The sequence below is a fragment of the Cavia porcellus genome, unplaced genomic scaffold (assembly GCF_034190915.1).
Source record: "Cavia porcellus strain 051 isolate PalLab524CR breed Dunkin Hartley unplaced genomic scaffold, mCavPor4.1 scaffold_6, whole genome shotgun sequence".
Taxonomy (NCBI): domain Eukaryota; kingdom Metazoa; phylum Chordata; class Mammalia; order Rodentia; family Caviidae; genus Cavia; species Cavia porcellus.
Window position 1 is genome coordinate 67,588,661 of NW_026947489.1, and position 128,251 is coordinate 67,716,911.

The window sequence follows — 128,251 nt, forward strand, 5'->3', positions numbered from 1 at the left end:
ATTTAAGTAAATGCAAAAGAGTTGAAATTATCCCATGCATGTTATCAGGTCATAGCACCAAGAAACTAGAAATTAATGATAAAACAAACTGCAAAAACCCCACAAACACATGGAAATTGAATAACACACTCTTGAGCAATCAGTGGGTCACAGGGAAAATTAAAAAAGAAGTTAAACAATACCTACAAGCAAATGAAAATATAAATACGACTTATCAGAATCTGTGGGATGCAATGAAAGCAGTCCTCAGGAACTGAGGAAAATTTACTGCACTGAGTTCCCACATCAGGAAAACAGAACGAATACAAATAAACAACCTGATGTTACAACCTCAAACATCTAGAAAAAGAAGAGCAAGTCAAGCCCAAAGCCAAAAGAAGGGAGGAAATTATAAAAATCAAAGCAGAAATTAATGCAATACAGACTAAGAAAACAATCCAAAGAATCAATGAACCAAAGACTTGGTTCTTTGAAAGAATAAATAAAATTGATAAGACGCTAGAGAAAAAATTTAAAAAAGGAAGGAAAAAGCTCAAATTCATGCAATAAGGCATGAAAAAGGCAAAATCACTACAGACTCTGTGGAAATACAGAAGATCATCAAGACCTATTTCAAAAAACTCTACTCTCATAGGTTTGTTAACATAGAAGAAATGGACAGATTCCTAGAAATATATGAAGGACCAAAGCTAGGTCAAGAAGATGTAAAACTGCTGAATAACCCAATTTCTATTAATGAAACTGAAAATGTAATTAAATTCTTACCTACAAAGTAGAGCCCAGGCCCAGACATATTCACTGCAGAATTCTACAAGAAATACAAGAAGTCTTAATGCCAACACTCCTCAAACTCTTCAATGAAATCAAAAGGGAAGCAATTCTTCCTCAGACATTCCTGGAAGCAAATATTACTCTAGTACCAAAAACTGAGAGAGACCCAACTAAAAAAGAGAACTATAGACCAATCTCCCTAATGAACACAGATGCAAAAATCCTCAATAAAATATTGGCAAACAGGATGCAACAAATCATCAAGAAGTTTACACACTATGACCAAGTGGAATTCATCCCAGGCATGCAGGGATGGTTCAATATACATAAATCAATAAATGTAATCCATCATATCAATAGAGTCAAAAGTAAGAATCACATGATCATTTCTATAGATGCAGAAAAAGCTTTTGATAAGGTCCAACATTCATTCATGATAAGAATCTTACAGAAAATTGGAATAGATGGTCTTTACCTCGATATGATAAAGTCCATCTATGACAAGTCAACAGTCAGCATCATATTAAATGGCCAAAAACTGAAGGCCTTTACCTTAAAATCAGGCACAAGACAACGATGTCCCTTATCACTGCTCCTATTTAACACAGTACTGGAAATACTAGCTAAAGCCATTAGATAAGAGAGAGAAATAAAAGGGGTAAAGATAGAAAATAGGAAGTTAAATTATCATTATTTGCAGATGACATGATATTCTACATAGAAGACCCCCCAAACCCCATTGAAAGACTCCTAGGTATATTAAATACATTCAGCAATGTAGCTAGATACAAAATCAATAGCATTCCTATACACTAACAACAAAACCACTGAGAGAGAAATAAGAGAAGCCACACCCTTCACAAAAGCTTCCAAAAAATGAAATATTTAGGAAATAATCTCACGAAAGAAGTAAAAGATTTATACAGGGAAAATTATAATACCCTGAAAAAAGAAATTGAAGAGGATGTCAGAAAATGGAAAGACATCCTTGTTCATGGATCGAAAGAATAAATATTGTGAAAATGGTCATTCTCCCCAAACTGTTATACAGATTCAATGCAATCCCTATGAAAACAACATCAACATACCTCGCAGATCTAGAGAAATCACTCCCAAAATTCATCTGCAACCAGAAGAGACCTAGAATAGCAAAGACAGTTATAAGCAGCAAAGGCAAGGCAGGAGGCATCACAATCCCTGACTTGAAGTTATACTACAAAGCTACTGTAATAAAATCAACATGGTACATGGTACTGACTTCCGGGAGAACATGGCGGACAGACAACAGCAACTACTGGAGGCTCTCTGAAAGGCTCGGCTCAGAGGCCAGGAATGATGCGGACTAAGGAGACATGAACCAGTAGAGATATGCTCTGCTGACTCAGGAACGAACTGGGCTGAGAGAAACCAACTTAGAATACAGTCCTGGCGCTAAAATAGGAACAGAAAAGACTCGGTGTGGAGGCTCGACCCCGCGCCATTGGAAACCGCGATTTGGGTTTCCCGCCGCTCGGCGGCTGGCTGCCTCCACAAGCGGCTCAGCAAGGAGAGACGCGCAGAAGCTCTGGGAACGGGAGTCTACGAACAGAGTTGAAAACAGGATGGACAAGGAGACGCACACTGACTGGTGGCGAGGTGAGTGAGAGAAACTGACCCCCTACCACAGTTTGACTCCAGCGGAGGACTTTCTGGGCTCGGGCAGTCCTGTAAGAGCAGGGCGCCGTGGCGACTCCAGCCACACATTCCCCTCTCGGACGGGATTGGTGAAAAGTGCCTGGCCTGCGTGACGCTGCTGGCGGACTCGGTAGACTGGCCTAACCCAGATCCCAGAGCCTGACGGTGGCCCTGAGGAGCAACTGACTCCCACGTAGGCTGCCTCCTCCGCAACTCCCTGGTGCGCAGCGGTGGGCGGGAACAACTAGCCAGCGCAATTTGATCAGGCTGTGGCTGACAGGCAGGGAAGCTGGGCCTCCTATGTAAGCTTGCATTTTATAAGGAACAGAAAATATGGGGAAGAGAAGCAACAAGAAAGGCTCCTCGGCCCCCAATTCTGAGAAACAGGCAATAGTGGACACCGCACCAATATACATTAAGCGCCATATAGAGAGCCTCATAGACCAATTCAGGAATGAAGTTATCAATGACCTGAAGCTAGAAGTATGCAGAATAGTTAGAGAAATGCTAAGCACCACCCAGGAAAAAACAGATGGTGGAATGGAAGAACAGAAAAAGAGGAGAGAATTGTTTGATGGAGAAAACAGAGAAAGCATTGAGTATGTGAAGCAGGTTCAAAGGGACTATCAAGAAATTAAGAAGTCTATCCAAGACTGGCATAACAGCTTGAAAGAAACTAAGGACAGACTATCTGAACTGGAGGGCAGACTTGTAATATGGGAGAATGAAATGAAAAACTTCTTAAAAATAACAAAGAAACAAACACCAATAATACAAAGACAAGAAGATGATAAGAGGAGCCATAATTTAAGGATTAAGAACATAAAAGAAGAAGTAGGGACACAAACAAGTGAACTACAAAAGCTACTCACAGAAATAATCCAGGAGAATTTTCCTAATTTAGCAAAAGGTAAAGATACTCAGATGTATGAGGCATACAGGACCCCAGCTACCTACAACCCTAACAGAGAAACACCCAGGCATATAATAATAAAAATTCCAGAAATTCAATACAAGGACAGAATATTAAAAGCTGTAAGAGACAAGAAACAGACCACTTACAAGGGAACACCCATCAGAATTACAGCAGATTTCTCTGCCAAACCATCAAATTACGAAGAGCATGGGGGGAAATAATTCAAGCTTTGAAAGATAATAATCTCCAGCCAAGATTGAGATATCCTGCACAACTGTCCCTGGAAATTGATGGAAAAACGAGGTGCTTCCAGGATAAAGAGGAACTGGGGGAATTTGCAACCACCAATTCAACCCTACAGAAAGTATTGCAGGATATTCTAAAAAAAAGAAAAATACAAAGAACCCAGAAATAGTGGCGGGGAGGCCACAACGAATGGAGCAGAGAACAAAATGAAGAAGACGAACTGACAGCTACTGACAGAAAAAGAGCTCAACAGAAATGAGACAGAGAAGATTGGATGATAGGAACAGCTATTTTGGAGAAAATGACATCTTAATAGGTAATACTGATTTAGTACCATCTTTTTTTGAAGTCTCATCTAGCTTTTGTTCTTCTGTCTCCAATGGTCTAAACAGGTTGTATCTTATTGGATTTTATTATGTACGATAGTATAAGCAAAAACCTTTTAAAGACAAGGAGATTATACAGAAACCATTGTTCATTTTCTGTTAGTCGATTCTAAATACTCTATAATGCTGTCATTCTCTTAAATGGTTTTACATTGTTTTGATATACTTAATGCTACAGTATACGAAGTTGTACTCAAGGACTTCAAGGAAAGAGTCAATATGGTAACTACTTTTGGGTCGGAATTATCTGGTGGTGAAACACTATTCTGCTTAAATGGTTATGTTTTGATCTGCCCTGTTTCGCTGTTATGCCCTCTTTTTTTCTCAATCTCCACTCCATTATTTACTTTTTCATTTTTATCCGTTTAATTAAAGGGAAAAAAATAGCAGGATATAATATAGTAACCCACTTTGACTTTCTATTATCTTGATTTGAAGCCCTGTATTACTCTCACCATCTTGTTTTTGACTGAGGTTCCTCTATTCTGTTTTACTGGATAGTATCAGGTTCGAAAGTTTAGGCATCATCTGAGAAGATAATGAGATTCATTATAACGCCCATTCTCGTTGACTTTTATCTACTTTTGAAGACCTACAATGTCTCCAATGTTTTGGTTTTGTCGGTTTTGTTCTTTACTGTTTTGTTCAATTGTATTACAACTAATGATATAGGCAATTCTATTAGAGATAGCGGGAGGCATTATGGTAACCATTGTTGATCACCTTGTATTATGTTTTTATATTATCTATTATGTCCACCCTTTTGACTTGACCGATTCTGTTCTGTTATGTCACATTTGGTTTTACTCTCTTCCAAAAAAGCAATAAGAACCGTGGGAGCAATGAAACCCAAAATGTGTAATAGTCATTGTACAAAAGAGAGGAAAAGAAAGTGCTCTAAACTATATAACTGCATGTATATTTAAGTGTATAAGATAGAAAATGATATCACAGAGTTTTATTGGATCATTGAACGGAACTGTTTGCAGTATCATTGTTGGAATGTCCACTCTACAAGCTTTAATTTTGTGACTTGAACAATTATTTCTAAGATGGCAATATGTAATCCATTAACTAGTGATTTCCTACTGCGCATTTTTTTCTTCTATAAATCTGTATAACTTGTACCCCTTCACTATTTTTTTTCTTTTCTCCTTAAATAAAAAAAAATCAACATGGTACTGGAATCAAAACAAATCTGAAATCAGTGGAATAGATTATAAGATACAACCACTACTGCAAATACACTCAACTACCTCATCTTTAATAAAATGGCCAAACATGTTCACTGGAAGAACGACAGTCTCTTTAATAGATGATGCTGGAAAAACTGGCTCTCCATATGCCAAAAACTAAAACTAGACCCATGCCTATCACCATGTACTAAACTAAAATCTAAATGGTTCAAAGATCTAAATGTTAAAACAGAAACACTAAATCTGTTGGAAAACAAAGTAGGTAAACATCTTAAAAACATAGGGGTAGGTAAAGAATTCATGAACAGGAATCGAACTGCACAGGAAATACTTCCCAGAATTAATACTGCAATCATGTCTTATTAAAAAGTTTCTGCATGTCAAAAGAAATCTCCAGCATAGTAAAAAGAAAGCCCACAAACTAGGGAAAAACATCTTAGTGAATTGTCCCTCAGGCAAAGGACTTCTGTCTAAAACACATAAAGAATTTTTAAAAATCAGATCCCCAAAATTCAGAGACCCAATCCAAAAATGGGCATAGGAGATGAATACACAGTTCTCAGATGAAGAAATACAAATGGCAAATAAATACATAAAAAATGTTCATCATCATTCATCATTAGAGAAATGCAAATTAAAACAACACTGAGATTCCATCTCACTCCAGAAAGAATGGCCAGGATCAAGAAAACTACCAACAACAAATGCTAGAGAGGCTGCGGGGGAAAAAGGAACTCTCCTGCACTGTTGGTGGGAGTGTAGACTGGTGCAACCACTGTGGAGGTCAGTCTGGAGATTCCTCAAAAAGCTGGGATTTGAAGTCACATTTGACCCACCTATTCCACTTCTAGACATACTCCCAGAAGAACTGAAAACATCATACCACAGTGATATATGTGTACCCATGTTTATAGCAGCATAATTTGTAATAGCCAGATTTTGGAAATAATCCAAGTGTCCATCAACTGAGGAATAGATAAAAAAGTTGTGGTATTTTTATACAATGGAGTACTACTCAGCTATAAAGAATGATCACATTGAGATATTTATAAATAAATGGATGCAACTTGAGACCATACTCATAAGTGAAATAAACTAAACTCACATGTATAAATACCATATAGTCTCCCTAGTACAAGAAATGGTAAGAGTACATAAAAGTTTATGGTAATCAAGATTCTCCATTACATTGCTCTGGAGCCTATAATGTTTTCATTCATTAGTTGGAATGGTTTTATTCTGGTTTGTTTGATTTTATTATCTGTGATGGTATGAATAGCTATTTTGAAGAAAACAAGACACTACAATAGCCAGTGCTGATTTAGTATCATCTTGTTTTGAAGTCCTACCATGCTTTTGTTCTTGTTTCCATTGGTTCTATCATGTTGTGTTTTATTGGATTTTAATATGTGTGATAGTATAAACAAATTTTTATGGAAAATGAGATAATATAGTAGCCATTGTTCATTTTTGGTTATTTGGTTCTGAATGCCCTGTAATAGTTTCATTCTCTTTAATGGTTTTATACTATTTGGTTATATTTGATACTATTGTATGTGAAGGTATGCTCAACTATTTCAAAGAAAGAGACATTATGGTAGCTACTGTTAACATCGGGTTGTCTTGTGAAGTACTGTGTTGCTTACATTGTTCTGTTCTGATCTGCCTTGTTCTGACCTCTTTTGTCTTAATCTCTTTAAAATAAAAAAAATTTTAAATAAGCAAAAGATGTTTCCTATCTTTATGATTTCATGTAAGGAGAGATTAAACAGCTATCCAACCACAACAGCAAAGAGGATAGAAGAAGTGCCTCCAAGAACAGCATGGTGAAAGCCACTAAACTGAGAGTCCACAGAGGTGGGACCCATCTTGCATCCAGATAACTAAGTGGGCATGAGCAACCACTGAGTCTGTTTGAGTCCTCGCTTCCACTCACTGAATGGCGAGTTTAAAGTAACCCCTTGCAGGAGTCCTTGCAGTAGGCAAGTTGTACTGTAACAGAAGTCATGTATCTGATAGCACTTCTTCCTGATGCACCTCCACATGGCTTCAGAACAGGGCCAAACACAGAGCTCTGGTCCACCACTACTCAATGAACTCTATAGCTATCCTGCACTAGGCTTTCTCTAAGGTTCCCTGAAAATTTCTCTACAACAAAAGTCAGAGAGTAGAAGGTTCCAAAGGTATCCACTCCCTAAGAGCCCAGAAAGGGGTAAAACTAAAGACTTGTGAGGAATCCAACCTAGCAGGATATTTTTTGGACTGCCTCTTGGGCTCCCATGTTCATTTACAATATAGACTTGGGAACTAAAATGGCTGCATCTAAATCCCAGCCCCACTTATCAGCTATCAAATCCCAGAGTCTGCTTCTCAGCTTATTTCCTCAACAGGATTTCTTTTTTGTAATGGGAATTGAACTCAGGCCTCATGCTTGGCAGGCAGGCGCTATGCCACTGAGCTACACCCCTAGTCCTCAACAGGAATTTTTGAAAGATTAAATCCCTATAGATATCAAGTGGGCTAATATTCACAACGCATTTGGGCACCACAACTGGTGTGTATAGCAACCATTATATAAATGAATTCTGACTGGATATCATATAACTGCTTCACTCCAGTGTGAGAAGGGGATAGAGATGAGGATGGAAATGCAGATTCTGCTTCAGAGGTCAAGTGAGGATTTCATTGCTCTAATCAGTAAGACCTGATCTGAGTGACCCAAACCTACTCTCATTATCCCAAATTCCCTCTGATCTCCAAAAGCAGATCCTGAACCACCAGGTCCCATACAGCTTTGTTCTGAGGCTTGAAACTGCAATCAAGTACCGAACACATTCCAGCCCTAAGACAGTGGGCCAGCCCCAGGAAATGAGGCCTCTGCCTATGGAAAGGCTTATATCCAGTCCTTCCCACTGGGGATGGGTGGCAGTTTCCTCCCTTCAGTCTTGGTTCTCCCTGCTTCCCCACCACCACCCTCTGAGTGGGCAGGATATGAAACTGTTGAGACATCTGCTGCTCTTCTACTTCCTTTCAAATTCTTAGTTCCCTTACTATCTTGTCTCAATGATCATTTCTCAGCGTTTCCTCACCTCCGGAGCCTCAGAAGTCCGCAGCAGGCCAGCTCTGCTTCTGCAGCACTTCCAGAGGATGAAGGTCTCCATGGTCACCATCTCCTTGCTCCTCTTCCTCATCACCGTCACCCTAGAGACCAAGACTCACTCCTCCTCACGTGAGTACAACACCTTGTCTTCCTTTCACCATGGTCCCTACGGGAGAAAGAAGCAGGAATAAGGTGGCTGGGAAGGTGAGGGGACCTCTGGAAGGAGGTCTGCATCGTCTTAAACTGGCTTCAACTTCATCTGTCCTCTCAAGCCATGGAGTGATGCCAGACTGTCTCTTTATTCCCCCAATTCCTTTCCCTGCCACTGAGCATAATTGTGACCCATTCATTAGCGGGTAATATCCCTAGGGATATGAGGAGTCCCTCAAAGCATTCTGTTTACTGGCTTCCTGAGATTTGAGCTCAGCGGCCTGTGGCATCAGCTAGCCCTGTGCTGGCTCCCAGCATCCTACTTTATGTATAACACCTGATTCGGGTGACACTGCTGTCACTCCCCCGCCCCCAGGCATCTTCTGTAAGAGTTATGACATTTCACATCAGAAAATAGCTCAAAAATCAGATACAGCTTGGGTATGGAGAGACACAGCAATGTCAGGTCTGCCTGAATGAACTTTTGGTCATTTTTTTTTTATAAGCTACGTTTGTAGACAATCATCTTCCATTTTATCTCACTTACTCTTCAGAAACTCAATAAAATGTAAATTGTTGCTGAAATAAAGCTAGTCTAAAGTAAAATCTAGATAGTCTGATTTGCCTCTCTGAAAAGTCGCTTGTCAGCTGAGAGTGCTGAGGCGAGAGATCCCTGAGTGGGCCTGGAACCAAGGGTTCCCTTAGTCCATTCGTTGAACAGTGAGGATACTAGTTGGGATGGTGCTGGACATCAGATATCAGAGATCTTTCCACCCAAGCATCTGACCACCCTCAATGACCTCAGGCCACCACAATGCACACTCACACTTAGATCCAGTTTAATCACATTACATGCATGGATCTGATTCTCCCCCTCCATTAAGCACAGCATGTGCTTCTTTATGAAGAGTCACTGGTCTGCCACACCCATCCCACTACGTCCATAATACCATATTAAGGTGACATCACTGTCACCCCTTGTTATCCCCTATAAGAGCTATGACGTTGCATGGTTAGAAAATAGCTGAAAAATTACCTAACTGGTAAAATTTTTTCTTCAAAAAAAGTCTCCCACACAAGCCAGTATGTAAAACAGGAAAAAGGTCTGAAGACAGTACAATCCTCAAGACACTACTCTCAAACGCAGGGCACTTCCAAGGCAATCCCCAAACTCTCAAGAGCTCAGGAAGCTCAGTATTAAAACCACAGACCACGGCTGGGCATTTAGCTCAGCGGTGTAAGCGCCTACCTGGCAAGCATGACGTTGAAAGTTCGATTCCCGGTTCCAAAAAAAAACAGCCCACAAAACCACCATACCCCACAGCATGTCAAACATGGCCTTACTCCCTAGGACTCCAGCCCTCCTGTCAGGGTAAGGCTGTGCCCTGCAGGAAACCAGGCAGCATCGTGCCAGCCTGCGGGATGCTGGTCTTGGAGGGCCCCAGTGGGGGTGCAGGGGTGGCCCCCGAGTGTGACCATCCCGTTCAGTGTGCTTGGGTGGCGCGGGTACAAATTGTAGCTGTGGTGCTGGGACGCAGCCATGTCGGGCTCCACTTCCGGGAGCAGCTACGGGAGCCGGGTTGGGACAGTGGGGCGGCGGCGGGCATGTGCTGGGCCAAGGCGGTGTGTGTCCCTGCAGCCGCCAGCAGAACCGCCTCACATAGCAAAGAAAAGAAGGAGAAGCAAACATAAACACTATCCCAAAGTCTCACTTAAAATGGAAGAAACTGACTGGGAATGCAAAATGGTTCCAGTAAAGAGTGCAAAGGCGAAACTGGGTTAGAATTTGGGTGTCCTGACTCGTGGCCATTGCCCTAAAGGCTTGGTGTCAACGTTTTCCTTTTCTGTATGGCATGGGTTGGGTGGGAACGGAATGAGAGACTGGGAGGATCTGGGTCAGAGATCTGTCAATCTCTGTTCACATTTGTTACAAATTCTCAGAATTTGCATGACTTTGGTCAAGTCACTAGGTCTCTGTGAATCTGTCCCTCAGGGAAAGTTGTGCTTGCTGAGCAGCCCTCTGTTTGATACTTTCTGGCGCTGGAGTTGAAAGTCATCAGCCTATTTTTCCAGGAGGGGCTGAGGAAAAGCAATCGGGAGGTTGATGGAGAGAGAGATGAGCCAGAATGCTGTAGACTGAGCTCCTCCAAAGCCATCTCTCTAACTCTGTGAGGCTGTCTCGTGCCTTTCTCTGTCCACAGTACTCTTAGGTTGTGGAAGAAGCTGGCAGTATGGCCTCTAATGAGAGGTCCCACCTGTGTCCCCCACACTTTCTCCTCAGGAGGCCCTTTCTACCCATCAGAGTGCTGTTTCTCCTACATTACCCATGCTGTCTCGCCTTATCGAATCATGGGTTACTATGAGACCAACGGCGACTGTCCTAAGCCTGCAGTTGTGTAAGTGGCACCACACACCACATGGGATACAGGGAGCAACTGGGTCTGGGGAGAGGAAGCAGGGACCCTAGACACCTCCAGGTATGTCCACTGGGGAAGCAGCTGAGTGGCAATCTAGGAACCCTCTCAACTGGAAGCTGGCCCCATGGGCGAGGGAGGCATCAAGGAAGGGAGAAGGTGTGAGGATTCTTCCTGGTGAAGAGCATGTCTCTGAAAGGAGCCTGGCCTTGGGTTACCTCTGACAAAAGAAGGTCAAGGTCAGTGGGAAATGTGGGAGGGCAGGCAAGAGGCCAGGCTTTCTTCCTGACTGCTGGTCCCCTCAATATATAATCCTTCTCCTTCTTTTTCCACAGCTTCATCACCACAAAGGGCCATCGCATCTGTGCCAATCCTGAAAATGAGTGGGTCCAGGACTACGTAAAGGACCTGGAGGAGAACTGAGAGATCCAGAAGCACTAGAAAAGGACACAGCTCAGTGACCTAAAAAGTAGGGAAGAGGCCAAGGCCCCTTCCTCCCGCCACTCAGCCCAGCATAACCCATACCCCAAGCTAGCCTATCTTGAATTAAAGACAATCCATGTCCTTCCCTGCCCTCATTCATTTCTACTGAATTTATTCACTAGCAATAGACAGAGAATACCAATGAGCCCAGCCTGGATTGTGGCACACCTTACTGTGCAGAAGTTTTACCGGATCCTGGTGGGAAAAAAAATGTCAGACCTGCGATGGAGATAGTGGGAAGCTAAGCAGAGTGTGCAGAAGACACTAAGGATAAATGTCACCTCCTCACAACACTGACAACACACATCACTCTGGTAGTGCCCTCCACACTCCCAGTACCCTGCTAAGCAGTCTGTTTGCACCAGTTATTGAAGCTGCACAACAAGTATAAAGCTAGAATTCACCAGCTGATCTTAGAGGTAAATCTTCCTGAAGACCTCAGCAGCTGGCTTTCAGATTCTGCTCTGTGTGTGTGTGTGTGTGTGTGTGTACTGCTCCGAAAGTCTTTCTTCACTGCTATCTGAGATTCATGCAAACACTTTTCTAGTCTTTTCCCCTAATTTACCAGCTTGTACTATATTACTTTATTTGTATTACACATGAGGTCTAGCAGAAAGCCTAACCGGTCCCAGGTGCAAAGGAAGAAAGGCAAGGAAGAAGGGAAAGAAAGATGGAGAGGGGGAGAAGGCAGGAATTGAAAAAAGGTCTGTGCTCTAAGAACAAACTCTCAAACTTATCTCCAGGGTTCAAGCAGAAACCTGGTTTACTTGCAGTAAGAGTAATGGCCATTGCAGGAACCATGACCACTCTTTCCTGGCTTCGGTTCACAGTCAAGGCTGAAAGCAGCCCCGTATGTCGAAGGCACAAGATATCCTCAGACTTCCTCACCTATATTAAACAGAGGTCAAGGGCGTACCCCACATACACACCCTCCCTCGCCTAACAGAAAACCACAGTTTCGCTACCACTAACTGCCTTGAGCCTTCCAGGACCAGTTGCATCATGTTTTAGCTGTATATGAGTAGTCACGCTAATCAGCAAGTTTCCTAAGTTTCCACATTTTGCCTGTTCTACCCACCCCACCCCATCTTCTCTCAGCTCCTCTAACACTTCCCTTGTGCCTCTAAAGCTCACAGTCTGTTCACAGCAAACTCCTCTATATTTTCTCTCACTTTGCTTACTGCTGCCTCCAACCAGGGCCTGAGGGAAATCCAAAGAGAGAGGGTGCCACCGTGGGACAGATCCAGCCAGAGAGCCAGACTGGCAGAAGGTGAACTCTGGACTACCTACGCTGGTTATCAGGCCCACCGTTGGGCGCCCTCTGCAGCTCAATATTGACCACAGCTGCAGGGCTGGATGAACCTGTCTTTTTGACATCCAGGAGAGATCACCTAAAAGTTGACCCAGAGTCTGAGGTCCAAAGAAATAAATAAGAATACAACAAATCAAGTCCCTCAGCAACAACTGGGAACTCAGGGGTCAGCCTCACTGTTTTATTGAAATATTAGTAGCATGATCCATGACATAAAAAGTAAATTCAGTCATTTGTCCCTTGACTAGGGATGGGGGACGTCCTTCTCAGAGGCCACCAGACTCTGCCTGTGCCTCAGTCTGTGCTGTCTTTAATCCTGTTTTATGTTCACCTGCTCCAAACCCAATCCAGAAGGATACTGCAGCATTCAATCCTTCCCTTCTTCCCCAGCACCAAGGCAGGGGGAGGTAAAATGGTGAAAATACACAACTCTCAGTACTGCATCTCATCCACTTCCTGCCCAAGGGCCGTGAGCAATTCACTTACCCCTAAGTGTCAGTGTCCCATGGAGTGACAATCACTACCTGACTATGGTGAGGATTAGTAAGGTAGGGCGCACACAGTGGTAACGGCACATCCTTTCTGCAGTCCTCCATCCATCTCCTCTCATGAATTCAAATCCTACCCAGCTCAAGCCTGCACCAGCCCTAGCCTCCACCTCCCTCTCTTTCAGCCAACACAGAGGCCCAGTGTTTCTCCTCCCTCAACTCTGAAGTGGTCAGAGTCCAAAAAGCTGAGCCATCGGAGTGCAGGTGACCAGCAGCAAGACAGACACTGCCACTCAGCTCTCTGCTAGTGCTGTATGCCCCACTGAGAGGATTAAGGTCTCTGTGGCTGCCCTCTTTCTCTTCCTATTCGTCCTCACCACGACCTCTGCTTTGTACAGCCAGCCAAGTGAGTCTTCCTGTTCCCGTAAGGCAGGGATGAGAAAGGCTAACGGGAAGCTGGCGGAGAGGAATGCCAAGAGTGCCGTTGGGTCTCTGGCTGCATGAGCTCCAGGGCCTCTCCCCACCTTCATGCCCAGTTGCTGTCTTCTATTGCTCCTCTTTGCATGTAGAGCTGGGCTTGGTATAGAACCTTCAAGGGGTGGACAGTTCCGGGAAGCTGAAGCAAGTTATATCCTAGGGGTCTTAAGGAATGATAATTTAGTAGGGGCAGCAGCAAAAGTAACAGAGAACAAGAAGTGTCTATAAGGAAGAGGAGGGTGAGGCAAGTGGAAGCAATTGCTTGGAACTGAGCTGAGGAATGAGGAGTCTGACTCGAGACACCCCTTCTTCACAGGAGATGGCCTGGAGTGTGGGATTATTTACAACCAAAATGAGTCCCAGTAGGAGGCTAAATGTATTTTGGGTGGAATCTATGGCTCCCTTCTCCATACCCCACCTAAGACCAAATAAAGTCTGCAGGAAAGAGAAAGGCGGTTTGGGAACTATGGGGAGCTATTTGTGACCTATGGAGAATACGGTTTGTTTTGCCTACTTCTGATCCTCTGCCTCTACCATCATTTATGAAAACTTGGTAATAGAAAAAACACAGATACTCAGCCCTCCTAGGTACCCATCTTTGGCTGCCTCTGCCCTTTTTGTTTCTCTTAAGGCTACCCTAAGCATGCAGCCAGGGGGAGCAAGTGTCAAATCCACCGTGCAGTCGGCCTACACATTGTCAGGATGACCTTGGTCTTTGTAAACTTTGTTTGAGAACCAGGGAAATGAACATCAGTTCTAGAGGGACTATACCCAGAGTCACTTACTGAGGGGGTGTATGTGTCTGGTGGGAGGGATGGGCAGCAGTGCCCTTGGGAAGGACCATTCAGCTAGTATAGTGGGTTCAGACTGCAAGGAGGAGAATATGGCCTGCCTGAAGCATGAATCAGCCACCTGGAGCTCTGGAGATACTCCAGACCTTGTCACCAGCTGGAGGCACAGGATCCAGCTACGAACGGATTTGCATTCTGCCAATTTAGGAGATGGTGAAGCCTGACTTCCTGTGTAATATCCGCAACTGATGAGTAGTCAGGGGAGCTCAAGAATGATAATCTAGCACAGCACCCTGCAAGTGTCATAAAGAAAGAAACGAGCTACCTCCCAGGCAAGAAGAGTAGTCATTACTAACATTTATTCCCAATTATAATAAGCTCTGAGTGAGCTTATTTTTTCTAGGTACCAGGCTCTGAGCTAAAAATTTTCTCAATTATTCCACCATGCTTCTGTGTAAAATATGAGTATCTTTTTATTCTTATGTAATTGAGGAGGAAAGTGAGTGTTATAGTTGATACATTGTGTTATCTTGAGAAGTTTACAAGTTTAAGAGACTCAGCAAGTCAGTGTTCTTACTTTGTAAATATCCTCTACCTCTGCAAGAAGAGGACAAGGAGATTTTGTGCTTTGGAGGGGGTGACCTGTGTACAGTATAAGGGAGGAAAAGAGGCTTGTTCTTCCCTCTTCTGTTTAGGCTGCTTTTGCTAACTGTTGCCCTTGAAATGTTGCCCCGTGCCATGCTGTTCTGCCTTGGAGCCAGCTGATTATGGACTGAAACCTCCACAGACCATAAACTAAATAAACATTACTTTCCTTCATTTTAGGTGTCGGGTATTTGGTCTTAGCAATGAGAGAAAAGTAACCAAGACGGTGGGTCAAGACTCTGACCCAAAATGGTCCAAATCATTCACTTTTTCCTCCTATCTAACTCCTCTCACTCATAGCCTGATCCTCTTCCCCAACCTCAGTTCAGAGGCTGAATGTTCCTGTGTCTGTCCCCAAGACGCATTCATCTTTGTCACTTTCCCTATGACCAATCAAGCTCTCATAAGTCCCTGCTAACAGGTACATCAGAGGTAGGAGATGGAGGTGGGCAGCCATGTTCTCTTCCTCTACTTTGCCAGTTCAACTTGCAATTTGATTCTTTCAGAAATTCCTGAGTCGATAAACTCTGCTATCACCTGCTGCTCGAAGCATCATGAGAAATCCTTGCCGCAGAAAGTGGTGTTGGGATACAGAAAGGCCCTCAATTGTGCCCTGCCAGCCATCATGTAAGCATTCCCTGCAGGTATTTCTGTGTGAACAGGAGAGAATGTGGAGGCTGGAATGGGACATACAGGCCAAGAGGTCACCATGTAGGAGCAGTAAAGTAGCGGCTGTGGGCTTGGGTGATGAAGCCTAGGTTTAATTCCTCACCTTACCACCTGTGCCTGTAGGGGCCAATAAGTGGTGTTTGTTATTCAACCCAGGCCTGAGGGTCCAGGCCTGACAGAAGAGACAGAGAGGTTTAAATCAGAGAGCTCTGCAGGGACCCACACAGGGGGCCCAAGGAAGACTACGAGAATATGAACCATATGAGCTGGAGGAGGCTGTGAACTGGGCCCCTCTCCTACTCCATAGCTCATGACCATTAACTCTGCCTCCACAGCTTTGCCCCCAAAAAGAACCGAGAAGTCTGCGCCAACCCCACAGATGAATGGGTCCAAAATCTCATCAACAGTCCCACCCTACCTTAGTTGCCTCCCAAGAACTTGGCTTCAGTGACTGGAAAAGGGAAGGGCCAGCTCTAGTTCCCCAGTCTCCATGACAATCGGGCCTCCATGGAAGCCCAGGTTTGGGGGAGGATGGAATAAGCCTATGAGAACACGAGCAGTCGTGGTCAGAAAAATAGACCAATGATCAAAAATAAAGGAAAACTATTTTGAACGTTGTTTTAATCGTGGGAGGAAATGTCAAAGTGAAGGAATGTGGGAAAAAGCCATGCTCCGTACAAAGACAAACATCTTTCTTCCTGCTCTGCTTTCAGTTGCTTACCCCAGTTCAATCACCAGCTTCTGAACGGTGCTCCACATTCCAGCAGCCAGACCATGTCTACCTTCTAGATCTTGTTCTATTGAAGACCCCTTAGAACTCTTGGTTTTTCCTGTCCATCTTAACTGTTTCCTAGATTTATTTTTTCACTCTTTTCTTTAAAAACATAATTTTTAGCTGGGTGTGATGGAACACACCTGTAATACCGGAACTCTGGATGGCTGATGCAGGAAGACCACAAATTTGATCCCAGCTGAGGTAATTTAGCAGAATTTTGTCTCAAAAACTGTAAAAAGGTCCTGGGCATGGTAGTATGTGTCTGTAATCCCAGTACTCAGAAGGCTGAGGTAGGAGGATTACTGTGAGTGGGAGGCTAGCCTGGGCTACATAGTGAGTTCAAGATCAGCCTGAACTATATAGTGAGACTCAGACTTAAAAAAATAAAAACAAATTTTTTTGTAAAGGGCTAGGATGTAGCTCAGTCCCCACTACCAAAACAAAATAAACCTTTTTTGGTCCATCATGAAGGGAATTTTCATGTTAATTGTTTTTTACTTTGTTGTAGAAGCATTGTACTTTCCCACTATGACTGGTCTTCCTTGGGTTCCGTATGTAGAGAGGATATCAACTACCAGTCTCTTGCTTCCACCCTGAGCTTTCAGGACAGAAAGAGTCAGGGTGGGGGAAGTAAATGCTTGGTCCAACCTCAGGCTTGCAAGAAACAAACAAACAAAAAAATTCCTAATTGCCAAATTAATCTTTTTTTCTGATAGCAAGAAAAAAACTTAATCTCAATTTTTCTCAAGGGTGGCTCTATGTTCTCTTGATTACCTTGTCACGGTTGAGGTGCACAGCACCAAGGACATCTGGTCTTCTCTTCTCACTAGCATTCTTTCCCCAGTTCAACAGAAGGGAGCTGACTCCAGCTGAATTCAACATTCTCCCAAAACCTGCAGTGAGGGAAAACCAAAACTCAGGCAGACTAATGTTAGATAATTAAAAGAAAAAAATAGGCATAGCAAAATGATGATTCTAAAAACTGCCCAATGAATTGGATTCTGGTACACAAAGTCATAACTTCCTCCAATTGTCACGTTGATGCAAGTCTGCATCTCTGGCCCAGTCCACATTCATCTACTCAGGGCACCTGACCAGCTGGACTCTGGCAGTTTAGACCTGAGAAACACAGACTGGTTGCTGCTGCAGCAGATGCAGCTTCTCACAGCATCCCAGAGGAAGAGGAGGTCTGTGGACTCCTGCCTGAAATTTCCTCTGCTCTGCTCCCTGCCCTGGCTCCAGACTTAGGGGTTCAGCTAGTCTTTCAAGTCCATGAGGTCCCCCAGCATCCTAACCATTAACTCTCCTTTAAAATAAATAAAGAGTTCTTGTAGTACCACAGAAGCACTTCTGGAATAATTTTTGTTACTTTAGGCCGGTTGTGGGGTTTTGAGGTGTGTGTGTGTGTGTGTGTGTGTGTGTGTGTGCGTGCGTGTGTATGTGTGTTAAAATAGACATAACTAACACAAAATGTATCATTTTAATAATTTTAAGTATATTGGTCAACACATTCACATTAATTTACAACTATAACCAAGACATTAATAGAGATTTTTAATAATTATGATTTTTTAAAGAGGTAAAATGCTTTTCCAGCCTCCTCATGCTGAGAACATAAACACACACACACACACACACATGTATACACACCCTGATCAGATAAATGGACTTGGAGAAAGGTCAGGTGTCTGATAGAAAAATAGCATATTCATCTGAAAATACACAGATGCCAGCCCCAGGAGGCTGAGGTCTGACTTAACTTCCACAAGGGAGGAGAGGAACCAAGAACACAGGAGACAAAGCCACATGGGAACTTCCTTGTCTAGTGACTCATTGTATTCTAACCCTCAAACCCACATTAACTTCTTGCACACCTGAACACAGGAGAAGACACAGAGTGAAGGCAACAGACAGGCCGCCCTACCTGCTTCAGAGCTAGCTTTGAATAAGCCTTTTGCCTTCTACCAAAAATTCTGTTTTTTATTCCAGCATTGACTTTAACCTCTAGTAATGCAATCACCACCACTCTGTGTCTCTAATATTCCCTCAATCTCCCACACTGGAACTTTGTATCTATGAAATACTAACCCACCATTCTCTCCCCACCAATGCCTGGTAACCAGCTTTCCACTTTCTATTACTAGGAATGTAATTATACTAGACTCTTCATATGAATAGAATCATGGTATCTGTCCTTTTTAAACTGGCTTATTTCACTTAATACACTGTTCTCAAGGCTCCACCATGTTGTAGTGTGTGTCAGGAAGGCAACCTCTTAGAAGAGTGCATCATATCCTATTGCATGTGTCTCCCACATTTTGTGTCTGTAGTCATCCACCCATGCAGCTGAATATCTCCCCTTCCTTTATGCTAGCCAGAGTTAGCAGATCTTGGTTTCTGGTATCTGCACCAAAAGCACCTTAGCATGTACAATGATCCATTAGTTATCACTGTGCCCATGTAGGACTCAAGGCAGATGAGGACAGTTGGAGATTCCGCCGCACACAATTGCCAGCCTTAGCCTTCCACAAGGGCTAGGGCTTCCTACTTCAGTCCCTCCCAGTGCTATGACTCTCTGCTCCTTGTTCCAGGAATCCTTCTCTGTCTTCTTTGCTATCAAAATTTCAACATGAGCAAGTGAAAGAAACATGATCAAACTCTTCTCTCCAAGTGCTCACAGCCTGAGTCACTAACAAAAACAATGCAGTCAGGCTGCTCCTCTCCTCTGCTTGGAGGCCTGGGTAGATGTATGGGGTGCAGGTGAGGCATGGGTAGGCACTAGACTGACATGGTACTCAGAACAATACCAGAGAGCACATCCAAGGCAGCAGAACATTTCAAAGCCTTTAGCAGGCATGAGAGTCGTAAAAAACCATGGTTCAAAGCCCTAAATGACAGGAAGCACATGAAAATAGAAAGCCCAGAGCTATGACAGTGACAAGCTGGGACTGAAACGTCTTTTTTTTCTGTCCATCACAGGAGTTCAAGGTTGAGATATCAACCTGAACACCTAACTGAAAGTCTGTATATCATGGGTGTGTTCAATTGTTCTTGAAATCTCTTCAAGGTAAGTAAATGAATGCCTGGACTTTTTTGTTAGCTTTTGTTTTGTTTTTAGGCAGGATCTTCACTACGTAGTCCAGGATGGTTTTAAATTCTCTATGTAGCCTAAAGTGTCTTCAAAGTTGCAATCCTCCTGCCTCAGCCTCCTAGGTGCTAGGATTTTACCTAACACTGGCCACTATGCCCAGCTGAATTTCTGATCTTTACACACACACACCTTCCTCATTCTAATACGTGGGAGTGCTCTAGCCCTGGTCATCCTAAAGTAAAGCCCCCACCCATACACTGCTCCTTGCAAGCAGCTTACATGGCTATCAGCCTGTGAAATGGCCAATGGAAAGGGAGTAGAATAGCAGAGCAAGGAGTTCACAAGGAATGATTTCAAATGAATGAGAGCCATGCCTAGAAACGTGGAGGAACCAGCTGGGACAAGAAAAGAAGAAAGACATCAACATTGGGGACCATGAAGAACACTTTCTGGTGACAGGTCCCTGCTCTACACTATGAGGATTGGATGAGATGACCAGATGTACCCAGCCAAGCCTTACAAATCCTTTTAGGCTGTTTTGCAGTGGGTTTGCCATGATAGCATAGGTGCAGTAAAAACTGCCACTAAATCAAAGCCAACATGGGAAAGGATGAAACTCACTAATATCATCATCATCAGACCTGCGGATTCGGGCAAGTCCACCACTACCAACCATCTGATCTATAAATGTAGTGGCATCAACAAAAGAACCACTGAAAAATTTGAGGCTGCTGAGATACAGAAGGGTTCCTTCAAGTATACACAGGTCCTGGATGAACCAAAAGCTGAGTACAAGCATGGTTTCACCATTGACATTTTCCTGTGGAAATTTGAGGCCAGTAAGTACTATGTGACTACATTGATGCCCCAGGTCGCAGAGACTTTATGATTACAGGCACATCTTGGGCTGACTGTGGTGTCCTTATTGTTGCTGCTGGTGTTGATGAGTTCAAAGCTGGTATCTCTAACAACAGGCAGACCCGTGGGCATCCCCTTCCAGCTTTCGCACCTGGTAGGAAACAATTAATTGCTGGTATTTACAAAATAGATTCCACATAGCCACCCTACAGCCGAAAGACATATGAGGAAACAGTTAAGGAAGTCAGCACCCACATTAAGAAAATCAGCTACAACCCTGACACAGTAGCTTGGGTGTCAATCTTTAGCTGGAATGCTGACAACATACTGGAACCAAGAGCTAATTTGCCTTGGTTCAAGAGGTAGAACATCACTCGTAAAGATGGCAATGCCAGTGGAACCACACTGCGTGAAGCTTTGGGTTGCATCCTTCCACCCACTCACCCAACTACTGGGTTGCATCCTTCCACCCACTCACCCAACTACTAAGCCTTTATGGCTGCCCCTCCAGGACGACTGCAGAATTGGTGGTATTGGTGCTGTTCCTGGGCTGAGTGGAGACTGATGTTCTCAAACCAGGGATGGTGGTCACCTTTACTTCAGTCAATGTCATAACTAAAGTAAAGTCTGTTGAAAGTCACCATGGAGCTCTGAGTGAAGCTCTTTCTGGGGACAATGTGGGTTTCAACATCAAGAATGTGTCTGTCAATGATATTCATCCTGACAATGTTGTTGATGACAGCAAAAATGACCCACTGATAGAAGCAGCTGATTTCACTGCTCAGCGGTTATCCTGAACCATCCAGACTGCATCATGGCTGACTGTGCCCCCGTACTGGGTTATCACACAAGTCACATTGCTCGCAAGTTTGCTGAGCTGAAAGAAAAGATTGATTGCCAGTCTGGTAAGAGGCTGGAAGATGGCTGCAGATTTTTAAAGTCTGGTGATGCTAGACCAGTTTTGGTGGTACACACCTATAACTCCAACACTCAAGTGGCTGAAGCAAAGGAGCTCTGTGAGTGTGAGACCAACCTGGGCTACAAAGTGAGTTCAAAGCCAGCCTGATCTGCATATCAAGACTTTGTCTAGGCAGAGGAGGAGCTGGGCAGATCTGGGGTGCCTTCATCAGCCTCTCTGTGTGTCTGGAGGACTGTGGATATCTCTGCCCAGACTGTTGGAGTCCTTCCAGGCTTCCAGGTGCACTGAAGGGGAGAGGTGGGTTTGAGGCCTCTACATCCGCCTCCCCATCCCGGTTGCACTTGGAGAACTGCTGAGCTCCCGACGGGTGGGCGGGCCCACACTATCCCCAGAGCCCAGCCTGTTTTGCTGCCAGGCCTAGCCATCAGTGTACAGAGGAGGAGCTGGGCGGATCTGGGGTGCCTGCATCGGCCTCTCCGTGTGTCTGGAGGACTGTGGATATCTCTGCAAGCAGGGAGGGATCACAGGTTCCTGAGGCACCACAGCCTGTGGTGAGTAACCTAACCTGGCTGCGATTGAAGAGCTGTGGAGCTTCCAAGGGGCAGGTGGGAGCACAGTGTCCCTGAGGCCCAGCTTGTCTGGAACTGCAGAGTTCTGAGCAGGCAGAGGAGGGCCACTGGTTCTGCAGGCCCAATGGCTTGGGGTAGCGTGGTGCCAGAGTCTCAGTAGCTGCAAACATAGAAGGGGATTTTCAACAGATCCTGAGGAAGCTTTCAAATAACACTTGAAACACAGAAATATAGGAAAATGACAAAACGAAACACCAAATTACAACCTCAAACCTCCAGCCCATCTCAAGAAACCCTAGGAGTAATGTATATAGAAGAAAATATATCCCATCCACCTCATATATCGGACACAATAGCTACTGAAATTGACAAGCAACTCCAGGAAACTTTAAAGAAATTCAAACTCGAAATAATCTCCCAGATAAAAGAAGAAATGATAAAAGAAATAAAAGAGATTCTAAATATATCTAAAGAAAACACAGATTAAAAATTGGAGGAACTAAACAAAAAGATAGAATCCCTAGACGAGCAATATAAGAAACAAACAGAATACATAATGCAGATGCACAGAGATATACAGGAAATAAAAAACTCCACTGAAAGTTGTAAAAACCGCCTTAATGAAAGTGAAGATAGAATTTCAGACCTTGAAGACAGGATTGCAGCTATTGAACAGGAAAGGAAAGATCTTTTGAAAATAACAAGGAATCAGGAAATAACAATTCAACAACTGCAAGACGATGCAAAGTGATAGGGATTAATGAAAGAGAGGGAGACAACATGAAGGATGTCAGGAGGATATTTAGAGAAGTAATAGCTGAAAATTTCCCAAGCATGAGATCAGAAACTGACATCAGGATCAGTGAAGCATATAGAAATCCAAATAGTCATAACCAAAATAAAACTACACCCAGACATATAATAATCACCATCCCAGAAATCCAACACAAGAATAGATTATTAAAAGCTGTCAGAGAGAAAAGACAGATCACTTATAAAGGAAAACCTATCAGAATCACAGCAGACTTCTCAGCACAAACAATAAAGTCAAGAAGAGCATGGAGTGAAGTATTCCAGATCCTAAAGCAAAATGATTTCCAACCTAGACTGATATATCCTGCAAAACTAGCATTCAAAATAGATGGTGAAATACGATACTTCCATGACAAAGAACAGCTGAAGAACTTCATGAACACCAAACCAACCCTGCAAAAAATATTGAAAGACAGTTTAGATACACAAAGGAAAAAACCACTAAGCAAAGCAAATAATTAAACAGAACAGAAAGATAAAGATGCAACAGCAGAAAGATAACATTCCTACAATTAACCAGCATTTAACAGTAATAACCATTAATGTAAATGGTCTCAATGCACCAATCAAAAGAAACAGACTAGCAGAATGGATCAAGAAACAAAATCCAACCATATGCTGTTTACAGGAAACCCATCTAACCCAGAAGGATACTCACAGACTGAAAGTCAAAGGATGGAAAACAATTCTTCATGCAGCAGGAATCCAAAAAAAGGCAGGAGTAGCCATTTTGTTTGCAGACAACGTGAACTTTAAACCAACAATGACCATAAAGGACAAAGAAGGTCACTACATACTCGTTAGGGGAAAACTCCAAGAGGAAGAGATAACTATCTTAAATATATACGCACCAAACTCCAGAGCACCCAGTTATATAAAACAATTATTAAAAGAAATGAAAACTCAAATTATCAGTAACACAATTGTAACAGGAGACCTTAATACGCCATTGACACCAAGGGAAAGATCAACCAGACAGAAAATCAGCGAAGAAATAACAGAACTGAATCACACCTGTGAACAAATGGGTTTGATAGACATATACAGAATGTTCCACCCAACAACATCAGAATACACATTCTTCTCAGCAGTACATGGATCATTTTCTAAAATAGACCATATATTAGCTCACAGAACATATTTAAACAAGTGCAAAAGAGTTGAAATCATCCCTTGCATATTATCGGATCATAGCGCTCTGAAATTAGAAATTAATGATAAATGATACTGCAAAAATCCCGCAAACACATGGAAACTGAATAACACACTCTTGAGTAATCAGTGGGTCACAGAAGAAATTAAAGAAGAAATCAAACAATACCTAAAAGAAAATGAAAATGCAGATACAATTTACCAGAATCTGTGGGATGCAATGAAAGCCGTCCTGAGAGGAAAATTTATTGCACTGAGTTCCCACATCAGGAAAACAGAATGAATACAAATAAATAACTTGATGCTATACCTCAAACAGCTAGAAAAAGAAGAGCAAGTCAAGCCCAAAGCCAAAAGAAGAGAGGAAATTATAAAAATCAGAGCAGAAATCAATGCAATAGAGACTAAGAAAACAATACAAAGAATCAACGAATCAAAGAGTTGGTTCTTTGAAAGAATAAATAAAATCGATAAGCCCCTAGCCAACCTTATTTTAAAAAGGGAAGAAAAAGCTCAAATTCATTCAATAAGAAATGAAAAAGTAGAAATCACTACAGACCCAATAGAAATACAGAAGATCATCAACACCTATTTCGAAAACCTCTACTCTCAAAAGTTTGATAACACAGAAGAAATAGACAGATTCTTAGAAGCATATGAAGTACCAAAGCTAGATCAAGAGGATATAAAACTGTTGAATAACCCAATCTCTGCTAATGAAATTGAAAATGTAATTAAGTCCTTACCCACCAAGAAGAGCCCAGGCCCAGATGGATTCACTGCAGAATTCTACAAGAAATACAAAGAAGACCTAATGCCGACACTCCTCAAACTATTCAATGAAATTGAAAGGGAAGCAATCCTTCCTAAGTCATTCCTGAAAGCAAATATTACTCTAGTACCAAAACCTGAGAAAGACCCAACTATAAAAGAGAACTATAGACTGATCTCCCTAATGAACACAGATGCACAAATCCTCAATAAAATATTGGCAAATAGGATGCAGCAAATCATCAAGAAGATTATACACCATGACCAAGTGGGATTCATCCCAGGAATGCAAGGATGGTTCAACATACGCAAATCAATAAATGTAATCCACCATATCAATAAAGCCAAAAATAAGAATCACATGATCATTTCTATAGATGCATAAAAAGCCTTCGATAAGGTCCAACATTTATTCATGATAAGAACTTTACAGAAAATTGGAATAAATGGTCTTTACCTCAATATAATAAAGGCCATTTATGACAAACCAACAGCCAGCATCATACTAAATGGCCAAAAATTGAAAGCCTTTACTTTAAAATCGGGCACAAGACAAGGATGTCCTTTATCACCACTCCTATTTAATATAGTACTGGAAGTACTAGCCAGAGCAATTAGGCAAGAAAGAGAAATAAAAGGGGTAAAGATAGGAAAAGAAGAAGTTAAGTTGTCATTGTTTGCAGATGACATGATACTCTACATAGAAGGCCCCCTAAACTCCATTGAAAGACTCTTAGATACAATAAATAAATTCAGTAATGTGGCTGGATACAAAATCAATACTCAGAAATCAATAGCATTCCTATACACGAACAACAAAATCACAGAGAGGGAAATAAGAGAAACTGGACTATTCACATTAGCAAGCAAAAAAATGAAATATTTAGGAATTACTCTTACGAAAGAAGTGAAAGACTTATACAGTGAAAATTATAATACACTGAAAAAGGAAATTGAAGATGATCTCAGAAAATGGAAAGACATCCCTCGCTCATGGATAGGAAGAACAAACATTGTGAAAATGGCCATTGTCCCAAAACTGTTATACAGATTCAATGCAATCCCAATAGAAATACCATCAACATACCTTATAGATCTAGAGAAATCACTCCTAAATTTCATCTGGAACCAGAAGAGACCTAGAATCGCAAAGGCAATTCTAAGCAGCAAAGACAAAGCAGGAAGCATCACAATCCCTGACTTGAAGTTATACTACAAAGCAACAGTAGTAAAATCAACATGGTATTGGAATCAAAACAGAACCGAAGATCAATGGAATAGATTAGAAGATACAACCACAACTACAAACACACTCAACCACCTTATCTTTGATAAAGGAGCCAAGCAGGTTCACTGGAAGAACGACAGTCTCTTTAATAAATGGTGCTGGAAAAACTGGCTCTCCATTTGCCGAAAACTAAAGCTAGACCCATGTCTATCACCATGTACTAAATTAAAATCTAAATGGGTCAAAGATCTGAATATTAAAACAGAAACACTAAATCTATTGGAAGACAAATTGGGTAGAAACCTTGGAGACATAGGAGTAGGTAAAGAATTCATGAACAGGACTCAAACCGCACAGGAAATACTTCCCAGAATCAATAACTGGGACCACTTCTTATTAAAAAGTTTCTGCATGTCAAAAGAAATCTCCAGCATAGTGAAAAGAAAACCCACAAACTGGGAAAAGATTTTAGTGAACTCTCTCTCAGACAAGGGACTCTTGTCTAAAACATATAAAGAATTTAAAAAAACTCAGACCTCCAAAATTCAAAGATCCAATCCAAAAATGGGCATCTGAGATGAATACGCAATTCTCAGATGAAGAAATGCAAATGGCAAATAAATACATGAAAAAATGCTCATCATCATTGGTCATTAGAGAAATGCAAATTAAAACCACACTGAGATACCATCTCACTCCTGAAAGAATGGCCAGGATCAAGAAAACCAACAAGAAATGCTGGAGAGGCTGTGGGGAAAAAGGAACTCTCCGGCACTGTTGGTGGGAATGTAGACTGGTACAGCCTTTGTGGAGATCTGTCTGGAGATTTCTCAAAAATTTGGGATTGGAAATCCCATTTATTCCAGCTATTCCACTTCTAGGCATATTCCCAGAAGAACTGAAAGCATCATACCACAGTGATATATGTGCACCTATGTTTATAGCAGCACAATTTGTAATTGCCAGATCTTGGAAACAACCCAAGTGTGCATCAACTGAGGAATGGATAAAAAAGTTGTGGTATTTCTATACAATGGAGTAATATTCAGCTATAAACAAGGATCACATTGAGATATTTATCAATAAATGGGCGCAGCTTGAGACCATACTCATAAGTGAAATAAATCAATCTCACATGTGTGAATACCAAATAGTTTCCCTAATGTGAGTAATGATTCAAATATATAAAAATATGTGGTAATCATGATTCCCCATTATGTGGCCTTGAAGCCTTAGAAAGTTTTCACTCATTAATTAGAAAGGCTTTATTCTGGGCTTCTTGATATGGAAATATTTGAAGCTATAGTATATGAAGTTTTATCCAAATATTTCAAGGAAAAAGACAGACACTATGGTAACTACTATTAAGTCGGGTTATATGGTGGTGAAGTACTAGGTTGCTGAAACAGTCATGCTTTGACCTCTATTGTTATATTGTTATGTCCTGTTTTATCTCAATCTCCCCCTTATTCTTTAAAAAAATTATTTAGTTATTTCTTATGTTTGTTTTAATTAAGGGGAAAAATTTTAAAAATTAGGATATATAATAGTAACTCTTTTTGATTTCCTATTAACTTGTTTTGAAGTCCTATAATACTCCCACGATCTTGTTTTGACTGATTAGACTCTGTTACATTCTGTATGATAGTATCAAGTTTGAGGGGATAGGCAACTACTTTGAAGGCAATAAGATTCACGAAGATGCCCATTCTGGTTTGACTATTGTCTCCTTTGGAAATCCTGTAATGTTTACAATGCCTAAGTTTTATTGGTCTTGTTCTCTACTGTTTTGTCCAACTTTATAATATCTCATGAGATAGACAATTCTTTTTAAGGAAACAAGAGACAACGTTGATAACCATTGTTGATAACCTTGTACTCTGTTCTACACCATATGCTATGTCTATCCTTGGTTTTGACTGACAGCTTTGTTTTGCCATATTTGACTTTATTCTCTCCCCCCCCAAAAGTAATAAGAACTAAGGAGTAATAAAATCCAAAATGTGTAAATTTTGTTGTAAAAAAGAGAGGGGAAAAAAAAAGAGCTCTAACGGATATAACAGCAAGTGTGTTTAGGGGTGTTAAATAGCTGACTATATCAATGTTTTTGGATCATTGAACACAGCTGTTTGCAGTCTTCCTGTTTGAATGTCCACTTTGTATTCTTTGATACTGTGATTTGAGCAACTATTTTCAAGATGATAATATGTAATCTATTAACAGGTGATTTCTTACTGTTATGTTTTTTTTTGTAGTTCTGTATTACGTGTACCCTTACACTGCTTTGTTTTGCTTTGTGTTTTTCTCTTTTTCTTCTTAAATAAAATTTTTTAAAAAAGACTTTGTCTAAGAAAGAAAGAAAGAAAGAAACAAACAAACAAACAAACAAACAAACTCCAGTGGTGCTCCCATGGTTAACATGGTTCCAGGCAAGCCCATGTGTGTTGACAGCTTCTCTGACTATCCAGCTCTCGTTCATTTCACTGTTTGCAGTATGAGACAGACAGTTGCTGCTGTGTGTCATCAATGCAGCAGACAAAAAGAGTGCCAGCACAGGCAAGGTCACCAAGTCTGCCCAGATGGCTAAATGAGTATTATCCCTAACACCTGCCACCCCAGTCTTAATCAGTGGTGGAAGACTGGTCTCCAGAACTGTTTCTCCCAACTTCTCACTGAAGTTTAATAGAGAAAGAGTGGCTAACGACAGCAATGCATCGTAAAACCTTCAAAAAAAAAAAAAAGGAGAATGCTTTGTGAGCCATTTGTTTTTCTGTGTGTGGTAGTTTTAAGTTCTTCATTTTTAAAATCAATACTTTTTAATGGAAACAACATGACCAAAAATCTACCACAGAATTTTGAGACCCATTAAAGCAAACGTTTTTTGTTGTTGTTGTTTGTTTTGTTTTTTGCGGTCCTGGGGATTGAACTCACGACCTTGTGCTTGCCAGCAGGCACTTACACCACTGAGCTAAATCCCCAGCCAGCCCATTAAAGCAAAGGTTAATGAGAAAGAAGAAAAGAAGAAAAAAAATGCTACCAGGCCTTCTGTGACAGCCAGGTAAGCCATGTTTCTTCTCCAGGAGTGAACACATTCTTCACATGTAAGCATCCACTATAAGGTCCCAGAGGCCTGAGCTGGTCCTTAGGGAGACACATTTGATGCAATGGTTTGAAATTATTGGTTCCAAGGGGCCGAGGGTTTCGCTCAACGGTGTAGGTGCCTGCTTGACAAATGCAAGGTCGCCAAAAAAAAAAGCTACAAAGCAAATATTTTGGGGCTGGGGATTTAGCTCAGCAGCATAAGCACCTGTCTTGCAAGTGTGTGGTCATGAGCTCAATCCCCACATGTGAGAATCCACTGTGAGGTCCCAGAGGCCTGAGCTGGTCCTTAGGAAGACACAGACTAGTACAGAGACTTCAGAAGAAGAGATGAAGTTTCTCTGAGTGAACCAGAAAGAGGAAGAACTTTGTACACAAGATCCAGTGCTACATGGTGATTCCCCTCTGCTGCTGTTCCTGGAACCATGGTCATTTTCTTTCTAGAATGTCCTTCAGCACTCTTTGTACAGTTGGTTTGGTGTTTGTGAATTCCGTCAGTTGTTCTGTATCATTGAAGTATCTTATTTCTCTGTTAATTTTGAAAGATAGTTTTGCAGGATACATAAATCTGGATTGGAAATTGTTTTCATTCAGGACTTGAAATACTTCACTCCAAGATTTTCTTGATGTGATAACTTGTGTTGAGAAGTCTGCCATGATTCTGATGGATTTTCCTTTATAGATGATCTGTTTCTTTTCTCTAACAGCTTTTAATATTCTGTTCTTGTGCTGAATTTCTGGGATCTTGATATGTCTGGGTGTAGATTTATTTTGGTTATGGTTCATTGGAGTTCTATATACATCACTTATCTGCATGTCAGATTCTTTTCCCATGCTTGGGAATTTTTCTGCTATTGCCTCTGTAAATAGTGTTTTTATATCATTTGTGTTGACTCCTGCTTTTTTGCAATATCTCTCACTCTTAAATTATTTTTCTTTGCATCATTTTGCAGCTGTTGAATTGTTATTTCCTGGTTTCTTATTATTTTGAAGAGATCTTTCCCTTTGGAATCACTAGCTTCAGTGTTGTCCTCAAGGTCTGAAAGTCTACCTTCAGTTTTTTTTCAAGCAGTTTTGCTAGTTTTCAATGGAGTTTTTAATTTCCTGGATATCTCTTTCAATCTGTTTCATGCATTATAATTCTTTCCTATATTGTTCATTCAAAGTTCCAACATTTTCCTATGCTCCTCTTTCTTTTATGTATATCTTCTTTAGATGTACTCAGCATTTCTTTCATTAGGGTTGTCATTTCTTCTTTTACTTGAGATATTATTTCTGATCTGATTTCTTTTACAGCTTCATGAAATTGTTTCTTTACTACAACTGCTATCATTTCAGAAATTTTAGGTGCACAATTTCCAAGTTATTCTATGTCTATATCTCCTAGGCTTGTTCTGTGTGAACTGGAAGCCTGAGATTGCCTTTTGCTCCTTCATCTTGACATTTCCCTGGGTTTCTCTAGATGACCCAGTTGTGGGGTCCAAGGTGCTTTCTACACTGGCTGCCCATCTATGATGTAGGGGAATGGTCCAGGCATCTGGGTTTCTCCAAATCTGGGTTCCTGAGGAGACAGTGGGGTGCAAGATGGACTTCTCCAGACCAGCACAGCTACACTGAAACTTCCCCCTGTGGTGGAGAATATGCAGGCACATGGCTTGCTGCTTCTCCTGGCCCATGCTGCCTACTGGCAGGAAAATTCCTCCAATGGCAGTGGGTACACAGGGTGTGGCTGGCTGCTTTATAAGTGTGTGATTTATTTTATGAAAGGTAGAGAGTCAGTGGGTACTTTTAAGCAATTATCATCTTCCAATGTAAATGCTTAAAGAAATCTAGTTACTGTGCAGAGATGAATTACTGAGGCCAAGGGAGATCCCTGCAGCAGTCCAGACTATAGGTGGTAGTGGCCTGAACCAGGGAGGGAGTAGAGGAGACAAAAGAAAGCAAGTAGATTAATGAAATGTTTGAGAGGATACAATCAGAAAGACATTCTGAGGGGCCGGGGATTTAGCTCAGCAGCATAAGCTCCTGCCTGGTAAGTGCGAGGTCGTGAAAAAAAAGACATACTGAGAAAGACTTGAGTTGGGGCAACTAGGTGGATGTTAGTGCAATTTATAGAAATAAGAAAGTCTGGGGGAAAGTCATTTAGGGAATGGAATCAGGAGTTCTGTTTGGGTCCTGTTAATTTGAAGATTCTTATTAGTTGTCCACATGGCCACATTGAGTAAGGAATTGGTTGTGTGAGTTGGCGATGCCAGGAAAAGTCAAGCTGGAGATTTAAAGCCACAAGACCATATGGGGCCAACAAAGGAGAGTGTGTAATGGGTCACCAAGACTATTCATATAGTTAGTAGCAGAGCAGAGCAGCAACAACATCACAAAGACAGAAGGGTGAGTGGTCTGTGAAATAACAAGAAAATCAGAAGAGTGTGGTAACCTGGGCATCAAAAGAAGGACTAACCACATGTGCCAAGTGCTGCCAAGAGATAAAGGAAAAATAGACATGGCCATTGGATTTGATCCATGAAGGTCATCAGTGACCTTGATGAGAAAAGTCTCAGACACAAACATTAATAAAAATGGCCTTGAATCAAGGCCCGCAACTTCCTGACACTGTTGGTCGCAAACAAGAGCCTAAAGAGATGTCTTTCTATGTCTGTTGGCCATTTCAGAATTTGGCAGTGAAATGGTCAATTCATTAGAAAGAGGCAGCTTGAAGCAACCCCTCCCCACCCCGTGAGCGGCTGTGAGCATGGCAGGCTATGGTGGCCCAGGACAGGAGCCAGTGGCGTTTACTGGGACCTGCACCACGCTGGGAGCTGGAGTGCCAGGAAACCAAGCAACCCCTCCCCCCTGCCTGTTTTGTTTTGTTGAACTTCAATATACATGAAAGTATGGGCAGCTATTTTGAAGAGAACGAGAGACTCTACGACAGCCATTAGTGACTTCCATATTGTCTGGTTTTGAACACCTAATGCCTTCCTCATTCTGTTTAGATCAATTTTATACTATGTTGTTTTGTATGAATTCTCTGTATGCAAAGACATGGACAACTATTTGGAAGAAAACAAGAGACAATATGATCAATATTGAAGATCTCAGGTTGTCTAGCTTTGAAATTTATATCTCGTACATTGCTTTCTTATGTCCTATTTTGTTCTGTTTTGATGTGTATAATTTTACCCCCTTTAAAATAAAAATAAAAACTAAAAAAAACACAAATATTAATAAAAGCATAACCCGATGGGGTAGGTGAGAGATTGGAGGTTGTGGGAACTAAACCAAAGCTGTAGGCAACTCTTAACACATTTTTTGTGAAGAGATGCAAAATTTAAACCAAGAACCAGAAGCAAGTGTTGTTATAATTTATATCTAATTGTCCCCCAAGGGTCTCATTCACCCTGCGGTGTACTTTTGGAAGAAGACTGAACCATAAAATGGTATAGCTGACTTGCTATTAGGAGGTGGAGGCAAATTGTTAGGAACATGAACAGGGAGGACCTGTATCCCTCCCTGCCTCTCTTCTCTTCTGTCTCTGTTCCCTGGCCACCACGACATAAGCAGATTTCCTTCATTCAGGCCTTTTCACTGTGCTATTCCTATGGTTAAGCCTACCAGCCATTAACTGAGACTTCTGAAACTATGAGCCAAATTAAACCGCCTTCTTTTAAATCGTAGCTATTGTGTCTCAATAAGAATATAACTAAGGTTACTTTCAAGAGAGGATTTTAAAAGACACACAAATGTAGAGCAAGCCTGCATGTTGATGTGCAAGATAGTCAACCTCCCTTAGCTTTAGTTTTCTGTGTATAAAATGGAGACTGAGACACTCATGATTGCAGATCATTAGAATTACATCGGTTAATATATAGTAAGTCCCTAGTACCACACCTAATTCAGGGCAGACTCAGTACTTCTTGGTTCCCTTCCCAAGAAAGGATGCTTGAGTCTACCAGGTTCTTGCTGGTAAATGCAAGACAGAGTCAGATGACAGCACTCAGTTCCCACTCTATTGATTGCAATAGAGAACAAGAAGCTGGTAGAAAATGAATCATGACAGGAATAGCAGAATCAAGAAATCATTTGAGAGCACACTTACTTCCACCATGAGCACACACTGAGAACTCTTTTTCCCTCTTCTCTTGCATTCTAACCAAAATAGGAATCTTTCCCTCAAGTCTCCATACAGGGACCCCATCTGAGCCACAGGACACAGATCACTTACACAAATATTTTCACACATTTGAAACATAACCAGCACCATTGTAGGAACACCAGAGGGAAGTTAATCTATTAAATCCAATGCATGGCTTAAGCCAGTTGGACTTGGCTGAACAAAGCTTCTTGCAGGGCAGAAGCCACTTCTAATTTACACTGTCCAGGGCCCTTTGCACCATGAAATGCATACAAAGGCTTGAGGGGGGTGAGAGAGGAAGTCATTGTCAAGGAGTTCTTCTGCCTGCAGCTCTGGACTGAGGGCAGGGACGTGCAGCTACAGAGATGGCATTTTAAGCAGGGTCCTGGAGAAGAGTAAGGGTTTGGAATTGATGAAAAGCAGATCTATTCAGACTTGATCTTAAGAAAATTGGTAGACAGCACCACCTAGTGGTTAAAAGTCTATAATGTTCTTAATGGGCTAGGAAACCACCGTGGTTAATAAGATCATCTTATGTGAAACTCCAGCTGCTAAAAGGGGCCCTCCTGGTGCCCACGGCTTCCCACCTTTCCCTGATTCCTCCCCTTTTGAAGATTCACACTGAGTACACAGTAGATAAAGGTCTTGCGCTCCTAAGCCTTACCTTTTAATGGAGGAGAATGAGAAGCCATACAAAAATACACATGCATGTCAGGTTCTATAAAGAAGAATGAAGCAGGCAGGATAAGGGTGAGAGTGAGGAATGTAAAATATCATTTTGCACTATTGATAAGGCCCAGTAAGAAAAGCAACTGTTACTGATTCAATGCAATCCCAATGAAAATACCATCAGCATACCTCATAGACCTAGAGAAATCACTCCTAAAATTCATCTGGAACCAGAAGAGACTTAGAATAGCAAAGACAGTTATAAGCAGCAAAGGCAAGGCAGGAGGCATCATAATCCCTGATTTGAAGTTATACTACAAAGGTACTGTAATAAAATCAACATGGTACTGGAATAAAAACAGATATGAAGATCAATGGAATAGATTATAAGATACAACCACAACTACAAATACACTCAACTACCACATCTTTAATAAGATGGCCAAACATGTTCACTGGAGAACGACAGTCTCTTTAATGCTGGAAAAACTAGCTCTCCATATGCCAAAAACTAAAACTAGACCCATGCTTATCACTGTGTACTAAAATCTAAATGGTTCAAAGATCTAAATATTAAAACAGAAACACTAAATCTGTTGGAAGACAAAGTAGGTAAACATCTTGAAGACATTGGGGTAGGTAGAGAATTCATGAACAGGAATCAAACCACATGGGAACTACTCCCCAGAATCAATAACTGGGATCACATCTTATTAAAAAGTTTGTGTATGTCAAAAGAAATCTCCAGCATAATGAAACGAAAATCCACAAACTGGGAAAAAAATCTTAGTGAACTGTCCCTCAGACAAAGGTTCTGTCTAAAACTTATAAAGAATTTTTTTAAAAAATCAGATCCCCGAAATTCAAAGACCCAATCCAAAAATGGGCATCTGAGATGAATACACAGTTCTCAGATGAAGAAATACGAATGGCAAATAAATACATGAAAAAATGTTCATTATCATTAGTCATTAGAGAAATGCAAATTAAAACAAGGCTGAGATTCCATCTCACTCCAGAAAGAATGGTCAAGATAAGAGTCCATCGTAATCATGATTCCCCATTACATTGTTCTGAAACCTTATAATGATCACATTGGTTAGTTGTAATGGGTTTGTCCTGGTTTTTTTAATTTTATTATCTGTGATGTTATGAACAGCTAATTTGAGGGAAACAAGTCATTATAATACCCAGTCATTATAATACCCATTATAATATCATCTCACTCTGAAGCCCTACTATGCTTTTGCTCTTCTGTTTTCATTGGCTCTATCATGTTGTACCTTACTGAATTGTATTTGTGTGAAAGTATAAACAAATTTTCTATGGAAAATGAGATAATATAGTAGCCACTGTTTGTTTTCTGTTATTTGGTTCTGAATGCCTTGTGATACTCTCATTCTCTTGAATGTTTTTATACTATTTATGTTTGATACTATTGTATATGAAGTTATACTCAACTATTTCAAAGAAAGCGACATTGTGGTAGTTACTGTTAATTACAGGTTGTTTTCTAGTGAAATTCTGTGTTGCTTACATTGTACTATTCTGATCTGCTTTGTTATGTCCTGTTTTGTCTTAATCTCTTTAAAATAAAAAAAAATTTTAAAAAAGAAAGAAAATCAACTGTTACTAAGAGTCTTATTTACGTGCTTATTACACTGGCTACCCTAGAATTCTGCTTCCAAATTGGAGAAATGAGCACTTAACACACAGAACAAACTGATTATTCCTCAGATAAAAACTATAAACTCTAGCAACTTTTAAAAACACAACTGAGAGCCTGAAAGGCCTACAAAGCAGGTAGATGTAGGAGGTCACTGAAAATTGCAAATGAGCAGCAACACAGAATGAGTTCCTATTTTGTTGTGGCTCTGGCGTGAGAGCAGCTGCAAGTGTCGTCATAAAGAATGCAACAAGGGGATGGAGGAGAAAATGGCGGCTTGCTAGGGTATCGAGCGGAGAGTCTCTCCAGAGAAATCATATTAGAAGCTAGAATATGACAACATGGAGAGGGCCAGACAAATGGATAACGATTCTTATGAACCAAGACAGCGCAGCTGGAGGATTTAAAGTCGTGCTGAGACTGTGAAGGCTGATAACGGGAGACTGCAAATCCTGTGCCTTTAAATCAACAAACTGACTCGTGGACCCAACAGGGAAAGCTGTGTTGGCTTTTGGTGATTGCTGGAAACTGAGACCTGGGACCCTGAGAAGCAGCCAGGACTGCCCCGCTGCACCAGAGGAGATTGTGAAAGGCTCTGGAGCTCCAAAGCCAAACGCTGAGCAGATTTCTGACCGATCCGCGCTGTGCCGAGAGTGCGGGAAAGGTGGGTGGCGTGGTGTGCGGTGGACCTGGGAAAAGGACCTGTGCTGGACCCTGATGAGTACTGGGGACCCCGCAGCTGCTGGGGTTGGCCAGAGAACATCTTGGAACTGGGAAGTGCCCGCCACCACGGGGACATCAATAACACAGAGTCTGGTGGCAGCCATCTTAGAGTTGGGCAGAACCTACAGCTCAGTGGCATCACTGAGTCCCCCTGTAAGGAGGGCTTGTGGAAGACATCTTGAAATTGGGCAGACCCTGAGTACGTGCTGGCTTCAGTGTCATTCAGAGAACTAGTGGGAGACATCTTGGATTTGGGCAGATCTGCTGTTCTGGTGCTCCTGTCACAGAGAGGTCTGGAAGAAAACAGCTGGGATTTGGGCAGAAACCTGTGCCATAGTGACATTAGTCAGCTGCTTCTGGTACAAAGAGAACCGGCAGGAGCTACTGGGGCTAAACCAAGCCTCTGCTTGGGGCCCAATAAGCAGATACAAAATAGTCACAACTCAGTGACATCCAGAAAGTACAGCCTAATTTACAGATTGACTGGCGCAGAGGCTGGAGACTAGCCTGTACCGCCCCTGCATCCCAGCCTACCCCAGATAACAGCAAATTGGGGAGGACAGCAAAAACTCAAGTCAGCACACTTCTGAAAGGTCCTAAGCAATTCGGAGAGGGCCAGAGAACCCCAGGACAGTCTGAAAGAAACCAGAAACATGACAAGAGATAAAAATTTTTTAAAAATCTCCAGTTGCCCAACATAAGAAAATAAGCCTAGGAGAAGTAAATACTGAAGAGAACAAGCACAGTAACCACCCATTGCTCGACACAGCATCAGGCGAAATTAAAAAGTACCTTCATGATCTCATAGAAGAATTTAAAGCTGTACTCCTGATCCAAGTGAGGCAAGATATAAAGAGATTAATTAAACAAATGACAAGCCCCACCCAAGAGAACACAGATGGAAGAAATGAGGAAATCAGAAAAGAAAGAGAAACTTCTGAAGAAGAATTTAAACATAACTTAGAATACATGAAACAGATCCAAAGAGAATACCAGGAAACTAAAAACTCCATTGAACACTGGCAAAATGCCTTGACAGAAACTAAAGACAGCCTTCTGAAACTTGAAGAGAGATTTATGGCATATGATCGTGAAAGAAAAAGCCTCTTAAAAATAACAAGGAACCAGAAAGAAGCAATTCAAAAACTAGAAGATGACAAAAAGATACATAACTTAAGAATAAAGAATGTGAGTGAGGAAGCAGGAGCAACCAAAAATGAAATACAAAGAATATTCACAGATATATTAAAGCAAAATTTCCCATGTATAGCAAAAAGAAATGATATCCAGATAAAAGAGGCATACAAAACACCAGCTACCTACAACTAAAACAGATCTACGCCTAGACATATAATAATCAAGATTCCAGAAATTCACCAAAAGAACAGAATATTAAAAGCAGCCAGAGAAAAGATGCAGATTACCTACAATGGGAAAACTATCAAAACAGCAGACTTATCAACACAAACTCTTAAGTCAAGAAGGGAGTGGGGAGAAATATTCCAAGTCCTGAAAGAAAATAATATGCAACCAAAGCTCATATACCCATCAAATCTGTCGATGTCGCTCCCGGCCGGCAGGAAGGACACACGACAAAGTCTGGCAGTGGACAACCTTTTCTTTTATTTTCTCTCCGTACAGCCTGCCCTGGGATCGCTCCCAGCCGAAGCCTCCTCTGGTCCGCTCCCCGCGGCTCCTTCCGTGCTTCGCTCCGAAGCCTCTACCGGTCCGCTCTCCGCGGCTCCTTCCGGGCTTCTACTTCCCCCCAGGGGTGGCACCAGTATATATACGGATACAGTGTCCAATCATGTTAAAGTAAGCAAGGCAAGCTGATTGGCTAACATATTATTGAGCGGGTTGTTTACGCGGTAAGTAGGAAACTAACGTGCTCGATGGGAGGGGTAATCTAACTCAGGCTTTACTCTTTACCACAGGCCGCATGATCGCTATATGCGGCGGCTCGGCAATGTGGTGGCTCCCAACATCTCCCCCTTTTTTATTTTAAATAAGTCTACGCATCGCAGCCCGTCCTGAATTGAGTGTAGAGGCCTATGCCCTGATAGGAGGCCCACCAAGGGCTCTCGGCGTCGGCCCGGGTCGGCCGTCCCCGAGTCTGCCGAGGCCCCGAGGCCCTCGTCCTTTTTCCAGGGCCAGGAAGGAACCGGACGGAACCTGGATGCACACAGGCATACACTCATGTCGCTCCGCATGATCCCCCCGGGGCGACATTTGGTTCGGGCGGAACCTAGTAATTCAGCGGCTTTCGTGCGGTATGGGGTAGGGCCTGTCTTAGGTTGAGTCATGCTGGGGAGGCATGCTCTTACCCGTCATTGACTCATCTACCCTGCTATATCATAATTTTTTAGAGGAGGAGTGTGGGAAGCTCACCGTCCCTAGACTCGGTCGTAGGCTAGGCGAGCGAGCCATGCATATGCCTGAGGATCTTCTTGTCCATTTCGGGCTACCGCTATTTCTATTCATCTTGTTGGTTGGTCTGTGATGGATCTCCGGTAGGGCAGGTCTGGTCTTCAGTCGAGGGCTTTGTCGCCCGTGTCAGTCTCTCCGGTACCCACAGTGGTTCTCGTCCCGATTTCTGCAGAAAAACACAAACCGCGCCTCGGTTCCAGCTGATTACCGGATCCGGGCCCATCCATTGTCATGCCATAGATAACCGCGCCTTTGGAGGCAGGCCTTGGCTTACTCCCCCTTTTTGTTTTTTATTTTTTATTTTTTATTTTTATCTTTTTTTTTTTTTTTTTTTTTTTTTATTGGTACCAGGGATCGAACTGGCGATTGCCTGCTTACAAGGCAGGCACTTATGCCGCTGAGCTAAATCCCAGCCCCCATTTCCTCGACCGGCGTTTTTCTCAGCCTGCTCGGCAGAGAACTCTGTGTACCAGGCTCGCCAATCCAGGTAACTACCCGAGGGCAGACACGCCTTTGCCAGCTGAATCCAGTCCGCGGGGGTGAGGGGCCCAGAAGACAGGTTCTCCAGCATGGCAATGGTGTAAGGCGCAGTCGGCCCAAAGGTTGTAACTGCATTTTTAAGTTCTCTAATCTGCTTTATCTCAAAAGGCTCCCATGCATTACGTCCCTGGCCCATAGCTACTTGTACAGGAAATATCCCGTAGGGGCCACTATCTATCCCAGGTGGTGGATGTACCTCATGAGACAAACGTCCCCCCTGCCAAAGCCGCCTGTAAAAATACCGACCCGCCGGCGGCGGAGCATAAGACGGCGGCCGTGATTGGGCGGAAAATGGGGGCCCGTGCATCACTTCCTGTTCTGGCGAAAGGGGAGGGAGCTCCCACGCGGCCGCCTCGTGGCGAGGGATCGCTTCCGGGAACAGCCCCCAAGGTGGGGCGGAAGGCTTCGCCTCCCTCTCGCGCCAGGGGGCGCTCAGGAGCTCTCTACTCCTCCGCAGACCAAGTTGAGCGGAGCGCAATTCGCGGCGCAACGCTGGGAAAGAACCCTGCGACTCCTTATCGAGCGGCCTATCCTCTTGGCATCTAGGCTCCTTGGTCTCATCATTGTCTAAGCCTTCCTCGTTCTCGGAGTCAGACGACTCCGAGGCCTGAGCCCCGTCTTCCTCCTTTATATCTTTGTCTCCTTTGACGGACCCTTCCTGGGAGCTCCCTGACTGGGCCTGTTCGAATGCCCTACGCACTTTAATGAGCTCTTGAGAACCTTCCCTGCAACCACCCTCGCTCTTCAAGCATGCATATATCATTTCCCACAGTGGCCGAGCGAAGACCGAAGCCCCGCCCTCCCTTTCCGCTAGAGAAAGATCCCTGCCCAACTTCTCCCACGAGGGCAGGTTTAAGTGCCCTGTGGGCAAGAACCAGGGAGCGAAACTATCAATCTCCTCAAAAAAGCTCTCCAGCGTTTTGCGTCCCACCTTGAGGTCTCTGGACTTTAAGAGCTTCCGGAGGACCTGTACCAAGGGCTGGGTGTCGTTACTCGGTACGTTACCATATTTAATATGTTACTCACCACGTGAGGCCCAAAAATCCGCCACTTACGCGTGAGCCTGAGGGGAGTCTAAAAACCCTGTAGGTGCGCGCCACCCAGGGCCCAGGTTTATCCCCTACTCACCTGTCTCGCAGTGCTGTATCAAGGAACGTTGTCCACTACCACGTTTCGGGGGTGATCAGTTGTTCCCCGTGCGGGCCACCAAATGTCGATGTCGCTCCCGGCCGGCAGGAAGGACACACGACAAAGTCTGGCAGTGGACAACCTTTTCTTTTATTTTCTCTCCGTACAGCCTGCCCTGGGATCGCTCCCAGCCGAAGCCTCCTCTGGTCCGCTCCCCGCGGCTCCTTCCGTGCTTCGCTCCGAAGCCTCTACCGGTCCGCTCTCCGCGGCTCCTTCCGGGCTTCTACTTCCCCCCAGGGGTGGCACCAGTATATATACGGATACAGTGTCCAATCATGTTAAAGTAAGCAAGGCAAGCTGATTGGCTAACATATTATTGAGCGGGTTGTTTACGCGGTAAGTAGGAAACTAACGTGCTCGATGGGAGGGGTAATCTAACTCAGGCTTTACTCTTTACCACAGGCCGCATGATCGCTATATGCGGCGGCTCGGCAATGTGGTGGCTCCCAACACAAATCTCTCTCTCAAAATTAATGGAGAAGTAAGATGCTTCCAAGACAAGGAGGAACTGTGGGAGTTCGTGGCCACCAATCCAACCCTACAGAGAGTGCTGAAGGACATTACAGAGAAAGAGAGGAAGAGATACCAGGATTCCAGCAACAGTGGCAGAGAGGCCTCAGTGAACAGGGCAGACAGTGGAATGAGGGAATAAGGTGGACAAATTATAGCAGAAAAGTGGAGTAGCAGACATGAGGCAGAGACAGTAAGCTATAGTCTTTAGTATAGACAGCTCTGAAACTCTATAAAAAAAAGGCAGAGGTCATTGTTAATGGTGTATAAGGATTTAAAAGACACAGTAGTCTTATTGCCATATTTAGTTTGAATTTAATTTGTACTGGTCTGTCCACTCATGTCAGATTTGAGGGCACAGACATCTTGACCCAAAAATAGCAGGTTATACCATGGTAACTATCCTTACTTTCCTATTAACTTAAACTGAAATCCTGCAATACTTACATTGTCTTACTATGACTGATCTTAATTGAATCTTAATCATAAGACTATGGGGTGGCCTTGGCTGTTTTTATTTGAAATTGGTATGCTTGTTAGTATCAACCCCAAAAGTAGAGGCAACTAATCTGAGGATGACAAGATGTAAAGGATATCCATACTGGTATTAATTAGTAACAGCTCTCAAGTCCTACAATGCTGTCAAAGTTAAGTTTTTATAAAAATAGGTGATACTATATTTAACTATAATAAGCCAGTGTTGTGGTCAAATCTATTGAAAATAACAAGAGAAAACATAGTAACTATGGAAGATCATCTATATTGTGGTCTTATATGTCTTATCCATTGCATGTTTTGCTAGGAAATTGCTTTGCTGTCTTGCTATGACTTGGTATTCCCTATAATACAGAGAGGATAGATATATATGTAGAAATTCACACATGGATTTTTTTAAAAATTATTTACGGGAACAGATTATATAATACAAGATGTAATGAACAGATACTCTGAGGAAGAGACGCTAAGAAACCCGAGGCTAATTTTGTAGCATTATGATATAAATTCTAGCAATACTATTGTTCGCTGATTAGAATGACATTGGACTGGTTTCTTGAGTTCAATTTCAGCATATGTAGAGATGGGGATGGCTATCACATAGAGAATGAGAGATGCGATGGTAGTTACTATTGTCTTCCCTAATTTGGAACTTGAGGACCTAAAAAGCCTCCAATGATTTGATTAGTTCTATAATATGCAATAAGTATATAATGTGGGTGAAGATGGGGACAACTATTTGTAAGAAACTAGAGACAGTTGTATAGACAATGAAGATCTCCAGTGGACTTGCTTCGAAATCTGTATTTCTTTAAATTGTTTTTTTAACTGCTTTGTTCTGTTTTGATATGTTTAATCTTACCCTCTTTGAGATGTAAAACAAATGTGTAGGACTAATAACCATATTACTGAGCTTTTGTTCAATCATAGAGCACAACGGTTTGTAGTGTCACTTTATGAATGTCATTCTAAATACTTTAATTCTATAACATGAACAGCTATTTCTAAGATGACAATATGTAACTTATTAACCAGCAATTTCTTACTGTTTGTTTTTCTGTAAGTTTGTATTATTTCTACCCTTTTTTTTATCTCCATGTATTTTTTGTTTCCTTTTCTTTAAATAAAAAAAAAAATAATGCAACAAGGTTGTCTGAAATTAAAAGAAGGTATGTAGTGTGTCTTAAGGGCGGAGCCAGGGAAATGACTACTGGACAATAAAGGGAAACCCTAGAAAGAAGAAAATTTTCAAAAAGGAATTCCCAAATTCTTCATATAAACTTAATCAAAGGTTAGGGCTGACACCTAAATCACACATACTTATGTAAAAATGAAAGCAGCTTAAATGTCAATTTATAATCTCAACACTCAGGAGACTAAGGCAGGAGGAGTACAAATTCAAAGTCAGCATTGACTACAGGGAAACTCAAGGCCCTGTCTCAAAAAAACCTAAGTTAATAGTCCACTAAACTAAATAAAAACAGAGAAACTCTTCAGGCCAGTATGATGGATTCTAGAGTCTTTACAACATATTATTCACAAAGCCTAAGATACAATACCAAATTATTCAACAGAAAAATATGACCCAGTCTCTTTCTCTTTGCTCCCCCCTTTCTCTCCTCCTCCTCCTCTCTCTCTCTTTCTCTCCTCCTCCTCCCCTTCTCTCTCTTTCTCTCCTCCTCCCCTTCTCTTTCTCTCCTCCTCCCCCTCTCTTTCTCTCCTCCTCCCCTTCTCTTTCTCTCCTCCTCCCCTTCTCTCTCTTTCTCTCCTCCTCCTCCCCCTCTCTCTCTTTCTCTCCTCCTCCTCCCCTCTCTCTCTTTCTCTCCTCCTCCTCCCACTCTCTCTCTTTCTCTCCTCCTCCTCCCCTCTCTCTCTCTTTCATCCTCCTCTCCCTTCCCTCCTCTCCTCCTCCTCCTTCCCTCCGCCTCCTCCTTCCCTCCTTCCCCTCCTCCTCCTTACCTCCCCCTCCTCCCTGGGACTAGCCCAGGCAGGTCATTTTCATGCCTGGGCTAGTTCCAGGCTCATGGGAATGACAGAGAAAAACAATCTCAACTGTGCATGGCACTTCAAGCCTTTGCTTGACCATCAACCAAATCAAGTTCATGTATGAACCTTAAGGCACAAGATGGTAACATACAACGACACTGTCACATAGCAAGATGTAGATGTATTGCCCAATTGCTGAAAGGGAGTGAAGAACTAAAACAACATGAGGCCACAAAATGAGACCCTGACAAAAATCTATTACATTCTTAGCTTCATTTCCTGCTAACAGTAAAATAGTTTCCATATTATAGAGTAGTTGAGAGAAAATTGAACAAGTTAACATACATATTGATGGGGTTTAGGGCATTCTACCCCAAAATATGACTAGCAGACCAGAACATGTCACCCCAAGTAGGCCTCTTTAGGAAAGGATTATTCTGAGCTGATTATTTTAGGAAACAGTAGACACAGAAGTTGTTCTGAAAAAAGGGAAAGTACCCATTTGTAAGAGAAATTTCCCTCCACAGAGGAAATTCTTTGTTTGGAGTGGATTCTATTTCTGTAATAGAAAGAGGATGACTAAATGACAAGAAACTCAACCAATAGAGAAGTCATCAGCTTATATATACATAGTAAAACTTGCTTTGACTTATTTATTTACTTACGACCTTAGGAAAAGTTAGGACTATTGTAACCGAATCCTCCCCACATACCTTCCACTGTGTTAGTAGATGGCATTTGAGACACATCTTAAACAGTGACTCTTCCCTGGAAATCTTCCACGTATAGATGAGGTATATACAGTACTAATTTATTTTTCTTTTTCTCTTGTTAATCTGTTTTTTTAAACAGTCTTTCTTAACTAAGAACTCAGACAGTATACAGGGAAAATTGACTTTTACCTACCTTACAATATAAAAAATATACTTCATCTACCTTTGTGTTCTTAGGAATTCAAAGGTTTCACTGCTCCTTATCCTGCCCAAAAACACCCTACTAAGGGAATCCTACAAAGGGACACAGTTTAAGTGAAGATATCAAGACTCAGAGAAGTAAAGTGACTTGCCCAGGGTCACACGTTTGTTAAGTGGGGAAGCATACCAATGAACTTCAGGAAAATCTACACCAAGTACGGCACTTGGCACACTGAGTACTTAAGGCTGAAGGAAACTTGGAAATCCACAAAAGCGGAAAAGTGTCTCTAACTTTCTCTGATCTTCTCCTTCCCCTAAAGATGGCCTGACCTATCTCTCCAAAAGTAGGCCTTAAAAACATTCCAATGGGATCTTGCCCTATACAGATCCCTATACCAGGAGGCCCAGAGAAATATGAACAAATAGGTCCTGCTAACGCTCCCCATCCTAGTTTATTACCACTAGATCATATGCCTCTTTATCTAATCATACTTTTATATGGTTGTCCTTTCTGCATTGAATCTAAGCATAAAAACACACCACTTTCACGGCTGTGGGTTAGCTCAGCTGTGCAAGTGCCTACCTAGCAAGCGTGAGGTTGTAAGTTTGATTGCTGGTATCAAAAACAAACCAAAAAACAAACAAAAAACCCACCCCACACTTTCCCTGGATCATTTGGTTTTCATTTCTAAAGATTTCTGTAACACATAAATTTTTGGTTAGATAAATTCATCAGTTTTCACTCATTTTAAGCTGTTGCTATTAGGGTGTCATAAACCTTGCAATGGGTAAGGAAAAGACGTTATTTGGTCTCCTTTACAATGCCCAACTCTCTCCAAAGCTCACATTTCTCCTCTACACATTTTAGGATGAAGTCACAAGCGATGCAGTTGTAGAGCATGCATTGAAAATTAAATTGTTTCAGTCCAAACCGTTAACATTTTTGAATGTAATACAGAGGAGTCTGAGAATTTTTCTCAATGAAATAAACATATTTACTATATTGCATATTGTTATCCTCTTAATAGATGCTCAGACTACTGGCCTTATGCATGCAAAGGAGCTTTGGAACCAGCAAAAATCTGGGTACATATTGAAGGAAAGGAAAACTACTATCCTTTTTTTCACCCATTGCCAGGTTCATAGCTGAGACCCTTATAACAAAAGAGATTAACAAGAGAAGAGCATATAAATGTATTTAACATAAACTTTATATGACACAGGAGAGTTGAGAAATGAAAACCCAAAGATCCAGGGGAAATTGTTCCTTTATGGACAGGCACACAAAAGTTTGACAGGAGGACAGAAAGGTATGTTCTAATGGTAATAAATTAAGGTGGAACAAGACATTGAGAGGCTTAACAGGGCCAGTATGCTCACTTTCTTCGACCTGTAGATATGACTCCTCTGAAATAAGGATTTTATGACATACTCATAGGAGAGGTAGGTCAGAAAATGCTTGTATGGTTATGATTCAATGGAGATAGCCAGAAAAAGCTCAGGTAATGAATTTTCTGCTCTCAATTTCCTTCTGCTTAAAATATTCAGTATGCTAATGTGCTACATTTTAGGGATAGCATGTTTTCTATCTCAGCAAACACCATATTCCAATAATCAGTGCTATATAGTAAGTAACCTCCAAGACCTTATGGCCTAAAACAACCACCACTTACTATGTATTATATTTCATAGTTTTTGTGGGTCAGGAACTCAGGAAAGGATAGGTTAGTTCTGTTTTGGGATCTCATGATTACGGTCTCTCGCTCTCTCTCTCTCTCTCTCTCTCTCTCTCTCTCTCTCTCTCTTTCTCTCTCTCCTTAAGATAGCTACACTTCAAAGGCTTCCAGAGCAAGTATCTCAAAATGAACAGCAGAAAGCTATTTATTAGCTTCTAATCTAGCCTAATCTGTCTGTTGAGACAGTCTTAAAGGTACAAAGTCAAAGGATGACACTGCTGCACCTCTTTCTTTTCTTCTTTTTTTATTTTAAAGAGAATAAAACCAAACCAAACAAAACAGAATAAAGCTAATCAGAACAGAACAATGAAACTGATACAAGGCTACAAAACAAGATAATAGGAAACCAACAATGACTACCATAATGTTTCTTATTTTCTTCAAAATAATTGTCCATACCATCAGACATAATAAAATCAAACAAAACAGAATAAAAGCAATCAAAGCAAAAGAATTAAAGTATATTTTAAAGAGAATAAAACCAACGGAGATAGAACAGAACAAAGCCAATCAAAACAAAATAGTAAAAGTGATACAAGATTTCAAAATAGGATAATAGGAAATCAACAATGGCTACCATAATGCCTCTTGTTATCTTCAGAATTGCAGCCCTTACCATCAGACATAATAAAATCAAACAAAACAGAACAGAAAAAAAACAATCAAAACAGAATGTTGAATAAAATAAAATAATAGAACAGAACAAAATCAAATTGTGAGAACAATATTGGATTTCAGAAACAAGACAGCAGGAAACCCCTCATATTTGCTATACTACATGTTGTTATCCTCTTAATAAATGCTCAGACTACTGGCCTTAGGCCTGCAAAATCAATCAAACAATACAAGCATTTAGTTGTTTTTGTACTTCAGTTGCCACCAACTCAGCCTGGTCTTCTTCAGATGCACCTCCAGCCAGAATTCTGATGTCTTTAGTTTTTACTGACTTTCTTGAGAGTCCACTCTCTCTCTAATGGTATATTAACTTCTGTCTAACTTATCTGCCCATAATAGATGGATTGGAGACATCTAGGAAAGACCCAAGTTTCGAATTCAGGGCAAGACAGGATCTCAGTCCTCCCAGATGAGACACTGAAGAATAGTAACAGGAACTCAGAAGGTCCAAGTAGAATCCATGTTCTTTTAACTGAACTGTGTGGGTGAGTAAAAACAGGGCGTGGGAAATGGTTATAATTGTTATTTATTGAGTGTCCTTTATGTGGTAAAGGTGGTACTAGTTACCTGGGGGTAAGTTGTATAACCAGGATCACTGCTGGGACACTGCCTCCAGGGTCCAACTTTTAAAAGACCCCCAACTCTTCAGACTTGATCTGCTCAGCAAGGAGACACCTTGCAGAACGAAATCAGCAAGCCCAGCTGTGAGAGACCAGGATGAGAAGTGTGGAGAGGGAGGGGATGACTGTCATGGGCCTCACTTTGCAAGAACTGTGTCTCTGTAAAAGGATAACAACAAAATCTTTTCTGGTGTCCTTTTAAAATTATAATTACAACTCACTCTGGTGTTGTGAAAATGGAATCATTCTGGTGTCGATAAATGTAATAACCTCCAGCATCAAGATGGGTATAATTTAAACTTGATTTGCATCAATAGTACATTGCCTGTTGTCCTCAATTTGGATACAAACCAGTGTCAAAATTCAGCCAGTTTCCACATCTGGAGCTGCTGTATTCCAACATATCACTGTAAGTTTAAAGGCAGCCAGCTCCGTCTCCCCAGAGACTTTCCTTAATTCATAAGAAGCATGCCCACAAAATTTCAATGGATCCTGCTTCTGGCCTGTGGCTGGCTTCTCATGAAGGTAATGGAATAGGATTTTTTTAAATGAAGCAAAACAATGCCAAAGAACTCCAATCATCCCAATAGCTAGTGCAAGAATTGCTCTTAAAGAATTGCTTGGGTTAAATTGTTATACAGATTTAATGCAATCCCAATCAAAATAACACTAGCATACCTCATAGATCTAGAGAAATCACATCACTCCTAAAATTTATCTGGAACCAGAAGAGACCTAGAATAGCAAAGGCAATTCTAAGCAACAAAGGCAAGGCAGGAGGATCACAATCCCTGACTTGAAGTTATACTACAAAGCTACTGTAACAAAATCAGTGTAGTACTGGAATAAAAACAGACCTGAAGATCAATGGAATAGATTAGAAGATACAACTACAACTACAAACACACTCAGCCACCTTATCTTTGATAAAGGGGCCAAACACCTCCACTGGAAGAAAGATAGTCTCTTCAATAAATGGTGCTAGAAAAATTGGCTCTCCATATGCCAAAAACTAAAACTAGACCCATGCTTATCACTGTGTACTAAACTAAAGTCTAAATTGATCAGAGATCTAAATATTAAAACAGAAACACTAAATTTGTTGGAAGACAAAGTAGGTAGAAATCTTGAAGACATAGGGGTAGGTAGAGAATTCATGAACAGGAATCAAACCACACATGAAATACTTAACAGAACCAATAACTGGGATCATGTCCTATTAAAGAGTTTTTGCAGGTCAAAAGAAGTCTCCAGCATAGCCAAAAGAAAACCCACAAATGGGAAAAAATCTCAGTGAATGGTTCCTCAGAAAAAGGACTTCTGTCTAGAATATATAAACAATTTTTAAAAATCAGATCCCCCAAACTCAAAGACCCATTCCAAAAATGGGCATCTGAGATGAATACAGTTCTCACATGAAAAAACACAAATGGCAAATAAATACGGGGAAAAAATGTTCAGCATCGTTGGTCATTAGAGAAATGCAAAACAATACTGAGGTTCCATCTCACTCCAGAAAGAGTGGCCAGGGTCAAAAAAACCAACAACAGGGGCTGGGGATTTAGCTCAGCGGCATAAGCACCTGCCTTGCAAGCAGGCAGTCGTGAGTTCGATCCCTGGTACCGATGGAAAGGAAAAAGACAAAAAAAGAAAAAAAAACAACAACAACAAATGCTGGAGAGGCTGTGGGGAAAAAGGAACTCTCCTGCACTGTTGGTGGGAGTGTAGACTGGTGCAACCATTGTGGAGGTCAGCCTGGAGATTTCTCAAAAAGCTGGAATTGGAAGTCCCATTTGACCCAGCTATTCTACTTCTGGCTATATTGCCAGAAGAACTGAAAACATCATACCTCAGTGATATATGTGCACCCATGTTTATAGCAGCATAATTTGTAATAGCTAGATCTTGGAAACAACCTAAGTGTCCATCAACTGAGGAATGGATTAAAAAAGTTGTGGTATTTTTATACAATGGAGTACTACTCTGCTATAAAGAATGATCACACTGAGATATTTATAAGTAAATGGATGCAATGCAAGACCATACTCATAAGTGAAATAAATCAAACTCACATGTGTAAATACTGTATAGACTCCCTAGTGTAAGAAACGGTAAAAGTATATAAGATACAAAAAAGTCAATAATTACAGTGAAAGGATAGAATCTGCTTAAGGGAGAAAAATAATATTTCAGGGAAAATGGGGAAAAAGAAGAAGTAAGGGAAAAGAAAAAATATCTAAAATTATATAAACACACAAGATAGCTAAGATGATTGCACTACAAATTCTATGAGTTCTTAGAGCAAAATAGTTAACATCCATAGGATTGTAACAGTTGTGCATACTGTTGTATGGTGATCTGATGAACTCTTGAAGATCATTATGTAAAATAATAACCCTAGTTACTACCTTGTTTTGAAGGCCTATATTGTCAGTGTTCTGGGCTCTTTGCTATTGTTGTTTTTACGTCTTTTTCATTTTGTGTTTTTCTAGGAATTTATTTTGTTTTGTCCTTGTTTGTTATGTTTTTCCCTCTAGTACAGAAAGGATAGGTATACATGTAGAGACTCATGCATGCGTAGAACTTCTAAAAAATGTATGCGAATCAATAATATAATGCATGATGAAATGAACAACTACTTTGAAGAAAGAGACACTATGGTACCCAGTGCTGATTCTGTAGCATCATGATGTGAAATCCAGCAATACTTTTATGCTTTGTTCAGAGTGATTTTAGTCTGTTTTGTTTTATTTAATTTCAACATACATGAAGGTATGGACAGCTATTTTGAAGAGAATGAGAGACACTATGGCAGCCATTGTTGACTTCCTTATTGTCTGGTCTTGAAGACCTAAAATGTCTTCCTTATTCTTCTCTGATCACTATTTTGTTTTGTATGTATCTTCATTGTATGCAAAGATATGGACAACTATCTGGAAGAAAACAAGAAACAATGTGATAGTGAAAATCTCGGGTTGTCTTGCTTTGAAATCTGTATCTTTTACATTGTTATCTTATGATCTGTTTTGTTCTGTTTAATTTTACCCTCTTTACAAATAAATAAATAAATTAATAAATAAATAAAAGAATTGTTTGGGTTTAGGACAATACTTGGAAAGCTACAAAAAAAAGAAAATTAAAAGAGTAAATATGAATCTTAGGGCATGGGTTAGGAGGAGGGAATAAAAAAGGGAAAGTGAAACTACTCTGCATACCAAGTAAACAGAAAAGCAGAGAAAGGAAAAGGCAGCTGGGGAACAAGAGAAAAGACCAGACCATATGACAAGAGATTGATCAACGGAAAGAAATCCCAATCTCCCTGAGGGTGATCAACACAGGCCAAAGCACATCCAAGACCAGGAATTCTGGATTGTTTGTATTGCTGCAGTATACACCACCAAAATTTTCAGAGAAGTCTGGTAAACCCCTCAGTCCTTGCTGGCAGTATGGTAAGAAATAAAGGGTCAGGGTAGTAGAGAGAAGTGTGCCCTACCCCACTTTCATCCCTCACAGTGAACCTGGGTCATTTCTCTGTCTTCCCACCACTTGACCCTAAAGGGCACATTTGTCTCCGGGGCTTCTCTCAAACCTGACCATAGAAATTGTTCTGAGAGGTGGACACAGGGCCCGCACAGGAGGAAGGAACTCACTCTTTACTGCAGTTGGCTGAGCTAGAATTATGAAAGACTCAACCTGAGGCTTGTCTCTTTCCTCCACCTCCAAAGGAAGAAAGTCCATCCTCAGGAAAAGAAAATTGGACAACACCTAGAAGGAACAGAGAGGAAAAACAGAGTGTAATAAATCCTTGGAGACACAGTGGAATACTATTCTGCTATAAAGAAATGAGATCCTGTCATTTGAAGCAAAATGGAATGGAACTGGAAGACATTATGCTAAGTGAAGTGAGCCAGAAACAGAGAGAGACAAGTGTGGCAAGTTTTCTCTCAAATATGGAAACTCTAAATTAAAAAAAATTTGTAAGCCTGTGGCAAGCTCAAGGTCCTGAGTTCAATTCCTGATACCAAAAAAATTTAAATTTAAATTTTAAAAAAAGTCAGCTTAAATTAGAAAGTGATCACTGCAGACTGGGAAGGGAATGGGGAGGATGGATAAAGGAAGGCTGAATTTAATCAAGGATTATGCATATTGACATAGCAACTGAAATCCATATTGTACATATTATGTACAATGAATTTTGTTAACTCAAATTTTAAAAAAAGAAAGAAAACCTTGAAGACATCATTTAAACTCTAGATTAATCCAGACCTCCTTAGGTTTGGAACTTCTGTCACTTTCCAATTACATGAGTCGTTATATTTCTTTTCTTTTCTCTCCTCTCCCCTCTCCTCTCTCCTCTTTCCCCTCTCCCCCCCCTCTTCCCTCTCCTCCCTCCCCTCTACCCCCTCCTTCCTCCCTCTTTCTTCTCTCCTCTCTCCTCTCTGCAATTTTAGCAGTACCTGGGAGTTGAAGCCAGGGCCTTGCACATGCTAGGCAAGTGCTGTACCACTGAGCTGCACCTCCAGCCCTACATTTCCTTTTTTATTAAGCCTATTTCCATTAGATCTATGTCACTTGCAGCTAAAAATGTATTAACCACAGATGCTTAGGTAGGTAGGAGAATTTTCCCTCCCTCCTTTCTTCTTCCTCTGTCTCTCCCCCTCCGTCTCTCTTTCTCTTTCTGTCTCTCTCCTTCTCTTTCTCTTTTTTTCTCTCTCTCCCATGAACTCCATACAAATTCCACTCTTCCCAAATGCAACAGAAATCCTCCTCAGTACAATAGTTCTCTTCCTGTCCTTTGAAAGATAGCCCAGGTGGGAAGGGAGAACCGACTATGACCTGAAACCGAAGAATCTGGAAATCCTGGTTTGTTGTGGTTGTATTGTGTTGTGTTTTGCTCTGTACTTGAAACTGAACTCAGTGCCTTGATACTAAGGCACAGCCCCAACCTATTTGTTTGTTTGTTTGCTTGCTTGCTTGAGACAGGGTCTTGAGAAGTCACTAAATTGCTCAGGCTGGGCTTGAACTTGCAATCTTCCTGCTAGAATTACTGGTATGCTCCATTATGCACAGCTGAAATGCTGTTCCTTTCACCTCCCGATGCGAAGAGAATAAGAGTTTGGGGTAACAGACAGGAAACAAGGTGTCCTGATGTTTTTCATTTAGGTTGAAGAGGTTGTGAGGAACCTGAAATGAGAGGAGCCTGTGGTTAGCTTAGTAACTGTGGTGCATCCATGCACACAATCTAGCAATGAGAAAGGAATCCTGGGTAAGCACAGTGTGAATAAATGTCACAGACACAGTTTAGAAAAAAGTCAGGCCCAAGCAGTATATACAATCCTGTCCATTTATGTGACATTCAAGAACAATCTAAACTGGTACAGATGCCAAACAGTAGTTACCTTTCAGAGATGGATAACCACCAATCACCATGAGGGAACAGGGGAAAGGCTCTGGGAGCTGAAAAGACTGGACAGGGGCTATGGTTGCACAAGTACAGCCGTGTTTAAAAACTCTTTGAGCTGAAACCTTTGTACATTTCAGTCTATGAAAGTTATATTTCAATGAGCTTTTAAATAAGCAGTGAAAAGTTGGAAGACCGAGACAGTGGCAATTTCAAGCTTCTCTCTTGGGAACTGTGTGCCCGCCTGGTAGGAACCAAGAAGCTATTAATGCGGAAGAGGCTAATGTGGCCAGCACTGACCACCCTGCTGCTCCCTAGCATGGCAACTCTTTAGTCATGAAGCAGGTCTTGGAGAGGAGGTAGAGAAGTGTCCCTATGTATAGAGGGGCCTTCTCTCTTTTGTTTTGTTTGTTCTGTTTTTCAGTGGTGGTGGTGGTGGCAGTGCTAGGTTTTGAACCCGGGGCCTCATTCTTGCTAGGCAAATACTCTCACCCAGCCATGACTCTAGCTCTGATTCTACCCTCTTAGGGACACACATAGGTTACTAGATCCTTATGTTTGCAAATGCAGGACAAGTTGTTCTTAAGAGTGACTTTGAGTAACAGAGTACTATTAGAAGGTAGGTCCCAGGGGCTGGGAATTTAGCTCAGTGGCACAAGTGCCTGCCTGGCAAGCACAAGGTCATGAGTTCAAGCCCCAGCACCAAAAAAAGAAAAAAAAAAAAAAAAAGGTAGGTCCTCATGCTTTATTCTCTGGTAGGAAATTAAAAGATCTTTTCCTGTTATTATTTCCTCTCCCCTCCCCTCATTGGCACAAACTGTCTTCCATGTGTACCTCCTCATCCTCTCTGGGAAGAGATGAGGCAGGCAGAGAACTATGAGTCTTTGGCTTGTGTCCTAAAAACTTAAGTGTGCAGCAGGACATATTCAGAGTCTTCACCAGAATGATCAAGGGGAGCATACATCTTTCAAGCCATAAAGAGCCTCCCAGTTTGGGCTGGAGGGAAGCAGGTGCTTTGTATGTAGCCCAGCAGGAAGGGAGCCAGGGAGGCATGGAGACCCAGAAAGGAACAACTGAAGGTCAAGTTTCCGTGACCTTTCCTAAGTGTGACCTCAGACTATCAGGAAACCACCAGACCCTCAGGCTACTCCAAGTCTGGGGAAGATGGCTCAGCAAGAACCTGTGGGGATGAATAGTCATTGACTCCCAAATACCTAGACATGACCCAGAAACACTGAGGTTAAAGTTCCCCCAGCAGGCCAGCAACACAGCAGGAATATATATACCAAACTAAGCTACAGGAGTAGTTTTATTCTCTGTAGTCTTGCATTTGTACACTTGTTGCAACCATAGATTGTGATTGTAGATTCCTATTACAACTCTATCTACTACTATATCACTTGAATCTTTGATAATGTTCTGAATCTTTTTAATTTGAATGTTTTTTACCTGAATCTTGTACATGTTTGTGTTTTCCTTGCATAATTGTCATTAGTGTTTTTGTTGCCCGGTGTTACTGGCTAGAGACACACAGGCAGGCAGGTATCAGCTGAGAGCATTTCCTGTGGCTTCCCTGTGACCCTGCTCTGGCCACAGACTCCTTTGAACCAAGCCTGAGGCTGAACCACAGCAGGATGATTGCCTTCCTCCCCACTGGGCTCAGATAGCAGCTGTGGTTGCAGGTTGCAGGACTATCTGGGTTCCCGCCCACCTCCTTTCTTGTCTTACCACAGAGTTCCTGTCAGCTTCTCGGGTCAAGCTTCAGAAATCCCCCACTGGGTGACAAGTTGTGAGTTTGCTGAGTCGTGCCTGTTTACTTCTCGCATTATGGGATGAGGGTGCTGTCCACTCAGTCCTGCCCTGGCACCCTGGAATGGAAACCCGGAGTCGCAGAAGTGTCTCCATTTCCTCTTTTCCAGCCAGGGTTCTCCTTGTCACTTTCTAAGAAGCATCAGCATTTTTGTTTATTTCTGACTCAGGAACCCTGTCACACAGCCCAGTATACAGGAGCAAGAGGAGGGGCAGCTGGAAATGATAAAAGGAAACCAATACCCACTAGGTCTGATTTCTTACTGCATTATTGATTCACTTAGCAGTCATGCTATTCTGCTTTGCTAAGCCTAGTTTCCTTGTTTGAGACCCGAGGATAAAACTATTACCCAACACTCAATGTGAGGATTAACTAACAACAAATGCTGGAGAGGAGGTGGGCAAAAGGGAACTCGCCTGCACTGTTGGTGGGAGTTTAGACTGGTGCAACCACTGTGGAGGTCAGTCTGGAGATTCCTCAAAAAGCTGGGATTGGAAGTCCCATTTGACCCAGCTATTCTGCTTCTAGGCATATTCCCAGAAGAACTGAAAACATCATACTACAGTGATGTATGTGCACCCATGTTTATAGCAGCATAATTTGTAATAGCCAGATCTTGGAAATAACCTAAGTGTCCAAAAAAAAGTTGTGGCATTTTTATACAATGGAGTACTACTCAGCTATAAAGAATGATCACATTGAGATATTTATAAATAAATGGATGCAACTTGAGACCATACTCATAAGTGAAATAAATCAAACTCACATGTGTAAATACTGTATAGTCTCCCTAGCGTAAGAAATGGTAAGAGTACATAAAAGTTTATGGTAATCATGATTCCCCATTACATTGCTTTGAAGCCTTACGTTTCATTAGTTGGAATGGTTTTATCGTGGGTTGTTTGATTTTATTATCTGTGATGGTATGAACAGCTATTTTGAAGAAAACAAGAGATTATAATAGCCAGTGCTGATTTAATATCATCTTGTTTTGAAGTCCTACCATACTTTTGTTCTTCTGTTTCCATTGGTTCTACCATGTTGTATCTTACTGGATTTTACTATGTGTGGTAGTATAAACAAATTTTTATGGACAATGAGATAATATAGTAACCATTGTTCAGTTTCTGTTATATGGTTCTGAATGCCCTGTCATACTTTCATTCTCTTTAATGGTTTTACATTATTTTATTATGTTGCTTAAATTGTTCTGATCTGCTTTGTTATGTCCTCTTTTATCTTAATATCTTTAAAATTAAAAAAATTTAAATGTGCGGATTAATACAATACCTTATGAGGCACTGCCTGATGTGGTAGAGATGAGGGGAGCGGGCTGGGATGGGGAGGGGCTACTTCAAGGAGCTACTGCAAGAGGATCTCCATCTCAGAGGATCTGAGGTTCCTGGATCTTTGCTAGTCTGAGGCTGGGAAGAAGCTCCATGGGAATTGTCCCTCCAATGTCTACTTGAGCCTGCAGAGCACAACTACTCCCATGTACTGAGCATCTCCTACAAGCCAGCGCTATGTATAATGATCACATCTCTTCTTCCCAGGCACCTGTGCTCTGTGGAAAGCCAGCCTATTGCACAGTAAGGAGCCGGTCCAGCAAGAGCACAGCAACGTGAGCTTTCACAGCTTAAAATAGCACAGGCCAGAGCATGATGCAGAGTTCCTGCAGTTCTGACATCTGTGCAGTCTCCACTTCACAATAGCATCAGTCAGAGGAGATAACAATCTACCCTTCCTCCTCACATTTTTCTCTGGGAGGAAGGTGTGTATTTTCAGTGTCAAAATATGATTCTAAAAGCCCACTTCCCCTGTGATGATGGCTCAGTGAAGGTACTGGACAGAAAGGGGGCCCTGCAGATTGCCTGGGGTCATTCTGTCTCAGGGGCAAAAGAAGTTGAGCTTGAGATGGAGCTCCCAAGGAGCTAAGCAGGCATTGTGACACATACCTGTAATCCTAGCACGCAAGTGGCTGAGGCAGAAAGATCACTGTGAGTTAGTTTGAGGCCAACCTGAACACACTACCCTGTGAGATTCTGTTAGAGACAGGACAGAGACAGAGACAGACAGAAAAAGAGAGAGACAGAGACAAAGAGAGACAGCGAGAGAATGCATATAAGAAGAAAGATGAGTTTGTGCTGATTTTTAGGTCCACACATTGTAGCATTTCTGTTTGCCCCCTTGTTTCACTCACTTACTGTTTCTTAAAGATTGATCTAAACCGCATGTAGGGAGTTTCCTTCTCCTTTTTAGCACTAATGAACTTTCTTTTACATGGAAAAGTGCCAGAATTATTTCATCAGTTCCTCACTGATGGACAATTAGGCTATCTCCAATCCTTGTCACTATAAACCATGAATATCTTATGTAGATTAACTTGTACATTTGTGAATATACCTATAAGATAAAACCCTACAAGTAGAATAGCTAAGGCTTGTTGAATATAATATGTGCTTTTAAAAATGTAATAAATCATGTTAAGCTCCATAGAGTTTGCACTGATGTGTAGCCCACCAACAGGGAAAGGCAGCCAAGGGAGTGCTGCTGCTATGAAGAAAATACCTTTAGCAGGAAGACATCAGCTGAGGGTGACAGGCAGGCCTATGCCTGGCTCAGAAATTCAGCCTAGGAAAAGTGATGTCGGCACCACCACTGGCCCAGGCCCTGAAAGTAAGCCACCCTTTTCAGAGGAGAAGACGGAAGCTCAGAGAGGTGGCAGGAGCAAGAGCCTCACTCAGGGGCATGATCTGGAATCCTACAAGCCTTGAGCTAACTCCTCCAAACAGTATGTACTTCTTCCTCTGACCTCCAGCTGTGTTCAGTCTCCTGTGCTGGCTTGACCACAACTGGGAGAACCTAGCCAAGAACAGAGGCAGTAAGCTGAAACAGTTAGGTCTCCCACATGGTTCAGAGCCTCCCCTGGTCCGTCTTTCCCATTTACAGGGCCAGCCTCACCTTGTTGCTGTTTACAGCCCTCATGAGGCCCACAAAGCACTTCTGTGAGGTTCAGAGCAGAGATTGCCCCGCACATTGTCTTCCAGCCTAAGGAACAGAAATGCTCAACAAATCCTCTCCAGGGTCACTAATGGATGGTAGGCAGTGAAGATGTGAGAGAACTGAGAGAAACACATGAACCATGAGGCTATCAAGAGCACTCTGGAAATGGAATAAATCGTGGCAGAACAGTTCTTTAACTTTGTGCTTGGAAGGCACTTTCACATGCTTTCACTCATTTTACCTCCACAATAGCTCTCTGAGTTATACAAGTCAGGGATTCTCATGTTCCCTTGTGATGGTTACTCTCAACTGTCAATCTCATTGGCTTGAGAGGCACCTAGGAGATCAGTGGAACACACATTTGGATGTGTCTGGGTGGGATTTGGAGGCATGACCATGGAGAAAATATCTGGTGCTTAGCCCCTGCCTTCCTCTCTGGCTGTCTCTGTGCTTCCTGGCTGCCACGAGGTAAGCAAACTTCCTCTGCTGTTCCCTTCCACCACGATGTTTCAGCCTTTGATCCACATGACCTATAAAGCAGTCAGCCAAAGCAAACCTCTCCTCCCTTTTTTCTCCCAAGTAAAGTCCGGATTGAACAGGGGCACTTTACTATTGAACGACATCCCTAATCCTTCTTAACTTTTACAAAGATCTCATTAAGTTGCCCAGGAAGGACTTGAACTTGTGATCCTGCTGCTTCAGTACCTCTAAGTACTGAGATTACAGGTATGCAGCACTGTGCTTGGCTTTCTTTCCTCCTTTATTAGTTGTATATGCCAGGAGTTTTGTCTCAGCAATGGCAAAGTTACTAATATATTCATTCTTCCCATTTTGAAAATAAAGATAAGGACCATGACACCCACTGCCAAGAAAAGCCAAGAACAGAGGCAGACCCAGGTTTTCTGTTGCCTAATTGACCACAGTTTGTTTTATATGGTGATAAGCAAACTCTGGGTGGTATAAGATGCTCACAAAAACTATCTCTTAGCTATCCACCTCTAGAATGATGTGGCATGAGTTAGCAATGTTTGTCTGGACCCTTCAGCATATTCGTATGAATTCCTTTCCCTATACTTTATTTTTGCTTCAGTTCCACAGATGAGTCCTTTTTGAGAGAGTCTTGAAATGTTTCCCATTAACAGCTTTGCACTATTTCTGAGTGCTTTTCATGGCTTCTGGAACATAATGGGTACTTAACAACGGTATGCTTTTGGTTGGCTCGAAGAATGAGTTAATAGATGGACAGATGAATTAATAGATGGATAGATGGGAGAGTTACCAGGTAGGTGGAGTATTGGTTGGTTGGTTGGTTGATTGGCTGGCTACTTTCATTTCTATTTTTTCACATGATGTCCAGTCTCTGCTTTCAATATTACTGTGCCATCTTATGGTGACATTACCCACACACACAGTTCTTTTCAGGATATATATTATCAGTGGTCCTGCAAATCAGGTGCCATATCTTCTCCCAGCCAAGAAGCAAGCAAGTAAAACAAGCTTAGCTGATCTCTCTCTCTCTCTCCCTCCCCCAGGATTGTGAGTTCTTGATAGAGTGTCATACATTCAAAAATGAGCCAGAGTATATCTATTTAAACAGTGGTACCCTGATGGTACTGTCGAGTCGTACCTGCTGCACCAACACCCAGAGAGTTTTTAGTTTCTCTTCCATCCTTTTGCCAGGCCAGGTCTACAATGCTGTATCTATTTGATGAATATCCAACATTATCCCCAGTTCACCAGCTTCTCAACTGAGTTAGCAAATGTTTTCTCTGCTTAGGAAGAAAGAATTTTAATGGATAGAAAGTGTAAAGGTGAATGAGAGGTTGACTGACACAGTGGGTGGGGGGAGGGCTAAAAAAGTAAAGGGTGTGTGCCGGGTCACTCATGGAAGCTGCTCATGAGCTAAGAGGTGAATCACAGGACTTGGGAGATGAGAGAAAAAGAGGCATGATGACTCCTCAGCCTTACTTTTAAGTGTTGTGCAAACCAATTTTAAAAGCAACAAGACACCTACTATCAAGTCATTCTCTACTACAGTAAAAATCATTTACTTTTATGATCTTTTAACTGAGAAGTGAAAGGGTCTCAGAAATAGTAATATCAGACCTCTGCTTTCCAAATATGGAAAAACCAAACCCACAAAAGGTGGTCTGCAAAAATCTCACAACTAGGTTTGGAGCTGGGAATAGAACTCAAGTCTCCTACTTCTAGGTCCCTTGCTCTTTTCACAGCTCAAAGCTGACTCCAGAAGAAATGATTAAGGTGCAGAATTTCCAAACCCAGTTGGAGGAAATGGCCAAAGGAGACTTCCTCACCCAAGCTGGAGGTCCTCAAAAATGCAAAAGCCTAGGGAAGTTCTAAGGTCTGTAATATTCAAGGCAGAATGCTCTGCAGGTCTAACTGCTGATGGGTGGTAGAGGAGAGATAGAGGGAGTAGGAAAAGCAAAATAAAGAAGAAGCAAGAATCTAGGACCTCCAACTCTGAGATTCAAAGCAATGGGCAAGAATCCAAGGGACTTCCCAGGACCACAAAACAAAAAGGGACAGAATGCAGATTGCAACTACAGAGTCTTCTAAGATTTTGAAACTTTTATCATTTCCTTTGCATTTCTGTCTGTGAAACTAATTGAAAAAGGATCTGTGTGTTAGTTTATGGGGACTTTCAAGAAGGGAGAAGGAGAGACTGTGTCTCACTCCATGGCCAGGCTCTGAGAAATCCAGTGAGGAACAGAGCACGGGGCTGTGTCCGAAGTTGTTGCACAGAGAGAAAGAGAGCTCAGGGAAGATCTGAGTCATCACTATTTTTCATATGTTTTTTTCTAATAAATGAAATAATGCTTCAAAAGTCTAGAATGGTGCATGACCGCTGGAAAATCACTGTCCACTCCTCTTCCCCTACCCCCACACTTCCTGATTCTTAGCTGAGAGGAGCATATTTATAGGAATGGAGAGGATATCAAGGGGAAAGATGCTGGAAATTTGTGGAAAGAAAAGGAAAGAATTGTTTTCCAATTATCTACTTTGTACCAGAAATGGTTTGTGCAGTTCCTCACTGCCTCATTTAATCCTTTGAGATATCCTAGGAGCTGGATATTTCTCAACCTGATTTCCAAAAATGAAACCAAGTATAGAAGAAGTAATGATTTGTCCAAAGACAGAGAGAGTCTGATTTCAATTCTCAAGTTTGTCCTGTTTCACCAAGCTTTCAGCTTGGGGCCAGAGACAGTAGAAGTGGGAGACAGTGCTCTGACAACAAAGGTCCTTAAAGAGTAAAAGATAGGGAATGTCACGAAAGGGAATGCTCAAAGAAAGGGGAAGCTCTCAACCAATACGCAGCAGAAAACAACAAATGAAAAGACCCCAATGTATGAGAAGTCGGTCATAAAGTCATATGTCAGCCAGCAATTTTGGAAGAACAAATGCTTCCCCACCCCACCCCCAGGCCTCACTCTCAGGGCCACTTCACCCCCTAAGGAACCTTGCGGTGGGCTCCTGCAGTAAACCAAGGCGGATGAGCACAGTTCCCATCAGCAAACACACCCATGTGGTCTCCAGCTGCAGAAAACAAGTGGGTGTGCACAACCACTGTCCTGTGTGGTGAAGGTGAGAAGAGTGAGGGGAGACCAAGCTGCAGCCTTGAGCCTGAATGTGATGGGAACTATGAGAGCAGTTGTTAAAAGTCAGTTCCCTGACCTAGCAACAGGTCACAACAGGGAGGAGAACAAGGAAAAAGAAACAAGGAAAGAAGCAGAACAGGGTAACACAGAAAGAACAAACCAGAGCTGGGCCAAAAGGTGAGGGCAGGATGCAGTGGAAGGAGTCCTGAATGGGATTTGATCCTGCCTCCACCTCGGCAGTCCCTGAGCTCACTGGAGGGCTCAGTTTGTGCCTGCGCTGCGTCCTCTTGCAGATTCTCCAGGCAGCTTGTTGAGTACCTGACCCAGAAAGGGCCTTACAGAAGCAAAGAAGAGAGAGACATCTGTTTGCTGTGTCAAGGGCAAGAGCAGAGAAATAAGGGAACAATTAGGGAGGAACTCTCCAGTTTGCAGATGGGGAAAATTAAAGCCCATGGGGGGAGGGAATGGCTTTGCCTCTGACATCTCTTGAAAGCCCAGATTCCTGGAAATTAGGGACTTTCCCTGCTTTTAGGCATTTTATTAAGAGCCAAAAAGACAGAGCCACACCCTCCTCTGCCCACGGACAGTAATGGGGAAACTCCATGTCTGACTAGAACGCCAGAATCCAAATGGAATAAGGTTTCACTTTCTTTGCCTGCATTTGGTTTCCTAATACCATCTTAAGACTTGGCTGGAAGCCAGCATAGCTTAGGAAAAACATAACTGATAGAGGAAATACAAAGACAGGCCAAGACAAGAAGGGAGCAGTGGCATACTCAGCTGCAAGGGACATGTGCCCTGCTTTAGTGACTCTTATAGAAAAGCTGTACCCGAGGTATGGAGGGCTGATTGAGGAGCCTGTAGATTCTTGAGGCCCATCAGTGGGCCTGCCAGGTCTGTGAACACTGTATATTTAAAAATGCAAGCAGCTCTCCACTTACTGGCAGACAATTTGCACAGCCTTCATCAGATTCTTAATGGCTCTATTACCCAAAACAGGTTGGATCCAATCTCTTACTTTACAAATGGGGAAATGTAGGTCCAAAGAAAGAGAGCAACTTCCTCAAAGTCATCAGTAATAACCAATAGAGAGCCAGACACACAAAGAATAATACTGCGTGATCTCACTTGTATGTAGGATCTTAATAAAAGTTAAACATATGGGTGGGCACACTGGTGCACACCTGTAATTCCAGCTGCTTGGAAGGCAGAGGTAGGAGGATTGAGGAACCCTGTCTCATTCCATGACCAGGCTCTGAGAGAATCCAGTGAAGAACAGAGCAAGGGGCTGTGTACAAAGTTGTTGTATAGAGAGAAAGAGAGCTCAGGGAATATCTGAGTCATCACTATTTTTGATATGCTTCTTCCTAATAAATGAAACAATGCTTCAAAAGTCTAGAATGGTGTATGACTGGTGGAAAATCATAGTCCACTCCTCTCTCCCACCCCCACGCTTCCTGATTCTTAGCTGAGAAGAGCATGTTTATAGGAATGGAGAGGATATCAAGGGGGGAAAATACTGGAAATTTATGTTAAGAAAAGGAAAGAACTGTTTTCCATTTATCTACTTTGTTCCAGAAATGATATAATACCAGGCTGGCAACTTAGTAAAGCCCTATCTTAAAATAAAATTTTACAAAAGAGTGAGGATGCTGCTAGGTGGTACAACCCTTGCCTAGCATAAGTGAAGCCCTGGATTCAATGCCCAGTACCACAAGTGAAGAAAAAGTTAAATAACTAGAAGTAAAGAGTAGAGCTACGGTTATCAGAGGGCAGAGAGGTGCGGGAAATGGGGACTCAGTGTGCACAGAGTTGCAGTATATAAAAAGTGAAAATATCTGGAGATCTAATGATAGTTGTGCCACTCATCACAGCATCACCCTGGACTGGGTTCCATACTGTTTCATGGAGTCTCTAATTTGTTCATGGAATCAATACACTGGAGTAAATAAAGTAGCTTGCTAAGGCAAGTTGGAGCTCTGACTATGCGCAGGAAGAAAAGCATTGAATAAAACTTAGGTTGTTCATCTTCTTCTGCTCCTCACTACCCCCTGAAACCACCAAAAGAGAAGAAAGCAATTATTCCTGACTCCTCCTTTGCCTATTCCTGCTCGGCAATTATCTCACCCCATCCCATGCCCATCCTCACCACCACTCAAACCCAGACAGGTGTGCACACTTACACACAGTGCAAAGGGTCACTGGGACGCACAGATGAGAAGCATGTGGGTTTCGAGCCCCAACTGCAGGCTTCCTTGCCTCTGTCCTCAGCTAGTGTTCCAACTCAGCATAGCTGATATCCAGAAATTCATTTCCTTTCTTCCTTTAAGAGGGAAACGGAGATCAGGAAAGGAAATAGACAGAGCTCACAAGGGAAACTGAATCTTGGCAAGAGTTTCAGAATTTCTCTACAAACAGTACAGTGTGGTAAAAAGTGATAGTGGGCTCAATGTTGAAGCCTAGAACTGTAGATTATGCCTTGAGCTAGTCAATGCTCTCAAGCCCACTGACTTTCCTGTTGAAGAATGTACATTTTTTTGAGACAGGATTTCACTGGGTAATTCAAATTCCCTATATAGCCCAGATTGGCCTTGAACTTGCAGTGATCCTCTCGCTTCAGCCTCCCAAGTGCTGGGATTACAGGTGTGCAACACCACTCTTAGCCTGAAAAAGGACATTTCAATAATGATTTTTGTAAGGTTCACTAATTTATATTAGGTAGGGTCTGATTTATAGTGCCCAAAAGCCTAAAGTATGAAATATCCTTAAAGGTTCTGCCATCTCCTTACTCTTAATAAATTGATAATAATAGCTAATGTTACTAGTATTTTAAATTATACTAAGATCTTTATAAGCTGCATACACTTATAAGAGCTTAACTGTGTAAGGAGAATTGTTTTCTTTGATTTATAGATGAAGGAACTAAAACTGAAGATATTGAGCTGTTCGAGGCTATATGACTAATAAACAGGAAAAGCATTCAGCCCTTACTCTTAATCATTGCATTAACCACAGCCTTGCACAAGTTAACTTCAGTTAGACCAAAGGAAACAGCAAAAATAGACACAAAATTTTTATATGTATGGACGATTGTTTCTAAAGGGTTTGTAATCTGTTTCATTAAGTGAGATGGCCAAAATTTCCAAAGTTATGTTTCTACTGAATTTATGCTTTCCACTGTCAAGGAAAGAGTTGTGAGAAGAGAATGAGAGAACTGTTATGAAGGCCTTAGAATGGCAGCTGGCACCCAGAAAGACCTGGATAACTGCTTTACCAATAGCAAGACAGGGCATGGGCGTCAGAAATCCCTGGGCTCAGTGCCCATTTATCAGCTATGTGACCGTGCAGATATTAATAAAACTCTTTGAGGTTCAGTTTCCTCTTCTGTAAAGTGAGGAGAGCAGCCACTCTGCAGACTCATTGTGAAATGTGACAAAGTCTTCCTATCCTGGGTAATTTAGTCCCTCTCGGCCACTAAGTTACATATGTGACATCAGCTAGCAAGAAAATGTTCTCAATACAGGGTTACATTTTTTCAAATTTGTCTTGTATTTGTTTCTACACACTTTTATTCAGAGGCCCATTGCAATCCCACCAAAGCTAAATCGTCACCTGAATTATGCAAACAGGAATTGAGGAAGATTTTCTGTATTCCAGTCTCTGAAATGGGGCAGAGATGTCACCTTTAGCCCAAGGGTTCTACACAAGTAGTTCTGAGAATGTCCCAACCATAAAACCTCTAATGTCAAGTTGTATTTACTTCACAGAGCACTGAAGTAGGAATCAGAGAAGCTTGATTCTGATTCCAGCTTTCCTTTATTTGCTGTGTGTCCTCAGCAAATTATTCCTGCCTTCAGAGACTCCTTTGCAACTGAAGAACATAGAGAAAAATGATCCTTCAGGGTCTTTGCAGTTTTCATATTCTGAAATTTCTGTGCCCAAAATACCTTAGAAATGAGATGGAATCTCAGCATTAACTGAGTTTTCTGATCTTTAAAGTATAAAAAATAATAGTAAATGACCCAATATATGCCAAGCCCATAGAGTAGCAATGGCCACAACTGAACCCTAATAATGATATTTGTGTGCATGTACCATGGTAATGGTGTGTTGGTGTGTTGTAAGATCTCTCTCTCTCTCTCTCTCTCTCTCTCTCTCTCTCTAATAACTATCCCACTTGATAAACAAAGAAACAGAACTTAGAGCCATTAAGAAATTTCCTCACAGCTCCCTCAGCAAATGAACAGAAATGACAGGGTGACCCTGTGGCAGTGATGGGACTGAGAAACTACCCTCAGAGGAACTGCTCCAGCTCTCACCTGGTGAACAGGTGCCCCAGTGCCCAGATCCTCTCCACTGCTCTGGTCATCAGGTGGGTCACCCTCACCTCCCTGCCTGACTCTGACCAAAAGACCCTCCTCAATAAAACACCTTGTGAAAAGACCCTTCCATGGATCAGAGAAGGGAGATAAATTCAGGCACGAGCAGGAACTTTGAAAAATAGTAATAATAATAAAGATCCAGTGGCTCCGATCCTGTCCTTGTACCCCACCTCACTCCAAAGCAGCAACTTCCTAGTCTCTGGGGAAGACCCCCCCCCCAGGAGGTGAAGCTGAGGGTGCCAACAGAGGAAGAGGTTTTCCACCCTAGTACCTGAGCAAAGGGGATGAGCTCATTCCAGTTGGGAGGGCAGTGAGCAGACTGGAACTTCCGGAGCTAATTTCAGTTTCCAAACTTACTCAGATTTAGTCCTCCGTGTTGTGCGTTTCACAGCCAGTGGCTTGCCTGTTTTTTCAGAAACTCCCCTTGAGGGGGCGCTGTCCCTATTGGTCCTGGCTCCCTATAAAGGGCAGGCGAAACTGCAGAAGATCCCTACACAGGCTCCTGAGACAGCACCTACAGCTGCCACAGCCCCTGCCTGCAAGTACCATGAAGGTCTCCGCAGCTGCCCTCTGTGTCATCCTCACCACTGCTGCCCTCTGTGTTCCTGCATCTGCCTCCCCATGTAAGTTCGGGTCCTGGCCACCACAGCCCAGGAAGTCAGTTGATCTTCTGCCTAGAGTGCCCAACCCATCCTGCTGGGTCAGACTTTGCTCTCTCTCCCACTAAAGCATCTATACTGTCTGAACTCCATTATTTACATTCTCATGGACTGTTTTATCCAAATGGCCTGTTGATCTTGATAGATCTAAGCTGTTTTATGTCAGGGACCGCCCACACACACACACACACACACACACACACACACACACACACGCCTCAATGCTGAGTAGGGGGTGATGCTGGAAATATTCACAAACTTGAAAAGCAATTGACCCATCCCTGTCACCAGCAGGGTTTCTAAATCTTAATGAAACTGTCCTAAAACAGTCCTATTCTGTCAGTTCATAGATGGAAAAAATGGGGCTTATGAATATAGAAGCTAATTAAATGCCTGCTATGGATCAGGCTTTTGCCAGCTGCTTATCCTATGTCACCCTATTTAACAAAAATCTTTGAGTAGCTGTTTGGGACTCACAGACAGGAAAAGACAGGTCCACAGAGGTTTAGTAATTTGAATAAGGACAGTCGGGGATGGTGGTACTCAAAGCAGTTCTGGCTGGGAAAGAACAGTAGATGCTCCCAGAAGCCTCTTGAATTAATTGACCAACAAGCGTGTTCCTATTCAGTTCCCCTCTCACTACAAAAGGCCCCTTTAGGCCCTGGCTACGCCATGGAGCCTCCTCACAGCCTCCCCTGTGTCACACAGCTATTTTGGAGACCCATAAAGAGCAGGAATGGGGGTAGAGGGCCCAAGACAGGGAAGGAGGAGGCCCAGCTCATCCTGAGAGCCAAGGCAGGGGTCTGTGGTATGGAGGGAGGGATACAAGCCTATCTCAGGGATTAAACGGGAAGTGAGGGAAATTCTCGTGGGCTTCTGTTGGAACTCCCACTCTACCACTGCGTGTCCATGGTCAAGTGACTGTCTTTCCATGCCTCAGTTTCTGCCAAAACTCTTTTCAAGATAAATCACGTAAAGTGCCCAGCACAGTGCCCAGTGACATTGGCACTAAATAAAGAGATCTCCTTCCTTTTTTTTCCTTCTCCCAGATGCCTCAGATACCACTCCTTGCTGCTTTGCCTACATCTCCCGGGCACTGCCCCGCACCCACATCAAGGAATATTTCTACACCAGCAGCAAGTGCTCCAACTTAGCAGTCGTGTGAGTCTCTGCCCCATGGATTCCCGGGGTGGGGGGTCATCTCTGGCTCCCAGAGCTAGTCTTCGAGAGGTGCCCTCTGAGAAGGTGCCCGACCCACTCGTACCTATTGTCCAGCTATTCAACTCACTACACCTCCTCTATCTCTAGCCTGAGTCCCATCTATAATGTACAAGGACAAGACAGGCATCCCGGAATGATCATGCCCATTCCAAAAGACTAGGTCACTAAGACTCGTTACCAGTGTGGCTTTCACTTGAACACCCCTTTTTAGTTAAGGACCCTAGAATCCCCCATATTCCACACTCAGTCAAATCCACCTAAACCTCGGAGGAATTAGTGAGGGCCCTAATTGCAGTCAAGCAAAATGAAACAAAACCTACCCATCTGAGAAGAAAATGAGATTCATCTTTAAATACGCAAACCAATATAGTCATCCTCATTACACAGGCAGTGTTATGATCTGTATATTTCATAGAATAGCCCTCTAGGTATGCATGATTTTTTCCATGACTTCGGTGATAAAAGTGAAACTCTATGAGGTCTGTTGATTTATCAGGGCTGCTCAGTAAGTGAGGGGTGGAGCCTGTTTCTAGAACCTTCTCTCTCTACTGTGTCACTACTATTAGTGACAATTGGTTAAGAAATTTAAAATGATAGAATTAAAGAGCAACAGGAAGAAATTGTCCAAAAGACAAGAGGAATTAGGAACAAGGAAAGCAAAAGAAAGGAAATGAAAAAAATGATTAAAAAAAGATAAAATGGAAACAAAGCTTTGTAAATAGGGAGGGAAAGAGGGGGTGATGGTAGTAGAGGGGTTGGGAAAAAAGAGGAATCAAAATATATCATATATAGGTACAAATTCTCTATGATGAATGTGATCATTATGTATATCTAAATTGACCAATAAACTTAATCAAATAAAATTAAAAATAAAAATAGTAGTAAAAATAATAAAATTAAAAATAAAATAAAAAAGATGATCATGAAGTTTTCTATAAAAAAGGCTGAAGTTTTTTTAATCCAAAAGTTTTCATGACATTTGCAAAGTTATAGTTATTCAAAGATGAATCTGAGCCCTGATGAATTGCTCAAAGTATAGTGGTAATACTTAGCACTACTGTTTTTTTTTTTTTTTTTAGTACTGAGAATTAAACCCATGGCCTTCTCATTGAGCTACCCTTCATGCCCCCCTTTCTTTTCTTTCTCTCTCTCTCTCTCTCTCTCTCTCTCTCTCTTTCTCTCTCTCTCTCTCATCTTTTATTTTCAGACAAATTCTTGCTAAGTCACTAAACTGTCTGGGCTCCAACTTTTCATCCTCCTGCCTCAGCCTCTCAAAGTTCTGGGATTATAGGCATGAACCACTATGCCTAGCCTGCTAATTTCATTTCTAGAAACAAATATTTCTAAAAGAAAATATCCTCTTGTGAGCACATTAAGGGCAGACAGAGATGAATGAAACCACCATTCTATTCACAGCCTGACAAGAAGAATCAGGCAGACACAGCAATGACTAGAGTACCCCGCAAAGAACATTACAAAAGGAATAAAGCAAGCACATCCAACTTCAGGAGTGAGGAGACAGGATTTAGAAGACATTGCTGCAAAAGGTGCTTTGTGATAAGAGACTTGGATGGGCAGAGAAAAGCTTGTGGGTGGGGTTTATCAAGCAGAGAATGTCTGCGGGAGTCTACTTTGGTTTGTGTAGAACCTCTATGTAGCAAAGCACAGAGGGCCTTGCAAGAGAATTCAGCAAAAACACAAAGCTGTCAAGTGTAAAATGGCTGGAACAAGGAAATCCTGGAAAATAGGGGTCCAATTAAGAGGCTGCCATAAGTACCCACATGCGTAGTATTGGGGGCTCAGTGGGGCCTGGAGGAAAGAGATAGGAGGAAGGCATCTTGCAAGGCAGGATTAGCCAGAGCAAGGGAGAGTAGGGGACAGGACCACACTCAGGTTTCAGCAACATGGCTGCAGAAGCACGAAACCCCCTAAACCCGAGGATGACCCGTGTTTAAAGGGGAAGAAGCCAGATCGAGAGTGAGACGCCTTTTTTTTTTTTTTTTTTGAGACAGGCTCTCACTATGTAGTTCAGGCTGGCCTTGAGCTCAGCCTCCAAATCCCTTTTATGAGACTCATCTCATAAAAGGAGGAGGAAAAGGAAGAGGAGGAGGAGGTAGAAGGAGGAAGAGGAAGCCACCAAGGTGCCACCAAAACAACCCTGTGGAAATGACATTTTCTTTTAGACGAAGGATCTCCCAATAATAAAGATGCAAGGCTGCATGGTCTTGCTGGGTGCTGACTCTAGAGTTAGTCTGCCCAGTTAGAACCCAGCTATGCCACCTGGAGAGCTTGGGCCTTCGCTCACCCTCTCTGAGCTGAGCCTCAATTTCCTTAGCCAAAATTGGATAACAGAAGCACTTCCCTCATTGAGTCACAGAGGGAATAATAAAATGCTTAGATTATTCCCTGGCACATAGAAGGTGTGAAATAAATGTTAACTTGTAATCATCATTATCATATAAATGTCATTACATACATAGGAGTCATAGGTAAAACTTAAAAATAAAATACATATATTTACTCATCCATTTATTTAATAAACATCCATTAAGCATGCTTGAAGGTTGGGTCCAGAGACCTGGAAAAGAACATAGAAAAGAGAAAAGGAAAGGTCGGTGTGATGGCTCACATCTGTCACCCCAGCAAACAGGGAGGCGAGTCAGGATCGCAAATTCGAGGTCAACCTGGAACTGTCTCAAAGAACTGAAGGGGGTGGGGGACAGAGAGACTGATTAAGAGACTGGAGAGAAAAAGACTTGTGAACTCTACTGTTAAGGAGGAGGCAGACAGGGAATGCAGGCCGGTGGAAAGGAAGATGACAAGGAGAGTCTGTCCTTTGGTACCATATGCAGCAAGGATAAGGAAATGGAGACCTAAGCAATCCTCTATCTCAGGTGTTGGTTTCCGGGCTGCAGACCAAGGGTGCTGAGGAGAGATGGAGGATAGGCACTCAGAAGTTCCTGTTCCTGGCTGACCCAGGAGGACAGGGTCTGTGTCAGAAGCTGCAAAGCCCTTCCAAATCAGAAAACAAACCACCACTAGGGGGCACCAGAGCCCTTCAGATCCCTTTCTCATGGCACACCATGGCGGGAGACAAGTCACTGCGTTCACAGTCCAGTGGCTCTGTGAAGTCTACGAAAGTGAATCAGCTGCCTAGGAGTAAACATTGCCTGTGAGAGGGCCCAAAAGCCAATTAAGAAATCCTCATTCTCACCTAGCCACTTATGCCTTCATTTTGCCTGCAAAGATTTAAACTCAAGAACACTGCAGACAGACTTAAGAATGATGAAGAGGATATATTTTGTTATTTTTCCACGATTTTTAAAAAAGTTTATTTAAATGTTGTTAGGCAAAGAATCAGAACTACACAAGTTTAGTGTCTTTGACAGACACACTGATACAGGCGTAAAGAATGAAAATACCAAACCAAGATGTCTTATCTTAAATAAGATACTTAAATCAGGTGAGTACATAGCATCCCAAAACATATGTAAGCACATAAACCAATACAGAGAATACTTTTTTTTTTTTTTGAGACAGGCTCTCACTATGTAGTTCAGGCTGGCCTTAAGCTCAGTATGTAGCCCCAATTGAACTTGAACTCACAGTAACTCTCCTGCCCCAAACTCTCAAGTATTGAGATTATTAGGTGGGCACTACCATACCCAATATATTTTTAAAAATATGATCATAATTAAAAAACAAACACTGAACTGTAATTCCCTTAGTTGTTAGGGACATATAATTCCTTTTTCAGGCCATATAATAATGTGGTATACTTTGTAGTTCAATAGAACTTAAACTTCTAGACAGTTGCACCATAAGTAGCTTTCTTCCCATTAGAACCCCTAAAACATTTAATTTGATATTCTAACTTAAACAAATGAATGTTAAATTTAAAAAATAGTGTATGGAACACATTCTAGAAGAAGCCAGAATGAGAGAGGCAAACAGGCAGGGTTAACCCTGAAATAATTGTGTCGATTGCTGCCCAGCCCCCTACTCTGCCCCAGATAGAACCAGTACCCCAGAAGACAGGAGAGGAAGCAGCTAACTGACCCTCAGGCTCCCAATTTTAATGTTTCCTAGGCTGTAATGCTTTTTCACCCTCAATGCCTGTAGAGTTAAGGCCTCTAACTCTCACGGGCTTCCACATTCTGGCTGGTGAAATGGTGGAAGAGCTGTGATACTGCCAAAATCTCAGGGCCTCTGACTTCTGTGAGCCATAGTCTAGTACCAGGACCTTTGGTTTCATATTGCTCCAATCACCCTAAAGCAGGAATTTTACAGCATTCTAATCACAACAATACATGGAAAGTGCTTTTCCAAACTCCATCACATGCATCTGATTTGAGCTTCACAGCAACTGTAGGAGTTTCATCCATAGCTTAGAGGGTAGCAAATAGACTGGAAGGTGAAAGGTCCTCAGGGATCTGTCCACAGTGATCTAACAAGTGGTGAAACTAGGGATCAATTTCACCTCCTTTCTTTCATTCACCCATGTATTCATGTGTTCATGTGTCGAGTGTCTGTTCTGTGCCAGGCACTGTACTGTCTAAAGCCAAGTCATATGTCCCTTTAACTTCTTGTCACCCACTTACTCAGCCAGTGCAGTTCCTAGGGGATATCTGTTCTCTGTGCATTTTTTAAGACAGGGTCTCCAAAAAATTCTCTGTATAAATTGGACTGGCCTTGAATTCAACATCCTCCTGCCTAGTCACCAAGTATTGGGATTACAGATACCTGGCTCCTCCTTTCTGCATCTTGAGCACCTGGTACTGGACCTGGAGCAGGGAAAATTCTTAATAGTGAGGTTTCAGATCCCCTTCAAATTCCAGGCTGTAGGTGTTTTTGTGGAGGTTAAAATGCACACAGTTTTGCTTCTCACTTAAAGCCTTTACAGTCAATAGAAAAAATATCTTCCCCTAAAAAGAAATAAAATCTTACGGAGAACTAAAAACATCCTTTTCCATTCCCATCATTTCCCTTCATCCCCTCATCCCCAAATGGATCCCAATCCACCTCATCCCCAAAACTGGCTGTTCTGGGGCTAACAGGTCTCAATTTCTCCTCTCCTACAGATTTGTTACCCGAAAGAACCGCCAGGTGTGTGCCAACCCAGAGAAAAAGTGGGTTCGAGAGTACATCAACTCTTTGGAGATGAGCTAGGAGAAGAACCACCTTGAACCTGACCTTGTAGAAACTCCGCTGCTGCTGCTTGTTCTGGTCTTAACCAGTTTAGGAAACTTCTCAATCCCTACTCTCATTCATCCTTGGGAGGGCATGGATTCTATTACAACACAGCAATGCTAGCAGCTTCTCCCACTTAGAGGCTAAAAGAGCTATCGAGGCCCTGCCGTGGCCATGGGAAGTCTCTAGGTTCCCAGGCCTCTCACCTGGCCCACTGCTTAGCAATGAGGAAGGGAGTCAGCACATCTTTCAAGGCAAAGAAGCAAGGCTGGACTCCCACAGGAATATCTGGGGTCCAGTGTGCCCATCTCTAGCTCTCACAATGGCTTAGTGGCCAACATTAGAAATCAGCTTTTTATTAAAATTCTCAGTGCAATTACAAAGATGGCTTCTGGTTTGATTTCCTCCTTGGGAACCTTCTGTCCCAAACACACAGAGATTCGGGCTTGCAGACATCCAGTGTTCACTCCAGACTAGTGGCCCTCCCCAGTGATCAGGATTGGGAGCAAAAGCTCTCTGAGGGAGGGACATGGGGGCAGAGCAGATAAAGTAACTGGTGATTTATCCCAGGCAGGAAGGGAGAGGAGTCACTATGCCCCGTCCCCTCCAAGTCCCCAAGTGTTTATCTGTCTCCCTGTCTCAACACCTCCACTTCCTCAGATTTTGTTTGGCCTTTCCACCTTAGCCTACCCACATCTTATCTTCAGTGAGTTTCTTCAACCCCATCATTGAGCCAGAACAGATCAAATGGCAATTCTAAAGGTCTTGGGTCTTTCAAACAAGAATGAGACATTTTGTGGTTTTTTTTTTTTTTTTTTTGGTCTTTTTCATTTTTTATTGGTACCAGGGATCAAACTCATGACTGCCTGCTTGCAAGGCAGGCGCTTATGCCACTGAGCTAAATCCCCAGCTGACATTCTGTGGTTTTTACAACTGCACTGGCATCTTTTAGGTAGGAGTATTCCAACTTTTCCCATCTACATAAGCCACTTGTGTGAACATATACCAACAACAGACACAGCCATAGCTGTAAGTATACAGCAAAACACTGACTTGTCCTCTTACATTTACCATCCTCTTTTTTATCCTTATAAAATAACGAAGAAGATACTATTGATACTATGTTTCTGTTTACTTGGCAAGTGGTATATCATTGGCCTAAAACCCCATAGCCAAAAAAGGGCAAGAAAACAAGTGTTTAAAACTTAAAGCTACTAGGTCTAATAATGCCAAAGCTCATACTTTATTTCTCATCTTTAAAATTTGCAGACTTATATGTACATATTTACAAGATTACACCTATATACTCTTCATCCAGATTCAACGATTAACATTTTACCATATTTATCTTTCTCTGTGTGCCATTGTACATGTATGAGGATAGTATACATACTTTGTCTGGATTATTTGAAAGCTGCACATGTGATATCACATCAACCCTAGAAGTTTCAGTGTGTATCTCCTAATAACCACAAAATGGGTAACACACTCAGGAAACTTAACAAAGACATACTATTACCTTCTAATATACGATCCATCATCAAATTCTCCCAAACAACCCCAATAATGTCAATAGCTACCTTTTAAAATTCAGGATCCAATTAAGGTATACACATTGGATTTAGCTGTCATGTCTTCTTAGTGTCCTTTAGCATACTAAACATCAATTTGAAACATCAATGTTTTTAGGAGTTGAGAGCAGATTTTTGTTGAATGTGTTTTTACTTGGAATAATTGCCTAATTATTTCCTCATAATTATACTCAGGTTAACCACTTCCGGTAGGAACATCATTTGGGTGGTGTTGTCATTCTCAGTATGCCACATCAAAGCACATGATGTCAGTTCACTGGAGATGTGAAAAGCGTTGACTTAGTGGTCCATGAATTCCTGTTACTGTGCTAGGCACTGAAGGTAGGATGGGGAAATCACAACTGAGAAGTGAATAACCACAAGTCACAGCCTTCACCTTCAGGCAACTCATAGTCCAGGGAGGATGATGGCCCTAAGAACATATCAAACATATGACATAAAGGAAGCAACTATACAAAAGAACGCAATCACACTGTGGGGAGAGGGTTACATCAATGAGGGTGGGACAGGGAGCATGAAAGGAAACTTCAGAGATGGAATTTATAGTCCTGTGGAACTTGAAAGATTTCAGTTAACAATTTAACAGGTAGAAAAGGAAGGGAAGGCATTGATAGGCAGAGGGAACAGCACATGCAAAAGTAGGAGGTATAAAAAGCAGCTCCTTGGGCCAAGAGTTTAGCTCAGTGGTATAAGTGCCTGCTTGGCAAACTCAAAGTCATGAGTTTAATTCCCAGGACCAAAAAAAAAAGCAGCTCCTTACTATATAATGCAGTCTCTTGCTGCGGGGTGGTAGTGGTGGTGTATGTATATAAAACGGGCTTTCCCATTCCCTGCCAGTTTCTTATTTGACTAATCCTTTTAAAAAAAAATGCTCTGACTTTTTAATGCCTCACCACAACTTTGTAGTTAGCTAGACAAACACGACCTCATTGTTTTAGCTGAAGAAAGTGAAGCTCAGAGATATGAGGTGACCTGTTCGGTCCACAGGCTGGCAGAGGCCAGGGTGGAGCCCAAGAATGGAACTTAGGTGTTCTATTTACCAAGGTGACCTGGTTGTTCAGCACTTGGAAGCTTCTGCCTTCAGAAATCTGTTCACCTGATTGCACCAAATCTCTTGCTCCAGGGAACGGGTCTTCTATAGTTGTGTGCCTTCTCTCCCAGGGCCCTAAACAACTCTGCCCAGGTTCCCTCTTGCCCCAGCAGAAGAAGATGGCCTGTGAAAAATTAGACATATTTGAAATTTCCAGGTCAATGTTCATGTACCCATGGCTGGAATATCCAGGCAGGACCAAAGGTAAGGAAGGGGTGAACAGGAATGAAGCTGGGGCAGGGGCCTGTAAAAGTGAGGCTACCTGACACCCCATCCCAGACAAGGGGCTGAGCGAGTTCAGCAAGCCCATAGGACAGGCCTTGGACACACTGATGTCCCACAGTCCTCAAGGTAAGTCCCCAGCCCCTCAGCAGGACTTACAGGGCCCTCTTAAATTAAGACATCTGCTTCCCAGCTTCTGCTCTCACAACTGTATCCTGACCTGTATCTAACTCTCACACTTCCAAATGTTTGCAAAAGTTGTTCCTGTGCCTAACGCTGTTTCCCTTTATGTATCTGGCTAACTGTTATATGACTGAGACTTGACTTGTACACTGTCTCTCTGGGAAACCTTTCCTCATTCTCCCAGCCGGGTTAGGTGCTTCTCTGGAATGCATCTTTATCCAGCTCCACATTTGTTTCCCTCTGTTAGTCACTAAGAAACATGTGGTTCTCAAAACATGGTCCTAGAAGCAGCACCACCATCATCTGTGTTAGAAATGCAAATTATCAGAGCCCATCCCAAATTTAGTGAATTAGATACTAAGGGGATAGGTTCCAGAAATCTGTGTTTTAACAAGCTCTCCAAGTGATGCTACTGCATATTCAAGTTTGAGAAACTGAACAAGAGCAATGGTTTTTACCCCAAGCTGAACATTTGAATCTTCTGCAAATCTAAGATGCCTAGCTCCTATCCCCACAGAATCTGATTCAATTAATCTGATGCAGGCCTTAGGAACATTCAAAGTTCCCCAAAATAATTCTAATATGTAGGCAAGATTAAGGATATCTGCTAGGCCTGCGTAGCTTAAACTTCAGCTACATAGGAATTACCTGTGGATTTGTTCCAAGAAAGGTCCTGCCTCAGTAGGCCTGGGGTGGAGCCTGAGGCAGCATTTCTGAGATACTCCTGGCTGCTGTTCTACAGCCCACAGCAGCAATACACTAAAAGACTATGAGATGCTTAAGGGCCTTACTTATCTCCCTGGTACCCTGTAAAATATCTAGGGTAGTACTCAGTGCTAAAGAGAGGAACGCCTAATTAAGTGATTCTTTGACTGACCTTTGTATCTGCACATACTCCTACTCCTCTTGCCAGAATTCAGAAAAGTCATGGCTCCTGTTCACCTGCCCTTGTCCTACTACAAGGTAAGACTTCTACCCTGAGAACTGTGTCAAAATGGGAGGCCAACTGAGAAAATCCTGACATCACCTCTGAGGCCACCATTAACTTTGTGTGAGCTTGGACAAGGAACTTTCTCTCTCTCCGGAGCTTTCTCTGTCACAGGCCGGCCCTTGCTATCCCCCGTGTATGAGAAAGTCTGCAAGGCCTGGGTATGCAGGGAAAACTACTAACAGGATTAGTTAACATGCAGATCTTCAGGCTTCCCAGATGGAACACAGAGTGCTCAACAACTTAAATTTCAGATAAACAATGACTGGATTTTTAATACATACATGTCCCAAATATTTCATTTGCTACCTAAAATCCAAATTTAATTCAATATCCCTCTTGGTTCTTTGGTTTGTTCTGTGCTATATAAGGAAACCCTACTTACCATAAGTCAACCCTCCATTTTCTGAAGTCATGGCAGTCACTTGAAGACTCTTATTACAACTTTTTCCATCACTAAGGTGGGAACTGCTGGGTAAATCGCCTTCCCCTATTTCCCCAGAGAGATCAGTCCTAAAGAAAAGAAGGCTGGAAAAGTTATAAAGACAGGAAGGCTGGTTCCCAGTCAAATCCTCAGAAAAATTTCCTGACACATCCAAAACCCTCCACTGTAGTCAAAGCTGTAACTACACAGCTAAAAACCAGGGATGTAACTTAGAGGTAAAGCACTTGCCTGCATAAGACCTGAGTTAAATCCTCAGTGTGCACATGCACACACACACACACACACACACACACACACACACACACCCCATATATATATATATATATGAGACAGATTTGGAGAAAGTCTATTTTCCCAACTAAATTTACAAAGGAAAGGAAGATAACTACATCCTTAGCACATGGAGCTTTGCACATAGTAGGTAATCAGCATCAGTAAATATCTGAATGAGCTCAAACTAGACTCATGTCTGTAAAAAAAAAAAAAAACTCTGAATGAGCAATGGCCTGCCTTTAATCCGTAACTTCCCCAGCCCTGTCTTTCATTTCCCTCCCTTCCCAAATGTCCTTCTGAAAGTACACTGAGATCCTAAACTGATCACATTGTGGACTCAGATCAATTTATAGATCACTTCAAAATCTAGATCTCTTTTCATACAGCCTTGAGAGGGGAACAGAACAAGGATTATTAGCTCCATTTAAGAGACGAGAAGACTGGTAAAGTGAAATAACTTCTTGCCCAGGTTACATAAGAAGTGGTATCTGTGACTTCAATCAGAATAAGAGGCTAAAGATTGCCTCACCCCACGCTCTCAACTGTCCACCCCCCTCTCCTGACTTCCAACACTCAGGTAAGGATCTAGAGACTCCTGACAGCTCTGCCACTTGTACCCCTAAGGCACCAAAGGAAGAGCTCCCTCCAAGTCCAGAATGCTGGAGGCAGCACCCGAGCAAGCCAAACGCAACCCCTTACTGCTACTCTAAGAAACCTGAGATCTACACACACTGGCACACTCTGTATGACCAGCGAAAGGAATGGGAGGACCAAAAAAAGTTACTGAAAATGAGAAGCCATTTTCCTAAGTATGCTCTGTCCACTCCCATAGCCTCATCTTTTAGGAAAAAGAGGAAGGGGAGGGGGAGGTAGGCTACGGGAATTATGTGAGTCCACAGGTCCAAAGGAGGACCCTGGGGTAGAAAGGCAGCTTAGTTAAGGGTGTAGATATCACTGAGCCCCCATCTGTCTTTCTTTGGTCCCATCTCTGATCTGGGCTGAGGCCGTGTTGCAGGGGTGGGGCAGTGACTGAAGAGGGAAGGAACAAAGGGACAGAGGCTTCTTGTATAATTTCTCACACAGGAACCTCAAAAGCAGTACCCAAAAATTCCACCTTCCCATCAGCAAGTTGACCATAAAACCTCAGCTGGGATTTGGGCCCTTAGAGCCTACCAGGGATCACCTGAAGTGGCAAAGACTAAAGGTCAGGACTATGGTGGGAAGGGGCATGAGGAGACTTCCTACCTATGGGCTCCTTCACCTTAAATTCACGCCACCCTTCAGCCTTAGTCCCTCCCTGCAAAACCTGGGCCCAGGGGAGTGGGGGATCAGACTGGCTGAGCTGCCTTCAGTTTGAAGTTTTATATTTTCCTTTTTTCTTTCCACGGGCTGCCTTGGATGTGTAGGAGCTCACAAAAACCTTGAACTCTCCTAGAGAAGATGAGCAGTTCTATGCAACACAGGTGAGAACCAGCAAAGACAGAAGGGGGCAGTTACACCTAAGAGATGGCCCAGCTGGAAAGAAACAAGAAGCCAGAGGTGGTTGGTGGAGTTAAGGGCAGTGTTCTAAATACCAACTCCAGCTGTGTCTGGGAGATAGTAACTCCTGGGGGTCCTTTCTACTCTCTCTTCCCTTTCCTGTATCCCTCTTTCTACAGGCTCTGGGGTATCTTGGCATTAATGACCAGATTGTTATGAAGGCACTGTGGCAAGTGGTGAGTCTGGGCACTGCGTGGAGTTTAGAGAAAGTGGAATCAGAGTCTGAGCTGTGTAGAGGGTGGGCACATAGGCACAAGACCAGACTCCCGAGGGTGCCAGACTGATTGGTCAGAGCCAATGAAGAAAGAGCCACCAATATGTGGCGTATCTCCAATTCATGCCCTTGGCCTCTTTAAAGAGCAGCTGGAGGAAAGGGAGAATTTATATGTTCCCTTACTCTAACAAAAGATGCTGAACTGAAAAGCCAGGGAAGAACTGAGCCTGAGTTAATTCATGAACTGAAACAACACTCCAGGCTTTTCAGTCTATTTACAATCGGGAGCATGTTTTCTCCTTGATAACTCACTTAAAACATTAAGAACAGTTACTGGTGTCTGTATTTTTCTAGTGTAAAAATTGAAGCTCTGAGGATCCAAGCCTAAGTGGCCACTAAATGCCAGACACAGATTTGAATGAAAGTCTAACTCCCGGGTTCAGTGCTCCTTCCACTGCACTCTCTTGACTATACTGTGTTTGTGCATAAACATGTCACTTTCTAAACCTAGGCTCCTATTTCATAAAATGAAAAGCTAAGCTAAGAAAGCTCCTAAAGCTCTGACATTCCATCACTTTATGTTATGTTTCCATTTTGTTTTATTTTATTTTTGTCTTTTTCCTTTTTATCGGTACCGGGGATCAAACTCACGACTGCCTGCTTGCAAGGCAGGTGCTTATGCCACTGAGCTAAATCCCCAGCCCCTTATGTTTCCATTTTAAATCAGGCCCAAACTGGTCCAAAGAAAGTGAAGTATGAGGCTTATCGAACCCTGGCCATCCTGGGTGAGTATGTCACCTCTCTTGGTGGGGAGTGGACAGAAGTGCAGCCACATCTTTTTGAAAGGGCAGAAGGGAATCCCGCATTTGACAGACACTTAAAATTATCCTAGGTACTTCTGGGTAGAGGAGGGAGATGGAGCAAAAGGGAGACAGACAGACGGAGGGAGAGAGAGAGGCAGAGAAAAAGACAGAGACAGAAACATAAACTCCATAAATTGTATTCACAATCAGCCAGCTGCTCTGGTGTCCTGAGAGAATGGGCAGCACCCTAGAACCTAGTGCTTGGAACTTCTTTAAAGAGTACAGTGGAGTTCAGTGGATTGTTGTGGCTTTGCCATGTAACCTGCTGACCCTCCCTGTCCAGGATGCCTGAATAAGCATGTGATTCACGCTCTCATTATACAACTGAAGGAGGAAAGTGAGGGCCAAAGGATGGAGGCTCTGACAAGGCTACGAGTGGCTCTGAACTCCTGGGCTGCTGTCCCTGAAGACAAGGTGAATGGAAGGGTCTAGAATTGGGGAAAAGCAAGTCAATGTGATTGACAGGTTTGGCTGTAGGCTGGGTCAGAAAAGAGAGTACCTAGTTCTCAGCTTTAATAGAAGATATTAACCTTGTGGCATTCCCTCTAGAGATGAATAGGAGAACACAGCTTGTGCAAGGACTAATTAGACAAACTCTCAAAATTCAGAATGCAGAGCCAGGTATTTTTCATCTTTCAAATGGAGGCAATAAATGTTTTACAAAATACTAAGTGAGATAATGTACTATATGAGATAACGTACCTACTATAATGTCCTGTGTTTTTTAAATGGTAACCATCATTATAAATCTCTACAATCACCTACTGAAGCAAAACCTGTCAAGAAGTGACAGGGAAGCTGGGTGTGATGGTGCACACCTGTAATTCCATCACTTGGGAGGCTGAGGCAAGAGAATCGCTGCAAGTTCGAGACCAGCCTGGGCTACAAAGTGAGCCAAAGGCCTGCCTGAACTGCATAGTGAGACCCTGTCTCAAAAAGACACACACACAAAGAGAAGTGACAGAGAACAAGATAGTCCTGACACTACTCTGTTTTCTTCCCCTTTTAAATTACTCTTCCTTTGATTCTATCACTGTTCCATATGAACAAGAACCCATCATGCATCCATTTATTTAGCAAATACATCCCAACAGATAACATATGCCAGGTACCATCACAGACACTTGCACACGTCAGTGAACCAAACAGGCAAAGATCCCTGCTGCTGTGGAACTTACACTCTAGGGGAAGGAAACTCACAGTAATAAAAAAAAAAAAAAAGTTGTATTATATGTCAGGAGTGCAATTGGAAAAATTAGGTTAACAGAACAAAGGTGACAAGTGGGGAGGAGTTGCAATGTAAGTATGGTAGACAGGGAAGATCTCATTTAGAAAGTACAATTGAACAAAGCTGTCTTAGTTACTTTTCTTTTTGCTGGGACACAATATCTGATAACCGCAAGTTAAAGGAGGGAAAGTTTATTTCAGCTCACAGTTTGTAGAGATTTCCAATTCACATTCAGTTGGCTCCAAGACACAGTGGCACGGAGAGGGACTTCATAAAGAAGAAACAGTTCATGGTATGGCAGGCAGAAGGTAGCAAAGCAACAAGCAGCAAGTACCAAACCTGCCTTTCCTTTTATTCCATCCAGGGTACAAGCCACTTGTTGGTGCCACTCACACAAAGGGTGGGGCTTGTTTTCAGTGAATTCATTCAGCTACCCCCATAATTATACTAATTCTGATCAGAAGACTAATTTAATATCACACCCTATATCCAGCCAACTCCCAAAAGCCTGACCTGCACAAGGCTTTGGAGGGACATCTAGATACAAGCCATAACAAGCTATGAAGAAGATGACAGAGTTAGCCTTAGAGGTATCTGAGAGAAGGTATTTTAGGTAGAAGGACCAGTCAATGCAGACAAGAACATGCTTGACACAGTCAGGGCACAGCAAGCAAGCCAGTGTGGCTGAACTGAAGCAGGAAAAGGAAGCAATAAAAAATAAAGGTCAGGTTAAAGAAGTTAACAGTAGACTAGAACACACACATGGCCTTTTTGGGCTATTTGAAATATTTGGGCTTTTATTCTGAGTGGAATTGGGAGCCATTAGAGGTTTTTGAGCAGAGAAGTAATGTGATCCAACTTACATTTCACTCTAACGGCTGTGTTGCAAAAAGACTGAGGCAGGGGAAGAGGACAGGAAGCAGAGAGACCAATTAAGGGTTATATCCTGTAAGTGGTAATGGTGGCATAGACATAATGGTTACAGTTGCATTAGTAAGACGATTAAATACTGGATATTTTAAAAGCAAAACTCTGACGAGTGTGAGTTGTAGAAGACTGAGGAAACAAGGGTGAAGGACAAGGTTTTTGGCCTAGCAACTAAAAGAATACAGTGGGCATGAAGGATGAGAATACTGCAGGGAACCAGGTTTGGAAGGATCAGCCTAAGTTCAGTCTGGACAAGTTATGCCTTACATGTCTTTTGGAATTCCAAGGGAGATGTCAAGTAACAATTTGGACTTTTCAAAGTAGAAGTAGAAACAGAAATTTGGGAGTTGGTAGCATACAGATAGCACTTAATACCTAAACTAAAACTAGATAAGATCACTAAGAAATTACCAAGAATCTAGTGCTGAGGTATTCTGGTGTTAATAGGTCAGGAAGAAGAGGAAGAACTAGTAAATTTCAAGAAGTAGCCAATGAAATTGGAAGATAATCTAAAGTGTGATGTTCTGAATATCAAACAAAAGAACATGTCAGGCAAATATCATATCAAAGAATGTAAGAATTAAAAATTGAGGGGCTAGGGATTTAGCTCAGCGGCATAAGCGCCTGCCTTGTAAGCGCATGGTCGTGAGTTCGATCCCTGGTACTGATAAAAAAAAAAAAAGAATTGAAAATTGAGACGTGGCCTTAACAATATGGGAATCACTGATTGTCTTAACAGAGTCATTATAGTGTGGTGGGGGATACAGACTTGATCAAAATGAGTGTAAAGGCTGGGGATGTAGTTCAGTGGCACAGCACCTGTTTGTCAAGCAAGGCCCTGAATTCAATTCCCAGTACAAAAACATTTAAAAAAAAAAATGAGATTGAGCAGAAAAAAAAAACCAGCAAATATGGACAACTTTCTAAGTTTTGAATAAAAGGGTGGTAGTTGGCACTGGAAAAAAAACAAAAAATAATCACATATTTCTATGCTGAGGATAATGATCCAGTAGTTAGAAAAAATGATTTTGATGAGAACAAGGAGAGTTACTACAAAAATATCCTTGAGTAGATAAGAGGGGATGAGATCTCTATAAAGTGGAAAGACAGACTGGCTATAGACAGATGGGTATACAAAGCATAACGACAAATATAAAGGAAGAGGAAGCTACAAGTAATAGGAAGTATCTAAGAAACTTCTAGAGTATCTAAGAAACTTGCTTTTTATTTCCCAGTGAAACAGAAAGTAATTATCTGTGAGTTAACAAATAAAGAAATGTTAGACACTCTGGAGGGAAAGGTTAGAAATTAAGGAAAAAGGGAAAGAGAATGAGAGAAAAACAGTATGATTAACAAAAACATCAATGATCTACATAAGGTTTGAGTACATACATTTAAAGCAATATCAGTCAGTGTGAATGGGTGATTTTTCTCCATGAAGTACAAATACAGAGTAAGTGGAGAGTTGGACTTAACTAGGACTGTGGTTTGGTCAAGGGAGTACAATGAAACAAGATGGGGTAGGGTAGGGTGAGGCAGGAGAATGATTATAAAAGGACCATGGAATTTAAGTTGGGTAGAGGGAAGTTAAGGGTCAGTGAAAAGGTGGCAGTTTCAATGGATTGTTAGTCTTTTACGGAATCAATTGGCATTAGGAGATGAGCTGGAGAAATAGGAGGTAATATTCAGGGTGGGATCAATGAAATGGAAATTATGGAAAGGTTTTAAAACATTAAGAATTAAGATAACAGAAATGTTAAAAGAAGTAATGGTCATCAATCCATAAGATAAAGTCACATAGATGTGACCTGGGAGCAAGTAGATAATAGCACAAATGAAAGATGGGTGAAATAATAAAGTGATGGCATGAAATTTAGCTAGAGAGAAAAGAGAATGGTCTGGAAGCAATGGTAAACTACCAACTAATAAACGTGAAGTCTGACTGAAATCACAGCTCATTATCCCTACTGTCTTCCTCAGAGGACTCAAGTCGGGAATGAAGAAGAGCTGGTACTTGTGCTGCAGACACTGTTAAAGTCGTCCTCTGGTGAAGCAGCCCTGGAGGCAGCCCTGTGCTTGGGTTTCCTGAGGCCTTGTAGCAACATGGCCCAAGAGTCATTGCTGCAGTGCCTGTGCCAAGGGACCAAGACCCAGCAGATGAAGGTGTGAGGGGCAGGAGGCTGGGCTCCCTGGGGCAAGAGAGGCCAGTGCTGACTTAGATGATATTTGTCATCTTGTCCCGAAGAAAACAAGCCTTGGCTGGGAGTCGAGCAGGGTCCTCTGTGAGTTTAGAATGCACATATGCACATACATGGGATTATACTAACATGTAAGTATGCACGTGTCTGTGCATACTTGGGATGTGCAAAGGTTCATTTATGCATGTGTGCATATGTGCACATATAACTTTGTTTTCACTCAAGAGGCAAAGAGACAAAAGAAAACACCTCACCTGTTCCCCATGGTTCTACAACCAGTTCCCAGTCCACCTGGCCATCCAGATGTCGCTAGGTATACACCTGTACACCATGCCCCACCGCACTCCTCACAGGCACTCAGGATGCTGGTCAGGATCATGCACGTGCACTCCGCTGCAGTCACCAGGGCAATTCTGGCTCAGCTATGTTCTAGTGTCATTGAGGTAAGCTCTGGGCTGCCTTGTACCCTCCCTTCCTCGATACTAGGACAGGGTTGGGATATGAGAAAGGAGACCTATTTTTCACATTTCTGCCTCTCAGGACCGCTTCGAAGCCACTGAAATGCTCAGGACCATTGGACTAGAAAAGATCAAGGCACAGGGGCTAGAGGAACTCACATTTGACCTGCTTAAATGGAAGACACATTACGAACCCTTCTTTGTGAGACTATATCTTGCAAGCCCAGGAAGACTAAAGCTGTCTTGCCCCTTCTCTGAAGGGTCCTGTTACACTACCCAGCAGTATCACACTCATCTTAACTTACTCCCTGTTCCCCTAGGGTGACTCATGTTTTTAAACCACTTTCCCTTCACTTAGGTTATTCCCTCAGTTCAAAATACTCCGTTAGACCCCTCTTTATTCTGTAGGATAAAAACTGACTCTAAGGATTCACCGCTTTCCAGTCTATAAAAATGCTATTTTGCTCTCTCAAGACCAGCACAAATGACAGCTGATACAGTTTCCCAAATTGCCAGTCAGACTCAACCTGGCCTTCCTCTGTGCTTCCTTACTTTTTACTACAGAACCATCCACAGTACTTCTATAGTCATTTTTCTAAAATATAAATCAGATTGTGGGGCTGGGAATTTAGCTCAGTGGTGTAAGCACCTGCCTGGCAAGTGCGAGGTTGGGGGTTTGATCCCCAGTACCAAGAAAGAAAATACATATATCAGATTGTGTCTTATCTCTGCAAAACCTTCAGAGAGCTGGGATTTAGCTCAGCAACATAAGCACCTGCCTGGCAAGCATGAGGTTGTGAGTTCGATCCCCGGTACAAAACAAACAAACAAACAAAAAAAACCTTCAGAGTTTCTCAGTGCCTTTAGGATTGCTTCCTTTGCCTCACAACTTGAGCCCTGCCTCACTCTAGCTCCACCTTCACCTCTTTCCCCCTCAGAGCCATATACCAGGTATACTTACAATGATCAGGTCCTGATTCAGACTTGCTGGCTCAATGTTAATTACTCAGAATGCCATTAGTTCCAGTTTGGTCACCTCCCTATGTGAACTATTTTGGTTTCCATCCTCTATTTTTTCTTGCCTCGTTTTGCCCATCCTCTCCCCTTGGCACAGGAAATCACACTCATACACAACACACACACACACACACACACACACACACACACACACCCTTCTGTTGCTTAACTCTCACCCTGAAAGTTTCAGCTGAGGCATTGTTTTCTCCCCCGGCAAAGCTCCTGCAGAATATCCTTCTATATGCTCCCTATATTGTCACTTACTTGTCTGCTTCCTCAGACTATGAGCTCTCCAAAGCAGGCATCCTATTAAGAGTTTAATAAAGTCTTGTGAAGTACTTAAACACCTCTGCATTCTTTTCTCTGTTGTCCCACTCTGGTTTCTCTACAGGCTGTAAGACAAGCTGTGGCTGAAACTGTGGAAGAGTTCAAGATGAAGCCTATGATGTTGAACTTAATGGAAGCGTAAGTAGACTGGGCTGGGAGCTGCTAGGGTCAAATCCCAAGTTTGGTAGGGGAACACAGGAGCTGGCTGACAACCTTGCTTGTGCTGCTATGTAAGTCACTCTTTGACCCCTTCTCGGGGGGGACTGGTTTTGTTCATCTGAAAAAAGAGACTATATCGCACCACTCAAGATTGCTATGAAACTTAAAAGACACTTTTAGAAGGTAAGGTTCTGGACAGATGAGTCATCTCATTTAGTACTTTGTGGCAAAGAATGGTATCTGTTTTTTCCCTTCCATTCCCCTTCTTAAGAAACAAAACAGGGAAATGGATGTTAACATCACCTATCAGCATTAGGCCCAACTCACTCCGGGCCTGAAAAGCATCCTGCCCCCACTTACCTGGACAACAAACTTACTGTCTTTACACAGGCAATTAACGCATCCAGGTGCCACTGCTCGCCAGCAAGCGGTTACCTCTTTGGTAAGGCAGACACTGCTTCTCTGACCCCAGTCCTATGCTACATTGATGGTAGGGAACAGACAATTGAATGACGTCCCAGCGGGGAAGAAAGGGCTATCAAGTTTTGAGAGGTTCATTTTAGAATTCTAGATTACGAATTCAGAGTAACCTGTACCTAGGTAAAACTTCAGGAGAAGGGTGTGTGGGTATTATGAGTGCAGCAACTGTCTTGACTCTTCTGGGTAAATAAAAGGAACTGGAATCCAAGCAGTGGCCCCAGTTGGCAAAGAAAGAAGTATCTCAGCTGGGAAATCATATCTTCTCCTCTAGCCCAAAAGGTTATCCAAAAGGACTAGAATGAGAAAGAGGATGGGGCATCTTCCCAGGGCTGGCTCCTTAGACAGGTCACTCTGCCTCTGCCAGGGTGTCCTGGGGATTCGTAGTCCACAAGTATTCTACTTGCTCCTCGACATGCTAGATGGAGACGAGAACCAGGATGTGAAAAAAAGTGTAAAGCATTTCTGCCATTTATTCCTTTTCTCTTTCCCTCCTCCTAACCTCTCCCATTTACCTCACCATGTGTTCCTTGTCAGAAGGAAAGGGAAGGAAGTCCTCAGACACTGTCCCTTGACCCAGTTCCTTACTATGGCTTCCCTTCCCTTGGGTGCCCCTACTCCTCCCAAGCTGAGCCCAAAATGCAAAGTCCTCGGAACTTTCTTTTAATGCAGCTACAAGAAACATTAATCATTTGGGCCTCAATTGACCCCTGGATCCAAAAGAAGCTAAAGAACAAGGTTTTCTTCGTCTATGAAGCATCTAAAACCAGGAAGAAGGCAGAGCCTACAAGGTTCTGGAAGGAGCCTGAATACCAAGAAGAGTTAAATATCCAAGATTTTCAACTTGCTAAGTTGAATCCCTTAACTATTACAAAGAGAATCACCAAGGTAGATCAAGAAAAACAGTTTCCTGACTTCCCATCCTATGTCTCTAAACCACAAAAACAAAAGCCACAGACGACAGGACCCTGGCAGCCAAGTACCAGGCAACAGCTCTGGGCCCTTGCTGAAATCTACAAATAGGTCAGCTCTTTGGGCCTACTTGCTCCCTGAGGATAGTTTTCATGCTTCTCTCAGGAGATAATACCCACCTACCTTTCATGAATAAATGAGTGTCTCAATACTTACCACCTGAGACGCTATTGCTGTTCCTGTCATCAGAAGGCACAGAGCCCAGGTCTCCTGGCTCCTGGACAGGTGTTCATCTCACGTAGCCATACCTCCTTTTCTCTCATCAGAGGAAAGAAGAGAACCAAAGCTCCTCTGGAAGGTGAGCCTAGCTCCCTAAATCAAGTTCTTGTCTGTGCCCAGAATTTGATGACAAAGCTCAGCAGCTGAGCCTGTGTCTAGAGGGAAAAAAGATGCTGAAGGAAAAAAAAAAAGACAAAAATATTGGGAAGCGTGGTTCTTGGATCATTTCTTATTAACTTGACCTGCCCTCCCCCCACCTTTACCCACCTCTCTAAGGTCACCAGGAAGTAATTTAGCTTCAGTCAGAGCCAAACAACCTCTATACTATATCTGGTACCTAGATGCCTGCTTTCTACCTTCTTCAGGGTCATTCCCTTTAAGAGATCTAATTTACACTGCAAAACTGTCTTTTCCTGAACTTCATACTAAAGGCCAACTCCAGTCCTAATAAGCTATAACCCTATCAAGAAAGAAATGTCCTAGAGGAGGTGACACCTCAGATGAAACTTGCAGGGTAAGTTAACCAGCCAGTGGTAGTGGCATGTGCCTGTAATCTCAGCTACTAGGGAGGACAAGTCAGAAGAATCACAAGTTTCAGGCCAGCCTAGGCAATTCAGGCAAGACTTGTCTCAATAAGGGGTGGCAGTGTAGCTCATCAGTAGAGTGCTTGCCTAGCATGCACAAGGCCCTGGGATCCTTAGTACCACAAATACAAAAAAAGACAAGCCTAGACTTTGAGGTCAGACAAAACTAATCCTAGGGTTCATCATTTATCTGATCTTTGACTTTGGCTAAGTTATTTAGCCTCTCTGACAGTGTTGTATTACCTATAACTGAAGAAAGTAATACATATTACCTTATAGTGCTGCTATGAAATTAATGTCTATCAGTGCCTGATATTACATGGTAAAACACTCAAATAGGAACTTTTTTCCCCCTCTCCTTTCTTTAACATTATCACATGAGCCCTAATCACCAGAAGTCAGAAAAACCATCTCCTACTACCCTCATTTATTCTAATTATATTGGAGAAGTTCTTCCCAATCAAGTACCGAAAGGTCAAATGGATCTCCATTTCCAGTCATCGTAGCACAGGTTCCAGAGCAGTTCAAATCGTATTCTACATTTAGGATAGTACACTGCCTAGCTTTATCTCTCAACCTGCCCCACCATTTCTAGATTCATGTTTTGCCTCAGAGTTTTAAATAAAAAGTGAACACAGCACTGCCTGGTGACTTCTCTGGTAATGTGTGAAGTCCACTTCCTTGCCTACTCTGCAGCTTTGGGTCCATAAATAAGAATAACTCAAACACCCTTAGACCTCAACATCCTGTGGATACAAGCGCTACCTTAACTGTATTTTCTAGGCTTTTAACCTCTACCAAACTTTTCCTATAGATTTCCAACCTCCCCAGCACACATAAACATATGGGCACGCCCGCTCACTAGTCTGTACTTCTGGGTGTCTCCAGAGAATCTTACAACTCAGTCAGACACTACCTCTGACTGTGTAACGTATCAATCCTAATTTCACCAATCTGTACTAGATTTAAGATAGCAACAAGCATAAACAGCATTACAGAGAATCAGCCTCCTGGTCCACTGATGTACCAGTGCTTTCCCAGAACCAAAGCATCCTAGATCAAACTCTTAAAAAGATTTAACTCAAGCAGTGGCTAACTTCTTTGAGCCCCAAGATGTCCCCTCAACCATCTTGATTGTTGGGACGGAGCCCTGAACAGGATCAAAATGTAAGCCTCTTTACCCTTTCCTGCTCTCAAATCTCTCAAAAGGTATCTCTCCACACACCCTCTGATCAAAGGCTACTGTTTTACACCTTTATGTAAGAATCCGTATCTGAGGGTCCTATTCTCCAAACAGCTATAAGACCCTCTGGTCCACTTTCCCATTTCCTCATTTATTGGTTGGAACTTAGTCTTAGCATTGCCCTAATTCCAGCCCTCTGGACAATTATCTAACACCCCAGGGCCTTGATCCTTGATCTCAACTTCAGCTACCTACTTCCATTGCCGCCTGACATCGTCAAGAACTGCTTCATCTCCAAATCTTAAACACCCTTTCTGACCTAAACTGATCTGTTATACTCACAACAAAACCTTTTGATTCATCAATCTTGACTTCCACACAATTTCATTAGTTCCTCTTACTTTTTTACTTCCTACTCAGTCTGTACCTTATCTATCAAACATTATCATCTCTGACCAATAAAAACCCTATTCTGGACAGGTGCAGTGGCTTATGCCCGTAATTCCAGCACTTATGGAAGAAAGATCTCATGTCCAAGCTCAGTCTGGGCTACTTAGTGACTTAGTAAGATCTTGTCTTTAAAAGGGGGTTCGGGGTGGCTGAGGATGTAGCTCAGTGCAAAAGCCCGGAATTCGAATCTCTAATATGGGGAGGGGGTTAACCTCAACTAAATTAGCTTTGTTCCTGTAACTATATTGCTGATCAAAGCTAAAGTGACCTATCCATATAGACTGATACTTGCCCCTCTCCCCAAATACTGCCTTCCTTTTATCTGAGTTTACAGTAGGTAAGAGCAAAGGAACTAAGGCCAAGTTCCTAAGGATTAGAAGCCCAGCTCTGTCACTCACTTGGAGACGTACTCTTGGGGCAAGTTGCTTAACCTTAATGTCTCTGCTCCTCCCAGCACCTTCTGAAAATCCTCTTCCCAGTCATAAATCTAAATCATCTATACATCTATTCTTCTGTGAATTGGCCCCATACTTGCTAACCTCCTAAGGTTGTTGAATTTAAATGAGATAATGAAAAATAAGCCTGCTTACAATAGGGTCACAAAGTAAACGTAAGTCAGTCAGTTGCTACTGCACCTATCCTTACCTCTAATTATTTTCTTCTAAGGTAAATCCTTACAGCAGGTGTTTCTGATTGCATTCCTTCAAGGAGTCTGACCATGGATCATTTCTATTTCCTTCTAAGCAGCATATAAATATGCTCAATTCCCACCCACCTTAAAGATAACTGCCGTATCTGTCTAGCTTCTGCCTCCTCTCATATCACTTGATTCCTAATCACCCTTCAGAATGAAGATTCCTAAACATTAGCCACAATACCTGTCTTCATTTCTATTATTATTTCACTTTGGTCTGGGTTCAAAATTCAATTCCCCACCAAAATTGCTTTAACTGAAGTGGTGCGCAACAAAAGATGACTTCCCTCTTCCCTTGGGTGACATATGGCAATGTCTGCAGATAGTTTTGGTGGTCACAACTTGGGCATAGAAGGTGCTGCCACCTTATGGATAGATTTCAGATGCTGTTAAAATCTCCTACAATACAGAAGGTGGCCTCCCACAAGTAACCACCATATGTCAGAAGCTATGTCAGATGTGTCAGAAACTTGACTCCTCCTTCTCCAGCATTACTACCATCCAACTAAATTCTGAAAACTTACCTAATTTCTCAAATCTATTAGCTATTTCCTACTAAGTTCAGGCCAATATACTCTCACCTAGCTTAGCATTTTGTCTCCAGTCCAGCCTTACCAAAATAAGGCAACATCATCATCTCAGCTGATAACACTCTTATTTATAATCTTTTAATGACTCTCATTTGGAGGCAGATAAAATGTAATACAAAACTCTTATCACAGAGCTTTTTTACTTCTCTAATCTTTTCCTTAAATTCTTCCCTCTGGTCACCCTCTTCCAAAATGCAAACATAGCCTGTTCCCACCTCCCAATTAACACCTAACTCAAGATACTGTTTTCTACTGGCACCATCTCCTCACTCAGGTCTCTGTATCTGGCCAATTTCTACTCTTCCCTCCACTCAGCAAGCCTTTTCCTGGTCTTACATTACTGCATTAAGTATCTAAATCAACTCTCATACCACCTTGTACTTATTCTTACTGAAGCACTTATGAAACTGCTCTTACTCACTTGAGAATAATCAGTGTCTAATCCAGTGTCTCACCCACAATAAAGGTAAGATAAGTAGCTCTTTAATGAAAGAGGCAAGGTAGAGTATATCTGTAATTCTAGCACTCAGGAGGCAGAGGAAGGACTGTAAGTGCAAAGCCAAACTGGCTTTTCAAAGGCCTTCTCAAAACACAAAAACAAAAACAAAAGTTCCTGAATAAATACCAAATATGTTAAAAACTTAACGTTGGTTTGTTGAAGCCTTCTTATTACCAACCTTCAAAGTGCTTTTAATGTCTCTCAACTATAAACAGGCACTAAACTGACGAATAAACATCTGGTGAGCTTATTCTAAATAAATATTCCCGGGCTGGGGATTTAGCTCAACGGCATTAAGTGCCTGCCTTGCAAGTGTGTGGTTGTGGGTTCAACCCCCGGTACTGATAAAATAAATAAATATTCCCACAACTACCTCTGACTTAGGCTGACGCCCAAGAATTGGTAATTTTTTTTTTTTGTCTTTTTTTTTTTATCGGTACCGGGGATCGAACCCATGACTGCCTGCTTACAAGGCAGGCGCTTATGCCACTGAGCTAAATCCCCAGCCCCCTAGAATTTGTGATTTTTTAATAACGTTTTTTGGTACCAGGGATTGAACTCACAACCTCACACTAGGCACTTACACTGCTGAGCTAAATCCTTGGCCCCCAAAATTTGTAATTTTAACAAACTTCTCATGTAACTCTAACTCAAAATCATCCTTGAGAATTATTACTCTAAGCAAAGTTGAACTCCATAAATAACGTTGAAAGTAGTGTTTTAATTTACTGAAGCAGAATTCACTTCCTAATTCCTTAGGAATAGAGTCTGCTGTAACTGTGCTTGAGTGTGACAGAAAAATGCACTAATGTACACAAATCCACAAAAACAAGCAGCCTTTATTGCAGTATTACAAAACACTTTCCATTTTGGCAATATTTTACAACGCACTTTGCTTCAAGGATTGGGAAGGAGAATGTGGGAAACTAGAAAGGAAAATTTCAATGACATTTCTAAAAGAAAAACTGTCCCAGCCCTCCCACCCAAATAAAAATCCAAATGTCACTTAATTTCACTACCCGAAAAGAGGCCACGAGGAAAGCAGCAGGCAAAACTCTGGCAATTTCACTGTGGATCATGTCAGAGACAAAGGAACATTCAAAACAGTCATCAGTATGGTCGGTTGCGCTGATCATTTCTGTAGTCATTTCTAGGAATGAAAAATAAAGAGCCAGACTAAATTCTAATTTCATAGCAAGGGAGTATCAGACACTTCAGGATGCTGGTGACTAGCATCAGTTAAGTTTCTGAAAGACTGACAACATATCTATTTCTACATTCTTAGAATATAAACATTTATCAGGTTTAAGACAAAGTTCAATCCTTCTCATCCAGAAAAAGAACTATAAACCACTGTATTATTTCAGATTACAGACTATGCCAAGAAGAGTGGTAATGGGAAGTAAACAAGCTTTCATATATGAATTCAGGATATGCTGCTTCGTTATATGACCTTGGAAAGTTACTTTGACTACACAAAATGGGAGGTACTCTACCTCAGGAGTATGACTGTAACTCAAGGATATAAAAACATATGCCACACAGGAAGACAAGTGTTCACAGACAATAATTAGGCTATTAATAATAGCTAACAAGTACCCCACAGCTGTTATAACCTAAGACAATCCTACAAACGAGGTATTATTAGCTCCCTTTTATATCTGACAATCTAAAGGGTTAAGTAACTCACCACACAGCTGGTTAAGTGGGAGAGACAGAACTCAGACTCTTTCAGCTCTAGCTTTCTTTCTTCCTTCCTCCTCCCCCCTTTCTTTCTTTCCTTCCTTCCTTCTTTTGTTACCAGGGATTGAACTCACCACTGCACGCTTGTAAGGCAGGCACTTATGCCACTGAGCTAAATCCTCGGCCCTCTAGCATTCTTTAAATACTATATTAATTCTCATTATCCTAAACTGCCTCTGGCATATATACCCTTAGAATAATAAGTTACTTTATATCACTGACTCTTGGAATTGTTCTATTCCACATCATTCACATATTATGTACATAACCCATATAATTTTATTTTGGGAGGTGTTTTTTATTTTGGGAGGAATATAAAGACAAGCTCTCACTATATAATAGCACAGTTTAGGCTCAAACTCTCAATCTACCTCAGGCTCCCAAGTACTGGGATTACAGGCACTTGCCATCACACATGGTTTAGCCCATCTGATTTAACAAGAACACATCCATAAAAAGTGTGGTCTTCTCTTACTTAGATTGAGAATCCTTAACAGTTTCAAGTTATCTGTCTACCTCAATTTCTTTAATAATGAGAAAAAATACTACATACACATATCCAGACAAACACAAACATTTATGAATAATTTCTAAAACAAATTTTAATGGATTTTAATACCCACCTTCCTCCCATTTTGCCTCCATAGCCACCTCGGTCTCCATAGCCACCACCACTTCTGTCTCCTCCATAGCCTCCACTTCGGTCTCCACCATAGCCTCCACTGCTACCACCACCACGGTCTCCTCCATAGCCACCTCGACTTCGGTCTCCTCCATAACCTCCTCGATCTCCTCCGTAGCTTCCTCGGTCTCCACCATAACCCCCTCGGTCTCCACCATAGCCCCCTCGGTCTCCACCATACCCTCCTCGGTCTCCACCATACCCACCTCGGTCTCCTCCATAGCCACCGCCTCTGTCTCCACCATAACCACCTCCTCTGTCCCCACCATAACCACCACTTCTGTCTCCACCATAGCCTCCCCCACTTCTGTCTCCACCGTAGCCTCCCCCACTTCTGTCTCCACCATAGCCACTTCTGTCACCACCATAGCCACCCCCACTTCTGTCTCCACCATAGCCGCCTCGGTCTCCACCTCTGCCCCCACGACCTCTGTAGCCCCTCTCTCCACCGTAGCCTCTCCCCCGGAAATCTGCAAAGTAGAAATGCAAACCAATGAGACCAACAAAATGATGTAAAGCCTCTTTAACACTGGTTAGAAGAAAAAAACATGTAGTTGCACTAAAGAGCTGACCTACCTCCTCCTGAGGGACGAGAGTCCTCTGGTCTAGGCTCATTACACTGATTACAGGAATTTCTTCGAGCAAAGTTCATATTTCCACATGATCTGAGAAAGGATGGAAATAAAATGCTCCTAGACGGTTTCCAAAGGATTCAAAACCTCTTTTTGTACTCTCTGACCCCAGCCTCAATGCTGACCTCTATTCCCACCAAAATAAACAGAGTACTTACGGATTAGGGCAAACCCAGTCTCCATTTTTGGGGTCTCCACCTCTCCCCTGAAAGCCTCCTCGGCCTCTATATCCTCCACGGCCTGAGTGAGAAAAGGTAGGTAAAGGAGAAAAAAATCAATATAGCAGAAATTAATACAAAAGTACTACATAAAAGAAGGAAGAGCAAATGTTTATTATTCCTGGATAGCCTCCTCAAAATTAACCCTCACAAAAGAACTCTGTAATTCTTTGACACAAAATGTAAGAACAAAGATCAGATACACATTATAATATAAATAATATACTAAAAAAAACTTCAAAATGCACTTTTTGCATTATCTTACTTAGCCTGAGAGTCTTAATGATAAAGGTTAAATCAGAAGACAAATTCCAATTTTTTTTTTTTTTTTTTTTGGTATCAGGACTCAAACTCAGTACCTTGTGCTTGCCAGGCAGGTGCCACGCCACTGAGCTATATCCCTGGCCCATAAATTACAAATTTTAAGGAAATGGATCCAATAGAAATAATGAAGTTTAAGAATCAAGGAGCTTGGGGCTGGGGATTTAGCTCAGTTGCATAAGCGCCTGCCTTGCAAGCAGGCAGTCGTGAGTTCGATCCCTGGTACCGATAAAAACAAAACAAAAAAAATAATCAAGGAGCTTAAGAACTACTTAATTAGCACTTGCACAACTGCTCATGATTTCCAGGTGAACAACAAACTGCTATACAGCTTTCCAAAATTCTTTCTATAACCTCCCACTACTTTCTTAGCTATTAGGGTACCTCATTTACCTAGTCTAGTCAATATTCTTCCTCACTTTAACATAAAAGGAAAAAGACCTAGGGAGAAAAAGGATAATAGCAAATTCGTGCAAGCAGGAAGAGAACGTGACTCAAACTCAAGCCTTGTACAGTATTCAGGGTTGTGAGCAGCAAGTATCTCACCTCGCCGCCCACCTCCACTTCCACCTCCTCTCATGAATTCAGGTCTTCGAGTGGCAAAGGACACTTTAATGATGTTGCCATGGAATTCTTTTCCTAAGCAGAAAGAAAACGGTTTTGAAGAAATGCTATCACACACCTGCACCTCCCAAGAAAAATACAAATCTATATTGGGAATTTTTAGTTTATAGGAATAATTGAAATGATCATAAAAATTCACTCTAGCGTGCCAAAGAGTCCAATAACAGAATTAAGTATGATATCAACCTACTGAACAAAGCAGCTATCATTTTTTATTAAGCTAAAAATAAAAAAATACACACACACAAAACCCACATCTAATATTTTTACATGAAAAGTCAACTGAGAAACAATGTATGAAGCATGTCCCCGTTTCTGTTTAAGAAAATGGTGCGCATGTACATGTACCTACATATTCACACGTCTGCTTGCATATGCACTGCCCACTGTATGCTTACTTAGCTCCCAGGAGGACAAATAAGATGATGGAGTGGAGTCAAGGTGGAAAACAACTATGCATTATATATGCCTTGTACCACATGAAATTTTAACCCGTACATATTGTACCTTTAAAAACCATGGATGTACAATATGCAACTACTTATATACACATACATACATTCTGCTGTCTTAAGGTGTTAGGGATAAGAATTAGCCTTTTTGCTTTATATTAAACAAGAGAACTGGTATCTAAAAAGAAGTACTCAAGCATTCATAAAATAGCTATAAATCCATGAATCTCAGTTCCCTGACCAAAGCCTTCACCACAACATCCTAAGATGTAAGAGATGATTTTGACATAGGAACCAACTCACAGATCAGTATTCTAAAAGTCATAATAAGACCTGGTTTAAAAAGAAAGAATACTGAGATGGGGAAAGATACTCACTCCCAGCACTGAAAATAAAATTGTGTCTAGTTCATAAACATGCAGTGTTACTTATCATGGATTTGTAGTAACACGGAAAAGTAAATGTTAAATGAAAAAAAACCATGAGACAAAACTGTATTGGGCCCCAGTACCAGAAAAAAAAAAAAAAAAAATGGTAAAACTGTATTGGGAACATCATGGTAAACTTAAAATATATCTTATTAGCCTAGAAGCAAAATTAACAACATATATTATCAGTGGTTATCTTGGTAGAAGATTTTGGATACCTTACTCATTTTAGCAGAAGAAAAAAAGTCTTACTAGTCCTTCTAAGTATGTGACTAACTTTACACTGAAAGGGAAACTACATTTTTAAAGAATATAGTGTCAACCAGGCCAATTTTCTAGTACTTATATCATGGTTAGAGTTAAGTCTCATGCAAGGCATGGTATAACAAAATTTCTTTCTAGACAAAGAAAAAGTTCATTTTATAAGTACACAAAAACTCTAGCTTTCATGAATATTTACAGAAGTAAAAATACTACAATCAGTCTCTTAGAATATATTTTGACTTTCACATTAGAAACAATTATTGCAAACTATACAAATGAGGAATACCATCAAACCAGTCAATGGCTGCCTTTGCAGAAGGAGGGTCATCAAATGACACTGTTGCCTCTCCTTTTGGCTTCCCTGTGTCTTTGTCTGTGTAAAGATTTATCATCGGTTTTCCAGTTTTCTTGTTTGTCTAAGGAAAAAACAAGTTGATGTTAGCATTTCAAGAACATGTAACAACTATACCATTTAGATAATATTTATTTTTCAAAGTAATTCATATATCCATATTGTAAAATAATATGTACCTAATATAAAAATTGACGTTATCACCTAACATGAAATTGAAATCATCCACAGGTTTGGACAACAAAAAACTCTCCAAGCTAAAGTAAATGAAAATCAAGCTATAAAAATGTTATATAGGAGAAGCCAAGTATGATGGCACACTAACTCCAACACTCAGGAGGCTGAGGCAGGAGGATTGTTGTGAATTCGAGACCAGCCAGGGCTACAAAGTGAGCTCAAGGCCAACCTGAACTGCCTTGGGAGACCCTGTCTCAAAAAGACAAAAAAAATTTATATAGAAGCTGGAGCTGGAGCTATACTCAATAGCAGAACATGCATTTGCCTATGCATGAGGCCCGAGGTTTGATCCCCAGCACTGTCAAAGAAAGAGAAAACGAGGAAGAAGGAAGAAATGGGAGGCAGACAGGACATTACTTACCTCCATATAATTTAAACCCCACAAAAATTAAATGTAGGTAATGCTTCATGTAAATACACATACTTTGTAAATCATTTACGTCAGGAAGGATGTTCAGAAGACAAGGGAAAAGTTTTACTTTATGAAACTGTGTGAACTGCTCTATATTTCATATTTAAATAGTTTCCTAAAAAACTGTAATACCCCAAGAAGAAAAAAAAAAAAAAGAGTAATTCTACATTAAAACAAGGACAAATGGGGCTGGGGATTTATCTCAGGGGTGTAAGTACCTGCCTAGCAATCCTAAGGTCGTGAGTTTCATCCCCAGTACCAAAAAACGAACAAACTTTTTTGGGACAGGACAAATTCTGGGCATGTTGGGACACATGTATAATTCCTATACTCAGAAGGCTGAGGCAGGAGCATCTCCACAAGTTCCAGGTCAGTCTAAACTACATAGTGAATTCAAGGCCAGCCTGAACTACATAGCAAGATCCTGTCTCAATGACAAATTTCAAATGTTATTATTATTTACTTAACACTGCTTTAAAAACTGCTTTCTAGTTAAAGAGATAAAAAGAAAATGCTTAAAATCAACAGTGCATAGGACACTCAAGTGAATGATTACAAAATAATGCATTACATATTGGGCAGAATAGATATTAAACATGAAAAAACAGTTGTTAATAACAACTTATGCTTGTACATTCATAGATTTCAGAATCTGTAATATTCTAACACTTTTCTTTTGGTATTTATTTATTTGAATTTTTTTGAGACAGGGTCTTCCTATGTAGTTCAGGCTGGCCTTGAACTTCTTTTCTTTCTGGTCTTGAATTTGAGGCAATGTATCCCAAGTGTTGGTATCACAGGCATGTGCCACCAAACCCAGTAGTTCTCTCAATCTGAAGAGTTAGTCAGAAACTATTTTTAGAGCTCCTAGGATTGAAGTTAAAGCAGAGGTAGGCTACAGAAAGGTAAAACATAAGAAATAAAATCTTTATAAATTTAGCAAAGGTCTACAGATCTCGGTAAACACAAACATTAGAGGATTTTAACAAGCAACCCTCATTGGAGTACATACGCTTATGAAAAAACTATGTACATTAACTACAGGATGTTAATAAGTAAGAAATTTCTAACACAAGCCATATTCTACTCACCTTGATAATTCCTATTTGTTTAAAGAACTCTCCCACTTGATCTGTAGACACACCCTCCCCAAGTCCTTGCACAAAGATTGTGTTGTTATCTGAATTATCAGATTCTGAATCTAAGGAGAAAAAATTATGGTTAATTTTACATTCCTTAGTTCTACTACATCCTGTTTAGTAATTAAGAGTAAAAATGTATTGTTCAATATTCAACTGTTTCTAAGACCAAAATGAAAGACTAATCTAAAAAAAATTATGTAAACATGTAGTGTTTAAAATAAAATTGTAGACCAATTCTTACATCTAAACTTTAAGTGCATCAAGTACACACTCTGAAATATAAATAGACCTAGTCAAAGGGAGGTCTTTAAAATCTCACTTTCCAGATCTGATACAGGACTACAGCTCATAAAGTGATGAAGAGTGAATTTAAAGTAGCATTTCTTCTTTTGGCAAATTTTTAATTTTTATGACTAATTAACAGTTGTGGGGCTGGGGATATGGCTCAGTGTCATAAGCGCCTGCCTCACAAGTGTAAGGTCATGAATTCAATTTCTAATTAAAAAAAAAAAAAAAAACAACCTAAAAGTTGTAATAAAGCTCTCTAGGACAAAATTCCCCCAAATCTGACATTCTGAACTTCCAAGCAAGCCAAGCAAAAGTGCTGGTTTCACACTCAGTGCAATAAGCCTTGTACAGATCAGAGGGTAGGACTTGTGCATACCCCTTACCTTACACGCACACTTTTGGATTAGCATAACAAAGTAAGAAAGATGTACAAAAATTCAGTTCATCAAGGGATAATTCAGAAATTGCCATCCATATAGAATACTTTGGCATCTTAACAAAAACAAAAGTTTTGATTTCAATATATATTAAAAGATTTTGGCTTAAACAGATTTTTAACTTCTAAATCACAACTTTCAAAAGTCTCCATGAGTAAATCTGTAGCCTTGAATTTCATTTAAAAATAAAAAGTCACATAAAATCATTGACTTCTATCCAGAATAAGACAATTCTCTCTTGTATGAACTCAGATTTCCTAAGTCCCCTCAGCAGACTATCAGTCCAACATAGGATTTTCATAAACACAGTTTTTTTCTTCTAGTTCCTCAATGATACCAATACTTTCATTAAATCTGACTTACAATAATTTAAATAATAACGCTTATTAGCAGTAAAAACACAAGTGTTTCCTTCAAGAATAAAAAGTGGACCATGGGAAAACAAAAATAGCAATTTCCCCAGCAATCTTCCCCATCAATACCCCTACATTTCTCTTTTTGGCATTTGTTTAGAAACAAAGCTCTCTACCTTTAGGCAATATTAAATTTCTCCAAACACATACTTTCCCCTTTAAAAAGCTGAAAACTAACATTTCTTTAACTGCAAAATTACAAACTACTACAAAACCTTACCCGCATCTGGTCTGGGTCCATAATCCCTGTGACCTAAGGAAAAAGGAAAAAAAAAAGCTATTTAAGGCAACTCATTTGAAATAATTTTTTTAAAAACAGTAATAACCAAGGCATGAAAACTCAAACACTTCCAAAGTCCTTGAAAGTCAACCATCACAGATTTATAAACTATGTAAATTAAATTTTATTAAAAGTTTTAAGAAATCAAGGTGAGTATGAACAATTTCTTCTTAAACCTGTCCAAGACGGCACCCACTACTTTGGCAGTATCACTTTCATTAAGCTCTGGTTGTGAAGGCTGATTGGAAAGCCCTGATAATTTAATAACACACACACACATCAGCTACCTTTATTTTTTGAAAAAAAAAAAAAAAATACTGTCAAAATCCAGTGACGGTCTCATTCATTGGTCACCACAGACTCTTTCATGCAAATACACTGTGTAGAAATCCATTGGACTAGTTTGAGATCAGCTTTGGCTTTTTAATATTTACTTTGAGATACAGATAGATATAATGTGTGTATATAAATATATATAATTCTTTTAAAAAGCACACAACATACACCAGCCTCAACAGAGTAAAAAAGGGCTTAGACTGCGTCTGCGGGATATTGGTGGCTTTTAGATGTATATAGCATTTCCACTGAAACATTTTGGGATACTCAGAACTTACCACCAAAATTTTTGAAGCCACCGCGGTCACCACCACTGCAGAGGAAAAATTGAAGAAATGATTTCTTCCTTAAGTCTCTAATGTGCTGAGCCCTGGGCTCAATCTACACTTAACTGTCACAAGTAGAGCACTTAGGAATACAGTAGCACCACTAACTTTCCAGTTAATTCCATTTTCATAGTCCTCAGAATGTTTTCCTCTAAGTGTTTTCCCAAGGATCTACTTTTACAAGATGCCTTTTCAAGCTTTCTAGATAACATGTCAAATATACTCTTATTTTAAAAATTTTCCCAACCCCAAGCCAAAAGGATACTATTCAAACTGTGACTTAAAGCTGGAGTCACAGCATGAAGAATGCTAAATTAGAACAAGTATTCTTTCCAAAGGGGTATTTTTAAAACATGAGAAAAAGAAAAAAAGACTACAAGAATACAAAGCAAGGTTAAGATTTTGATAGTAGAACAGAAGAGGTAAAAATTTCAGTACTAGGTTCTATTATGATACCAAACTGTGGGTGTATGAGATGAATAAAAAAAGTGACATACAAATATACACAAAAGTGAGCCTGAATGAAAGTAGTCGCTGAATTTTAAATCTGATAAAATCTGATAAAATGCGGACTGATAAAATCTGATAAAATTCCAAAATCTGATAAAATGAGGACTAAAAAAGTATACCAAAACTTCCCTTCCTTCATACCCACCTAATATACTAGAGACCTCTTCATATCACAGCTACTGAGGTTTATGATGCCAATGCTCTGTATACCATGTGAATAGCATGTCAGAGACAGAACACAACATACTCCACAACCACCCATAGGATGACATTATTTGGCAAACTGCTGCTGTCAGATAAGTCAGTTGCCAGAGTACACACAGCTTTATGAAAGAAATCTATATAGCCTTCTCTAATCAAGAATTTAGACTCATCCAACAAAAGCTTATTTCTCAAGACTGAAGTACATGATCTTCTCAAGGTTCATTTGCTGACACAGAAATAAGTTCTCAAATGCTAGTATGTATTTTCTATTACAACCAAAGAAGTTAATCCAATCTACTAATGTCTCTCTCTCTCACCACTTAACCTCTGCTTTAGTGATTACTCTACTCTTTGGAAGGCTTTTCTGAACCATCTGAAGAAAAATCATTGACTAAGAAAGCATTCTTCCACCAAAAAAAGTATACACACTTCAGTGGTTCGCTATACTAATAAATGTCTGGAAGCTAATGGCCACCACTTTGAGCATCTCTTATAATTGTAGAGGCCAAAGGTAACTTTATTAATCTCATGATGTCAATACATTTAATATTAAAATATTTATATAAGCTTTTCTTTTCCCAACATATATATTTTTGGCAACCTCTATATTCTATTTCCTTGATATAACAATGTTACTCTTTCAATCAATTTAGGTAGAGACATAAGCACTTTACTTTGCTTTTAACTTTTTATATGACTTCCATGATGACTTTTTAAGCAGGAAAGGAAGATTATTTCAAGGCTACATAAATAATACTAAATCCAGACTTTCACATACAGTACATTGTTTCATATATATATGTGTGTATGTGTATGTGTATATATATATATATATATATATACACACATATATATAACTGTACTGAAATAGTGAGATATATATAGGCAGTACCTAAGTCTTTTCTACCCTTATAAATGACTTATACATATATCACAGCTAACTCTTTAAGAAAGACAAACCAGGTTCGACATGGTGGTGCATGCTGTAATTCCAGCACTAGGGAGGCTGAGGCAGGACCCCAGTGAGTTTAAGGCCAGACTGGTATTACATAATGAGTCTAAGGTCAGCCTAAACCTTATAGCAAAAACCCTATCCTAAAACAAAGGAAAAAGAGAGAGAGAGAGAGAGAAAGGGGAAACAGTAGGGTTCTCAAGATTAAGTTGCTGAAAATCTTATTAAAGACCAATGTATCGTATGTTTCTTCAACCATCATCGTTAAAACTCCAAAAAAGTGATGAGACAAGATCCAGTGAAAATATTAAGCCCATATTCTTATGTCAGGAGGATAAATGTCCTCAGAATAAAGTACACTTTTAAAATAAGAAAATGGAAGTCATACATTCACAACAAACAAGAGCTGGAAATGGTACCTCATAACTACTTTCCTGTCACCTAAACAGAGTATCAACTTGCTTATCACAGTAGAAGATACGCAATTCCATAGTTTAAAAAGTTGGTGGTGCGTTCTGCAATCCCAACACTGGGGGAGCCGAGACAGGAAGACTACTAAAAGTTCAAGAGTAGCCTAAACTACATAACAAGGCCCTGTCTCCTGAAAAAACACAAAATAAAAATAAAAACCTAGTTCCTACTATTTTCAGTATGGGCAATAATAACTTTGAAACATTAAAAAAAAAAAAAAAAAAAAAAGGAGCCTGTCTCAAAAAAAAAACAGGAATCTATAAAACTAGTAAGTTTGAGTGTGTTTATAATTTCTTATTCTTCCATATAAATGACATTTTAACTTATCATCTTCCTCTGAAAATAAAAGCAGCTTAAATTTTCAAGGCAATGACTGTAACTACAGGAATACCACAGTGCAGTGGTGGTGAACCTATGGCACACTGTTATTTTTTTTTTAATGGCAAAAGGTATGGTATAACTTGTGGTAAAGTATAAGTTGTTTTTTTCTAAATTAAAACCTCAGTAATTCAGGTTTAATCACAGTGCTGGCACTTTGCAGTAAGTGAGTTTTGGGTTGCAGTTCGGACACTTGCTTCTAAATGGTTCATCATCACTGCTATAGTACATTACAAAAAGAATGACTAAGAGACTTAAAGAATAGTCTTAGTTACCACTAATGAACCATGCAATTTTCAGTCAGTAAAATTCTCCCTTGAGTTTAGTTTCCTCTTCTACAAACTAAAGTCTACATTCTTACTACTCAAGAAAAGCACAGCAGCATAAGCACAGCCTAGGAACACCTCAAAAAAGCAGGATCTCATTCTCCATTCAGATTTAATAAATCAGAATCTACATTTTAGTAAGCTAAGTAAATCTTAAGTAATTCTTAAGTTATTCATATGCACATTAATGTCTGAGCCACATTGCTCCAGATGATCTGTACTTTTACATTGAGATGTTTCTATCATTTTCTTTCTCCTTATTAGGAAATTCTCTATTAGTTACATTATACTCCACATGAGGAAACTTATTAAATACAGTAAATAAAAGTCAAATAGTACCACTACTAAATGACAAAAGATACGCCTGCTAAGAGTCTTTCTTTCAAATCTGCAAATTACAAGTCCTTTACCACATAATACTGAGGCCTTGCTGGCATGTTAGACACAAGGGTACTTTAACAAGTGAGTTAAGATGTTGCCACGACAAATCTGTTTTCAATCCCAGAAAAAGTTGCAACATACACACACGGAGAATTCTTGAGACACTTTTAATGAAGTAGTAATGGTATTTAACACAGACATAATATAAGATAGTCAACATCAAGATAGTTTATAAAAGATACTTTTTCTATTTAAAAAAAAAAACCTAGCTACACACTCTGACTCATGGAGATGGTTCCCCCCAAATTCAAAACCACAGTAAGTCTACCTTAGGGTAGACTCTGGGGATTCCCTCATTATTAAAGCACTACATATCTAGAAAAGACAGTTTTAATTTCAACTGCTTGCCAAGAACGAAAAAATTCACTGACAAAATCTCTGTTTCGAGCATTTAATTAAAAAAAAATCTAGCCAGGCATGGTAGTGCACATCTGTAATCATAACTCTGGGAGGCTGAAACTGGAAGACTGCCATGAATTCAAAGCTATCCTGGCTACATAGTGGCCAGCCAGCCTATACTACACAGCAAGACTGTCTCAAAAACACCCCGTATCAATCAATCAATATGTCTCTGTGAAAGCACTAAAACTGTCAAGAAGTAGAAGGACAATGCAGGAATTTATTACTAGAAAATATTAAAAGAAAACAGAAAAAGGGGCTTAACTAAAAACTGAAAAAGATTAATTTAAAAACTGGTATCATGCTTGAGCTTTGATACTACGAAGTATAGAATACAATATATTTTAGTCTGAAGAAAAGACCAACATGAACTCCAAATGTAAATGACTCAAATTCAAAAATCATTCTCAATAATAGCTGTGTTTACATTTTATTTCCTTCCATGTTGCATGTGAATGGTAAAAAGGCTTTCTGGATTCAGCATTTATCAACATTTTAGGAGGCTGAGTACTGTTCAATACAGTACCAACTAACTTCATGTAGCTACTGAGTACCTGAGTATGTAGCCAATAGTATAAAATGAGATGTGCACTAAATGTAAATATAAAATGGATTTCTAAGTTCTAGTATATTAAAAAAAAAAAAAAAAGGAATGTGCACTATCTCATCCAAGGAATTTTTTTAATGGGTATTGAACAGCTAGGCAACCACTTAGATAACATCTCACTCACTCAGTTCCCCAATGTGGCCTCAAACTTACAATCCTCCTGCCCCAGTCTCCCAAGTAGCTGGGATTATAGGCATGCAATACCACATTTGGCTTTCATCAAGAATTTTTTATACTGATTACATGAAATTTTAATTTATATTTATTTTAGGTGTTTAATTTCACCTATTTGATTTTATCTGTGTGTATATATGGTATTGACGATTGAACCCAGGGCCTAGTACATGCTATGCAAAAACTTTACCACTGAGTTATATATGCCCAACCCTCCATTTTCTTAAGTGTGGCTAGTAACAGGTTTTAAATTATATACACATCTCCTGTTTTGACCCATGTTGCATTTCTACTGGCCAGCACCATTTGTTTTAGACTGTCACCAGGACATATACCTTTTTTTTTTTTTTTTTTTTGTGCTTGTTTTAGTTTTTTGAGACAGGGTCCCAAGTTCAGGCCGGCCATGAACTTACTATGTTGTCCAGACTGGCCTTGAACTCTTAGCAATCCCTCCTGTCTCAGCCTCCTGCATGCTGGAATTGTATTTTTTTTAGTATCAGCTGAATTTATTTCAAGAAGCTTTATTACTAAGCTCCAAGACACATTACAGTGTTAACTACAGAAATGTAGGAGCAGATTAATCACTTTTAAGAAGGACAAAACACTTCACTATAAAAGCCTTAATGACATAATAATAAATAACAACTATTTAAAAAGTTCTGGCAATTTTGCAAAAGCACTAATCACAATGCTACAATTAAAAAACACTGACAGAATTTATGGTCTTAGGTTCTAGTCCACTAAGAGGTCAATATCAATTATAGACAATAATAAGATATTCAATCTTCTTTGCTACAATAGCGTTTTCAAAGAAATAGAATAGGAGCTGGATATGGCAGCACATGCTTGTAATTCCAACACTCAGGAAGCTGAGGCCAAAGGACTGTTGTGCGTTCAAGGCCATCCTGGGATACATACTGAGTTTAAGACCAGCTTGAACTATACAATGAGGTCTTGTCTTTAAAACAAAACAAAACATTTCCAATAGTACCTGTATTTTCATATCTTTCTCTTTCTTATTTAGCCTTTTTGTCCGAATTCTTCCACCACCAAGCAATCACAGAATTTAAGTCTAAGAATGTCTTACAGCCTTTACCACACATCTAACTCTTACCTATATTCCTATTTCTTTAAATATAAATCCAACTAATGCCAACTAATCTTCAAAACAGCCCCCAAAAGAACATTTTCAACATGCTATTAAGATGATTAACATCACAAATGGCAGTGTTGATGAAGACTAATGAAAAACGTTTGGTGTTATTTTTGGTGTTTAAATGCAAAACCAAATGTGAAAAAAAATCTTGAAACTTGGTATTAATATTCAAATTCAAAATACTTTACCCTAATAAATAACTGAAAAGCACATTTTAAAATGTCATGACACCTGAAAAAATATGAACTTTCAATCTCAGAGCTATATCCATAAATGAAGTTTCAGTAGAACACAGTAATTTTTAGTTATCTGCATATTATTTATGGTCACTCTGGTGCTCTAAGGCAGGTCAGAAGAGTTGCAACAAAAATCACATCGTCTGAAAGTATAAACATTCACTCCTGGCTTTTCACAGAAAGTTTGCCAACCTGATATGAGAGAATAATCATTTTCCATATAGATTTCTAAAAAAAAAAAGGGCTTTTATAAACATTTCATTTACTTGGGAAGAAGTGAGAGGGGCAAGACTGCAGAGCCCCTATGTGAATTTTATTTCCAACTAACCCAGATCAATATCATTTGACCATATATATACTGGGCTTCTGCCCAAGACTTTGTTATAAAAGGCTTTAATGGATAAAAATCAGATTTGAAAAACTGAAAAAACCTAGTTCATAATGGGTATGTGGGCCACAAATTTACTAAAATACATTGCCAAGGTTATACTGCTTAAAAATTGGACTCCTAGGTTGGGAGTTCCTTATCAGAAACGTAATTCAAGGTCTCCTCAGTTCTCTAGGTTTAAGGTAAGTTCTCACTCACAGATGAAAACTGTTACTTATAAAGACTTCTCCTCCCTATTGCCTATCCTCTTCCTCCTAAAAAGTGGGATTCCACTATTCTCAGTCAGACACTATCAGTTTAATTGATACACTACTGGGTTTACTTCTTTATGAGGAAAGTTAAACCTATGATGTACTTACAAAATGCACAGCATTCCAAAGCAACCAATTATTTAAAACACAACAACTGGAAAATTAAATATATCTGTTGGTTATCTTGTTTTGGAATTGTCTTAGGAGGGAAGCTAATAGGTAAAAAGTAAGTGCCATGTCACTTTACATTATTCATTTACAGGTACACTAAGAGCAGACTAATCTCTTTGATAAAGAGAAGGCATATGATAGATATATTTTTACATTGGTAAAGTACCAATCAAGATGCGCTATACAGTAAAAATTCAGAAATACAAGTCAGTGAAAAATATAAGTCTGCATATATTGGTTTTGTTTCCTAGATTACCTCACAGGACACTCAATACCTAAGGAGCTTAAGTGTGAACTGGTAGTGATGTATTATTAAGTACAAATTAAAGGTGACTGACACTTTAATTTCCAATGAAAATAAATCACCTTTACACCTGGGTATTTTACAAATGAATTTATAATCAGCAAGTCTCCTTGAGAATAGGTGTCAATTACTTGTTTTGGTTTTTTTTTTTTTTTTTTTTTTTTTTTTTTTGGTGCCAGGAATCAAACTCACAACCTTGCACTTGCCAGGCAGGTGCTTATACCACTGAGCTAAATCCCCAGCATGTCAATTACTTTTTCATTCTTGTTTTTAGGGCCAAAATGATTACCTCACAGATATATTTAAAAGCAATTTAAAATCTAGTTTTTGAAACATGCTATAAGGAAGGAAAAAAGAAAGAAACACTACAAACTAACAATAGTAGCAATGGGGGAAAAAGGATAAATTTTAAATATCATTCTTTTATCACAACTTACTCCTTTTATCACAACTTAAAATATAGAACGGCATGCAATGTTATACCAATTGTTTGAATAATTATTTACTCAAGAAAGAAGACAAAATGTTTAATTACATTAAATCTTTCCCTTATTTGCCAATCCCACCTTTCTACTCTGCCATTCCTAATATATATATTTAAAAAAGCATACCCCTAGCCTTTCTCTGCCCAAAGAAATTCAAGATTAAGGAATAGCATCTCTGATTTCCAATATGGAATTAACTTACCTTTTATTTTTTATAAAAAACACTTTGATTTTCCAGAGTCATCTTTTAAAGGACTCTAGCTTGTAGGTCTGGTAGGAAAAACCTACCAAGTGGTTTAACCACAACTTTAGCAAAAGTACTTTTCTTTATTATGGTTTAACATATATCATGTAAAACATACCCAATTCTAATTCATGAGATCTTAAGACTGAAAATAAACTTTAAATTTCTGCCCTCTTTTCTACAATAGAAATCCTAAAAGTATCTTAATTAAATGCCAGAATCAAACCAGCAAAGTAACACACACACACTTAAAAAAGCCCCAAAAAACAAACAAAAAAAAAATGCAAAAAACAGAAAAACAGAGAGAAGAAATGTAGATATCTATATCTACTTACCTTGATCCTGTCATAGGACCTCTTCCATCCTTGTCATATCCCCCACGCCCTCTACCTCCTCCCTGTGACCCGCCATATCCTCTATTATCTTCTCCATACCTACTCACATCACGACGGTCATCTATAAAAAGCAAAATACACACACCTAAATGAGTACTATCATTGCTGAAAAGTGATTCACATAATACAACCTTAAAGGGCACGTTAGGTCATACATTATACCCTTTGGAAAAACACATATATGCAAAGCCAAATGCAAATTATAAAACCATCAGAAATTAAATGTTGGAGAACTACATTTGTGTCAAATTCCATACTGCTAGGAAATCAGATGATGAAATGGTAATATGGGCTAATGAGTTAAAATATAATCTAATAACTTACATATAAAAAAGTGTATCCTAGTTTTGAAAATTACTTTTTGCAAAAAAAAATTACTTTTTGCCTCAAAAACACTTAAATATAAACTAAGCATACATAAAATATAATTGAAAGAACTATATTTGCCTGTAACTTTAGCATACTGAGAGACTGAGGCAGGAAGACTGCAAGTTCAAGCCAGGCATGCGCAACTTAATGATTCAGAAAGCCTGTCTCAACATGCAAAATCTTTTCAAAGGGTTAGGGTTATAGCTCACTCAGTATGATGGCTCTAGATTCAACGAGTACTACAAAAAAACAAAACTGGATTTTTGAACAGAGAAAATAACAAGTAAGCTTCCATATTCATTCACTCTCAATTATTGAACAAGGCATATACTGCTCAGTGGTAGAGTACGTGGCTAGCACATATAAGGCCACTGGTTCAATTGTCAGTAGTAGGGGCAAAAACTGCAAATACTTACTGAGGACTTACTATGAATCAAGATATAACTAAATAGATGACTTAGGACCTTTGCCTTTAAATCATTCACTTTCATGAAGCACACAAATCCTAAGTATCAGTGGTGTATACAGAGTGCTATGGGACAACAAAAGAAGTAATGATTGAGCCTTCTTAGGTCAAGTTAGTGAAGGCAAATACTATATAGGATAATCTCCCCGATTCAAGTACATCCCCATCACCAAAAGAACTGGCAGCAACAGTAATGTCACATGATCAGAGTTCACTGAAACAACAAAGAAAATGCATGTGACCAGTCATCAAAAACTGTATCCACTGGGAGTCTCCAAGAAGTTAAAAAAGAAAAATCTAGTAACAACTTTCATGACCCTGATTAAAGAATTATGCTCAAGGTCACCCCAAAGTTTTACAAATATAAAATCCTCTGTGGGTCTTTTAATCCAAACACAATATTAAAACAATTTTGTGAAGAAAAATAATACAAGTCATTGTAACTTACCTTGTGTATGGTGACTGTAGTTTTCCCTTTGTGAATGATAGGACTGCTGGTTTTGATTATAAGAATCATGCTGCTGATTATAATTTGATTGCTCATCATACGAGCCTTGATGTTGATCATAGCCTGACTGCTGGTCATACGAATCTTGCTGACTATAGTTTGATTGGTCATATGAAGGTGCTCTTCCACCTTGGCTAAAGAGAAATCAAGAACTTGAGAGACTTCATAGGAAGATATGTCTAACAAGCTGACTTAGACTGGCATCAAAGGCCTGAAAAGCTAAAATTCACCCGAATCCAATAGTACTTTCTCATAATTATTTGGTTCTTTTATGTACAGTCTCCACGAATGAAATCACCTTTAAAAGACAATTCACAATCACTAAAGAGTCAAAAAAAAGAAGTGTCACATTATGCAAAAAACCTCATGTACGTTTCAAAACTAATAAAGCAAGAAGTAATGATTTTTATCTTCTCCTTAAAACAAAGTAAAAGATGCTGCAAAGAACAATGTCTGATTCTTTAACATGCCACACGTGATATTTTTTATACTAAGGAGTTTTGTCACTTCATTTTAATAATATCATCCCTTCAAGCATTTTTATAATTATTCTCTTAGATATAAAGAACCTACAGTATATTCTTCTAAATCTTCAATAGTAAATTTTAGAAAATACATGATTTATATTTTAAATCTGATGATAGAAGTTTGCTTTTTAATGTCATTGTTCATCTGAAAAGAAATCTATCAAGCCGGGGATTTAGCTCAGTGGTGTAAGTGCCTGCCTGGCAAGTGCAAGGTCATGAGTTCGATCCCTAATACCAAAGAAAACCCAAAATAACAAAAAACCAACAAGTCTACCAAATAGTTAAGATGGCTTTCTTATTCCAGTCAATTCACAAGGAAAATTCTCCTTACGCACAGTGGTGTGCCCTGTAGTCCCAGTTACTCGGACAGCTGAGAGAAGATCACCTGAGCCAGGAGATTCAAGACAGTCAGGGGAACACGCTAAGACCATCTCAAAAAAGGAAAATTCCAAGTACATATGGAGAAATAGGAGGGTATTAATTACCTACTCTCAGGTAGAAATGTTAAAAGCCAACATTTAACTGACTTTCAGTTGCAAGAGGTTTACTTGAAAAACAAAGTGAAAGGGTCTCAGTATTAAGCATGATGGCATACCAGCAATTATCTCAGCTGCTCAGAAGACTGAAGCAGGAAGCTAAGTTCAAGGCCAGCCTGAGCAACTTAGCAAAACTCTGCCCCTAAGCAGAATTTTAAACAGGGATAAGGACGGGCTTGGTAGCAGAGCACTTGCCTAGAATGTGGGAGGCTATAGTCAATCCTCAGTACCCTCACAAATAAATAAATAAATAAATAAATAAATAAATAAGTAGGTCTTGAAGAGTTATTCTCAATACAGCATGACTTGTGGGTATTATCCTTTATATTTGTACTCTACTTTTCAAAGCAGTCCCATATTTAAGGCTGATCCTTTCCCCAATGATTTTAATTAGTATTTACTTAGGATAATTTTCTTCACTGCAAACAGAAAACACAAGACTTCAGTTTCTGCCATATTTTTTAACAGTATTAACAGGCTATATAATCCTAACTTTCCTTTATCTCTGCAAAATGGGGATAACTACTAACACTATCTCAGTGTTATTCGAGGACTTTTTACTAAGTGTATACTAAAAAGATGCTATTAATTAATAAATACAGGCTCTTCAAAGTAGAAATTTCAAAAAGCTTTGCAAAACCTACTACTTCGCTAGCAAATTTTACCTATCTATATTATCAAATAAAATGTATTCTAGGGCAGTGGTGGTGAATCTTTCAGAGATGAGTGCCCAAACTGAAACCTAAAACCCATTTATATTTATCACAAAGTGCCAACAACACAATTAATCCTGATTACAGTAAGTCCTCGACTTTTAAACATTCGAGTTGTGAATTTTCACACATATAAACAAATCCTGCATTTGGTTTTTTATGCTTTACCCTGTGTATTTGTGTCAAAGGTATAGAAGACTCATTCTGTTAAAGAATTGAATCCAACTTACATTTTCCTAGAACTGAATTTGTTCCTAAATCAGGCACTTACTATACTGAGGTTTTACATTAGAAAAAACAACACATAAACATTTTTTGTCTTAAAAGAAAAACAAGTAACATTCATGCCATAGATTTGCCACCACTAATCTACAGTATCTGATACACATGAATGATTTTAGCCTTTTTCCTAACTAATATGAAAATGTACACACTCAAACTGCTCAAAAATAAAATAGAGGCTGAGGATATAGCTCAGTGGCAGAGTGCTTTTCTATCGTGCACTATAATAAACTAATACGAAAATTAAAAGTTAGGCACCAAAAATTTTAAACCTAGGATTCTGAGGGTTAAATCTCCTTATTTCCACTGCCCAATACAATCTCAGCGCTCTTATTGCTTCCTTACCCTCCTGATGGTTCCGTGTGCTGTTGTCCCTGGTTATTATACGATTGCTGGCCATATGAGCTCTGCTTTTGATTCTCATAACCACCGTAGGACTGTGAATAACCTAAATATTAGATAGGTACACTATTTAGTGAAGGTTCTGATTTCAGAATCTCTAAAATAGCAAATTTAACAAGCCAGTCCAACCTGATTGGCTTTGTCCATAACTGGAGTAACTGCCATAGTTCTGTCCATATGAAGAATCAGTTGTTTGTCCATAGCCAGAATAGCTCTGAAATTTAGGTAAATATTCAAATTTCATCACTTACTTGTAATAAAAATAACTGTATGAAGAAGACAACTTTTTTCAACCTACTTGTGATGCTTGTCCATAGCCTTGGTTGCTTGGATTTCCATAGGAATAACTGTAAAATACAAATGAATATTTCAAAGAAATGTGCTTAAAGAAATGTAAAAGCTTAAAGGAAGAATCTTGTCTTCATTTTCAATCTTCTAAGACACAGTCTTTTCTGAGAACTGTCAATCTACCTGTTTCTTAGGATCTAAACTAAAAAGTAATGATCAAAGACTACATTAAAAAGTCACTCCCAAATCTCATGCATGTTGAACAAGTACCAAAAGTTTTGTTTTAACAAATTCTCACAAATAAAACTTTACCAGCACTAGAAAATCTCAAGAGAATTATGCTTTGGGATAAATAATGAAAAAAATCAGGGGTAAGCACTTATGAACCTAATTCTATTAGAAGGTTCTTATTTATTCTAACCTGTGCAAATTTGAATTTTTCTAATATTTAAATCTTGTCCTGCTAAACAATGTTTTGGGTTTTTTTGTTGGTGTTTTAACGTTTTATTTTTTCCCTAAGAACTATATGGCAAGACCCGCAATTTTAAAAAAAATTTTTTTTTTTTTTTAAGAGACAGGGTCTTCCTTTGTAATACATGCTGATTTATAGCCAGGCTGGGTTCAAACTCAAGGCAATGCCTCTGCCTTAGCATTCTGAGTGCTGAGCTACAGGCGTGTGCCACCATGCTCAGCTCATAAGCATTAGACACAAAAACGTTTTAACTCTTTAGCTGCATTTTGACAAATTAATTTCTTCCTACCATTTGCCTTAGTTAAAAGTTTTTAACTTCCTAGTAAAGGCAGCATGGCATTGAAAGTCCAGTTTAAATAACTCAGTAATTAGAAGCATGTGTATTTCTGCTGTACTGTCACAAAAATTACAGTATACTATATTTTCAATATTCTAGCAAAGTCTGGCAAAAACACGACAAATATTTGTTCACTAAGTGAATAAATATACCTTTCCATATCTAAATTCTATTTAATTTTATAGCACAGAAGCTCTAGGAAGTTACAAACAAACTTTGTGGGCTTTTTCTGTTTTATTTTGTATTACTAAAGATTGAAACCAGGGCCTCAGGCATGCTGACCAAGCACTCCACCAGAGCCACATCTTGCACCCTACATACAAACTTTCTCAATACATACTGTGATTTTCAAATACCCTAATGAAAACAAAATGTTTGCACTATGTATTAAGAAAGTTCCTTAACTGTTAAAATTACATTTCATTGAATACTTGTCAGATGCCTACTGAGAAGTTAACTCTATCTTTTTGTTGTTAACTCTTCATGAGAATAATGAAAGTCAAATTCATTTAGTTTTTAAGAAGCTTAAAATTTGATGTCTAAGATATTTGACATACTATTCTAAGTATCTTGCACTGGGACGCAAACCATTTTGTGAAACAGTTAAAAGCTAAAAACAAAAAACAAAAACAGTTAAAAGCTATACTTCTGGTAAGCAAGCAGGAGAAGTACATGTACATAGTCACATAAAAATAAAGTTTTATTGTGAGCATGTTAAGGACTCTGAAAATCTACTCAAAAAGAAAACATCTTAGCATATTATATACCGATAAAAAAACAAAATGCTTTAAGAACTTACTGTATCCCCCTAAAAATGATCTAAGAAATTTCCCAAGAAAATTTACAATACCTAAGAGATTCTTTTACTCTGGGAACATCTAAACATGTTGATGCAAACAGACTTGAGAAATGTTTCATAGCTTCTATTTATTTACACAGGCCCACTTTCTTTCCCTGTGACAAGCTAAAATTTAATTAAGACACTCAGTTACCAAGACTCAAGAGACAAATCTGACTACATTCATCTTTTGTTTTAGCCTTTATTTTTTAAAATTTATGTATACTTTACCTTTGCTGCTCACCCCCAGACTGACCGTAACTTCCAGAATCTAAAATACATAAAAAGAATTTTAAATCTTATTTAAAATTATGCTTTCCCCAAGACTGACTTTAACTAAGATAGATGATTGTTCAGGCAGAAATCTATACCAACAGCATTTGCTTTTTACAATAACTGTATCTTTAAACCAAATAAACAAATGTGAAGCAATCAGTGTAAACGTATCGCTTAAAAAAAAAAAAAAAAAACTGGTAAGCATTCACAATGGCACAGGCCTCTAAAATCCCAGCACTCTGCAAGGCCAAGGCCTAAGGATCACAAATTCAAACTCAGCCTGAACAACTCAGCAAGATTTTTGTCTCAAAGTAAGAAAGAAAAAGAGGGCTTTACATATAGCTCACTACAAAGACCCTGGGTTCAATTCCCAGTAATGCAAAAACAAAAACAAAACAATACTTCACTGCACTTCTAGCTACGTGGGACGCTGAGGCAAGAGGATCGCAAGCTCCAGGACAGCCTTGGGGAATTTTGCTAGACTCTGGCTCGAAATAAAACAAAAAGAAACAGCTCGCAGTGTAACTTAATGGTAGAGCACCAACGAGGTCAATCCCCAGTACCACAAGGAAAATTTTTACATTAAAAAAACCCAAAAGCTCAAGATACATGCATATACACTCCTATGTGCACATGGACCTTTATATACAAAAAAACACCTGTTAAAACTCATGAAGTCAAAAAAGGGAAAGATATGCACTTTGCCAAGATAAATCCCCACGATTATATTTACTTACATATTCTTACCAACCCCATATACATACCACTGTTTCTCTATGTCAAACTGCTGTGATTGTCAGCATCAATACAAAATTTTCTGAAGACTTGCTAAAAGGCGCTATTAGTTAACTCTGATTTTATCAAGCTTTCAAAAATTCAATCAACTGGTATACCAATTCATTGATAAACCAACTCATTGGTAACTGCTTCTAGCCTGCATTTTAGCAATAAAAAACTACTGACAAAGTTTGTCATTACACGAATTAATATACCAAAAAACAAAAGAAAGGCCAAGGATTTAGCTAAGCAGCCTAAGTGCCTTGGTCTTGAGTTGGATCCCTGGTACCAAAAAAACAAACAAACAAAAAACCAAAAAAAGTAAACTATAAGGTTCTTTTCAGTATTTCAAAGTGTCAGTGATATTAAAAATTGTTGAAGAGGCCCTCTCTTCCTTTAGGTCTCTACTCAAATAAATGACCTAAGTCATTTGTGATGAACAAGATCAATTTTATATGAAATAATGTACTCCTGCAACTGCAAATGGCTCTATATCTCACACAGCTGACCATTACCCCATCCACATCCAATTATAAACAACTTTAATTGCTAAACTGCTCTGAAAAATCTACCCAAAATCAAATGAAACTTTTTCAATTAATTTAGAGCTACCATATGGAAACACTGGTTGCCAAGCTGGATGACATGAAATTGGCCCCTTTCTGCAGTAAAGTTCTTCACTCTGACTGAAAAGGACTGGGGCAGGAAGTCTACTACCAGGGCTTGAATCCAAGGGTTTCTCACATACTTAACAAGTTAAATGAAATCATGACACATCTATTTCCATGGATGTGTAAGGCTACCAGAACTGAAAAAGAATATCTACCTCACTGCTATGCCCACAGTAACAAATAAAATGACTAGAGTTGGCTAACAAAAATAAGGACACAGAATCCAACTAGATCATAAAGAGAATAGATACGTCTTATTAAATGACAAAGAAAATTAACTTCACAAAGGGTTGTGAGGGAAAATAAGTATGAGTAAAATTTAGGACACCTGAGGATGCAAGAAGCTTCAGGCTAAACTGTATTCCAAGGCAAGGACATGCGTTCTCCCAGTGACAGTGGAGTCTAGGACCCTCGTGTCTTTTGGTCCAGACAAAACCACAGAGCACGTAAGTCATATAACCTAGTCGCAAACCTAGTAAAAACATTAAGATCCTTAACCTCAGCCCATTTCCTTCAGTCAGTAAATTTGTGTTTGTTTTTAAGTCTGTATAGCATCATCTGAGAAATGTGCATTCATCTCAGATGCCCATTTTTGGATTGGGTCTTTAAATTTGAGAGGTCTGATTTTTTTTTGAGTTCCATGCTCCCTTTGTTCAGTCAGTAAATCTGAGTCCTTTAACTAGCTGACTTTAAAGCTCAAAATAAGATACACCAGTAAATGTGGGCCTAGTATAAATACTTCAGTGATAAAATGGAAATGTTTGATATTCAGAAGGAAAATCAGTTTATAAATGTTCTTTATCTCAAACAACTGTTAAGATTACTTGACACTCCCAGGCACAGTGACACAGGCCTATAATCCTAGCTACTGGAAAACTGAGATAAAGTATGGGAAGTTTAAAACTAGCCTGGCAATTCAGCAAGACTTTTAAAATACAAAATTAGGAAAAGGGCCAGTGCTTGCCTAACACATGGAAGATCATGAGTTCTATCTCCAGTACCAGCCACTGGACATTCAAGCCTGTGTTTGGACATGTGAATTATTGAGAAGTGCTTTTAAATTTCCAAGTGTATCAGGTTTACTTTTTTCTAACCACTATTCCACTGAAACCAGAAAATGTACTTTACAGAAAAAGCTTAGTATGTTAGGACTTGCTGTTTTTTTTTTTCTCTTTGAAGCACTTTTCGTATATAGATGCTTGAAAAGACATTTCTAAATTTTGAATAATGTGTCAATAAAAATTATTACTCAGATTTTACCAGTGTTTTTGTTGTCTGGGGTCATAGTTTTGTTTGGGTGATACCGTAGATTGAACCTAAGGCCTTTGCACCAACCTACATCCCCATCTGTTTTTATTTTAACTCGCAGTCTTGCCAAATTGCTAGATATAAACTTGTAATCCTCCTGCCACAGCCTCCTAGAGTACAGGGATTTAAGGAGTGATTGGTTCTATTACTGTTTGAGTATAGAGGTAGGTTTTTTAAAACTTCCCACCTGACTACAGGCTTGTTGATTTATTGTAATCAGTTCTTTGTTGTTTTGTTTTCTCCTTTGAGTCATGTAGAACTCCACACATACTCCTGATAAATTTCCTTTTATTACAAGATGGCTACTACCCACTATATTATCACCGTTAAGGTGGTATTTGGCTGGTTTATCTCCCATATTACTTTCAACATTTATTTTTAAATTGGAACTTTCTATTTCCAATAGAATTTTCTTGTTCCTTTTAGGATTTTCCTTTTTTTCCCTACTGCTTTACAGTCAAATTCATTTTTTGTTACTGCTTGATTTCTCCATGACTTAAGTCAATTTTTAACATGCTTCCCTGAGAAAGTTCAAAGTTCAACTTCCAGCAAAACATATTAACCTTAATATCCTATTTCCAATCACAAGCTTCATGTATTTTGCTTCCACTTTTTAAACTGAATTTGTTCACTTTTTATGTTCAGTGTATACAGAAAATTCTCCTCTTTTATTTACCATGTTTCTTTTACATTGGTTTTGTAAAAACTTCCCTTCTGGGTTTTTTTTTTTTTTCCTTTTTTTTCTCCCCGATTGCTAAGGATCACAGCCAAGGCTTTACACATACTATGCAACTGCTATAAAACTGAGCTACACGCCCCCAGCTCTGGGTTTAATCCTTATTATTTTGGCACAGACCTCAAAGTTGTACTCATAGTTTCTACAGTACCTATCAACATTATATAGTTTGGATAGAAAATTTGGTGTCAATGGTTATTTTCCTCTAAACTCTAAGGATCCTTTCTACCCTCAAAACTTACTAACCTTGGTAACAATTATCAAAGGGCATCAATCTCTCGATTCGTTTCCTGATACAGTATTGGTATTTTTAATGTGCAGTTTTCCATGAATTTATCCAGATATGATTTTTTTGTTTCATGTTTTGAGATAAGGGCTTGGCTTAAAATGTTCATCTACTTCGGAAAAAAACTCCAATTTTTTTTAAACTATTCTTTTCTCATTTTCTCCTTTTCAATCATAATAAAATTTCTCGATCCATTTCCTGTATTTCTTAATCTTTCATTTATTTTCATCTTTATTCTTCTAAACTGAATTCTAGCAAATCACATCAATTGTATCCATTATTTCTTCTGCTACTCAACTTGCCCATTTTTTCTATTTCTTTTTCAAATCTATGTGGCCTTTTTCTATATTTTGGTTTTAGGATTAGATTTTTAATAATCATACACTTTTAGATCATAACTGTATCGGGACTCGAGTCATTCGTCATTTACTCATTCTGAAGTGTTCTGTCATGTTCCGTAATATTTTTTACTGTTAGGATTATACTGCCTTGAAAACACTAGGCAAGTGTTCTACCACCAAGTCACATTCCCAGTCTCAGTTCATCATTTGCAAAACTTTTTCTAAGATTCCTTGTAATCTAAATTGTGATAGTTCCTCCAGAAAAACGTCTTTCATGTTGTCACCAGGATCATCAAGGATTTTATCAGCCCAGAAATTTTTCAGCTAATGTGTTTTAACATTCCCTGAAACCTAAATGAGTAACTCAAAAGTGTGTGAAACACTGGTTTTGTAAAAACTTCCCTTTTGGGTTTTTTTCCCCTCTATTGGTTAGGACTGCCAGGTTACAAATCAAGACTTCTTACTCAGCATCCAGAGTTATCTCTATAACATTGATAGGGGAATTTTTTTTTTCCTAGTTCATTCATTCAATGAGGATGCAGTCCTTCAACACATGATCTACAAATCCAAGATTTATGTAAATGCTTCAGTTCTCATTACCCAGTGTGACGGTGTCAAGGTCTTATCTCCTGTCCTTAATACTTGGACAGTAAAATCCGAATCTCTACACAAGACCTATACCCTCTTCTCCAGTGCAGCTAGCTGCAGGTTAGCTCTACACCTTACAATGTTTCTACTGCAGCAAAGATTTGCCCTTTTCTAACTCCTTCCCAACCTTAACTGAGCTGCACCCCCAGATCACCTCTTTTCCTACATTTTGCATTTTTTTTGGTGTTTGAAGACACAGGACTTTCAAGATACCTCCAAAGAGTAAGTATCTTGACTTTGTATTTTTAATTGACATACTTGTGATTTAACTAAAACGTCAGATAATTCACCTTTGTAAACAGTATTTGAATGTCAGACCCATTTAAAATATTTACAATTTAGATTTATTACTTAAGTGCTTACATTTTATTAGGTTTATAAATCAGCCCATCAGGCATTTGGAGTGGTTGAGTCAATTTGATAGATTAAATCTAAAAGTGCACTCTTAAATGCTTAGAGGACTTATTGTTATTAACTGCTTAAGGGAAATTTAATCTGTTTATTAAACATTCATCACACAAGTCAAATGCATTCTTTTACAAAGTCAAAAGTATTTTTATACACATATTACAAAACGTACATATTATAAGACTAAGTAGAATTTAAAGATTCTAGCTTTAATCAACTGTTTAGAACAAAGATTATGTTGAACAGTACTTTGTTCCTTGAAAATTATGTCATATTAAAGAAATTACAAAGGGACAAACATTTGGCGTTTGGTAATTTCAAAATCAGATTAGTACTGACCAGTTCCTACAAGGATACACAGCAAAGTCTCCATTTTACATACAGGCAAACCCCTAAATTTTAATTTTCCACTAAAACTACTCAGTTCTATGAAAGTAAGCCATTATCACATACCAGTAATTACGCCAAGAATCAAAGCAGGCTAAAAATTTGTAATGAGCACTGTATTTACTAAAACTTGGTGAATTTCTCCATAACTGAAGGTAGAATTATAATACTTCTTAACCATGAGAAAAGTATACATCCTTAAGTCAGTATTATTAATTTTTCTGGAGCCTTACTGGACCTGATTCCAAATTATGTACCTAGTAGGATATGTACACCGTCTATTTTGGAATAAATTATTGTTTGAGCAAGAATCAAATTAAAACCAAGAGGTAAATTCAATGCAGGTTAGCCTTTTCCAAAACAAATTCAAAAAGGCTGCTGTTCTGGCTCCTTATTATACAAGCCTAACCTAAGGTATGTCTTATCATTTATTCTCCTTCTAATCTTCCTTGCTAAACTAGACTCTTCTCCAAGTCCCATACTTTAATCCTACCACAAGACTGGGTCACTGAGGGGGTTTTAAATACTAACTGGTTAGTCCTTAAAAATGTTACAGCCTCTGCTACATGGCTGTTTCACCCCAACCACATAGAAAATCCTTTTCTCACAAGGAAAATGGTATCTAACTCTCACGATGATCTCAAACAACTAGATACTTGGTCTTGGCCGCCTGTGGATGTTGTCCAACAGAGGACCTTGTGTGATCAGATAGAACTGCTACGTTAAGTGGACTTCTACGTTCTTGATTTTCTTATTCTGGTTTTGCAGGCTCTAAACTGGTTGTCCTGAAGAGATTGATGCTTTTCTCTCTTCCACACAACGGATGGCCTCTACAAACTTTAACCACTTTGTGGAAAAAACTGCCTTTCTTGTGATCCGTTTTTTAAGGAAGTGCCACATGTATACACAAAACTTATCGAAAATTGCACTTATTACTTTCAAGCTTTTTGTGGACATAAAACACCGGGGTAGGGGGAAGCGGGTAGAGAACGCAGGAGGTGAAGAGAAAATCGAATTATATGCAAACACCCCCAACTCGAATCCACGTGGTTACTGCAGAAGGAACGACGATAAATATGATTTCGTGTAAGGCAATGTCCTTTGAAAGAGCTCCCAGAGCGCCAAGGCCCCCATCTGAAGAATGGGTAAGTCAGGAAGGCCCAGCTCCACTTCACGGTTGGGGAAACTGAGGAACGAGGCGGTGAGACGACTGGCCCGGGGCCTCGCAGAAAGATCTGAGGCGGAGCGGAGAACCAGACGCACCGGTTCTCTCAGGCAGATGCTCTGATCTCAGGTCCCCCCGCCCCTAGGATGGCGTTGACAGCGCCTACCCCCCTGAATCACTCACACCCTCCCCGGGGGACCACAAGTCTCTTTAGGTTCCAAGGACAGAGCCAAAAGACTGGACCCCGAAGCGCTCCCGCCGTGATTTGCAGCCCCGGAGCGTTGAGAGCGTGCGTGCCTCCGGTCCAACATGGCGGCGCCGCGTCCCCCACCCCCACCCCAGCCTCCTCAGGCCGAGGCTTTCCCTCAGAGCCCTCCGGTGGGCGGGAAGGTTGCCCAACCCCGCCAGGGCCCTTCTCGCCGCGGCCGCTGCTCGCTGAAAGAATCACCTACCCGACATGACTAAGGGCCGCGGCGCGGAGGCCCCAAAGCCCGCCAAGAACAAGGAATACGAGAGCCAGGCGGCGCGGCGCCGGAGCTGTTCTGAGGGCGGAGCGGCGGGATGAGGCGGACTGCAGGGAGGTGACAGCCAATCAGCGTGTAGCGAGCGATACCATGCTGTCAAGGAGCGAGGGGTGGTTGCACACTTGTACCAGCCTTCGAATCCTGAGGACTGCGGAGTTCCTCCCCGTTCTCCCCTTCGTAGACGGTACCATTATTGAGAGGGAATCGAGCGGGGAAAAAACCAATGCCTTTGTTGTGAGAGGGGAAGAAGCTGGACAGACTGTTTCTATAATCCTATTTTTCATTTTACTGGGTCTGATACAACACGAAGTTATGAAGCTAGAGAGGTGATACATTATAAACACAAAGTATTTTGTTAGAAAAGGCCTTTTTTCGCCGAAAATTTGGAATGGTATGTCCTTGTTCGCTTGGCTTTTGCTGCAGAGGGTTTGAGCCACCTGGGGGCGTTCAGAGACTGAGGGACTCTAGACCAAAAATCGTGACTGAAAGTCGGGTATCTCTTGGCTTGTTTTGATTGCCTGATCCAGAAGAAAACAAGGTAAGACCAGAAAAAAAAAAAAAAGTATGTGTTAAATAGTAATCACACATAAACCTCACCCTGACAATGAAACCGAGCGGTGGAGCAAGCTAACAGCTAACTTAACTGTGTGCACCTTAGATCCTCTCATTTAATTCTCAAAACAGACTGATGAAATATTACCCCCATGTTGCAGATAAAACAGAATTTACTTGTCCTAGGTTATACAGCTAGTAAACGAACAAGGTGAAATTTGAAGTCTGATAACCCAGCACAGTTGTGGTTTTAACCCAAATGCTGTACCACGTAAGGACCCAAAGGAACCTAAGCCCAATAGTAGAAAAAAGACCTGGGAAGGCTTTAAGAAGAAGGAAGGATGGTTAGGTTATGACACCTAAACCAAAAACCCTACATGATGATCAGAAGTCGACAGAGTTGAAGGAGTGGTCAAAAGATTTTTCTGTAGTACTTGTAGAACTGGTAATTCAATATATTTGGTGTATAACCCCCAGGGGAGAGTAAGAGATGATGTCAGACAAGTAGGAGGCTGAATAGATGCAGCCTTGTAGGTTCAAGTTTGAACTGTATCTTGAAGGCAGTAGGAACCACCCACCAAAGAAAGCACTTTAAAGAAGAGTTAAGATCAGATTTGTAATTTCCAGCTGCAGGATGAAGGATACATGGAAATGAGAGGTGCCTAAGTGAAGGGAGACTAATTAGGTGACCAGTGTTATAATTCTGCTCAGAGCGCATAGGGCCCTGGACTTGAGTAGTAGGTGTGGAGATGGAAATAACTGCAGAGATCTCAGGTTCACTTAGGGGCTGGACAAGAGCTGTTGATCAATTTGGATTGAGGGGTTAAAGCAGAGAAAAGAGTCTTGTGCACATAACAGTGGTCAGATGGAAGTACTATTCACTGTGACAGAGCAAGAGAAGGTTGGAATTGAGGTGGAGGAGCAAGTTATGCCTTCAGGCCAGAGAAAAAAGACATGAGGTCATTTCTCATTAGACCCACAGAAATCGTGCCCTCAGCTCTAGATAGGGTCACAGGTCCAAACAAGCAAAGCTAAAGGAATGAAAATTCTTTCACAACTAAAAGCCATCAATATTGAGGCCATTTGGCATCTATATTGAGGAAGGCAACGCAAGAGGGCTTAGCATGTGTAACAGCAGCAAAGAAATGGGTATGGGGCAGGAAGGGAATATTCCAGGCTCTTTTTGGTTTAAAGGAGGAAATACATAAAGTGCTATTGAACATCGAGTTCCTAAATTTTTATCACCACTCATTCAATTTTTATTCAACTGCCATCTCCTGAAGTCTTTTTTTTTTTTTTTTTTTTTTTACTGGTATCAGGGATTGAACTCACGACTGCCTGCTTGCAAGGCAGGTGCTTACACCACTGAGCTAAATCCCCAGCCCCAATTTCCTGAAGTCTTAATACATGTGTAGAATCTGAAAACTCTAGAGACCCAGAAATAAGTACTTCTCCTGCCCTTCGGGAACAAGAATGATAAAGACCTGGTGTGGCCACCCATGCCTATAATTTCATCTACTCAGGAGGCTGACACAGGTAGATCACAAGTTTCAGGCCAGCCTGGGCAATTTAGTGAGACTGTGTCCCAAAATAAAATAAAATAAAAAGGACTGGGGTTGTAGCTCAGTGAGGAGTACTTTCCTAGCATGCATGAGGCCATATGTTCAATCTCTAGTACCACAAGAGGGTGAGGTACAAACCTACAGTTCTGATCAGTTGCTGAGTATACTGGGAGACAGGTTTAGTGCTCTAAGAACAGAGAAGAGGGAGAGGGGAGAAATAGGGAAGGGTGGGGGATGAGTAAATTATTTGACTATGCCAGAACAAAACCTACTATTCTGCACTTAAAACACACGCACGCACGCACAGAGAGCTCTTCATCCACATAAAGAGTAGAGAATATCAAGGAAGGTTGCCTTCTTGAGGTGCCTCCTAGCCTGAACTGTGAAAAAAGAATAGGCGTTAAGCAGCAGAGGCATACCAGGAATGGCATTCTCTATGCAAAAAGGGCTCTATTTGCTATCCTAAGGGAGCAGACACTTTGAGAACTGCAAGCAGTTCCTTCTGGCTGGTCTCCAGAGTTGCAAGGTGAGAGGGGCTATAATAAACAGAGTGAAAAAAGTAAGCAGAAGCCGCCTCCTGAAAAGCCCTATGTACCTTATAGAGAAGTTTGGACATTAAATTTAAAACAATGGGGGAACTTCCGAAGAAGTTAGTTAAACAGTGACATTTAATCTTCTATGTCCCTTATGTCTTTCTGAACAGAGACAGTCTTGTGAAATAAATATTGCTGTTTTCCTCATTTTTTTGGATGAGAAACCCGGAGCTCAAAAGGCAAAATTGTTTACCACATTCCAACAGCCAATAGGCCCAGAAGCAGATCCCCTATCAGGCCTTTGAACTAAACTTAGTAACTTTTATACAGTGTCTTGATCTCCCAAAGTTGAAACAGAGATCTCCTCCCATATCTGCACTGCTCTGGGACTTATCTACCAAGGATCCTTCTTAGCACAGACACACTCATGTGTTTGTGTTCCTGCCTCCCAGGCTTTGGCCTCAGATGATTTTGCAAAGAATGCATCTCTGCAGCAAGCTATCTTCACCCAGTTTTCTTTTGTTGTTGCTGTTGTTGTTTTGTTACTGGGGATTGAACTCAGGACTTGTGCTGCTAAGCAGGAGTTTGTGCCACTGAGCTAAATCCCCAGCCGCCATCCAGTAATTCTTCATACTGCACAATCCTGCTCCTTTTACATACACTGTCCTGCTCCCAGTCTGCATATTGAAACAGAACAGCAGGGACATGTTACCCATCAGCTTTACAGAATGTTTCTGGGAAAGTGTTGGTACTGGGCCTTTTTGGCCCTGATCTATTCTGTCCTCACAGAAAGAGCTGCCCCCTGCAGGTGGTACTGTTACAAGGTTAGAAATTGTTTAAGGCTGGGCTGGTATGTGTCTGGTACGGTGCTAGCCTGGGCTTAATTCCTCAACATGCACAAGCATGCACACTTACATACACACTCACAAAATCGAAACACTCCCTCGGGCCATTGCTTCCAGCTAGACTTGCCCAATGGAATGCCTGGTGGAAATTTAGATGGAAAGAGAGGAAGAAAGGGAGGAAAATGGAGGGCTGTTTTGTCCCATCCTCAGCCTCAGGAAATGCCCAGCTCCTGGGCTCCATAATTATCCCTTCAGCTTAATGGAAAGTAGTGTCATGTTGCCACTGATAATTTCTGAGTTGCCTCCAGCTACCGTATAGCTTCCCAGCTATTCCAACCACTAGTATAGGCTTTAAAGGACTATAGATTTGCTTGGGGCCAGTTAAGCAAGGGTCTGACCTGCTTTACCAGCATTTCCCTGGCTATGATTTTGAACATATTGTAGACTATGAGAGACAAGAGGAGAAGCAGGGAGAGGTTATTGTTCAGACCAAAGTAAAACCCAGGGGCTGGGAATTTAGCTCAGTGGCATAAGCACCTGCCTTGCAAGCAGGCAGTCGTGAGTTTGATCCCAAGTACTGGAAAAAAGAAAAGGAAAAAAAAAAAAAAGTAAAACCCAGGCCTAATAAGGAAAGCCTATGTAAGTCACAGTTGTACCAAACACGTAATTCAAGGCTTTCATATTTTTGCCAATTTGTTCTGTGATTTGATAATATTAATAATTCCCTTCTGAACCTCTAGTACCTAACACATTGCCTAAAACAACAGACATATTTTAGGCAAAGAGGTGGATCTTGTATTGAATGAATGAATGAATAAAAGCAATAACAAAACGGGCATGAGTTGTCTTTCTGACTTGCCTGTAAATTCCTCAAGCTCCAAGATATTATCTAGCATTCTCCTGCCTCTCCCATGGGGCCCAAAGTAAGTGTTCAGCTTGAGTGTTTGTTGAAAGAATGACAGCCATTTTGTGCCAAGTGCCACAGGCAACACATAGCCATTGTCACTACCCTAAGCTTTCCCCAGGGAGATGTCCCTGGAGCCCAGTTTCTCTGGCCTTCCTAGAGAGCTGGCCTCCCTGAACAATTACCCTGAGACTCCAGTGCTGCTGTAGGAGTCTCCTTGGAAATGACCAGGCTGCCCCATCCTCCCATCTGTGGCAGGCACTTCCTGTTTGGGGTGGAAAGGAACCAGACACTTTCCTGTTAGCAGGTCTTTTAAGCAAAGCAGCAGATGCTGAGCAGGTCCTGGCCCAGGCTTTGAGGCCAGATGCCTGGTGGGTAGATAGCCTTTATGTGGAAGAAGTAAGGCATCCTGCCAGATTGGCTGAGCTTTTATTGTGCTCCTTGCAAGTCTCCTGGGTCCTGGTGTGAGTAAAAACAAACCAAAAGAGGCCTACCCGTTGGTAAAGCAGGGTTTGGGGAGGTGAGTCTGCTCTGAGACACAGGGCATTACCTAGTAAGACCATGTTTCTGTAGTTGTTCTTGGGCAGGTCAGGTATGTTGCTGCTTTTAAATGTGCTTACGTGTAAAACTGTGCACAGAATATACGAGGGTATATCCATGTCTGTGCTCTCGAAATCCATCTAGCACATTATAGGATTTAAGTTCCTAATTCTGTCATTCAATCTCCGTATCACATGAGGGTAATACAAAAATAGAAGAATTCTCTGTCCCATTGTCTTTCTGTGAATGAGGGGCTGGAGATTGAATCCAGCACTTCACATGAATCAGGCAAGTGTTTTGTCACTACGCTACCTCAACCTCTTCTTTGTCCCATTTTAAAATGGCAAAAATTCAAGAGAGGTTAGTTAACTTGCAAGGGTCACCCAGAGTGTGAAAAAGTCAAGGTTTAAACACAGTTCTGTC

General features: G+C 40.8%; 6 protein-coding genes, 1 non-coding gene and 1 pseudogene across 13 annotated transcripts; 6 read left to right on the top strand and 2 right to left on the bottom strand.

The window, feature by feature from the left end:
- The first annotated feature begins 8,182 nt into the window (after positions 1-8,182).
- On the top strand, positions 8,183-11,431 carry Ccl14 (C-C motif chemokine ligand 14). Its single transcript, XM_003469593.5, has 3 exons — positions 8,183-8,418; positions 10,721-10,835; positions 11,189-11,431. Exons 1-3 carry the CDS (start codon positions 8,253-8,255, stop codon positions 11,274-11,276), a joined length of 369 nt encoding a protein of 122 aa, XP_003469641.3. The 5' UTR covers positions 8,183-8,252; the 3' UTR covers positions 11,277-11,431.
- A 686-nt stretch (positions 11,432-12,117) lies between these two features.
- Ccl16 (C-C motif chemokine ligand 16) lies at positions 12,118-16,195 on the top strand. Its single transcript, XM_005008470.2, is given in 4 exon segments — positions 12,118-12,186; positions 13,401-13,542; positions 15,556-15,676; positions 16,054-16,195. Coding segments are annotated over 4 exon segments (474 nt in total).
- Positions 16,196-20,184: 3,989 nt separating this feature from the next.
- Positions 20,185-28,485, top strand: LOC100736020 (elongation factor 1-alpha 1-like; annotated as a pseudogene).
- Positions 28,486-31,569: 3,084 nt separating this feature from the next.
- On the top strand, positions 31,570-31,704 carry LOC111756786 (small nucleolar RNA SNORA2/SNORA34 family). Its single transcript, XR_002791204.1, has one exon. It is a non-coding gene; the product is annotated as a small nucleolar RNA SNORA2/SNORA34 family (small nucleolar RNA).
- Positions 31,705-37,783: 6,079 nt separating this feature from the next.
- On the bottom strand, positions 37,784-65,906 carry LOC134476479 (igE-binding protein-like). 7 transcript variants are annotated; one of them, XM_063250932.1, is made up of 6 exons: positions 65,759-65,906; positions 63,289-63,424; positions 54,404-54,543; positions 52,111-52,458; positions 50,925-51,039; positions 37,784-40,405 (listed from the first exon to the last, which is right to left on the bottom strand). In XM_063250932.1, exon 6 carries the CDS (start codon positions 39,911-39,913, stop codon positions 38,921-38,923), a length of 993 nt encoding a protein of 330 aa, XP_063107002.1. In that variant the 5' UTR covers positions 39,914-40,405; positions 50,925-51,039; positions 52,111-52,458; positions 54,404-54,543; positions 63,289-63,424; positions 65,759-65,906; the 3' UTR covers positions 37,784-38,920. The 7 variants fall into 7 exon arrangements, 5 of the variants coding, with proteins under 5 accessions (XP_063107002.1, XP_063107001.1, XP_063107000.1 ...); XM_063250931.1 differs by having other exon boundaries at positions 63,289-63,428; XM_063250930.1 differs by lacking the exon at positions 63,289-63,424.
- A 71-nt stretch (positions 65,907-65,977) lies between these two features.
- On the top strand, positions 65,978-72,940 carry Ccl5 (C-C motif chemokine ligand 5). Its single transcript, NM_001172927.1, is given in 3 exon segments — positions 65,978-66,110; positions 67,196-67,307; positions 72,449-72,940. Coding segments are annotated over 3 exon segments (276 nt in total). The 5' UTR covers positions 65,978-66,034; the 3' UTR covers positions 72,537-72,940.
- Positions 72,941-75,096: 2,156 nt separating this feature from the next.
- Positions 75,097-87,838, top strand: Heatr9 (HEAT repeat containing 9). Its single transcript, XM_003469471.4, has 15 exons — positions 75,097-75,443; positions 76,558-76,607; positions 77,975-78,159; positions 78,449-78,554; positions 78,757-78,813; positions 79,009-79,065; positions 79,831-79,888; positions 80,250-80,380; positions 84,102-84,284; positions 84,673-84,762; positions 84,860-84,979; positions 86,186-86,259; positions 86,671-86,722; positions 87,125-87,211; positions 87,430-87,838. The coding sequence occupies exons 1-15, from the start codon at positions 75,359-75,361 to the stop codon at positions 87,778-87,780; spliced, it is 1,686 nt and encodes a 561-aa protein (XP_003469519.1). The 5' UTR covers positions 75,097-75,358; the 3' UTR covers positions 87,781-87,838.
- Positions 87,839-92,767: 4,929 nt separating this feature from the next.
- On the bottom strand, positions 92,768-122,962 carry Taf15 (TATA-box binding protein associated factor 15). The gene is made up of 16 exons (XM_063250929.1): positions 122,821-122,962; positions 115,597-115,636; positions 113,729-113,777; positions 113,560-113,644; positions 113,374-113,476; positions 110,911-111,104; positions 109,568-109,688; positions 101,488-101,522; positions 100,814-100,846; positions 99,405-99,514; positions 97,599-97,728; positions 96,091-96,183; positions 95,164-95,245; positions 94,950-95,038; positions 94,315-94,843; positions 92,768-93,098 (listed from the first exon to the last, which is right to left on the bottom strand). Exons 1-16 carry the CDS (start codon positions 122,825-122,827, stop codon positions 93,059-93,061), a joined length of 1,740 nt encoding a protein of 579 aa, XP_063106999.1. The 5' UTR covers positions 122,828-122,962; the 3' UTR covers positions 92,768-93,058.
- Between the last annotated feature and the right edge of the window lie 5,289 nt (positions 122,963-128,251).

Coding starts and splice junctions, on each gene's coding strand:
- Ccl14 (XM_003469593.5), top strand. CDS start 8,253: ATGATCATTTCTCAGCGTTTCCTCACCTCCGGAGCCTCAGAAGTCCGC. Junction 8,419..10,720: donor CAAGACTCACTCCTCCTCAC/GTGAGTACAACA, acceptor CTTTCTCCTCAG/GAGGCCCTTTCTACCCATCA. Junction 10,836..11,188: donor TGTCCTAAGCCTGCAGTTGT/GTAAGTGGCACC, acceptor CTTTTTCCACAG/CTTCATCACCACAAAGGGCC.
- LOC134476479 (XM_063250934.1), bottom strand. CDS start 39,913: ATGATATATGCATGCTTGAAGAGCGAGGGTGGTTGCAGGGAAGGTTCT.
- Heatr9 (XM_003469471.4), top strand. CDS start 75,359: ATGGCCTGTGAAAAATTAGACATATTTGAAATTTCCAGGTCAATGTTC. Junction 79,889..80,249: donor TCGAACCCTGGCCATCCTGG/GTGAGTATGTCA, acceptor CTCCCTGTCCAG/GATGCCTGAATAAGCATGTG. Junction 84,980..86,185: donor CACATTACGAACCCTTCTTT/GTGAGACTATAT, acceptor GTTTCTCTACAG/GCTGTAAGACAAGCTGTGGC.
- Taf15 (XM_063250929.1), bottom strand. Junction 113,645..113,728: donor GCTATGGACAAGCATCACAA/GTAGGTTGAAAA, acceptor CCTAAATTTCAG/AGCTATTCTGGCTATGGACA. Junction 101,523..109,567: donor GGTCCTATGACAGGATCAAG/GTAAGTAGATAT, acceptor TTTCCTCTGCAG/TGGTGGTGACCGCGGTGGCT.